Source organism: Talpa europaea (assembly GCF_964194135.1).
Source record: "Talpa europaea genome assembly, chromosome: 8".
In the NCBI taxonomy this organism is placed as follows: Eukaryota; Metazoa; Chordata; class Mammalia; order Eulipotyphla; family Talpidae; genus Talpa; species Talpa europaea.
This window is the reverse complement of record NC_140075.1, coordinates 23,678,682-23,817,360: the sequence shown is the minus strand read 5'-3', so window position 1 is coordinate 23,817,360 and position 138,679 is coordinate 23,678,682. Positions and strand designations below refer to the sequence as shown.

The 138,679-nt window shown below is 55.6% G+C and overlaps 6 protein-coding genes across 8 annotated transcripts; 4 read left to right on the top strand and 2 right to left on the bottom strand.

Annotated features, from left to right (window-relative positions):
- Nucleotides 1-22,047: 22,047 nt before the first annotated feature.
- Nucleotides 22,048-27,511, top strand: CYP1A2 (cytochrome P450 family 1 subfamily A member 2; the record flags this gene model as incomplete). Its single annotated transcript, XM_084240523.1, has 6 exons — nt 22,048-22,878; nt 23,443-23,563; nt 24,026-24,115; nt 24,690-24,813; nt 25,565-25,651; nt 27,214-27,511. The coding sequence occupies 6 exons, from the start codon at nt 22,048-22,050 to the stop codon at nt 27,509-27,511; spliced, it is 1,551 nt and encodes a 516-aa protein (XP_084096649.1).
- Nucleotides 27,512-68,394: 40,883 nt separating this feature from the next.
- On the top strand, nt 68,395-72,824 carry CSK (C-terminal Src kinase; the record flags this gene model as incomplete). The annotated part of the gene is made up of 11 exons (XM_084240121.1): nt 68,395-68,562; nt 68,663-68,775; nt 69,118-69,337; nt 70,120-70,213; nt 70,391-70,456; nt 70,534-70,633; nt 70,722-70,812; nt 71,255-71,328; nt 71,414-71,609; nt 71,717-71,803; nt 72,046-72,824. The coding sequence occupies 11 exons, from the start codon at nt 68,395-68,397 to the stop codon at nt 72,226-72,228; spliced, it is 1,392 nt and encodes a 463-aa protein (XP_084096247.1). The 3' UTR covers nt 72,229-72,824.
- A 5,978-nt stretch (nt 72,825-78,802) lies between these two features.
- On the top strand, nt 78,803-88,988 carry LMAN1L (lectin, mannose binding 1 like; the record flags this gene model as incomplete). The annotated part of the gene is made up of 13 exons (XM_084240120.1): nt 78,803-78,980; nt 80,674-80,828; nt 80,943-81,050; nt 81,135-81,193; nt 82,681-82,780; nt 83,146-83,266; nt 84,002-84,057; nt 84,608-84,740; nt 84,975-85,126; nt 86,063-86,130; nt 86,941-87,064; nt 87,691-87,818; nt 88,856-88,988. 13 exons carry the CDS (start codon nt 78,803-78,805, stop codon nt 88,986-88,988), a joined length of 1,515 nt encoding a protein of 504 aa, XP_084096246.1.
- A 1,307-nt stretch (nt 88,989-90,295) lies between these two features.
- On the top strand, nt 90,296-94,296 carry CPLX3 (complexin 3; the record flags this gene model as incomplete). Its single annotated transcript, XM_084239459.1, has 3 exons — nt 90,296-90,459; nt 92,358-92,445; nt 94,072-94,296. The coding sequence occupies 3 exons, from the start codon at nt 90,296-90,298 to the stop codon at nt 94,294-94,296; spliced, it is 477 nt and encodes a 158-aa protein (XP_084095585.1).
- A 6,522-nt stretch (nt 94,297-100,818) lies between these two features.
- Nucleotides 100,819-107,235, bottom strand: ULK3 (unc-51 like kinase 3; the record flags this gene model as incomplete). 2 transcript variants are annotated; one of them, XM_084239980.1, is made up of 15 exons in its annotated part: nt 100,819-101,014; nt 101,200-101,247; nt 101,580-101,620; nt 101,696-101,774; nt 101,860-101,924; nt 102,054-102,156; nt 102,424-102,464; nt 102,684-102,789; nt 102,924-103,079; nt 103,604-103,686; nt 103,846-103,989; nt 104,625-104,729; nt 106,182-106,302; nt 106,386-106,526; nt 107,134-107,235. In XM_084239980.1, 15 exons carry the CDS (start codon nt 107,233-107,235, stop codon nt 100,925-100,927), a joined length of 1,425 nt encoding a protein of 474 aa, XP_084096106.1. In that variant the 3' UTR covers nt 100,819-100,924. The 2 variants fall into 2 exon arrangements, with proteins under 2 accessions (XP_084096106.1, XP_084096107.1); XM_084239981.1 differs by having other exon boundaries at nt 101,206-101,247.
- Nucleotides 107,236-109,309: 2,074 nt separating this feature from the next.
- SCAMP2 (secretory carrier membrane protein 2) lies at nt 109,310-132,175 on the bottom strand. 2 transcript variants are annotated; one of them, XM_084239503.1, is made up of 10 exons: nt 132,011-132,175; nt 119,386-119,454; nt 118,891-118,989; nt 118,296-118,424; nt 117,011-117,128; nt 115,494-115,622; nt 114,714-114,873; nt 113,531-113,632; nt 109,711-109,828; nt 109,310-109,475 (listed from the first exon to the last, which is right to left on the bottom strand). In XM_084239503.1, the coding sequence occupies exons 1-10, from the start codon at nt 132,065-132,067 to the stop codon at nt 109,341-109,343; spliced, it is 1,116 nt and encodes a 371-aa protein (XP_084095629.1). In that variant the 5' UTR covers nt 132,068-132,175; the 3' UTR covers nt 109,310-109,340. The 2 variants fall into 2 exon arrangements, with proteins under 2 accessions (XP_084095629.1, XP_084095630.1); XM_084239504.1 differs by lacking the exon at nt 118,296-118,424.
- Between the last annotated feature and the right edge of the window lie 6,504 nt (nt 132,176-138,679).

Here is a 138,679-nt window from a genome sequence, read left to right as displayed (position 1 = left end):
GGGGTGAGGGCTGGGGACTCGGGATCCCGGATTCCAAGATACCCCATGGATAGTGCAGAACCCGGGGGTGGGGTGGCGGGGGCGGGACGGGGGGGGGGGGGGGGGGGCTGAGGGGGGGTTCTTGGGAAGACGTCCCAGGACATTCCAAAGAGAGGGTGCGCGGGGGGCGGGCGCCTCTCCCTCACTCCTGGTGGCACGCGGCCGGGCGGGCGGGGTGGAGCCGCGGGTGATGACCTTCCCGGGCTGCTCGTCCTGGCTCGCGTGCGAAGCGCGGCGCCCCCAGCCCGGGGTCACGCGCCGGAAGGCCGGAGGCGCCGGGGCCGGCGGGTGCCCGGCGCGCACCAGCTGCAGCGCGGGTCTCGGGTGGAAGAGCCGGGGCGGCCTGGCTGGGGCTCGGCGCCAGCCCTGGGGTCACTTTGGAAAGATGAGAACCCTCAGCCCGGAGCCCCGGCCCCTGCGGCGCCCCCTCGGCGGCCGGGGGTGATAGGGCTTGGGCGGCGCGGGGACCGGGGCGCGCCTGGGGCTGCGCGGCTGCCTCGGCGGGGAAGGCTTGGGGAGGACCCCGAGCCGGGCGGGCAGGGGACCCGGGGCCGGCGGTGCCCGGGGCTGCAGACACCTCCCCGCCTGGCGTGCGCGCGTCGGGCGCAGGCCCCGGGCAGAGGTCAGCGGCCCGGCCCGGCCCTCGGCTGGGGGCGCGCTGCCCGGGGCTCGCGTGAGAAGCGCCCGAGGCCAGCGCGGCCGCGCCCCCCGCCCGGCTCCCCGCCCTGCGCGGCGCCCGCGGTCACGCGAAGCTGGGGGGCGGGGGGCCGGCGGGCGCGGGGCTGGGGGTGGAGAGGAGGAGCGGCCGAGCGCCGGCGGCAGGTGGGGAGCGGTGCAAAGGGCTCGGGTTCGCGTGCGGAACGCGGCTTCGCAGCCCGGCGGGCGCTCGCGTGTGTCAGGATCTCTGGTCCACGCCTGTGGCGGGACACGCACCCCAGCGCGCCCGGCTGGCCAGACTGGCTGCCCCCGGCGCGGTCCCCGCCCCTGCCGAGTCCTCCCGAGGTAGGATGTCCGGGACAAAAAGTCGCATTTGTGTGTCTCCCTCAACCTGCCCCTAAACCAGCCACAGCGCCCGCCCTCCAGGCTCTGCACCCCTGACCCAATAGACGATGCCGCCGTCCAGCCCCCAGCCCGGCCCGGGGCAGAAAACAGCGCCTCGCGCTGCTCCCCCATCTCCCACTCAGCGGATGCCGCCTGGTGCATTGCACAAATGCAAGCGCCTACTGTGTGCCGCTGTTGGGGACGCTGGCGGCTAAGCCACACTGACAGCACTCCACTCCTGCTCCCGTGGAGCTGACGGCCTGGCAGGCTTGGGCGAGCCCTGAGCCCTTAGGCCGCCGGGGGACAGCAAGGGGGGCAGCCTGCTCTGCAAAGGAAGGTGAGCAGGGAAGTCCTCGTGGGCGAGATGACACTGAGCAGAGGCAGGAGTGTGGAGTCCAGACTCAAAAGGCACAGCTGTCTGGGCGAGGAGTGTACTTGGCAGGAAAGGGCATGCTCAAAAGCTCTGCCAGTATTTCTTTAGGGAAAAAGCAGTGGGGGGGGGGCACCTGTGGGGGAGTTGTCCTGGCATTTAGTGCCCCCAGGGGATGGGATGCTCTAGGGAGCAGCCCTAAGTCAGGCGCTGGGAGCACTTCCTTAAGAAACAGGGAGCTTCTTCTGTGTGAGATGGAGAATGTGCGCGGCCAGATCAGGTAAGGTTACTCAGCTACTGCGCTATGAACTGACTGAAGGCCAAGGACAGGTTTTACACCCTGACTTCTGTCTAGCCCCACAGCTGTATGCTCCTGCAGACCCCCTTCCTTGCTCCCAGAGCACGTAGCCTCCGAGCCAGGTTCCTATTTTCCTTCCTCCCTCTCCAATTCCTTCCACAGCCTGTGCAGAATCTCAATCACGTTGCCCCTTGTGTGTCTCCCATTGTTATGAGAATAGAAACCCAAATCTTTTGCAGAGCCCACCAAGTCTGTCCACCTCTACGTCTAGTTTCCTCTACTTTACTCTTTGCTAAAATGTCACTTCCTCTGGAAGCCTTCCTGGATTCTTTCCATGACAGATTAAGCTTCTCCGGGCTATGTTTCTAGCATAGAAAACCAACCTGTGGAAAATTGGTCTGATAAATCTAGTTCTTGGCAAGATATTAACAACTGGTAAAGAAGTGAAGCACAGCTATGTTATGGAAGGGGCTCATGGCTAAGGTGATGTTGAATCCAAAGTACTGATACTGGGGCCTCCCTGGTGGTGCAGGGGTTAAAGTCTCAGCACTATCAAGCTATCGCCAGCCACTGCAGCATGAGTGAGTTCATGGGCCAGGGAGCTGACCCACCTATGGTGCAACAGACCTATCTTGTCTCTCTTGTCTCGCTCGTTGCTCCCCTCAGCAGCGTATTTCAGTGGATCTGCCTGTTCTGCTCCCCACTCTGTCTCTGGTGAATCTTCTCACTCCCCAACCCCAACTCTGGCCTAGACCCCAGTTCTTGTATGCATAAATAAAAAATAAATCTTTCAAAAAACAAAGCAAAGTGCTGATGCTATTCTGGGATTTAGGTGACAGAACAGACAGGGGACAAAGCAAGTATCGCTGGGCTTCCATGCCACTATCATCCTTCCATTCCTAACACTTTGACCTCTCTGGCTCAACCTGAGGAGCTCCAGCTACCCAGAGAGCTCTGTCCTTCATTCCAGTTAGCGCTAGAGCCACAAGGAATAGAGAGAACCTATATGGAAATCGTGGCAAGGAAGTGGGCAACAAGTGGTTCCCACATCCCTCTTCCTGCTCCACGGCCCAGTCTCTCCCTTAGCCACCCAGAGTCCCCACCCGTGCCCTGGCTCTAGAGAACCCGGTTAGCCTGCTCATCACGGCTGGAAGGCCATCGAGTGCTGGGGCTCTGACCAGGGCCCCCGGGCTGCATTACTCTGCTTACAGTGTCTGAGCGGCTCTGTGCACCAAACCTAGTCACGGGTTAATTACGCCAACTCCTATTCCACTTTGCCCCTGGAGAGACTGATGCCAGAAAGGAGAAGGTCCAGAGACACTTGACAAGTCAAAGCACAGCCTAGAACGCTCGTCTATTGCTTCCAAGCCGGGACTCCAGCCACCAAGATTTGTTACCCCAGACTACCAGCAACACCCCAGGGGGTCATCTAGGATAGGGTTAGCCCCTAGGTCCGCGCCTCCAGCTCCCCACACTCTGGACATGAGTGCTGTGCAGTAGGTCATGGGAGGCTTTTACACTTCTCATCACTAAGTTCTGTCTCAGCAAACAGCTCACAAGACAAAAGGGGGCCCTCAGGAGCATTGGGCAGAGAAAGCGGGAGACAGGCAGGAGGTTCGAGGACCTTGACCTGGAGCTATACAACCAACCCTGGGTCAAAGTTTGTTTTGCATGCCTTTGCGTGAGAAGCTCTTTGGCTGGGATTCCCTAAATGATCTCAATCGATATGGGGAACACAGGGGAGCGGAGCCAGTGGGGAGGGGAGAGGGCTGTGTGCTAGAGGGAGACAGACAGGTGAGGACCCAGGAGAGCGACCTAGCCTAGAGCCTTCGGTCAGCACTACTGGGCCCTCTGAGGCAGGGGCCGTGGGGAGGCAGCCAACCCCACGACAAACCCCAACCCCACAGTGGAGACGGCGCCCCAGCAGCCTGTGCTGGATCTGGAAATGTTGCTGGAACTGAGGACCCTAGGAGGGGAGCCCTCAGGAACAGTGAGAGCCAGAGAACAGTCATGGGAAGTGAGGTGCATGGAAAGGGCATTCCTGGCAGGCGAGAAGGCGAGGGCATGTAGTGGGCGCAGGGCAGTGGGACGATAAAACGTGGGGTGGGAGGTCGGGGTGAGGCAGATTGGGAAGAGGGATTGAAGCACATGAGAACTGGGACTTGTCTCCCTATGTGTGTTCACCCCACCCAGCCACCCTCCACCCCACCCAAGATCTGAACCCTGAACATCTGCCCCCTCTTACATGTGCCCAAAGAGCCAGAGGATTTGATTTGCAGAGTCCAGGACTCAGATGGGGTGCCTCTGCTTCCCGAGCTGCTCACTGCCACGGTTAGGGTGATGATACTGTCCCAGCGTAGTCTTGGTCTATGCCTGTTGTCTGGGTATAATTCTTTTTTTTTTAAAGATTTATTTATTTATGCATACAAGAGCTGGGGTACAGGCCAGAGATGCGGGGGGGGGGGGGTTGAGAGGATTCACCAGAGTAGAGTGGGGGACAGGACAGGCAGATCCACTGAAATGCACTGCTGAGGGGAGCAGTGGGCGAGACAGGAGAGGTCTGCTACGCCATGTGGGTAGCTCCCTGGCTGGGGATCAAACTTGTGCTGCAGTGGCTGCGGACAGCTTCATAGGTTGTATCTTAACCCCTTGCGCCACCGGGGAGGCCCTGGGTATAATTCTTTAAAGTACCTTTTTTTACTCTCAACAGAGTTCTAGCTTGGGGGCAGTCTGCCCTGTGCCCAAAACACCCTCAACACACTGTGGGAGCTGATTTTATCTCCAGAAGATCCCACGGTGTGCCCAGAGCAGAGTTCCCCTCACTGGGTGCCCCCAGCTAGGGATGCCCTGGAAGTGGTCACTGCCGAGCTCCTGGCACTCCACTTGCTCTCCCATCTCCAAGCTGAGGAAGAGACGCCAGCTTTTCCTCGGGTTCAGAATGGGCCAATTCAAGTTGTCAGAAGGAAGTTTATGAAGAGCTTTAGGGGCAGCAGTCCCGCCAGTGGGTTGCAAAGGCCCTTCCAGCGGTGGCCCACATTGCCACTCGCCTGTAACTATTCCTGCTCTTGGCTCATCCTTTCAGGCATGAAAACCTCCTTGATGTTCCTGAGAGACTCCAGGCAAGTCCCTGCCTGTGCCTGTCAGGGTCACACAGCATCGCCTTCAACCTGGGTGAGTGAGGAGAGTTTAACAAAGGTGAAGGTAAGGGGCAAGGGACGATGTGTCCCCCCAGGGCCAGCGACAGCAGGAGCCTAATTGGTGAGAGCAGGAAACAACCCAGAGAAGCCTTAGGAGAGGCTGCGGCCTTCGGCAAATCCACGGCCCTTGCTCTAGCACCATCTTGTGCCCGCGGATGTCCCCTGGCGCCGTCCATGGCCTGAACGCCATGGATGAGGAGAGCTCCAGGGTCCTTGCTGCGGCCCCCAGAAGTCAGCCTCCAGGCTGAGAGTGGCGAGGGGTAGGGAGGGATGAGGGACGCAGTGGAAGACATCCAGCACTCCACCTCAGGGCCTTTGCATCTCCTGTTCCCTTTCTCCCCTAATCCTCATCTTATATCCACACATATCACCTTCTCCACATGTCTTCCTTGGCCACCCTGTGTAAAATTGTTATCCTGATTCATAGTCTTTATCTCTCTTCTCAACTTGCTTTTTGTTTGTACTCTGTGCAAACTTCCAACATACTAGGTATTCACTTATTTATGCTATGTATGGTCTGTATCCCTCAGCTGAGTATAAGCGCCAGCACAACAGGGACTTTGGTCTGTTTTGATCAATGTTTCATCAATAGTGAACTTCCACATTGAGGACGCTAAGTAAATATTTATAGATACACGAATGGGAACATATCAAACTCCCAATTAGGAAAATATACCAGGTTTGAAAGGCAGAGGTCTGGTGAGGTTCTGTGTCTGGCTAGGCAGAGCACCAGATCCAAGACAGACAGATGAATAAGCCCTCCGGCCTAGATGCTACCTTCAGCACCTGCTAGGTGGGTGTTAGTCATTTCATTGTGAGAAGACAGGCAATCAGGCACTGTCTGATCTCAGAAGCTCGTTTCAGTTCAGGCACCTTACCTTACATTTCCTGCACGTCTGTCCAAGAGACTCCATGTCATGACGGGTGGGGAAGGACTGGAGCTAGGCAGTCCTTGAGACACCACTCAGAGAAGTCTGGGAAGAAGGTGGGAAGACCCTAGATAGAGGGTGTGGAAATGAAGGAGGACCTTTTTCTCTTCTTCCAGCAAAAATATCAAATCTGGGGACTCCCTGGTGGCTCAAGGGTTAAAGACAGTGCTATCAAGCTATCACCAGCCACTGCAGCACACGTTCGATCCCTGGCCAGGGAGCTACCCACATGGCGCAGCAGACCTCTCCTGTCTCACCCACTGCTCCCCTCACTAGTGGATTTCAGTGAATCCACCTGTTCTACTCCCCACTCTGTCTGTGGTGAATCCTCTCATCACCCCTTCTGCACCCCAGGTCCCGTATACATAAATAAATAAATCTTTAAAAAGAAAAAAGGCGAAAAAAAAAGGGTCTTCCTAGTGGTGCAAGGGGTTAAGCACAACTCTGTGAAGCTATCCGAAGCCTCTGCAATGAGTTTGATCCCCAGCCGGCCAGGGAGCTACCCACATGGTGCAGCAGACCTCTCCTGTCTCGCCCACTGCTCCCCTCAGCAGCGTAATTCAGTAGATCTGCCTGTTCTGCTCCCCACTCTGTGTCTGGTGAATCCTCTCACCTCTGTCCCCTGAATCTCTGGCCTGTACCCCAGCTCTTGTATGCATAAATAAATAAATCTTTTTTAAAAAGAAAAGAAAAGGAGCCTCCCCTGGTGGCACAGTGGTTGAGCGCAGGGCTGCAAAGCTGCCCGCAGCCACTGCAGCACCAGTTCAATCCCCGGCCACCGGGCGAGGGTCCCACATGGCGCACAGACCTCTCCTGCCGCCCGCTGCTCCCCTCAGCAGTGTACTTCGTCAGTCTGCCTGCTCTGCTCCCAGCTCTGGCTCTGGTGGATTCTCTCACCCTCCAGTGCTTCTGACTGTACCCAGTGCTTGTATAAATAAATAAATAAATCTTTATTAAAAAAGAAAAGAAAAGAAAAAAGAAAAAATATATATCCAATCTGATTAACTTAGGCCCCTATTATCTATCAGAATTTGACTAATTCTGCTCAGGTTGGCAGTGGCCTTTATTGTTGGGGAAATGTTTGCCAAGCCAGCGAATTGTGAAAACGGCCTTGCAGGGAAACATTTGCCCCACTGAAGGGCCTGTTGCTCATACTCAGGAAAACACTCTGTTTCCAAGTGAGAGACGCCCTTTTCTATCTAAACACAGAGATTTGTTGATAATGGGCACCCTCATCCTCTCACGCCAGCAGGGAATCTAAGCACTTGCTCTGTCAACCAAGTGTTGCTGGACACAAGGCCACAGCCGCTGCCAAGGAGGTGGTCTCAGTCAGAGCTGTCCCAGTGCAGCCCAGTTGCTCCGCCGGTGACAGGCCACTCAGCCAACTTAGGAATCTTTTCCCAGTAGCCTCCAATAACCACCCTCCCCCAACATCCAGCCACTCCACCAGTATTGTTCAGGCATTCCCCATCTTATTTTCATGTTTATTATGAAAAAGGGAGAGGATAATAAAGGACACTTGCACAGACACAAGCAGGCAGGAAGAGCTGCCCCGAAAGGGACAGGTTTGCTGAGAGAGGCCTGCATGGTTGCAGGCGGGCGGCCTTGGGGAGAGCGGCCTCCTCTGAGGGGGTCAGTGAGGAGAAGCCCCGGCAGGTGCAGGTCACGGGCACGCAGAAGTCTGCTGTCCTGCAGAGGGAGAGAGCTGGTGACAAGAAGCACCTGCACAGGCACAGGTGGGCAGAGCCATGTGTTTTGGGAGGATGCTGACCCAGCTCCCAGCTTCAGGGGCTGGTCTGCACCAATTATGGGGGTCCCCTTTGCCTTGCTGGTGATTATTAAACATGGGTCTGTGAAATGATTTTGACCAATGATATGGAGGAGTGTGGACTTCTAGTGAGGAGAAATCTGGTGGAACCGGCTTTAAGGAAAGGTTTTCTGTCTCCTGACAGAGACACAGGGCAAAGAAATAGTCTTGTCCCTCTAGCCATTGTCATGGCTGGGTGTGTTGGCTGGAATTCCAGCAGCCACCTTGTGGCCATGAGAAAGCCAGCTTTGAGGAAAGGCTGACAGTCCAAGGATGGTGGAGCAGAAATGTGCAAGAAACCAGTTTATTTTTCAGGGTGCTTGCAGGAAACGGACCCATTCAAGCTGAGCCATTGAGGAGAATTTAGTAAGGAGACTATTTGTAAAGGTAAGGTGTAGAGAAACCAACCTATAAGACTAGCAACAGAGAAGAACCCTTGCTATCTTGGATGTGGGAAGGCAAGAGGAAGGAGCTGTTTCTGGAGCCCAGAGAGAGAGAGAGAGAGAGAGAGAGAGAGAGAGAGAGAGACGAGGAGAGGAGCACTGCACTGGAGGAGCGTTGGCTTACCATAGCAACTTTGCAAGGAGGCTCTGGAGAAAAAAAAAAACCCAAACTCATTCTCTTCCCCACCATCTGATACTAATGCCTCCCACATGCTGAACCCAACAAGATGCCAGAGGAAGAAGGAGCCAATTGATACAGTCTGTAGGGGTCAGTCTCCCAGAGCACAAGCAGCCTGAGAAGCAGAGGGGATGGACCTGGAAGGCAAAGAGGATTTTCGGCAGACCTCTCTGCGCTGATCTCATGTATCTGTTTGCCTGCTGGTCAGTATCTCCAGGAAGGCAAGGCTGTTGGTTTGTTGTTGTTGTTGTTGTTTTTAAAGATTTATTTATTTATGCATACAAGAACTGGGTGTAGGCCAGAGATGCAGGGGGTGAGAGGATTCACCAGAGACAGAGTGGGGAACAGAACAGGCGAATCTATTGAAATACACTGCTGAGGGGAGCAGCGGGCGAGACAGGAGAGGTCTGCTGTGTCATGTGGGTAGCTCCCTGGCCGGGGATTGAATTCATGCTGCAGTGGCTGTGGATGGCTGCACAGTGCTGCGTCCTAACCCCTTGCAGAAGGCAGGGCTATTTTATTTACCACTGTAATTTTCCTCCCTTAACAGTGGCTGGCAGCGTCAGTTATGCTGAAAGAACATGGTGAATGCTCGGAACATGACAAGCTCTGTACCACGAATCAAGTGAATAAGCACAGTTTACCTCCAGTTGTTCACCACCTGGGAGGGGAGAGTGAGACTGAAGCAACATGGCACCGTGGCATTAGTGCCATGAGAGAGTCTTGCCCAGGGACTGAGGATCTGAAGCAAGGAAGGGTCAGGACACCCTGGAGGAGGCAGGCAGGAGCGAGTTTTGGAGGATTTGTTTTAGTAGAGATGTGAATGTTTTGTCATTGATCATCATAGTACTGCAATATAGTAAGCTTCTCTAATCTAGAAGCAATGTGTTTCCCTGAGGGCATTTGTTGGATGGGGAAGAAATGGTTGGGAGGAGGGGAGGGTGTCTCAGGCGGAGGGAGCAGCGTATGTGCACACACAGGCAGAAAACCAGAAGAATTATAGGATGTTTTCTTTTGGCTGATGGGGAAGATGCATGAGAGGAAGGGAGGAGTGAGAAATAAGGCAAAGAAGTGAGTAGGAACCGGTTCACATGCTGAGCTGAGGGGGTTGAACTTTGTATTGAAGGCCTGAAAATACCAAGGGGTTTTTAAGTAGTGCTATTAGGTCCTCCCTGGTGGCGCAAGGGGTTGAGCTCAGTGCTATGAAGCTGTCTGCAGCCACTAAAGCATGAGTTCGATCCCTGGCTGGCCAGGGAGGTGACCCACATGGCGCAGCAGACCTCTTCTGACTTGTTCACTGCTCCCCTCAGCAGTGTACTTCAGTCAGTCTGCCTGTTCTGTTCCCCACTCTGTCTCTGGTGAATCCTCTCACCCCCCGCAGCTCTGGTCTGTACCCCAGTTTTTTGTATGCACAAATAAATAAACCTTTTTTTTTAAAAAGAAATGAAATACATATATATTTTTAAAAAGTATTAAGTATTTTAAAAAGTACTTTGTGCTCAGATTTGCTATTTCAGAAAGTTCACTTGGGTAACAAGTGGAGGGCACAGATTGAAAGGATGAGGTGGGAAGGGAACCTAGAACCATACGCAGCTACTTAAATTTAAAATCAGACAGAGAACTCCTGGGTGGCCTAGCAGGTAAGTCTCAGCACTATCACCACTAGGGCCTGAGCTCAATCCCTGGCCAAGGAGCTACCCACATGACACGGCAGATCTCTCCTGACTCCCTGTTTCTCCCCTCAGCAGTGTATTTCAGTCAGTCTGCCTGTTCTGTTCCCCACTCTGCCTCTGGTGGATCCTCTCACCCCCACACCTCTGGCCTACAACTCAGTTTTTCTGTGCAAAAATAAATAAATAAAATATTTTTTAATAAAATTAAATTAGACAGAATTTTGTACCTAGACAGTATTATGCTGAATGAAAATATGTCAGATGGAGAAAAGCAAATACCTTGTGATTTCATTCATATGTAAAGACAGGAAACAAAACAAAATAAAACAAAGCAAACTCTCAGGTTATAAGAAAAAAATGGAGGTTACCAGGGAGGAAAGAAGGGGGTGGGTAAGTTGGGTGAAGGGGGTCAATTGTGTAGTGGTGGGTAAAAACTAGGTTTGGTGGTGATCATAATGTACTGCACACAGATGTTGAATTATAACGCTTGTATATCTGAAACCTACATAATATTTTAAATCATTGTTACCACAATAAATTTTTTAAAGATTTATTTTTAAAAATTTTTATTTATTTATTTATTTTTGAAAAGATTTTATTTTTATTTATACAAGAACAGAGGCATGGGAGGGTGAGAGAATTCACCAGAGACAGGAGAGGTCTGGCGCGCCATGTGGGAATCTCCCCCGCTGGCCGGGAATCAAACCTGTGCTGCAGAGGCTGCGGACAGCTTCACAGTGCTGCTCTCAACCCGCTGCGCCACTGGGGAGGCCCACAATAATTTTTTAAATAAAAATTATTCTTTTTAAATTAGACATAATTAAAAGCAGTTCTTCATTTACACTAATCACATTTCAGGTGCTCAACAGCCGCATGTGGTTGGTGGCTTCCCTGTCGGCTAGAGAAGGCACAGAACATTTCCACTTCCATCGGACAACTCTGCTCTGGAATTAGCAACATCAGGTAGGAACTTCCTGCAAATGCCCAGCTGGGAAGTAGTTCCGAGAGTCTTCTGCAGGTAGTGAGCACATGATGGAGAGGCTGGGCAGACTTGAAAAGTATTTAGGCATAGCATTTTGAGAATTTGGGGGAGGTGTGGATGGGAGGAAAACTCTGAGGATTCCAGGATTTCTGGCTTGGGCTTGGGTAGCAAGGTGACGTGATCCACCAGGTGTGCTGGAGATTCAGTGGCAGGGGCCTCGTGGTAGACTGGGTGTCCAGGACTGAGCTCCAGCCTCTGCCCTCAAGGACCCACGATCTGGATAAAGGCTTAGGTTCGGTAGCGGACCAACCAAAACGACAGCTTCATGTGGGTAGAGTCATGACAGAGGTGGGAAAGAAATGATGAGGGCACAGAGGAGGAACCCCCTCACAAAGAGCAGTGAGATGACTGCCAACCACTGGGATCTGACCACCTGCCAGGTTGATGATTGTGCATTGAATAAATTTGTTGAGTGACCCTCCATCCATCGTTCACCTTGACCTTAGCCACACACCTAAGCTCCTTTCCTGTGGGTAAGGTTGCTATGAAGCTAAAGCAGCCGATGTTAAGCACGCAGCACAGAACCTGGGGCATAGCAGGTGCTCAATAAATGTTAACTATAAGGATCACTGCTTGCAATTTTCATAAAACCAAAAAATTCAGAAAAAAACTTGAAGCATCATCTTCACAAAACTCTTGCGTAGGTTAGCATTCATACTTATGAAGACTAATGGAGTCAACAAATCTTTTTCTGAAGGCATGCTGCCTATCAGCTCCTGTGCTTGAGACTATAGATGAAAAGCAAAGAATGAATCAGTCTTCAAGCAACTCACAGTCCAGGGCCTCCCTGGTGGTGCAAAGGGTTAAGCACCGCACCACGAAGCTGTCCGCAGCCTCTGCAGCACGAGTTCCATCCCCTGCCAGGGAGCAACCCACATGGCGCAGCAGACCTCTCCTGTCTCGCCCGCTGCTCCCCTCAGCAGTGTGTTTCAGTCAGTCTGCCTGTTCTGCTCCCCACTCTGTCTCTGGTGAATCCTCCCCCAGCCCCACGCACCTCTGGCCTGTACCCCAGTTCTTGTATGCATAAATAAATAAATCTTTTTTAAACATTTAAAAAAAAGAATGCTCACTACAGCAGAGCTCACCAACCAAGTGTCAATCAGCAGTTCAATGGATGAATAAATCGCTGTGTATTTATATTTTCTTTTTTTTAAAGATTTATTTATTTATGCATACAAAAACTGGGGTACAGGCCAGAGGTGTGGTGGGGCAGGGGGGTGAGAGGATTCACCAGACAGAGTGGGGAACAGAACAGGCAGATTGACTGAAATACACTGCTGAAGAGAGCAGCGGGCAAGATAGGAGAGGTCTGCTGCACCATGTGGGTAACTCCCTGGCCTGCTGGTGATGGAATTCGTGCTGCAGAGGCCGCAGACAGCTTCATAGTGCTGCGTCTTAACCCCTTGTGACACCAAGGAGGCCCTGTGTATTTATATTTTAATGGAACACCACCATGACAATGAACTAGAACTACACCCAACACTGAGGATGAATCTCATAAAAAAGCCTAAGTGATAGAAGCCAGCTACAAAAAGTAGAAACCGCCCACGGAATTGTACACCTAAAAATGGGTGAAATGGTTTCACTTTCATGTTTTGTATTTACCATACTAAAAAAAAAAAAAAATGGGGAAAAACCCATAAACCTGTCCAACCCAAACAAAGCACTTCACTGTAAACTATAGGCTTCAGTTACAAATAATTTATCAATATTCATCTGATAATTGCAATAAATGTGTCTCCCTAATGCAAGGTGTTAATAATAAGAAAAGTTGTGGTAGAAGGAGAAGATATATGTCAGCTTTATGTCCTTTCTCTCAAATTTTCCTGCAAACCTAACACTGCTATAAAAAAATAAAATCTATTAATAAAAAAAACACAAGGTGATTTCATTTCTATAAGGCAGAAAAAACGAATATGTACTATTAGAAGTTGGGATCATAGTTCCCTTGGGGAGGAAATATGGGGCCTGGGGATGCTCTGTCTCTTGTCCTGGTGGATGGCAACATGGCTTTGTTAAGTAGAAACTCATCAAACCACCCATGATTTCTTTTTTTTTTTTTAAGATTTATTTATTTATGCATACAAGATCTGGGGTACATGCCAGAGATTCGGAGGGTGAGAGGATTCACCAGAGACAGAGCAGGGAACAGAACAGGCAGACTGACCAAAATACACTGCTGAGGGGAGCAGTGGGGGAGACAGGAGAGGTCTGCGGTGCCATGTGGGTAGCTCCCTGGCCGGGGATTGAATTTGTGCTGCTGTGGCTGCAGAAAGCTTCATAGGTTGTATCTTAACCCCTTGAGCCACCAGGGAGGCCCAAACCACCCATGATTTCTGCACTTTTCTGTATGTATCTTGCCATCTCATTAAAAGTTTTAGGAAACATTAGAAATAAAAGGGGTCTTTCCTATAGACATTCAAATGATTTATGTAGATAGTCCTTGCTCAAAGCGGGGACACAGAACACCCCAGTCTTAGGTGTGGCTGCACAAAGGAACTCCCCACTGGAGAGTACAGTGGGTAGAACTCATTTTACAGCAGGGAGGTTAATAAGCACCACCTCGGCCAGCTGACCAAGGCCAACATCACCTGTCCTAAGCCAGGCTGATCACAGGCATCCTTGACCTGGTGTGATGACGGTGGCTCTGGTTCTGTGGTCTTCTTCCAGGAAGCCCTAACCCCAGCCTTCCCTGGAGAAAAACATACCAAAAATTCCAGTAGTGGGCCAGCCTATAAAATACCCCACGAACACTAGTAAGAACTGTCAAGGTCACCAAAAACAAAGGTCGTCTGAGAAATGTCACAACCCTGGGGAGCCTAAAGCCATGTGATGACTCATAATGTGATCACCTCCTGGCTGGCATCCTGGAGCAAAAAAAGGGACATTAGGTAAAAACTAAGGAGATCTAATTAAAAGAGGAGGAGGGAGGAAGAGAAACAGAGAGACGAAGAGACAGAGAGACAGAGACTGGGAGACACAGAGACACAGAGAGAGGCAGAAGGACACATACAGAGACAGACACAGAGAGAGAGACAGATGCACACACACACACATACATACACGGAGAGAGAAAGAGGGTTGATTTCTTTAAAACTCGGCCTAGCTGCAGCTCTTCACAGCCCCCAGCAAACACGGCGCTTGGATGTACTTGCATGTGCACGATTGGAATGTAGCAAGCTCGGAACTATGACTTATCAAGCCTGACAGAAACTTTGAAGATATTAAAAAGGACTTGGGAAGTGTGAACCTATATCCTCAAATTACTTACAATATTGTAAATCACTGCTTCCTCAGTAAAAATATTTCTTTAAAAAGCATCTTCTCAAGAAGTTATGCACTTAAGGTATAATATCAAAAAGTTAAACTATCAACTTCACTTATAATCACGGAAATGAAATCAAAACCACAATGAGTACCACCTTACACCGTGAGAATGGCACATATTAAAAAAACTGGCAGGGCCTCCCTGGTGGCACAGGCGGTTGAGTGCCGCACTGTGAAGCGGTCCACAGCCTCTGTAGCGCGGGTTCGATCCCAGCCGGCAGGGAGAAACCCACATAGAAAAGCAGACCTCTCCTGCCTCACCTGCTGCTCCCATCAGCAGTGTATTTCAGTCAGTCTGCCTGTTCTGTTCCCCCACTCTGTCTCTGGTGAATCTCTCACCCTCCCGCACATCTGGCCTGTACCCCGGTTCTTGTATAAAAATAAATAAATATTTTAAAAAAAAACTGGCAATAACAAATGTTGGTGACGATGTGGAGAAAAGGAACTCTCCTGCACCGCTGGTGGGAGTGCAAACTGGAAAGCTGTGTGGAGGTTCATCAAACTACTAAAAATGGAGCTACCATATGATCCAGCAATTCCACTCCTAGGTATCTACCCAAAGAACACAAAAACATTAATTCAAAAAGATACCTGCACCCCTATGTTTATTGCAGCACTATTTACAATAGGTAAGAGATGGAAACAACCAAGATTCCCCAAAAATAGATGACTGGATCAAGAAGATGTGGTGCATATACACAATGGAGTATTACTCAGCAATCAAAAAGGATGAACTCATGCCATTCACAGCAACATGGATGGAGCTGGAAGGGATCAGGCTCAGTGATATAAGTCAGAAGGAAAAAGAAAAATACTTGATGGTTTCACTTACAGGAGGACTACAGGGGAACCAGATAAGGGATTAGGAAAATAATAATGATAATAAATTTAAAAACAAAATTAACAGGCAACTATAAATCAGAGATATTCTGCAGGGAAGGGGGAGCAAGAGGGATCAAAACAAGGGAGGGAAGTGCACAAGGGACTAAGGTGATAGTTCACGGGTGAATGGGTGGTGGGAATGTTATGGGGACTACACCTAAGAGGAGAAAGCATACAGTGTACAAAAATGAACTATGATGTAAAATATATTAATTAATTAATTTTTAAAAAAGTTAAACTGAAACTCATGGAATTACAAAAGGAAACAAATAGGGACCTCCCTGGTGGCGCAAGGGCTTAAGCACCACATTATGAAGTGATCCGCAGCCTCTGCAGCACGAGTTTGATCCCCAGCTGGCCAGGGAGCTACCCACATGGTGCAGCAGACCTCTCCTGACTCACCTGCTGCTCCCCTCAGCAGTGTATTTCAGTCAATCTGCCTGTTCTGTTCCCCGCTCTGTCTCTGGTGAATCCTCTCACCACCACCCCCACCTCTGGCCTGTACCCCAGCTCTTGTATGCATAAATAAATCTTTTTTAAAAAAAAAAGGTTAAAAAGAAAAAAAAGGAAACAAATAACAAGGACCTAGAGGCCAGGAGAAGCCCCTGGTTCAGGAGGCGGGCCCAGCACTGCCTTCTGGACACACTAATCTACTACACTGGTGGGCACCTTACCACTAAATAGTCTGAACCATCTGAACAATCTGAACCATCTGAGCCCAAGGCTTTTGTCTGAACATCCAGTTCAGTGATTTTCTTCTTTGCTAGACACTGTGTCCAGGCTCCTCCAGGCTTCCTACTCTCCTTCTTGCCACTTGGGAGATGCTAAGACAGAATTACGGTGCCAGAGTGGCAAATGTGACCATTAGCTAATAGTAACTCCATTCTTCTAGGGATTTCTGCTAGTTTTTCTCCAAGGAAAATTTAATGAGTTTTATATAGCTGGTCAGATATAAGTAATGGTGACTTCGCAGTTACCATTTATAATGGTGTTTAAACACTTGGCACTAAATTATATCATTCAAAATAATTAAAATTAAAATCAGCTGGGGGGAAATTAAAATCAGGAGTTAGTTTCTGGTAAATTATCCATTTATTTTACACTGTTGCCTGGAAGCTCCCTAGTTGCTAAATTAACCAGTAAGTCTATTTACTTTTTATGAACTGAGAAACTATTCTGAGCATCCTGTTGAGAACTAGGAAATTTAAAACTATGTAAAATAAAATTTTAAAATAAAGATAAATATTAAAATATGTAAAATAATGGTATTTGCCTTCAATAAAATCCATGGTCTAATATGCATGTTTTTCCTTAATAATGCATTTGATCTCTTTTCCCTCTTTTCTCTCAAAAGAATCAATACTTTTTTAGGGGCTACAGGTGCATTTGACATTACATGATACATAAATGACAAATTTATCATTCCCTTTATCATTCCCTATAAAGAGAAGTTAATGCTTTTTCACACTTAAAAACATTGACATGAGGGCCTCCCTGGTGGTGCAGCGGTTGAGCGCTGGGTTGTGAAGTTGCCCGCAGCCTCTGCAGTGCCGGTTCGATCCCCAGCTGCTCCCCGGCCACTGGAGGAGGGTCCCACATGGCGCGCAGACCTCTCCTGCCGCCTGCTGCTCCCCTCAGCAGTGTACGTCGGTCCTTCTGCCTGTTCTGCTCCCGGCTCTGGCTCTGGTGAATTCTCTCACCCTCCCACGCTTCTGACTGTACCCAGTGCCTGTATAAATAAATAAATAAATCTTTAAAAAAAAAAATTGACATGATCACTTTTCAGTGATTCTTTTTTTAAAAAAAATTATTTATTTATGCATACAAGAACTGGGGCGCAGGCCAGAGGTGTGGGGGGTGAGAGGATTCACCAGAGACAGAACGGGGAACAGAACAGGCAGCTCTACTGAAAAAGACTGCTGAGGGGAGCAACGGGCAAGACAGGAGAGGTCTGCTGCGCCACGTGGGTAGCTCTCTGGCCAGGGATCAAACTTGTGCTGCAGAGGCTGGGAATTGCTTCATAGGTTGCAACTTAACCCCTCGCACCACCAGTGAGGCCCTTTTCAGTGATTCTCATAAGGGAAGTTTGGCCCAAACGTATAATAAAATCAGCATCGCAAGGAGACTTTCTGCTTCTCTCTACAATATATACTTTCTTATTTCTGCAGTCAAAAAGGAGCCTTGCAATTTGTCAAATGTATCATCCGTCCATATTTTTTAATTAAAAAAAAATCTTTGAATTCATCACTTTTTTCGTGGGTCAAGATAACAGAAGCAGTTTAAATAAACAGCCTCTTCCATCCCTGTCTCCCAGCTCTTTGTCCTCCTCAGCAGGCAGACACCGTCACCAGTTTTCCTGTGTACCTTTGAGAAAGATTCTGTGTCTAAACAAACACATGCGTGCATGGAATTTTTTATACAAATGATAACAAAGCATACACAGAGTTTTCCCCCTGCCTTTTTTTTTTGGGGGGGGGGGTGGATGACTCCATAGGACTATTTAAGGAAACTTCTATTAAATGGATATGCACAGCTATTTATCTGCTGATGAGCATTTAAGTTGTTTCCTATCTTATGTTTTTATGGTACAGCGATAACCATGAACTCTTTGTTATTATACATATCTACACAGGGTACAGCAATAAGTTAAAGTCCTAAAAACATAATTTGCACTAAAGTCCCGTTTCCTTGGGTGTTTAGACTTGTTGGCCAACTTCACTGAGAATTTCATTTCTAAAATCATTTCAGCAGAATCAGCAACAGCGAATTATTTAGAGAAAACACCTATAGTAGAGCTACCTCTTTTTTTTTTTAAAGAATTATTCCTTTATTGTAAGGTTTTTTACTTATTTTAGCATAAAAGAACTGGGGTGTAAGCCAGAAGTGTGAGAGGGTGAGAGGACTCGCCAGAGACAGAGTGGGGAGCAGAGCAGTCGGATTTACTGAAATACACTGCTACAGGGAGCAGCAGCAGGCAAGACAGAAGAGGTCTGTTGTGTGGGCCATGTGGGTTATCTCCCTAGCCAGGGATTGAACTCAAGACCTTTGCAGTGATAGCACTGAAACTTAGCCCCTAGGCCACCAGGGAGACCCTAGAACTACCTTTTTTCCAGACAGATCACATATACTGACAGTACTTGTGTTTATAAAATGAAGTGATTCTGGGCCTCCCCTGGTGGCGCAGCGGTTGAACACTGGGCTGCAAAGCTGCCCGCAGCCTCTACAGCGCCGGTTTGATCCCCGGCCACTGGCAAGGGTCCCACATGGCGCGCAGACCTCTCCTGCCACCCGCTGCTCCCCTCAGCAGTGTGCTTTGGTCCTTCTGCCTGCTCTGCTCCCCGCTCTGGCTCTGGTGAATTCTCTCACCCTCCCGCGCTTCTGACTGTACCCAGTACTTGTATAAATAAATAAATAAATCTTAAAAAAAAAATGAAGTGATTCTGCTTTTCTTTGAAAACACAGATCTCTCATATGTGGAGATGTTACGTTTTATCCTTGTCAGGTTGTCCTGTCTTCAGAGAGAGATTCGGTGAGATTATGGTTTGTTTTCTCCCTAGTAGTGTGATCAAGAACAAGTGGCTTATTTCCCCCCAAGTTGTTGTATCTCCATAAGGTGTGAATGCAATACCGACCTCAGAAGCACATGAGAAACAGCTGACAAGGGTGTAAGTGACGTGTTTGCAGCCTGCTTTGCAAATTGTCCAATAAACAGTAGGTATTAGCCACCCCCCAAAAACACACAAACACACAAACTCTTAGCCTGACCTCAGACCTTGATCTTTTTTAAATGAGCTGAACCCAGTGGAGGAACAGATAGAAAACCTTCCTTTCCTTTCAAACATCATCTCCAGACATGCTGTCGTTCTGTCAAATTCCATCTTGCCCCCGATGTCTTCGTTGGTTGATACCCCACTTTTCTCTTTTTCAGGAAGGAAGCCCAGTCCAGTTGAAATCAAAATGTGTTTCTCATGTTCCGTTTCAAGTTAGTCCCCAGCCTGCTCTGGGACCCAAACCCTGCCAAGTGGCAAGGGCAGACGCACCCTGTTTCTGCACACCTTTCTCCCCCTGCTCGCTGCTGCTGCTGCTCACCAGGCGGGAGGGGAAGGCAGGAGGATGCCAGAGGAGGAGCCAAACTCTCTATCAAGCTGGTGCTGTTTATCTTCTCTCGGGCGGACACCAGTGTGTGTTCCACTGCCAGCTTTTCATCCAGTGCCTGTGCTTCCCACCCGTGCCCTCCTATCACACAGCATCTAACATAGCTGCCGTGCTCTGGCTGACCTCTAGCCTGGCTCCCAGTTCCTTCCTGTAGGGTACACCCAGTAACCTGTCACTGCTGGGGCCCCTCCTCTGCAGTGAAGTCCCATCTTTGCAGCTTAAGTGCAGTTCCCTTCAGCAAATCCCCCAACACTGGGGAGAGGGCATCCTGGCACCTGTGCCCCCATGCAGACTGCCCTCTGCGGCCCCCCCCCCCGCAGGCTGCTCTGATCAATCTATCTGGATGTTTCCCACAGATTGGGGTACATTTCAAGCAGGTGTTAATATAGCGGTCAGAGCACAATCTTCTTGGGGTTCCAGTCCCAGCTCAAACACTGCTGTACAGCCCAGACAAATTACCTAACTCCTTTGTGCCTCTGTTTACCCTGTTGTAATACGAGAACGGTATCTTAATTTCACCCCCAGGATTACTGCGGGTTTTTGTTTATACATACAGAACTACCAGAACAATGCCAGGCCTGTAAGTGCTGCAGAGTGTAACAAATACACAAACATCAATGTTCCCTCCCCACCATGCTCCATCCTGTCTGGGCTCACGGCTGGGGAGGGAGACAGCGTTCTCCCCTTCTCTCAAAGTTTGGGTTTCCTGGGACTCCCCTCACTTGGCTTTGTGAGGTGAGGTTTCTCCCTCCCTCCCTCCCACTATGGGACTAATTACAAAGCAGCCACCCCCAATTAGAGGCCCCCTTTCTTAGACCCACCGCCCCTCCCTGGGCTCATAGACACCTGACATTTGTCACACCAACGCTCTGTTTCCTCCCCACACACGCCCACTGATAGACGTCCATTTAAAACAGCACCGCTTGAAAATACTTGCATTTGAAAATAATTGCACAAACATGACACTTCACCCCTAAACACTACAGCGTGGATCTCAGAACGTTAATGTCCTAAGAATATTTCCTAAAATATTTGCCTGCAGAACCAAGATGCTATGTTCACACTGAAGAAAATTAGCTTTAATTTCAGGTCGTCTAATCCCCAGTCCAGGTCCCATTTGTCCTTTGCAGCTTCAAAATGTATTTTTTTTTAAATCCGAGGTCCAACCAAAGCTCCCATCATACATTTGGTTGTGTCTCTTTATCAGAGTCTACTCAAGAACAGGCCCTTGCCTTTTTTTTTTTTTTTTAATGACGTTGACCATTTTGCAGAATCCAAGCTAGTTGTCACATGGAACAGTCCAGAACTGAACAAAGGACAGATTTTCTTCATTCACTTTTATATATCTTACTGTGTCTTAGAGGGGCGGGCTGGGGACTCTGCTCAGAAGGCCAGATCTCCATCATCTCTTGCCACACATGAAGGTCTTGGGCTGGAACGCGCTTCTCCCCTACCTGGCCTCTCCTGTCTGGGTTGTTGGAGGGGTGCCACAGAGTTCCCCCCGGCCAGGAGCAGCGAGCCCCCTCCCCCTGTGAGCCCAGACAGTGGCAGACAGTGGGAAGAAGCCTGGACCAGCCCAGAGGCTCAGCGTTTCCACCCCAGACTCTGCCCTGTCCTTGAGAGAAGTCAGCCCCCGATCCTGAACCCCAAAAGGAGCTGGGGATCCTCAAGAGGGACACAACACCTGTCCCCAGAGAACTGCCCCTCAGCCTTGGGGAGTAGGTGGAGCTGAGGGATCATGGCCCAAGGCCAAGGGCTGATCCTTTCAACTTTATTCAGTGACTTTGCTATCAGGTGACCAGGACAGCAGGGCCAATCTCACGGAGGGTGGTGTTTATAAAAGGGCCCTTCTGGAGCGAGCAGCTCTGTGCCAGCCCCCGCTACCCTGGCGATCTCAAGCTGCCTCCCTACAGGTACCTTTCTTGGGAACTTTCTCAGTCCCCAGGATCCCCACCCTATGGCTTGGGCACCACTAGAGATGGAGGGGTGGGGGCCCCTGGATTCTATGATGGAGGCCTGAGTTCTACTCCTGTTGGCTGGCTGCAGACCTCAGTTTCCCCATGTTTTCTGAGCTAGCAACTTAGACCGGGCCGCCTCTAAGGACCCTTAGTGTGTGTGGAATGGCACGGTGGGAAGGGATCCCCCTGGCATGAGGGCAGCCCTGCAGCCCAGCCGCAGCCTCCAGGACTGTGAACATCTGGGGACTCAGGCCTTTCTTGGTCTTAATAACGAATGCTCTGGGGAGGGGGATTGAGCCACGGGGCAGCCTAAGCTCTCTGCTCCCTGGTTACGAACAGGCAGGCACCCTTTGGCACAGCGCCTAGCATACGCCTTGTGCTGAGAGCTCGTGGGGAGCACCCCTGATTTGAGGCGGTCACTAGTCTTCACTCCAGACTCAGAATTGGAAACTGAGGGGATGGGTGGAGGGGAGGGCCAGGCTGGGGAGTCCAGGCACTCAAATGGGCCTCCCAAGGCGCCTCTGCAGCCCTCAGATTGTGTGAGGCGCTAAGGGTGAGCCTCGCAGGGCCCTTGGATGTGTCTTAGTCTTTCTGGGTCTGGCTGGCAGCCGAGCGTATGCTGGTATTTATCGACGCTGAGAGTGAAGGAACGAATGTTCCATCTCAGCCTTCAGTCTGGCTCCGCTCCTCCCCCTGCAGCCGGTACAGATGGCAGCGCCCCAGTCTGCATCCTTCTCCAGCACGGAGCTGCTCGTGGCCTCCGCTATCTTCTGCCTGGTATTCTGGGTGATCAAGGCCTGGCAGCCTCGGGTCCCCAAAGGCCAGAAGAGTCCCCCAGGGCCCTGGGGCTGGCCCCTGCTCGGGCACGTGCTGACCCTGGGCAAGAACCCCCACTTGGTCCTGTCCCGGCTGAGCCAGCGCTACGGGGACGTGCTGGAGATCCGCATCGGCTGCACGCCCGTGGTGGTGCTCAGCGGTCTGGACACCATCCGGCAGGCCCTGGTGCGGCAGGGCGACGATTTCAAAGGTAGACCTGACCTCTACACCTTCACCTTGGTCACTGACGGCCAGAGCATGACCTTCAACCCAGACTCTGGACCGGTGTGGGCCGCCCGCCGGCGCCTGGCCCAGAATGCCCTCAACACCTTCTCCATCGCCTCGGACCCAGCTTCCTCATCCTCCTGCTACCTGGAGGAGCACGTGAGCAAGGAGGCCGAGGCCCTGATCGGCCGGCTGCAGGAGCTCATGGCCAGCGCCGGGCGCTTCGACCCCTACAACGAGGTGGTGAGGTCGGTGGCCAACGTCATCGGCGCCATGTGCTTCGGGCAGCACTTCCCCCAGAGCAGCGAGGAGATGCTCAGCCTGGTGATGAGCAGCCACGAGTTCGTGGAGACCGCCTCCTCCGGGAACCCGGTGGACTTCTTCCCGGTCCTGCACTACCTGCCGAGCCCCGCCCTGTGCAGGTTCAAGGACTTCAACCAGCGGTTCCTTCGGTTCCTGCAAAAAACAGTCCAGGAGCACTACCGGGACTTCGACAAGGTGAGCCTCCGTGCGGGTGGCGAGGGAGCCCCGCAGGGGGTGGCCCCTCTCACCAGCTCCAAGGCAGCCGCACCGCTGCCCTGCTGCTGAGTCCCCGGGAGCCCCGGACACCACAGGCCAGCTGTCTAACCCGGAGCCAGGCCCTCACCCTCTCTGGCCACAGTTTCTCCACCCCAGGAGCATCCTTCTCGGGGCTGCTCAAAACACCAGAAAGATAAGACCGTGAGGGGCCCTGGCACGGGCTTGCGGTGTGGAGGGCTGCTACGAGCAAGAGGGTTTTTGTTCTGCTGGAAGCTGAGCCCAGACAGAGATTAGCTCCCAGCTCATGTGTCACCTTGCTTCCTGGTCTCGCACCAGCCCCTTCTGCAAAACTGGAGCCCGGGGTGACCGGGAGAGGGTCAGTGGGCGTGAGTGACACTCCGAGCCCTCTGCAGAGTTGCCACCAGCTCTGCCGGGAGCCCTGCCCACTGCCTTGCGGCCAGGGGTGGTGCCCGGAGGGACAGGGCAAGGGCTAGCCTTTGGCCCTAGAAGTGCAGGGGAGCCCCTAAACTTGTGTCCCCTCAGAACAGCATCCAGGACATCACGGGCGCCCTGTTCAAGCACAGCGAGAAGGGGTCCAGAGTCGACGGCAGCGTCATCCCCCAGCAGAAGATTGTCAACCTTGTCAACGACATCTTCGGGGCCGGTAGGAGCCGGGCCCCGGCCCCTGCACGCATCCCCCACAGCCTTCCCAGCACCAGAGTCCACCAGATAAGTCACCAACCACACAGCAGGCGGTGGAGACGCAGGGACCGGGGCCAGGGTTTGGGCCCAGGTGGTGCCACCATCTTCCAGCGGAAACTCCACCAAGTCCTCTCCTCTGGGCTTCAGCTTCCCCGTCTGAACAACAAAGGGACCCTGCTGCGTGAAGTCTAGGCCCCTGTAATTCCAGCAGCTAATTGTGACACCAGTGACTCAATCTCAGGTTGAGGAAACCTCATCCCTGCCCTGAGAAAACCCATGGGATGGGAGCGGGGGAGTTAAGGGAGGGAAGCAGAAAAAGACCGAGCTTGGCTCATGCGGGGTGTGTGCTTGGTAAATGCTGGTTTCTTGTTCCTGTCTTGTTCCTTCCTTCCTCCCCCGCCCGACCTTGCCCCATGCTGTCCAGGGTTCGACACAATCACAACGGCCATCTCCTGGAGTTTCATGTACCTTGTGACAAATCCTAAGATACAGAGGAAGATCCAGGAGGAGCTGGGTATGTGATGTCCTCCGACCCTTGTCAGAGAGCAGTCTCGGAACCCCTGGTCAGCTGTTCAAGGTCATACAATTGTTATGTGCTACTCTGTGCAAGCCCTGTGCGCTCGATGGCACCTGCTCCTGCCAGGAAGTTGCTAGGAGTTAGTGGCTCTCAGACATGTAAGCAGACATGGTACCACATAGAGTGGGCCTTGGTTTAGGAGGGGAAGCAGGGCCTCCCTGGTGGCGTAGGGGTTAAAGACAGAGCTATCAAGATATCACCAGCCACTGCAGCACTAGCTCCATTCCCTGTGATCCCCTGCAATCCCCTGCCGGCGAGGGAGCTACCCCCATGGTGCAGCAGACCTCTCCTGTCTCACCCGCTGCTCCCCTCAGCAGTGTATTTCAGTCAGTCTGCCTGTTCTGTTCCCCACTCTGTCTCTGGTGAGTCCTCTCACCCCCCGCACCTCTGGCCTGCTCCCCAGCTCTTGTATGCATAAATAAATCTTAAAAAAAAAAAAACAAGAGGAGAAGCAGATGCCATGGAGCAGTCAAGACAGCCTCTAGTCCTGTCTGTCTTCTGTGACATGCAGACGCGGTGATTGGCAGGGCGCGGCGGCCCCGGCTCTCTGACAGACCGCAGCTGCCCTACATGGAGGCTTTCATCCTGGAGACCTTCAGGCACTCCTCCTTTGTCCCCTTCACCATCCCCCACAGGTGAGGTCCCCTCTTCTGCCCTCCCACTTCCAAACTCCCTGCAAGGTTTTCACCTCCCAGCTTCCTGGCCCTGGTCTCGGCTCAGACCTTCCATCTCCTTCCTGGCTATGACATCCGATTCCTTTGCTCAGCCCCATGACTAGCCCAGAGTCCAAATGTGATCAAGCTGGTGAAATCTCAGGAGGAAATAGCGATCCTGAGCTCCGCTCATGTTCCCTTCCTGCAGGTGCCCTCAGTCCAGCCAGGTGGTCTCCCTGCCCCTTACAGATATGACCCTCTCAGAATCTTCTCCAGAACCCATTCCCTGCCCAAGTCAGTCTTGACCCATACATCCTCTCCCTTAGAAACCTTTCTCAATTCACCCCTGGCACTTTGACAATGTCAAGAGAGCTAGTAAACACTTCTCAGTGAACTTACTCACTTTTGCCCATATGTTGGTCTAGCTACTCCCAGACTGAAGGGCCTGACTCCTCAGCCAAACTGGGCCCTCCCCAGGGTTGGCTCAGATTTCTGCTTGTTGGTTCCAAAGAACCGGTGCGCACACATGTTTATAAACACTTGTTGAAGCACAGGAGCCCAGGCAAGGGAAGAATCTTTTCACCCTTCCCTGCTCCTGACATTCCCTCGCAGGGCAGGTACAGAGACACAGTGGGCAGGCTATTGGGGTGAGCGGGAGGGAGGAGCAAGAAGGTCCAGAGACAGGCCCCAATTTTCTAGCCCTGAGGCTGACAGAGCCCTCTTCCCTCCTCAGCACAACAAGGGACACGACTCTGAATGGCTTCTTTATCCCCAAGGAACGCTGTGTCTTCGTAAACCAGTGGCAGGTCAATCATGACCAGTGAGTACACAACCCCACTAAAAATGTGTATTGTTCAGCAGTCGGAAGGTTGTTTGTCCCCCTATAATAAAGGAGTGTTGCCTTCTTGTTGTAGAGCCTGCTCTGAGTGACAACATTTACGTCCATATTTCTCAAATTTTACTGCACGTAGAATTTTTTTTAAAGACTTATTTATTGATGCATACAAGAACTGGAGTACAAGCCAGAGGTGTGGAGGGTGAGAGGACTCACCAGAGACAGAGTGGGGAGTAGAATAGGCAGATTGACTGAAGTACACTGCTGAGGGGAGCAGCGGGCAAGTCAGGAGAGGTCTGCTGCACAATGTGGGTTGCTCCCTGGCCAACCGGGGATTGAACTCGTGCTGCAGAGGCTGCGGACAGCTTCATAGGCTGTGTCTTAACCCCTTGCACCACTAGGAAGGCCCCTAGTGCACACAGAAATGACCAAGAAGTTGGTTATAGGTCATCTCCCAAGATTCCACTTGTAGGCAGGTAAGGTGGAGTGCTTCAGGTGGTTCTGATGCAAATAGCCAAGGGCCTTCCCTTTAGAAATTCAACTTTGGGGGCCTCCCCAGTGGTTCAGCAGTTGAGCGCTGGGTTGTGAAGCTGCCCGCAGCCTCTGCAGTGCCGGTTCGATCCCCAGCTGCTCTCCGGCCACCGGAAGAGGGTCCCACATGGCGCACAGACCTCTCCTGCCGCCCGCTGCTCCCCTCAGCAGTGTACTTCGGTCCTTCTGCCTGCTCTGCTCCCTGCTCTGGCTCTGGTGAATTCTCTCACCCTCCTGCGCTTCTGACTACACCCAGTGCTTGTATAAATAAATAAATAAATCTTTAAAAAAAAAAAAGAAAGAAAGAAATTCAACTTTGGTCTCTAGAAAAGGGGGCTGTATAATTTACCCCTTTCTAAAAAGGAATGCTGGCAATAATTATTTCAAAACAGTAAACAGAAACTAGGACATGCTGCTGATTGCCATTGTATATTGAGTAGGAGAGAGATAAACATGTTTTCCTTCTTTTAATTTCTTTTCATTAAGGCATTATTTCTTTAAAATAACAAACTAATATTGAAAGACACCATTTGCTAGGCCGATCACTTTAGAGAAAAGGTTTGGAAAAGAAGTAAGCTTCAGGGGTCTCCCTGGTGGTGCAAGGGGTTAAGATGCAACCTGTGAAGCTGTCCACAGCCTCTGCAGCACGAGCTTGATCCCTGGCCAGGGAGCTACCCACATGGCTCAGCAGACCTCTCCTGACTCTCCCGCTGCTCCCCTCAGCAGTGTACTTCAGTCAGTCTGCCTGTTCTGTTCCCCACTCTGTCTCTGGTGAATCCTCTCATCCCCCACATTTCTGGCCCGTACCCCAGTTCTTGTATGCATAAATAAATAAATCTTAAAAAAAAGAAGCTTCAAAGTGCAGGTTGGCCCCCACACGCCTTTTGTCCCCTCTACCTATTCTGACACTTTTGCCATCACCAGAGTCTTCTTTAGGCTTCCCCCAGAATAAAAGTTGCCCTTTCCTCAAGGGCCTCCCCAGCCCAGAAACCCCATCTCTTCTGTTCCTCTTGTAGGGAGCTGTGGGGTGACCCCTTTGAGTTCCGCCCGGAGAGATTCCTCACTGCCAGCGGCACTACCATCAACAAGACCATGAGCGAGAAGGTGATGCTGTTTGGCATGGGCAAGCGCCGGTGCATAGGGGAGGTCCTGGCCAAGTGGGAGGTCTTCCTCTTCCTGGCCATCCTGCTGCAGCGGCTGGAGTTCAGCTTGCCCCCAGGCGTGAAGGTGGACCTCACGCCCACCTACGGGCTGACCATGAAGCACGCCCGCTGCGAGCACTTCCAGGCGCGGCTGCGCTTCTCCATCAAGTAAAGAGGCACCGCCTGCCATGGCAGAGGGAGGGGTGGGGTCACCCCTGGAACCTCAGTTCTTGCTTTGTTCTTTCTTTATAACAACTTCACTGAGATGTAATTCACATGACATATAATTCACCTCCTTAAAGCATATAATCCAGAGTTGTGCTCCCATACCACAGTTGTAGAACCTTCTCATCACCAGGGAAAGAAACCTTATACTCATTAACAGCCTCTCTGCATTTCCCCCAACCCACCTCCCTGGCTCCAGGAGCCCCATGCAACCGCTGATCTACTTTCCGTCTCTCTGGATTTGCCCATGCTGGGCATTTCATATAAATGCAGTTATCCAATCGGAGTTCTTTTGTGACTGGCTTCTTCACTTAGCATCTGGTTTGCAGGCTCGTCCAAGTGGCAGCGCAAGTCAGCAAGCCCTGGCTTCTTGAGTCCTGAGACTAGGCTGCCTCTGTTCCCTCTGTCATTAGGTGCATCATGCCCTTTCCCTGCATGATCCAAGTACATGAACACTTACAGGAAACAGGTCAATTGCAGATGGATGAATGAGGATCCCGCAGATCCCATCCTCAAATGATAGATCATTGGATTCTTTTTTATTTTAAGATTTTATTTATTTATGCAAGAACTGGGGTATAAGTCAGAGGCGTGGGAGGGTGAGAGGATTCACCAGATCCAGAGCGGGGAGCAGAACAGGCAGACTGACAAAGTACACGGCTGAGGGGAGCAGCGGGTGTGGCAGGAGAGGTCTGCCGCGCCATGTGGGTATCTCCCTGGCTGGCCAGGAATTGAACCTGCGCTGCAGAGGCTGCGGACAGCTTCACAGCAATGCAATCAACCCGCTGAGCCACCAAGGAGGCCCAGAACATTGGATTCTTACGAGGTTCTGAGTTGTTTATCCACAGCTGGAGGGAGGATAATCTCCCCAGAAATGCTTGGGTGACCTGCAAAATGCCCAGGTCTCACCAAAGGACACTATCAAAAGAGTAAAATAAGCCACAAAATGTAAGGAAATATTTGTAAGCCACAAAATGTATAAGGAATTCCTACAATTCAACAAAAAAATTCAAAAACAGTCAAAGAACTTGGATGAACGGTACATTAAAGAAGATATACACATAGTCAATTAGTACACAAAAAGATGATCAACATTAGGGAAATACAAATCAAAACCACAATGAACTTACCACCTTATACCTGCTGGAATGGTTACAATTAAAAAATGAAAAATAATATATGTTGCTGAACATGTGGAGAAATTATACTCCTTATGCCTTACTGGTGGAAATATGAAATGGAAAAGTCCCAGTGGAACATGATTTGGTGGTTCTTTACAAAGTTAAACATTGACTCACATATGATCCAACAATTCCACTCCTAGGTATATACCCAAAAGAACTAAAAACGGGTGTTCAAAAAAAATATGTACAGGAATATTCAAAGCTGCAATATTCTCAACAGTTCAAAGGTGGCAACAACCCTTGTCCATCAGCAGATGAGTGGAGAAACAAAATGTGGCACAGTCACACGAGGGAATATTATTTGGCCATGAAAATGATGTGACATCATGATGCACGCCACCACATGGAAAACCTTGCAAACATTATGCTAGGTGAAATAAGCCATATAAAAATGGACAAACGTGGGCCTCCCCTGGTGGCGCAGTGGTTGAGCGCTGGGCTGCAAAGCTGCCCGCAGCCTCTGTAGCGCCAGTTCAATCCCTGGCCAGCCGGTGAGGGTCCCACATGGCGCGCAGACCTCTCCTGCTGCCCGCTGCTCCCCTCAGCAGTGTACTTCCTCAGTCTGCCTGTTCTGCTCCCCACTCTGGCTCTGGTGAATCCTCTCACCCTCCCGCACTTCTGACTTTACCCAGTGCTTGTAGAAATAAATAAATAAATCTTTTTTAAAAAAATGGACTTACATTGTATGATTCCATTATATGAGGTACCTAGAATAGGCAATTTCAGAGAGAGAGAAAGCATAAAAGAGGTACCCGGGGCTGGCGTGGTGTGGAAGGGAGGATGGGGGAAATAGGGAGGTTTTGCTTAATGAGTACAGAGTTTCTGTTTGGAATGCTGAAAAAGTTCTAGGAATGGATAGTGCCGCTGGTTGACAGCATTGTGACTACTTAACGCCACTGAATTATACGCTTTAAATGGTTGAAATGAAGACTTGTTAAGTATGTTTTACCACAATGGGCAAGTAACACAATAAAATATTGTGCGCAATCAAACAAAAAGAGCTATCAACCCCACAAAAGACATGGAAGAGCATTAAATGTATATTGCCAAATGCAAAACACAATCTGAAAGGATTACATACTTTATGATTCCTACTCTATGCCATCCTGGAAAAGGCAAAGCTATGGAGACAGTGAAAAGATCAGCGGTTGCCAGGAGCTGGGGGGAGGGATGTGGAGGAGAGAAGAAGGAACAGATGGAGAGCTGTGGATTTTTAGGGCAGTGAAACTCTTCGGTATGACAGCGGATGTATGTCATTATACATTTGTCAAAACCCACGGAACATACCGCACTCTTGGAAACCATGGATTCCGTTACCAAGAATGCATTAATATTGATTCAACCTATGCAAGATGTTAATCATGGGGGACAGTGGGCGCAGGGAGGGCGTTCTGCAGTCTGCTTATGTTCATGACCTAAAACTCACTTCCACTCACAGGCCCCTGTTCTGGCTCTGATGCCCCCAAATTTCACCTCCAGTGTTTTCACCCGAAAGGCAGTTGGCTTCGTTGATCTCAGAGTAGCCCTGGGTCCGAAGTACGTAAGTTTGCTTTGCTCTGTGCAAAGTGAGAGGGCTGTTCGTGCCGCTTTATCAGCCGTGAGCAACAGAGACAGGAAAAGGGCGCTTGAGCATGTGAGGTATGGGCCTCGTGCCCCCTCCAACACACACCTGAGCTGACCCTGCCTCCTGGGTTTCCCTCCAGCCGAAGGCGCTCTCCAAGGACATACCTGTGCGCTTGAAGGAACCAACTGGTTATAGGGACCCACAGATATGGGGGGGGCGGAGGAAGGACAATGATATGGAATCCTCAAGAAGGGTCCTGGAAGGAGGTGGAAGAGAATGACACAGAAAGAACCTGTCCTGTCTATCACGACCTCCTGCTTTCTGGAATGGGCTCTCCCAGCCATGTGACTCAGCAAAGAGAATCCCCTTCTCCTGCTGCCTTTATTGGTGTAAGGAGATGTAGTCTGGAGGAAATAGCTCCTCCTGGTTCAAATGGAAATTTTAAGAGGAAGGTGATTCAAATGGTGACCCACCCAAGTGTTATAGCCCTAGGAATGAGTTTACAATGTGTTGACCCTGCAGCCTCCCCCTCCAAGTCACCCAGGCACACGGCACTGGGCCTCACCTCCTACCATTTCTGAGTAGTAACCCCAAGACAATTAACCAAAGACAACGGATTCAGCTGTTTTGCTTGATCAACTAGTGCTGCTGGCTGATATCTGCGTTCTTGCTGAAGTATTCCTTCAATTTGTTTCGGCTTTCTTTTTTACTAACTGAGACTCAGCTCTTCCTGTTCTACACATCACCATTCCCTGAGAGGAGATGAAAATGAACCAAACTTTCATTTATTTCCAAAGTGTTCACCCAGTGACATGGTTACCTCAACCTTTGGGAAATAATCATGGCTCCCTGTGGCTTTGAAGAAAATAATAAATTTAAGTAAAATCAGCAGGAATCTGTGCTAAATTCCTGGAGGGAGCAGCGCATCACTCGATGTGCTTCTGTCTACGTCCATGCCCATGCCCTTCCTCAAACCCAGAGCAAACTCTTCCAGGAACCGTGACTGAGAAAAAAATGCAGGTCTCCTGTGTAGGGCAGGGAGAAGGGGAGACACAGCTGTGCTCCAGGGACCTCCAGTTCGAGCGGAAGACAGAGTCCTGGCCTGGAAACCTGAAACTGAACAGGACATGATGCTGTCCTGGGCATCGCAGGCTGAGCGGGAGACACAGCCCTCACCGGGACTAAGTGAGGGGAGGGACAGACCCCTCCAGTCTGAGGGGTATATGAGCCTCCAAGTCCCCAGTCTGAGGGGGATGCAACTGAGCCCTGGCAGCTCAAGAAACACCGCCCCGTCTGAAAGAGGAGCCATGGACTCGCTCCAGGAGCTCCAGCCTGGAAGGACACGGTTCTATGCTTCCGAGCCCCTAAGGAGTGGACAGCTCCATCAGTGCACCCTGGTGGCTCAGAGAAAGATACCCGACACACAGACATGGCTGTATTTTTGTCAATCCAAGATTCAGTCGAGGCCCAGCTCCCTGGGGAGTTCCAGGCCCAGAGGTCACCCAACGGTCAGTGCCCCGTGTAACCCCCAAGGTCAGAAGTTGGCCTGAGCTTCTCACGCACACCTGGCCAATCTTTAACTCACCCTGGATGGCCCGGGGCTCCCCTCTGACCAGAGTCTAGTAGGAGGAATTGGACGTGGAGACTTTGCTCCCCTTTCCCGCTGGCCATTCCAGGCCCCACGGCAGGCTGGAGGCAGATGGAGTCAGCTCTGTCCTGCCCCTTCCTGGCCACACCTCACGTCAGGCTGTCTCACAAGCCTAGGAGGAGGCATCACCGTGTCTCCTTAGACAAGGAACCCGGGCTCAGAAAGCACAAGCTGGGAATTGGTGGGGCAGGACTGGGGCTGGCCCCCCAGCCACGGGCAGTTTCCCCTGCCTGTGCTTCCCCTGACACGGGCCTGTCCAGGTAGAGCGGGGCGGCTCAGAAATGTGGCACAACAATGGCCCATGTGGAGCGCTGGGCAAAGCACCGCGCTGAAGGGTGAGCAGTCCAGAGATCAGGTTCTAGATGGGCATGACCTTGGGCGAATCCCTCCCAGCGCTCGCTTGGTCTCACCTCTGAGGCCTTCCCCAGCACAGCAACCTGAGGACGGGGTCACTGACAACGACCCTGCTCTGCCAGCCTCACTGGAGGTAGCAGCCCAGTGCAGGGAGGGTCCGGCAGAGGTGTGGTCCACAGGGGAGGGGGGATTTGGGGGCAGATAAAGTGGCGGGAGGCACCCTGAGGTGGGAAGCCCCCTTCGCGTCTCAGGGAGAATAAGTGACTTCTTGAAGTTTCCCGGCCTGTCCGGTTCAGACCCTCCGCTCCTCTAGCACCAGCATCCTGCACACGCAGAGCCGCAGGGCAGTGCGGGGCTGGGTTCCCTAATGCAGTTTACGCCAGGCCTGCGAGAGGCGGCGACACAGGGAAAAGCTAGCAGAGCCACATCAGAGCCCCCACTTACCACTCCCCACACCCTCAACGTAAAGCAGTCTTCCTCTCGCCTCCATCTTCCAAGACTGGAGCTCCAGCACGCTGGGGAGAACCCACCTCTGTCTCTACACCAAACCCTCCACCCCGGCTCTGAAAAAGGGCTGAGACACTGGGCCAGGTGGTCCTGTCTGGCTCCCTTTCTTAGGGTGACCTCTCTCCCAGTCCCTGGGAGCCCCCCCGCATCTGCTCAGCTAGATCTCACTCCTAAGGCAACTTGCTGGCCAAGGAGAGTTTTCTGATTGACAAAGGAATCTGGAGAGGGGAGAGCGTCTGAGAGAAGGGCCCCTTGGGTGGGGGGCCGAGCAGGCGGAGCTTCCTGGTCCAGAGTTCACACAGTTCAGAGTCGGTTCTGACCCCTGTCCCTGACAGCGGCCTGCCACCGGAGGGGGTCGCAATCTGAACTGGGCTCCCCAGTCCTCAGTGATCCCGCTAAAATAAGCCCCCGAGGCCCTGTACTCTGGTTACCCCACCTCCATGCAGGACATTACTCCAGGTCTGCAGGGGCCTCTGGAGTTGGGGCCATAAATCAAAGGCGCACAGCTGTGGTGGGCTCTCAGGCCAGGCAGGGGCGGGACACCTTCGGGGAAGGCACCTGCATGGAACCCTCAGCTGCACAAAGGTGGGGGGGGGGGGCGGTAGTGGTCTTCGCTGGGGCCACCTGCACCCTCTCTCCCTGGGCGCTGTGGGCCAGCAGGTCTGTCTGGTTTTAGAAACATAACAAGGTGACACTTGATATGTGGCCTCCTCAGGCCACCCCTTCACCTCTGCACCCTGCACCCCAGCCTGGGCCGGTAACTGATGCGAGCTCTGTCCCAGAGGGGCCTGGGAAAAGGAAAGGGGATAAGGCAGGGGCCGGCCCGGAGGCCCAAATCCCCTGGCGCACCCTGGCCGGTTGCATAACCTTTCTGAGTTTAGATTTTCTAATCTCGGTGCTGGAGTGACAGCCCTACCCCCGGGGTGGCGGGGCGGGGGGGGGGGGCTGACAGGCAGCGTGTGTGAAACGCCTGGCAAGGGTGGTCCCAGGATGGCCCCAAACCCGTGACGTGTGCAAGGCGTGTGCGAGTGTGCACTCCAGGCACACACGTGTGCGGCAGCATTCTCAGGACCCCACTCCCTCTCACCCTGCCAGGGCCAGGGCTCAGCCCACTTCCTTCCACTGCTCCCCCCACCCAGAAGCTGGGGAGGGCTGGGGGTGCTGGCGTGCCAGGGAACAATGGGCCCCCAACCCCTTCCGGCCCATTGCGTGAGAAGGAGCTGCCGGAAGGAAACACCTCCCAGTGGGACCGGCCACCACCTCCCCTGACGCCTGCTCCAGGGAAGCCTGGAGACCCCCCATGTTGCAGGAGGGGGCCTCTCCCTCTGCTGCATTCTGGCCCTACCACCAGCGCAGGCTTCCCCTGCCCCCGCCTGCAGAGGCGTTCCTGACCCCTCCCCCAGGCTGGCTTGGACCCCAGCGACTCCCAGGCCCTGTTCTCCTGAATCTCCGTGTCCCACCTGGCGTGGCTGGAGCGGCCTGGCAGAGCCAGGTGAGTGAGTGACTGAGAACAGTAAGCCAGCCCAGCCCCCAGGAATGGCCAGGGACCTGGAGCTGAGCCAGGAAAGATGAAAGAAGGATCCAGAAGTCCTACCCTGCAGAGGGAGATCAGGTCAGGATACCAGAAATCTTCAGGGAGGATAGGGCACATGTGGGCTGAAATTGCCCTCCCCTGAAAATCCTTGCAACACCAGCAACACCTCTGCCTACAACCCAATTTTTTTTTCTTTCTCTCTCTCTGCAAATTCACCCTCACTCCAGGTAAGTCCAGTGTCTGCACTATCCAAACTAGGGGATCGCAGAGACAGAGGTGGGGGAGGAGGGCAGTGGAGGTGGTAGTTGGCGCTCTGCCACCACCCAACAAGTCTGTTCACACCCAACAAGATGTCCCAGTGGGTTCATGCCAGGTGGGCTGCTGACCACCTGCCTCTGGGCAAGACACGCCCCCTGAGTCTCACTTTCCCCTCCCTGTGTATGGGGAGTGGATGGGCTCAAATCATCCCAGGCCCTCCTGGCCTGGGGCACATCAGGGACACTCTGACCCCAACATGGCCTTGTTCGGAGTTTGGAAGGAGGTGAGGTCAGCCTGGGTGTAGCCCAGCTACTTGTTTTCCACACTGTGTCTCCCCAATGTTCTGGTCTTCACTCCCTCTCCAGGTAGTGGGCGTCACCACGTCCGGGCCTCCGGGATCTCAGCTGTGACCACTGCCAGCAAGCAGGGATAGCAGAAGTACACTTTGCAAACCTGCCTGATTAGGCCCACAGCTGCCTCTCCACAGCACCCCACCTCAGAGGAAGTGCTAATCTGGGGACTGAGCGACTCCTCAATTCCCACGGCAGGAAGGACTCTCAGGCACGTGAGCCAGCAGCTCCCTTGGCCCCGAGGGCACAAGAGATGACAGGCACACCTGTAAACACATGCCTGGCTGTAAGCACGCACATACCTGGCTGTCGTGCCGATCCATCTGAACGTAACACCTGGCAAACTCACGCACACTTCTCCACCTGACCACTCCAGGCCCAGCTTGCCCATGCGCGTACACCCACAGAGAGTGGGTGTCCCCACACCTGCAGCCTTGCACACATAGCCCCAGGACTGGCGTTTCATGGGCATGCACCCCCCCCCCACGCCCTACTGATGTTATTGGCTGGGCCACCTCAAGAACTGCATCTGCTTGTGTACCACACACCACCTCTGCTTTGGAAATTCAGGGGCTGCTAGAGGTGTGGCAAGGTTTTGGGGGTGAACCCCATACAGGGCCCCAGGCTAATTGTGAGGCCTAGTGCTGGGTGCCACGACAAAGCAATGAGTGTTCTCAGCAATGCTGCCAATTCACTCATTCATTCCTACGTGTTTACATTAACAGGGAACATTTCAAATCAGTGGGGAAAAAATAAAGACACATCCTGGAGATACTACAGGTTTGGCTCCAGACCATTACAATAAAGTGAACATCTCAATAAAGCAAATCACATGAATTTTTGGTTGCTCTGTGCATTTAAAAGTTATGTTTATTAAGTGTGCAATAGCATTATGTCTTAAGAAATTAACACATACTTTTAATTTTAAAATACATTATTGCTGGGCCTCCCTGGCGGCACAGGGGTTACAGTCAGTGCTATGAAGCTACTGCCAGCTACTGCAACATGAGTTTGATCCCCGGCCAGGGAGTTGACCCACATGGCACAGCCCTGTCTTCCCCGCTGCTCCCCTCAGCAGTGTATTTCAGTACATCTGACTGTTCTGCTCCCCATTCTGTCTCTGGTGAATCCTCCCACCCCAGTTCTTGTATGCATACATAAATAAAATAAATCTTTAGAATAAATAAATAAATAAATACTTTATTGCTAAAGAAGGCTGGTCATCATCTGAGCCTTGTTTTAAAAAAAAAAAAAAAAGATCTATTTATGCATACAAGAGCTGGGGTACAGGCCAGAGGTGCAGGGAGTGAGAGGATTCACCAGAGACAGAGTGGGGAGCAGAACAGGCAGACTGACTGAAATGTACTGCTGAGGGGAGCAGTGGGCGAGAAGCAGAGGTCTGCTACACCATGTGGGTCACCTCCCTGGCCAGAGATCAAACTTGTGCTGCAGTGGCTGGTGATAGCTTGAAAGTGCTGTCTTTAACCCCTGCGCCACCAGGAGGCCTTGAGCCGAGTTTTTTTGCTGGTAGAGGGCCTTACCTCTGTGTCAATGGCCAGGTGGTGGTGGTTGAAAGTTGGGGTAGTTGTGGCAAGTTCTTAAAATAAGACAATAAAATCTGCCACATCGATGAGATGCTTCCTTTCATGAAAGGTTTCTCTCGAGCATATAATGCTGTTTGATAGCACTTTACCCACATTAGAGCTTGTTTCAAAATCGGGTCAGTCCTCTCAAACCCTGCCACTGTTTTATCAACTAAGTTGATGTCATATTGTAAATCCTTTGCTGTCATTTCAGCAGCCTTCACAGCATCTTCACCAGGATTAGACTCCATCCTGAGAAACCACTTTCTCGCTCGTCCACAGGAAACAACTCCTCGTCCGTTCAGATCTGATCTTGAGACAACAGCAACTCAGCCACATCTACAGTTTCCACTTTTAAGTCTAGTTCTCCTGCTGTTCCCACCAACCTGCAGTGAACGCAATAAGGAAATGTTTTGGGACAGTGTGAGTCGCCACAATGAGACACAACAACACGAAGTGAGCACATAATAACTGTCGGAAAAGTGGTGCTGATGGACCTGTGTACAAAGCACAGTTCTTGTATGCATAAATAATAAATAAATATTTTTTAATATTTATTTATTCATGCATACAAGAACCGGGGTACAGGCCAGATGCGCGGGAGGGTGAGAGGATTCACTAGAGACAGAGTGGGGAACAGAACAATCAGACTGACTGAAACACACTGCTGAGGGGAGTGGCGGGGAGACAGGAGAGGTCTGCGGTGCCATGTGGGATTCTCGCTGGCCAGCCAGGATGGAACCTGCGCTGCAGAGGCTGCAGGCAGCTTCACAGTGCTGCACTAACCCACAGCGCCACCAGGGGAGGCCCAATAATAAATAAATCTTAAAAAAAAAATAAGGCCCCCCCTGGTGGCGCAAGGGGTTAAGCACCACACTATGAAGCAATCCACAGCCTCTGCAGCACGAGTTCGCTCCCCGGCCAGAGAGGGAGAAACCCACATGGCAAGGCAGGCCTCTCCTGTCTCGCCTGCTGCTCCCCTCAACAGTGTATTTCAGTCAGTCTGCTCCCCGCTCTGTCTCTGGTGAATCCTCTCACCCCCCGTATCTCTTGCCTGTACCCCAGCTCTTGTATGCATAAATAAATAAATCTTTAAAAAATAATAAAAATAAATAAAAATAAAAATAAAGCAAAGCACCATCAAATGAGGTCTGACTACACATTATTAAATAAATAACATCGAAACAATGGGTATCTACTTCTCTCCTACAAGCAAAATAAATTCAAATGTATCAAAAATTTACATGGTGGTAATTAAATCATAAAAAATAAAAAAAATTGATTTTTGAATAACCAGAAAGTAGAAAATCTTTCTAAATTTGATACAAGTCCAAAAGCTACAAAAGATTAATTCTACTACATGCAAATATATCATTTCTTCATTTAAAAGAATCCTACGCAAATTCAAAAGCCCTTCCACAAGTGTATGCTACAGAGCTTCCATTGCCCGCCCCGATCCCTCTCCACCCTGCTTTCCACCATGGAAAGGGACCTTACTGACAGGCTCCCTTCTCTCTGGTTTCTAGTTGGGTTCATGGAATGGACGTTCTCATGGGAGAGGGGGCATGTGACCACTCAGACATCCCTCCCCTTGCTGCTCTCTCTCTGAGATCCGAGTAACAGCTTCCCTCCAGCCAACCCTTCAGGCAGCTGAACCCTCAAAAAAACCCTATTCCCTACCTACACCTTTGTAATAACCTTGTATTAAACTTGGCTCACATTAAATTGATTTGAGCATGTTTACTTCTAGAACCTTACATGGTAGATACATGAATGGTAATTTCCTTAATATGCAAATAGTTCCTACAATCCAATAAAAAATGGACAAAGAACAGGAATAGCTAACAGAAGAGGAAATATAAGTTAATTTTAGATAGGGGCTTCCTTGGTGGTGCAGGGGTTAAAGACAGAGCTAACAAGCTATCACCAGCCACTGCAGCACAAGTTCAATCCCCTGATCCCCTGCCGGCCAGGGAGCTACCCACATGGCGCGGCAGACCTCTCCTGACTCCCCGCTGCTCCCCTCAGCAGTGTATTTCAGTCAGTCTGCCTGTTCTGTTCCCCACTCTGCCTCTGATGAATCCTCTCACCCCTCGCATCTCTGGCCTGTACCCCAGTTCTTGTATGCATAAGTAAATCTTTTTTAAAAAGTTAATTTTAGACTATGAAGAGATGCTTGGCCTTACTTACGAGAGAAATGGAACTTAAATCTAAAATGATGTGCAATTTTTCACAAATCCAATGGGCAAACTTGAAGTGTCTGGTAACACTCTGTGTCGATAAGGGTTTTGAAAAATAGCCTTCACATTCACTATTGATAAAAGTGACTTTTAGACAAAAGTAAACCTCTAAAAAATGAGTTGTAATGAGCATTATGAAGAGACAAAGATGGATCATGACTTCAAATGGGCTGATTAAGGCAGGCTTCTCAAAGCAGGAGGAATTAAATAGGAACAGCGGAGGAAAAAAAGTTCTGGGCAGAATTCAATATGTGCAAAGGTCCTGAGGCAGGAAAAGGCTGATTGTATGTCCTTGGGCAAATTACCATCCCCCTCAGGGAAGGCACCCCTCACCTGTGAAATAACTCCATGGAGAGGCTCTGAAGGGGATATGGTTTCCCCAGGAAAGCCATGAGCCAGTACTTTGATCTTTTGGGGCCACGAACCAGAATTATTCCAGCTGCATTTGGGATCACAGAGACCAGGAGTAGAGGTGAAGGTGGAAAAAGCTGACAACTCTCTTAGCTCTTCCCACCCTCCCCACCACTCAGGGACTAAGGGAGGAAATCAGAGGCTGTACAATGTGCCTGTGTGCACACACATGCCGTGGGCACCAAGTACAGCCCACAGCCAGCTGAGCTGCTGACGACAGCCACCTCAGGCCTGAAGTCTGACCCTCTTCTGCTTTGCTCCAGCCTTTGAAATGTGCCCCTTTCAAAATGCTGCTGACTTTGTGTCTGACCTTCAGTGCGCACACTTGTGCGTGTCCTGTGCATCTGCGAATTCAGGTATGGCGCATTCTCAGCGTGGCCTCCGGAGGGCAGCACCTGGCTCCCATTTTCCTCATGGCATAATGAGTTCATTCTAGGGGGACTGTGCACTACTGTTTACCCCTTTGTACAGAGGAGGAAACTGAGGGCCAGGACACATCATAGAAATTTGGCCAGCAAGTAAGGGACACAGGAGTGACTTGAATTCAGGGGTGTGGAATGGGATGGCAAAGCTCCTCCCCTCAGCTGAATACTAGATGAAGCAAATCTCATGGCACAGGTGGGGAAACTGAGGTCTAGAAAGGCACCTTGAAGGCTGGCATATAGCAAGACCAAAAACTCAGCGTTCATTCTGCACAGCCAGGTCCCTCCCAGATGCCCCACCCCCAGAGCTTCAGGACCCCTGTCCCGCTCTTGCCAGGCTCCCAAACAGCTGGGCAGGTCGTAGGACGAGGGGGTAGGACACTTTCTTTGCTACCTCGGGGTCTGGCTGCTCTGTACCCCAAACTTGGAGTCTAGGGAGGTCCTGGCTCAGTACCCCAGGGATGCATCTGATGAGTCTCAAGGGGCTTCCTCCCTGCCCAAGCTGCACCATTGCCTGCAGCTCCTGCCCAAGAGACAGCCAGGGCCCTCTCTGAGGGAGGGGTAGAGTGTGCCTGGGCCCAACCAGTGTGGAACCTAGGGGATGAGCTCCCTGGGAGAGAAATGAGCACACCCTTACCCGACAGGCCTGCTCTCCTACACGCCCCACTGAGCACCCGCGCTGTGCAAAGCCTGTTCCCTGGAGGGGTGGCAAGTCCAGGATCCAGAAAGCCAGCACCATGGTCTGCACGGGGCCTGCTTCCCCCCGCTTTGTCTCTGTCCCAGAGGAGAGGGCTGGAAGGCTTTCCAGACACTCGCTACAAGACAGCCTTCCAATTCTTCACTTTCCCTAAGCAGGATTCATCCTTGTTTAAAGGAAGTCTTGCCCACCGACCCCACAAAAAAAGTGAGGCTTGTGGGACCTCCCCGGTGGCGCAGCGGGTTAAGCACTGCACTGTGAAGCTGTCCACAGCCTCTGCAGCGCAGGTTCGATTCCCGGCCAGCCAGGGAGATTCCCACGTGCCCTCTGCTCCCCTCAGCAGTGTTTCAGTCAGTCTGCCTGTTCTGTTCCCCACCCTGTCTCTGGTGAATCCTCTCACCCTCCCGTGCCTCTGGCTTGTACCCCAGTTCTTGTATAAATAATTTTTTTTTAAAGTTTAAAAAAAAAAGTGAGGCTTGTGATCTGTGGGGAGAAAATTGGCCCTTCTTCCCCCACCTCGCAGGCTGACCCATTCCGGGCCCTCTCCCCCTTCAGCCCCCCTCCCGCCTGCACCCGGGTCCCTGCGCTGCTCTGTCCCCATCCACCTGCCGGGCGCGCGGCGGAAGGCAGCCTGGGCCGCCCCCTCGCGGCCACCCGCGGAAGGACAGGCAGCGGTCGCGCTCACCTGCAGCCGGGTCGATGCGGGCAGTCCAAGGGGAAGGGAGCTGTTCTGTAAAAGCAACTTCAAGTGTCAAGTCCTCATGCTCAGAAATTCTGGAGAAGTCGCAGAATGGCCAGAGGGCTCACCCCACCCTCCACCCTCTCCCCATCCTCCTCTGGCCTGGTCTTCACCTGAAGAAATTCCTTGTCCAACTCGCTGCCAGGAGTTCAAGTCCTGCTCTCCTATTTCCGGGCACGGGAACTCGCTACCCAAGACTGACTCATCATCTTTTTTTTATTTATTTATGTATTGATGCATACAAGAGCTGGGGTACAGACCAGAGGTGGGGGGAGTGAAAAGATTCACCAGAGACAGAGTGGGGAGCAGAACAGGCAGACTGACTGAAACACACTGCTGAGGGGAGCAGTGGGTGAGTCAGGAGAGGTCTGCTGCGCCATGTGGGTAGCTCCCTGGCAGGCCAGGGATCGAACTCGTGCTGCAGAGGCTGCAGACTGCTTCATAGTGCTGTGCTTAACCCCTTGGAGCCACCAGGGAAGTCCCTTTTTTTTTTTAATTGAGGTAATATTGGTTTACAAAAATATGTTTTAGAGGTACAGGTTCACACTTCAAATAAAAGTCACTGCACCATCCCCACCACCAAAATACCAAAAAACCTCAACCGCAGTCCACTGGACCTTCCGCCACCCTTTGCTCCCACTGCCCTCCCACTCTAGTAACCCCAGTTCTGCAGTCAGAGTCGAAGGGTTTGTTTTGGTTTGGCTGTGTCTGTCCCTTTGTTCTATCTGTTTCTATTCTACATATGAGTAAAATCACCCGGTGTTTGTCCTCTGCTCTCTGACTTACCTCGCTTAGCATCATCCCCTCCAGATGCATCCATGGTGTCCCAAGTGGCAAGAGTTCATCTTTTTTAACAGCTGAGTAGTGCTCCATGGTGTATATGTCACATCTTTATCCATTCCTCCATCACTGGGCACTTAGGCTGTTTCCATATCTTGGCTACTGGAAATAGTTCTGCATGTACACACATGTGCATTATCTTTTCAAATTAGAACTTTTATATTCTTCCATTGGGTCCCCAGGACAGCGATTCCTAGATCAGAGGGTAGATCTATTTTAATAGTTTAGGAGGGGCCTCCTTGATGGCACAGGTGTTAAAGACAGCACTATCAAGCTACCGCCAGCCACTTCAGCATAAGTTCAGTCCCCCGCCGGCCAGGGAGCTACCCACATGGCGCAGCAGACCTCTCCTGTCTCACCCGCTGCTCCCCTCAGCAGAGTATTTCAGTAGATCTGTGTTCTGTTCCCCACTCTGTCTCTGGTGAATCCTCTCACCCACCCACCCCCACCTCTGGCTTACACCCCAGTTCTTGTATGCATAAATAAATAAATCTTTAAAGATATATAGTTTAGGAAACCTCCAAACTGGGCTAGACCAGTCTACATTCCCACCAACAGTGTGTGAAGGTTCATTTTTCTCCTCATCTTTGCCAACACTTGTTGTTTCTGGTATTTTTGTATGACCATTCTCACAAGTGCAAAGTGGTATTTCATTGTTGACCCACCTTCTGTGCTGAGGGCATGGGAAGCTCTGGGGTGCTGCCCCTAACCACCTAGGACTCTCACACTGCTCACCTACCTGGAGCAACAGGCAAGCAAATGCAGATTACAGGTGCATTGACAGGCACAGAGATGGGAGCAGCCAATTCTACAAGGACCTACACCCTAAAACCCCTTCTCCCAGGGATCTTGTGTTCAAAGGGATTAAATCCTAGAACCTTGTGAGGGTGTAGTCCAGCTGCCCCCTCGATTCCCCTTGAGAATCAGCCGCAGTCCCCTAACGCGTTTTCTCTCTGTACCCCTACCTGTGCTTTGCCCACTTTGTCCTCACAACCCTGGGGTGCTGTGTGCTCACACCCATGGAGCAGATGGAACGGAGGGGCAGAGGGGAGGTCATTCACCCAGCATGACAACACTGCCATTGCAGAGTTGGCCTTGACCTCAGGCTCACCAGTGGCTCTTGCAGCCCTTGCGGAATTCCTTGCGCCAGCACATGACGTCTGCTTTCAAAGCTTCGGGGCAAACTATGAAGCAGGAAGTCTAACCCTAATCTGCCCCCTCATGGCCTCTTTCCCAGACCTGCCTCTCCGTTTCTCGTCTTGGGACCCAGGGTCATCTGCCCAGACTCTCCTGCCCTGTTTCCAGCAGGAGAGCTAAAACCGCAGCACCCTGAGTCTCCATGGAGGGCTGGCAGGCAGGATGTAAACATCTCCTCCAGCTTCAGCCCCTACTGCCAAGCAAACCTAGACCCTATGCCCCAGAGTCTCTGAAACTGCTGTCCAAGAATGCCCCCACTGGGGCAGGATAAAGACCAGAGGCTTTGGGGGAGGTTCTGCAAATCACCCTCTATGCGCCTCCCTTGGCATAAAGGTAAGACTTAGATGCTACTGCTTTCCTTTAAGAGTAATGATCGCATGAGACCAAATATACAAACACCCAGCACATAGTAGGTGTTCAACAAAGTCCTGGTCTTGCTCTTATTATTCCTCAAAATCCCAGCAACGCTGAGGTGCCAGGAGTGGTGGGGGGGGCGGGGCAGTGTGCTGATGGCCTTAGAATGGAAGGACAATCCAAGGTGGGGGACCCTGGGGCATTCTGGCAGCCAGGTGCAGAGCTGGTTGTCCCCCTCACCCCATCTATAACAGCCCTTCCAGAGCTAGATCGGGGCCCCTGAGGGTGCTTGCTGGAAGAGCTGGTTTCTGCCTCTGTGACCAACCTGCTTGGCTTTTTGGCAGTGCTCTTGTCTCCTCCTCTTCCAGCTGCCCTCAGTCCCTGTTGGGGGGGTCCGGGTCCTGGGACAGGGTTCCCTCCAGGCTTCTAGGAGTCAGCCTTTTCCAAAGCAGGCATGTGTCGCTCTCCAGTCTCGGCCCTGGAGGTGGCAATAGAGCCCTGCAGGGTGACTGGTGGCTTCCAGCTCCATCGCCCTCCTTCCCCTTGAGACTGCACTCCAGCCACCAGGAGGTGCTGGCCCCCTTCAGACCCGAAGAGCCCACAGGTCCACACCATGAAAGACCAAGCTGACTAAAAGAGGGAGAAAGTGAGTTATCAGAGGAGAGCCAGGGAAGACAATGGTCTTTGTCTAGTTGCTGCTATGAACCAGCCCCTTCCCACGCGGGACCTCAGCTCATCCCCCCGCTGCCATGATGGGGGTGGATCAGGAGGCACCAGACCAGCTCCGAGTCACAAAGAACAGCAACTGAGCTGCGACTCGCTCAGGCAATGCTGTTTCTCTCGCTCCACAGGCAGTGTAGCTAACTGCACAAGCTCAGGAGAGCACCCAGCTGCTCCCAAACTTTGGTCCTGTCACCTCAAACTCAATCCTTTACTCCTTCAACCTACACCAGGTCCCTGTTGACTTCAAGCCCCTGGGACCCACGCCCCCTGATTCAGCAAGCTTGCCTTCCCACAAGGCTGTCTCAGTACTAGTGGCCCGCATGGAGCCATGCTAGGGACTGGCTTCACCACACAGCTGGGCATGGGGGAGGCAGGACCAATGGTTTGGGTGGGGGCTGGGAGAGAGTCTTTGGGGGTACAAGAGGGCCAGTTCTCCAACCAGCACTGGCCCTGAGGGAGAGAGGTGACTTGGACCTTCAGAGGCCTGCCTCTGTGTCAGGAGAGCACCCCTGGAGACACAGAGGTTGAGGTTAGGGGTCCAAGAAAGATGGGGGGTAGGCAATAGGGAGTCAGACTGAGACCTGACAGCCAGACCCCATGAAGGCAGTGACTCATGCATGCTGATACAGGGCAGCAAGGGGCACTAAAACTGGCCAAAGACCAAAAAGTTTATTAGTCACTGTCTGAGTTCTTCTCCCGAGTGCACAATTGCAAAATTACTCAGGTTCACGAAACAACAATAATGGGATTTATTTAACAAACCAGGGAAAAACAAAGAGTTACTGAGGCCAAAAATGGCCATTTACCTCACCCAAAGCAGCGTCCAGTGTTTTCAGGTCCTAAACAAAAGCAGCTAAGATGGCATCTTCCTGCCAATGCTGACCTGGAGCACATGGCAGCCAGACTCTAGGCCAGGTTCCAACTCACGAAGACAACAGAAAACATAGCAGGAGATGCTCCTGGAGCTGCTGAGATGCCCCAGCGCAGCACCAGATAGGTGACACTCAAAACAGCAGCTGTGGGGCCTCCCCGGTGGCGCAGTGGTTGAGCACTGGCCTGCAAAGCTGCCCGCAGCCTCTGCAGTGCCAGCTCGGTGCCCAGCCGCAGGCAAGGGTCCCACATGGCGTGCAGACCTCTCCTGCCGCCCACTGCTCCCCTCAGCAGTGTACTTCATCAGTCTGCCTGTTTTGCTCCCTGCTTGGGCTCTGGTGAATCCTCTCACCCCCCTGCGCTTCTGACTGTACCCAGTGCTTGTATAAATAAATAAATAAATCTTAAAAACAGCAGCTGCGGTGGCCAAACAACCCGACAGATGGCCACACTCACGCAGCTCAGAGAGGTGCCGGGCTCCAGGTCTTCGCCTTCCCTGCCAGGCTGTAACAGCAGCAAAACCAGGAACAGTTTCAGTCACTTGACTACTTGCAAAGCCTCCAAACTTTTCCTCTCTGAGGTTGGCTGCTGGAGGTCTCTCCACGTCCTTCTGAGGCCTGCACCAGCCTTCTGGAAGATCAGCATGGTAGGGCCAAAATCGCTGATCCTGGAATCCCTGAAGATCCAAAAAACCACTGAATCCAAATGCTGAATGCTCAAATGCTGAGTCCTGAACACTGAATAATCCGCAGCTGCTTCTGCAGTCCCCTATATTTCCTATCAGTTGCTGCACCCCAAAATGTGATTTTAGCATTTTCCCTGGGGCTATCTAGCCCCACCAGCAACTGCCTCCAGGGGGCACCACCTTAACAGCCGTTGATTTCAGCCACCGGTTACAACGCCCAAGAGACATGAGTTCACTGCTATAGGCTGTGCGTCCTGTGAGACAGGAAGAGGAGCCAGTCTCTGTCCTCAGAGAGCTCTCTCCACCTCACACCCCCTCTTCCGAAGTGAACTCTGAAAGGCCACAACCACAGGGAAAGGATGCATCCTTTCATATCCCCTGGGACCTCATCCGGTCTTATTGATGGCTTCTGGAACCTCCCCAGCTCAGGGCGCGCCTCTCCCTACCGAGGTCCCACCCCACTCCTAACCCAGGGAGGCATCTCTCAAAGCTTCTTGATCCCCGTCAGGGACAGGTGTCAATGTACAGGCTTGTTCACAGGTACAGCACCTGGGCAAGAGGATTTGCATTGCAATTTGCAAACCCTTGGCCAGGAGGTCCCCACGCCCAGCTGCCTTCCCTTGGCAGCCTCCCACTCCGGCTCTGCACTGGCCCCAGCAAGGCCACTTTTCCAACTTTTACACCCCATAGAACCCCAGGACCATTATTCTCACTTTCCCCCATGTAGAAGCCAGAAGAGCACCGACTGGAGCAGCCAGACTTCTGGATGGAAGGTGGTCCAGCTCAGATATGACCCCTGGCAGGTGAAGGGAAGCTCAGAGGGGAAGGAGCAGGTGAGAGAGGCCCATGAGCCCAGCGCCCAGACGCTGAGAAGCTCTGGCCTTGCCCAATCCCAGCAGCTCTGGTGCCTGAGGCATCAAACACTCCTTCCGGAGATGGGCAGGGAGGGTTTTGATTCATCAGCCAGCATGTAGATGCAGGCTCGGGAATAGACAGAAGCCTCAGGGAGCCTGACAGACACTTAGAGGACCACTGGGAAGGGCCTGGGTGACACAACTTGTTCTGGAGCGCGAGAAAAAATGTTCACCTCACTCACTCACAAGGATGTCTGGTGCCCAAGCACTGTGCTCAGCCATGAGCTGTGTCACCTCAAGTCAGCTTTATAAATCCACTGCGGGGTGGGCTTCTCATTCCCATTTTACAGACAAGGAAACTGAGGCTGAGAAAGGTTCAGTGACTCTTACTTAAGGTTATACAGCTTAAGGTAAGGCCAGGACTCTACCCCAGAAGCTGTTAAAATAAATTGGGTAAGAAGGATGAGGGTGCATCTGGGGTGCTTCCTCTCCCACCCAGGAGCTAGAGACTTAGTCCCCTTGTTACAGGGCAGGGAGAGGGACAGCCCAGACCCCGCAAACCTGCCTACTCTAAATGGGTTCTGCCATCTGCCCGATCAACACAAAACATACGAGACTTTAATGGGAAGGAACTTTAATACAATTAGGAAACAATACAGGAAAGGCAAAGAATCTAGTTTCTAAATCAAGCACCCAAAGTTGTCAGTCCCCTTGTGGGTAAAACTCCATCCAAATGGGATTGGCCCAGAGCAAGGCCCCAAAACCTGCCACAAGTCTAAAGCACCTTCCAGTGGGGACCCACAGAAAAGGATCAGAATCAACCAGACGAGTCTGGAGGGAAAAGAGCAAAATCAAAATCAAGACAAAAACCGCCATTGTCACCTCCCCACAGGTCTCTCCCCCACATCTGTATCATCCAGTCCACGACCAAAAGGCAAGCACAGTTTCTTCACACGTCTCTGGGCTCCATGTGCTTCCTCCAGGTCTCCTTCTGGCTCCATCCTGCTGCCTTTCTTTCTCACTCTCTGCAGCTTCTTCTCTCTGTTCAGCTCTACCCTCCCTTGGTTGGGGCAGGAAATCTGGAACCTCCTCCTTTCCTGGGGACCACCCTGTTACACCATCAGGGAATCCTTCAGTTTCTTGATGGACAGAATAAAGATAATAATGACAGTCACATCTTGGATAGAAACTGGGAGGATTAGGGCCTCCCCTGGTGGCACAGCAGTTGAGCGCTGGGTTGCAAGGCTGCCCGCAGCCTTTGCAGCGCTGGTTCGATCCCCAGCTGCTCCCAGGCCACCGGCGAGGGTCCCACCAAAAAAAGAAAAGAAAAGAAAAGAAACTGAGAGGATTAGATGAAGTTTCAGACACCTAAGGTGCTAGTGTTATAGAGCAACCCGATATAAAATGGGTTGCCTGGCTGTGGGACCTCACCCCCACGTTTAAAAGGGACTTATGAATACTCCACTGTAGGCACACACAAAAGGTTAATAAAAGGTTTATTTACAAGGGAAAGGGAATTAAGGAAATGTACAACTCAGGGAGAAAATAGGTAAATAAAGTCTTTAATGCGTCCTACCTGATCCGCCCACCTGGAAACCCAAAGGCACTCTCAGAGCTGGCCGGACACTGCGAGCTGGTGGGGAGCCAAACTGGGGGAACCCCTCCAAAACCCACGTGTCTGGCTTTATACCAAACCTGGCCGCTTAACCCCACCCTCAGGTCCCAGCCACCTTCCCTTTGGTGGTGATGGGATTTGGAGTTCCCAGTGTCTTTTGGCTTTGGCCTGGGGTGGGGGGTGGAGTCCACAAAGCCTGTATGGAATTAGCTTTAGGACAGCCTTTTCCCCCTAACAGTTGGAAAGGGTCTGACATGCTGAACTCCATCACAGTGTTACAATGATGATGATGATGATGAAGAAGAACTGAAATTCACACCACTCATTCATTCAACCCAAATGCAAATACCAGGTTTCAGCCTCCAAAAGCAGATGAAAGAACAGCATCCTCAGGCAGTCATTGCTAAAATGCTGAGAAATGCATCCTCAACTTGAGGGACAGAGCAGAAGGGAGTAACCCAGCCTTGGGTTTTGGGAAGCCCCTGACTAGTAAGCAGACTGAGGGTCAGAGAGGGTCAACTTGTGGTTTGTCTGGGGAGGCGCTCAACTCCTGCTCTTGCCACTTGATGCTCTTGGCAATCTGCAGCCACACCATCTTGTCTCCCTAACTCACTCTCCCATGGGCCCCTCCTCAGCCCCTCACTTATTTTGAATTTCCAGACTTAGCCAGTATGTTCATTTCCCCCACCGGAAATACCTACCCAATCCTGACCCTGCCTCAGGGCCAGGTCCTCAGAAGCAAGTGCCTGGTGCTTCCGGCCTCCTGAAGTCACTGTGTCCCCCAAATTACTGCCCAGGCTCTGTCTGTGTGCCCTTACACACACATACCTGAGCACACACTGACTGCGCCTATAGCCAGAGCAGAGCACTCCCTGCACCCCACTAACAGTGATATATAAAAACAGAGAGCCCTGTGCCCTGGAGCTTCCAGGAGGACAGCAGCCAGGCTGCTCTCCACCCAGAGCTGGAGCAATCTTTTAAAATGCAAATGCACAGCTGAGGCTATGGTAACAGCCTCAAATAGCCCCCCTGCCCCAGGAAGGAGGTTCAAAATTTCCCAGGGAGCACAGGAGGCCCTTCAGGCTCTGTCCTCCATACCCTTCTGGCCTCTCTCCAGCTTCTGTCATCCCAGCTCAACCCCATCCAGCTCAGGGCCTCTGTCCCTGTCCTCCCCTCTCCCTGTCGCCCAGCTGCATCTCCTCCTACAGCTCCCAGCAGCCCCATGAGGGGGGCGCCTCTGCTCTGCACCCACATCACACTTCACGTCCCTCCTGGTAACTCTCATCACCCTTTTGGACACCTGCGCTCCCCCCTCCCCAACATTCCAAGAAGGCAGGGACTGAGGGGGAGTGGACTATGCCAAGGAGAGAGGCACCCAGACCATTTGCAGGGACCCCAGGTACCTTGACCAATTCATATCTCAGACTTGGCTCTGTGAGGTGACTCCGAGGAGAAACCAAAATGAGGGGCACAGAACCCATGACCTTTGAGGTCAAGGGACCAGCCAGTTAACCCCAGTGACACGGTGGGGGGAGGCCCTGTGTGCAGACAGCTTCCAGTCACAAGGGTGGGCTCCTCCAGCCCCTTGGTTGGGTCACCACCACTGACAGCACTAAAACTGCCAAGTCACCAAACCACCTCCACACAGACTTTTGCTATCATGTAAGAAGCAAAGACTAACTGCCTAGGAAATCCCCTTAGAGCAAAGAGGGGGAAGAGAACAGACCTTAATAGGAGATAAAAAAATGCTTGGGTGTAGTAAGTGCTCCATAAACATGAGCTGTCGTCACCGGTGAAGTAACCATCGCAGTGAAGTAACCTGGCACATAGCAGGTGCTTAATAAATGGGAGTATTGTGGTCCCAGGGAGGCAATAGTTTGCAGCCACCTCTCCACCGGGTCCGCAGGAGCCCTACTCACGAATGGGAGTCAGAACTTCAGGTCACCAAACGCCGCACACAGGTTGACACCCAAGAGAAGGCACCCGCCTGAGGAGGGGATTTTCAGTGTGTGACACCCCTAGATGTAGGCGGGCAAAGCCGACTCCCAAGGGTGGGTGCTCAGACTCCTTGAGAAGATCTTGAGGGCTTAGCCGGAAGGCTGAAGCTTTGCCTCAGCTTGAGGCAGGCACGGCTTCTTGGCTGATGGAGCCCACAGAAGCCGGCTCTCCTGGGGATCTGGAAGGGGAAGAGGTCACGGGGAGGCTGGTCCCGGCCCATGGCTCCTTGAATCTTTATGAGCTGGATGTGCCTCCCTGCAGCCATCCAGTCAAGTAGCCCTTGGCATTGAGATGCCGTGCCCCAGGCTTTCTTCTGGTTTCTGCCCTGTCCTAGGAACTCAGTCCTTGGCATTGGTTAGGTCTCTCTGACCACCTTTCTACCTCTTCGACACCTTGGCCCGCCCCCTCAGGTCAGTGAGACACTGCAGAGGGCAGTGGCATTCATGTCAGGCCTGAGCGACCCCAAAGGCCACACCCTTTCCACTTGGTGTCACTGCCTCCCAGATGTCCTCAGGTGCTATTTCCTCCCAGTGCCTCCCTAGGCCTCTTTCCAGGTGACCATTGCTTCTCTATTCCCAGCCTCTGGAGGAGGTCAGGCCCCTCACAGCCTGGCAGGAGCTCCCCAGTGGGGATGGTGACAGCAAGGCCAAAGAACAGCACCCCATGCAGCCAGCACCCCATGCTGGCTGCTCTGGCTGCCTGGAGGAGGTGCTGTAAGCAAGGGGAGCCTGCCTGCCTGCCTGCATAGTGGCTGCTCACAGCTCAGCTGAGCACCTGCTCTGCAGGAAGTAGAAGGGGACTTTGCTGGAAATCTGCCTTTAATCTTGGCTTCCTGTTTTGTGCCCTGGGGGACCGCCCAGACAGTCTGAGTTTCAAGCTATTTCACACCAGCTTCTCTAAACTGTCATCTGAGAGCGGACAGGCTGGGGGAGGGGAGGAGGCCTGGAGGAAGAAGAGGTCCTTCCCTGCCCTGCCCCTCCACCCTCCTACCCCGGTCCCCAGGGAGCAGAGCGCAGTCCACATAAAGTCTGAACTTCTGATCAACCACCAAGTCAGCTCTGCACCGAGTTGGCCGAGTTGGAGCAGATCCCCACAACGCAGGCAGGAAGGCTCACATCCACAGCCTCCAGCCTCTCCTCTTTTCTCCATCCCCAGTGCAGGAACAAGTCGCCCCGCCTGGGAAAGCTGGCCCTTGAGCCCACCTAGCTAAGAGGGGGCGCCTCTTAAACTTCCTCCCAAATCCTAAAACCCAAGATTCCTTCTCTAAGATTTCCTTTCCTGGAGTCTCCTGAGTCCCCAGGCTATTTGGTGCTCCAGGCTGTGGAGGTCCCTACTCCCAAAATCCAGTCCTGGGGCCAGGGCGGAAGTGGTGGTTGGGGGAGGAGGGGGTGGGAACCTGGGGAAGTTCTTTAGTTCCCAACCTCGGTGGCCTTGTCTGTAAAACAAACGGGCCTCCGACTTGACATCTCCATGTCTCTCGGGTGTCTTAAACTCAGTTTGAACAAAATCCAACTCTTGAGTGTTAGCAGTATCCTGCCTCTCTCCCCGGGGCCCTCCTGTCTCAGCCAAGAGCACCGTTTTTCCACCTGCACCAGCCATGCCTGGGAGTAGGCCTGCTTTCTCCTGAAGCCTCACCCTACAAACAGCCCCTCACCAAGAGCTTCACGTAGTTCTCCTTTGTCTCCACTGGGCCTCCACCCATCACCACTGGATGTAAAGGCCTCCTGTCTGGTCTTTCGACCTTCACTCTATCATGTCACTCCCCTGCTTAAAATCCCCCAAGGCCCCGCACTGTTCATGTAATAAACCCAAACCCATGCCACCAAATCCCTGGCCCACACACCCTAAAGGGTCTGACCCCTTCCTCTCATACCACTCTACTTGGCTTGCGGGCCTTGTCCCCTTGGCCTCTGGCTATTCCTCAAGTAGCTGATCCTCTGAGCCTGTCCGCCCCAGTGCTCTCTCCTCCATCAAGCACCAGTGACTTCATATTATGTGTTTAATCCTCTTGGTTACTTTCCTTGGTTAATCCTTGGTTATTTATCCTCTTGGGCAAGAACCATGGTGTTCTAGCTCATTCCTCCATCTCCCGCATCCAGAACAGTGCACAGCACTTGGACGGTGCTCAATAAGTACTTGCTGAGCGAGTGGAGGAATGAAAAGTGAGGTTGGAAGCTCACTGGCTCTTGGACGAGAGGGTAGCTCTGTGGGGCAGGGTGCGTCATTGATTTGTGGAGTTCAGGAAAGTTAACACGTTTATTTCACCCTGTTCTGAAAAGCAGAAGCCAGGACTCCAAAGTTCACGCTCTGGGGCAATGCAAACCCAAGGGGGGAAGTTGAATCTGTTTGGGGTAATGGAAGATGGGCTGATGACAAAACTAGGAGAGGAATTAGAGCATTTCCTCCAAACCCTCAGAGTCCTTTCCCATCGTGCCAGCTGATTCGGCCAGGGGAAGCGAGATGTCAGCTTCTCCTTTCCAGAAGCCTCTCTGGAGCTACTGAAGCTCTTTCCTTTAGGGTGAGGTGGCCCCATCCGGCCCCACTTTATCATTCCATCTTGACCTCACAGGAAAGAAAGGGAAACCAACCGAGCGGAGTGCCCTCCCCGCTTCCCTTCCCTTCAAGCTGTTATCTTGCTGAATCTGCACCACCTCTCCTGAGAGCGACGTATTCTGAGCCTGATCATACAGAAAAGGAAACTGAGGTCTGAAACCTTAAGTAACTAGCACAAGGTCACACAGCTAGTAAGTGGCCCGGCTGAGATTTCACTTTGAGATGTGAACCCCGAATCCATGCTTTTTTCCATTACACTACGGCTGTCTCTGAGACTTAATGGCTGTCTCTTCAAAGGGCAGGGTTTGTGACTGTTTCCCACCTTAGAGGCTCATCCCTTACTGACAAGCTGGCCAAGGATCAGAGAGGGTCAACTTGGGGTTTGCTGGGAGAGGCACTCCTGCTCCTGGTACCTAAGGCCCCTCACAATCTGCACCCATACCTTTTTATCTCCTTAGCTCACTCTCCCACGGGGTCCTTTCCAATTAGGGGGTTGGAGAATTTCAATTTCTCCCACCAGAAAATGTCTCCTTCTGACCCTTCCTTCCTATTGCCTCCTAAAGTCCCTGGGGTTCCCCGAAGTACTGTCCCCCAACTCTGTGTGTGTGTGTCCTCTACACAATGTCTGTGCCTGTACCTCAGAGCAGATCACATCCCCGCGCCTCATTAACAATGAGGTGATTGCTGAGGGCTGATATTGTGCCAGCCCACTAGGCACTTAAAACAAATTAGCTCATTTCCTCCCCACAAAGCCCTTAGAAGTCGGTGTAATTATTTTTCCTATTTTACCAAATGGGAAAACTAAAGCCCAGAAAGGTTAAGCAACTTGCCCAAGATCACACAGCTACTGACAACTTCGTCATTACCTCCAGGGTGAAAACAAAGTCCAAGTTTCACGAGGCCCTCTGGATCTCTCTTGTCCCAGCAGCTCACAGCTTCCCTGTCTCCTACCACTCTCCTCAACCCACTCTGCAAACTGCAGCCGTCCTGGGCTACTTACAGTCCCCAGAGCCAGCAGGCTCTCACCTCTCCTGGCATTTGTCCTTACTGCCCCCTCTGCCTCAGATCCCGGCTCTGTGAAGTCTGCCGGGGAGCGCCCTCTGCTCTGCTCTGGTGGGCCCTGTATGCTCCAGGATTAGCTTGACTGTCTGTTAGCCTGTTGGTTCTTGTACTGAAAACTTCTTGACAATAATGAAAGGGTCCTGGAAATGGTTTTCAGGCTTTTCTGCCCTCCCACCATTAGGATGGCCAGCCTGATGGGACACCTGCAGTTGCTACATTGTGTTGCTGTCTACTGCTGGGGGCCATGGAGGGTATGGAGATGGTCTGCTGCTGGGGGCCATGGGGGGGGGTATGGAGATGGTCTGCTGCTGGGGGCCATGGGGGGTATGGAGATGGTCTGCTGCTGGGGGCCATGGGGGGTATGGAGATGGTCCCTGAGAGAAGCAGCGGCAGGAGAGAGCAGGGGGAGAGAAAGCAGAGAAGCCCAGGGTGAAGACTTGCTGGGGCTTGGAGGCCCCCGGGCACCCCGCCTGCCGTGGCCCTGGCTGCTGCACGACAAGTAAAGCTCCGTAAGAGCCTGGGAGAGCCGGAGGGCTGCAGGGCTGCCCGCGCCGGCCCCGGGCGGACGCGGGGAGCCTGCCCCGAGCGCCGTCCCGCCCGCGGGTGCCCGGGGAGCCCAGGGCCGGCCGTCACGTGGCGGCCCCGGCGCGGCCCGCGGATGAACGCAGGCCCGGACGGCCGCCAGCGGGGCGCCCCCCCAGGAGGAGCGGGGGCGGCGCCGGCCCCCCCCCCCAACGCCCCCCGCCTCTGCTCCCGCGCGCGGCGCCCGGCCCGAGGCTGCCCGGGGCGGGTGGGCGCGGGCGGCCGGGCGGGCCCCCGCGGGGCAGGGCGCGGGCCGGACACACCCCCGCAGTGCCGCGGGCGCCCGGCAGGGGGCGCGCCCGGCCCCGCGCCCCGCCCCCCGGCCCGGCCGGGCCCGCGCATGCGCGCTGCGGCGGGCGGGGAGAGCGGCCGCGCTTCCTCCGCGGGCCTGGCGCTTCCTCCCGAGCCCGCGCCGCGCGGCCGCCGAGACCGCCGAGACCCGCCGCCGCCGCCGGGGCCCAGGGGCCGCTCGCGGCGGCCGCCGTCGGGGCGCCCGTCCCCGTCCCGCCCGCCCGCCCGCCCGCAGCCGCGGCGCCCGGGGGCGTGGAGCGCGGGCCCGGCCCGCCCGGCCCGCCCGGCCCGCCCGGCCCCGGCGCGACGCCCCCCGCCGGCCCGGCCGCCCGCTCGGAAGCGGAACCGCGGCCGCCGCTTTGTCCCGCCCGCCCGCCCCGCCGCCCGCCCGCCCCGCCGCCCGGCCCGCGCCCCCGCCCCGCATGACCTCCCGCCCGCCGCGGATGCTGCCCGCAGCCCGGGGGCCAGGCCCGCAGCGCCCCGCGCCAGGTGAGTGCCGGGGGCCGAGCGGGGCGCGCCCGGGCCCCGCAGCCCGCAGCCCGCAGCCTCGCGCGCCGGCCCCCCCGGCCCCCTCCTCCCGGCCGGCCCCGGGGAGCCCCGCCGGCCGTCGGGGAGGGCGGCGAGGGAGTGGCCGGCCCCGCACGCCGGCCCCGCGCACCTGCCCCGCGCACCTGCCCCGCGCGCCCGAGCCTGCCCGCCCGCCCCGGCCTCCCTGCGGGCCCGGCCCGAGCCCCGGGGCGGAGGGCGGCGTGGACCGGGCCTGCAGAACTTCCCTTCCCCGCCCAGGGCCCGGCGGGCCCCCCAGCCTGCCTCGCGCCCCACCGGGCACCCCCGGACCCAGCTACCTTCTTTGAGTCTGCTGGAGCCTGAGCCCGTCACCTTAGGCCTCCCAGGACCGAGCCGAGGGACCTCTGACCCATGGGTGGGGACACTGGGTAGGGCCTCTGCTCTGGGTGGAGGTGGCACTGGGCATTCGCGCCGTGTCCCCACCTCCTGGCAGACTGTTCCCCCAGACTCCGCGGGTCCCAGACCTGGTGTCAGGAAGGGGCGTGTCCAGCCACCAGATCCTTGGAGCTTAGGAGGGCTTCACCGCCTGCCCTCAGACCAGGGAACTGAGGCTCAGAGGGGGAAGTTGCTCCCCCAGGCAGCTGGCGTGGTTGGTCTGTGTGTCCTTTCATGCCCAGCCCTGCAGAGCTGGGCTACTGTGGGTAGAGAGACCGGGCTGCACCTTCACCCCCCCCCCCAGGGATGAGGGCCCCCAGCCTGGCCTGAGGAACCTGTAGACTGAGCATGTGCTCCCCTGGAGAGGAGGACGAGGGCTTCCGGTCCCCTTCTGCCTGGGTCTGGCAGCATTGACAGTGCCCGTGGAATTTCTCCTGGTGGCTGAAGCCGGGTGCCCCTGCAGGGGAAGTGGTGGCATTGGGGCCCACTGTAGTGTGGCCCTGACTGTGAGGTGAAGCAGCCCTGGTGGGCAGTCCTGAACCAGCCCTCCGTACCTTTGGTCCGTCTAGAAGCCGCCAGGTTCAGAACATGAGTGGGATCGGGATGGGGAAGGGGATAGCCCTCCTTCCCCAGGGAGAACCCTACAGCAGTGACAGAGGAGCTCTTTCAGAACAGGGAAACCCAGAGGGCCTTTTCCAAACTCCCTGCACCCCGGAGTTCCCAGTGTCTCTTTTGGCGGGGCTTTGGCAGGAGTAGAGTCAAGGCTGCAGCAGGGAGATTGGGAGTGTGGCAGAATGCTCCAGAAGGGTGAGAGGTTCCCTGGAGGATGCTGAGCTGGGTCTGGGCCCCCTTGGGGCAGCTGGCAGTTTTGTACTGCACAGGCCTCTGCCCTTAACTTAGTGCTTCTGGTTTGTCCTGACATGCACCGTCGACATGACATGACATACCACAGATGTGGTAGGCCTGCGAGGCTCCCCTCTTCAGCCCCATTCACCGGCAAAGGTCCTTGCCAACCTGAGGGGCTGGGCTGAAGCCTGCCACGATTGGGTGCTTTATACCAACAGAGAGTTGTAACGGTGCGGCCTGGGGTCTGAGGCCTCTGTGGAAAGGGATCTGGCTTTGGGCTCATACGTGTGTGGGGACATGTTCATACCCGGTGAGCCGGATGCCTTCCTCTCATTAGTAGCTGCTCCTCGCTCTGCATTGGGTTTGGGTGAGGGGGGCCAGAAGGTGATCTCCAGCACCCCTGCAAGGGGGTTCCCAGGTCCTAAGAGGTGGAGCCCCTGCAGAGCAGCACAGCAGTGTTGGAGCCAACAACGCAGGCAGGGGCGGAAGCCCAGCATCCAGCCTGACGTGGCTGCCCCAGTAAGCTGGCCAGTGGCCTGATTGGGCAGGACAGCCTGGGTCCTCCATCTTCTGAGGGATTTTGTCCCCAAAGAACAGAGGAGTTTGATCTGGGAAGGAGAAGGTAAAGTAAAACCGTTGTGCGTCTGGAGGGCTGTGCCAGCTGGGAAGGGCCACCCCACGGTCCCAGCTGCATGTTCCTGACAACAGGGCCAGGGCCGAGGGGCAGGCGGGTCACAGAGAAGCAAATCTGAGCTCGTTGTGAGAAAACTCCGCATGTGTTGTCTACTTCATTTAGAAACAGGCAAAACAAGGCAAGAGTGACCCACTGTTTCTTCACCCGCACAGTGACGTTAAGATTTTTGGAACTCCTGGCCCGTCTCTTCCAGTGTGTTTCCCTACGTCGTCACTGTTCGTTTGCTATCGACACCTCTTTCCATCACAGCTGCGTCTGAGGGCATCTTGTGCTGCCACGCATGCAGCCTGTGTGACTTTGCCTCTGAAAAGCTACAAAATATTCCAAATATCCCTGCCCCGCGCGACCCCACCCAGACTGCTTAGCAAGCATGTGCATTGCTCTCCATCTGCTGCTGTCGTGATCGCTGTCACTGCAGGCCCCCAGCCAGGGGTGTTGGAGAGGGCAGCCAGCTTCAGGTGTAGCCATGCCGTATAGACCAGCGAGGGGGTCCCTCTGAGCCAGAGTTTACGTGCGCGACAGGGACAGAGACACCTGCTTCTGAGGGGAGTGTGAATAATTAACCAAAGGACCAGAAAGTGCCTGGCACAGCCCCTGGCCTCTCGTTGGTACTTGAAGAGGAGGAGGAGATGGCATTGTTCATGGAGTGCCCACCGCTGGCTAACCAAACGTGTGGGGAGCATGCTTGGCCACCCCGCCAGCACAGGGCTGGTCTCTGGGGAGCCCTTCTGGAAGACCTGTGGCTGAGACTGGCCAGTACTGCCCCCCGCCCCATCACATGTGGTGGCCTGGTTCACGACCTGGCTGTGGTTCTGGGAAGAGGGGCTGACTGATTGGTTTCTGGGGCCAGGCCCTATTCACCCCCGCTTCTGTGCTCCAGCGTCAGAGCTGAGTGGACAAGAGAGCCTGACGGCCTCCTGGCCCCCATCTTTGGCTCCTTCCTCAGCCAGCCCCCGATGGAGGCCTTCTTAGCCCTCCTGCGGAAACAGACTTGAGCAAAGAACCCAGGCATCCTGAGCCCCCATCTGTGGGCACATGCCAGCCTCATCTTCCCGCTCTTTCCCCGGTGACTGAGGGAGGAAAGGAAGCTGGGGGAGGGGGTATGGGGGAAGGTGATTCTGGAGACTTGGCACATGGGCCACCGGTAACGGGCTTGTGTGTCAGTGCTCCTGTGCGGTGATCCCTGGGCCTGACCTGCTGACCTGAGAGTGTACCCCTTGCTTCCTCTTGTCTGGCTGCTGTGGAGGCCAGCGTACCTGGGAGTACCCTCCAGGGGCCACTCCAGGTGCAGCTGGAGGCACCTATGGGCCTAAGAGACCATAGCCCTCCCTGCCCTAGGTGACTCAGAGCTAACCTAGGCAGGGAATCCTCCCTGGTGTGGCCCATTTGCTGCAGAGTCCCCCCAGATGCCCAGCTGTGTGACCTGGGACTCTGGCTGCCACATTTGGGCCTGGTCCCCCTCCCCGGTCCTGCTGTGGGGGACGTGGGTGTGCCAGCTGCCCTCCTGCGACGAGGTCACGGGATGACGTCCCCTCCCCAATGCCGGCCTGGCTGAGGTGTTTCTTAGTCCCCCCTTCCTCGGTTGGGGACAGGATGGGTGGAAGAGCCGGGACACCCCCACACCAAGGGGGAGCACTGCCTCCCTTCTTCCTCTCCTCTGGGCCCCTTCATCCGCGAGCTGGAAATAGAATCCGCTAAGTAATGATTAAAGTCAAATTCAGACCTAAAAATAAAGAGCTGAAGGCAGAGCTGGTGTGCTCCCCGTGTGGCTGACGGGAGACGCCAGCAGCGTGAGGCCAGCTGGGCAGTGGCCCCTGCTTCGCACAAGACGCCGAAACCCACTGGGGAGTCAGGCGCACCCCACTCTTGGGGACGGGTCTCCTCTTGCCCGGATGCAGACGGCACCACCAGGGCAGACTGGCAGGACAGGAAGACAGCCCTGTTTCCCTGTGGGGACACTGAGGCTGGGAAGGGAGAAGAGGGTTGTCAGGTGACCATCCGGGAGCACCCCATGGCAGGGCCCCACGCAGCCTGGCTCGCCCTTTCTGCTGCGTAGTTTCTCTTCCTGGTTCTGAGGTGCCGTGGAGCAGGGTGGCTTCTCATCGCGCACGAGCTGTGCGCCTCAGTGGGGCTGAGCTCCAACCGCAGCTTCCCTCCGCCTCACCCCCACTTCTGTGGTCTGGGCCCAGAGTTAAAGGAACAAGCGAGAGGCTGCTGGTACTGCCCCCCCCCCCCATCCTCTCTTCACACAATTGAAAGCCTGAAAACCTGGGTGTCATCTGATGCTTGCTGCTGCTCAGCCCTGCCCTGCCCAGCACCTGGTCCTCACCCAGGCCCAGGCATCTTTGACCTGTGCTGGCCTACCTGCTGGGAAACTGGAGGGGAGAAGAAAGGAGCACCCTAAGGGCTCCCCTGCGGGCCAGTGTCGGCCAATAGGGAGACAGACTCAGAGAGGAGTAAATTAGGGGAGGTCTGTGGTTCTGACTTCCTGGCAGGGCTGGTGGTTGTTCAGAGGCTGGGGCTCTGCGTAGGCCGTAGGCCGGAGCAACCAGGAAGGCTTCCTGGAGGGGAGGGCCATGAAAATCAAGAAGCATTTGAGGAAGAGGCAGGGTGGGGGCAGAGGTCTTATTTGAAGCATCTGCCCTTTTGAGGGCCACTGTTTACTTCAGCTGCTGTGTGGCCTTGGAGAAACTCCTTACCTTTCTGTGAGGGGCAGGATGTGACAGATGATGAGGGAGTGGGCATGGATGTGCTCTGTGATTCCAAAGCAGGAGAGCCAAGCTCTGGCTAACCACCCCCATGCCACCGCCCCCATCTGTCTGTCCATTTTTAGGGTGTCATCTCTCCTGCTCAGGGAAAGGTTAGAGGTATGAGTTCAGACAAATCTGAGCTCAGATTCCTGCCCTACCGCTTAGAAGCTGGGTGATCCTTCTCAGAGGTGGTTCTTCTTGTCAAACAGATCAGCCGGTAGAACCTCCAGAGCTTTTTGAGGTCTGGGTTGCTGACACAGAGCTGGGTCTGCACCTTTCGTGTTCAGTCTGTCCTCGTAGTCATGGTGGGGTATTGATATGCCCCTCCCCGTGTCCCCTGCGGGGCAGCTAGCAAGACCCCAGAGCTTCACCTTCTGAACCTGTGTGTTCTGGGCACCAAAGTTCTATATAGCACAGGGCCTCTGGCCTTAGTCTGTCCACCAGCGAGGCGACTAGGAGACATTGGGGTCAGGGACGAGCACGTTGCACCATTTGTAAAAGTCTGTTGGCAGTGAGTGCTCTGAGGCTCTTTGTAAATGCAGGCAAATGCGGATGCAGAGATCACAGTCGCTCAGGGGATGGGGGAGCAGAGGCCTGGGTGAAGGCCCTGGAGGGGCCAGAGTCCCTGCCGCCCAGTACATGTAGGTAATTAGGCTCCTGAGCGGTAATTAGAAACCTTTCTGGGCCAGGAGTGGCAGCCTCTCGCCACAGCAGTGCCTGGGGGACGAGGCTCCCCGCGCCAGCCCCCACTTCTTCCAAACCGCTAGCTGGGACTTCTGGTCCCTCTGAGCCACTGGGGGCAGGAGAAAAGCCAAGTAATGCCGTAATTAGGTTTTTTAATTTTTCAGCCATTAAATCTCTCCTCTCCTTGAAGGAGGTGCGCTGAAGGCCAGGGGGCACCCAGCGATGAGGGTCCAGCAGGACTCGCTGGAGCCGAAGAAGGGCCGTCCTCCCAGTTCTTCCGGATCCCCCGGGAGGTGTAGGCATCCCTGACAATCTTGTGCTTCATTCTGCTGCTGCTGGGCCCCGCGGCCTTGTGCAGTAAGGATGCTGAGGGCCTGGGGCCTGCCTGCCTGGTCAGTAGGAGCCCTCCTGCCCCACCGCGTGTGTGGCCAGGGCCCTCCGAGCACCCTGTGTGACGCAGAGATGGGGCACACTGACTGCTGCCAAACCAGCCCGACTGCTGCCCTGCCCTCCCCAGGCACTGCCTTTGTGCCGAGGGGTGCGCCCAAATCAGAAACCCGATTCTGCTAGTCTCTGTCCTGTGACCTGGCAGCAACTTCCGGCTGGGTCTGAAGCCTCCGTGGAGCCCCAGCCCGTGCCTTCTTCTGCCTTCATTAACTCTCCCCTTGCCACCATGTGGAATCTTAGTCCAGTCTGATGTGGCACACCCCTCCCGGTCACTGAACCCTTCCATCTTCCTGCCGAGCACACGACTGTGAGGGACAGGAACCGAGCAGCGCCGCGTTGGGTGTCTGGTCTGGGCGCAGAGCAGAGATGCGTGAGTGGGGTGCCTCGGGCTCCAAGGGCCCCTTTCTCCCTCAGGCCCATCCCGCGGGCGTGGGGCTAGGTCCATAGGAGGCTCCTGAAACACTGGCTCAAAATGGAAGCGGCAAGATGGACCTACCCCCGCCCCCTGGGGCTCCAGCTGGGTCCTGTGTCAGGCCCAGAGTCTCTGGGGGCCACGGCCCCAAGTTCCCCAGGTCTCTTGTGCACTTCCCTTTTCAGTGTGTATTTTTAGCTGGGTGTAAACAGTTACTGAACGCTCCCACGCCCCGTTAGGCAGGGGCGTTTTGGTGAGGGGCCAGGGCAAGAGCCCCTTGACTTCCTGTGGCCCACAGTACTGGCTTGGCTGTCGGGGGTCTGCTACTGCTTGGCTGCAGGGGGGCAGCCCTGGAGTTTCTGGCATCCAATTCTCTCCCTCCACCCCCACCCTGCCAGCCTGGTCTCCCAAGAAAGGCCTGCTAGGACTGCGGCCACTGACCTCAGTGCTTGGGCACAGTGCCCAGGCTGTTCTAGGGACCCCAACACAAGGACTGCTGGGAGCAGTGTTTGGGGCAGGAAGCCAGCATGAAATATTGACTTCTCAAGTCCTCTAACCCCTTGGGTTGGGGTGGTGGCTGCTGTCCCTTTGGGGTTAAATATAGTCCCGTCGGCTCTGGGACCCCTGTGTGGTCTGGCCGTCCTAGCTTCCTTGTATCTGTCCACTCGTTCATTTATTCATCTCTCTCGCTGAGTAGTCAGTCTGGACCCAGCGGGGAACGGGAGTCAAACCCCAGCTTTTCCATCCCAGGCCGAGATGAGCCAGCTTCTGGGGTTGGGGAGGCTGGGGAGCCCCAGCAGCCCGCACAGCTCCGGCACCACACCAGGCTCCTGGCAGAGGTGGTTTTCAAGAAATGATTTTCAGTCTTACGCTTAGGGAAAGGTAATGACTGTATTTTTTAAAAAAAAATCCAAAGGGACAAAACAGCTAAGTTTCCCTTGAACCCGATACCCGCCCCCCCCATCCTGGGAGACGCCCTGTTACTGGTGCCTCCGTCTTGCAGAGATGACCGGCACGTGTCTGCATTCAGAGAGGTATTGGGTGTTCCCTTGACAACCAGTTTGTGAGATGGTCATTCCTTTCCTTGGTCCCTTGTTCATGGACTTGCGGATGCCCTGAACTTTGCTTTTTTTTCCCACTGCCTTTATTTTGAGTGTTTCAAGCCTACGAGAAAGCTGAAATAACAGTGTAATGAATGCTTATGCATCCTTTCCAGATTTGCTGGTTTTTAACATTTTGCCACATTAGCTCAACTTCACATTTTTCTACGCATAGACATGCACCCTGACTTTTTTGCCAACAGATGAGTGTTAGTTGCAGTGTCATGTCGCTCTCGCTCCCGAGTACTTGAGCGTGTCTCGTACATGAGCGCAGCACTGGGGTCACACTCATTCCATAATATTGTCTAACTCTTCCATTTTTCCAGTTCCCAAATGATTGTTATGGCCATTTCTTCCCCTCTGATCCAGAATCCAATTCAGGATCACTTGCTGAAGCTTGTCCTCAACTGTTCTTCCCCCCCAGCTTTACTGGGGTTTACTTGCCGTGTGATAACATCGTGCCACGTGTGCATTGTGGAGCAGTTACCACCGTCAGGTTGGTGTAACATCCTTTGCCTCACATAGTTACCATTGTGTTGTTGGGGCATGCTTCTTTAGTGTCTTATTTAATCTAGAACATTCCCCAGCCTTTGCTTGTTTGTCTTTTATGAGTCTTCAAGAGTCCAGGCCAGTCGTTTGGGCTCTGCCCGCGTCTCCCTGAGGGGCATCATGTTGACTGGCCCTGTGGGCACCCCACCCGTGATGGCGCGTGCCCCTCTCGGTGCGTGGAGCAGGTGGCTCCATCTCATCTGTCAGTGGTGGTGCTCGTTGACGAGCTGACTTCAGAGCTCCTTGTTGTGAAGGTGCTTTTTCTTCTTTCTGATTAATCTGTGTGGTGGTCCTTGCAAGCCATGTCACTGTCCTGTTTCCCTGACAACCTTTCCTTCAATGACCTGAGCATTTATTTTTTTTAAAAGGTTTATTTACTTATGCACACAAGAACTGGGGTACAGGCCAGAGGTGTGGGATGGAAGGGCGAGAGGATTCACCAGAGACAGAGTGGGGAACAGAACAAGCAGACTGACTAAAATCCACTGCTGAGGGGAGCAGCGGGGCAGTCAGGAGAGGTCTGCTGCGCATTATGGGTATCTCCCTGGCTGACCGGGGATCTAACTCATGCTGCAGAGGCTGTAGAAAGCCCCACAGTGCTGTGCTAATCCCCCTGTGCCACCAGGGAGCCACAATGACCTGAGCATTTATGCCCTGACATAGGGGAGTGGTCTGTCTCAGAGCCCAGAGGTTCATCCTGCCCCATTGCAGCTGGAGCTGCGTTGTTCCCTTTTAGGGATGTCGGGTTGTCACCCCATCCCTTGCTACTGCAGACAGCACTGCAGGGACTGTCCTGCTTCGGTGTTTTCAGGCACTCTGTGCAACAACACACCCCCCTGGGCCACGCCTGCAGGTGGGGTGGAAGGTCCTTGAGTAGAGAAGGGGTGTTAATCTTCATCGTCTGTTTTTCTCTTCCTTTTTCACCTTACCCACTTTCTTCTCTTCGTCCTCATCATCTTCACCTTCATCAACCTGCCCAACCTGTCCAAAGTCCTCTTCCTACCCACTGACTCGTCTTCATCCTCGTCAGTATTGGTCGGACCGCACATACGGGTTTGGTAGCTGTTTAAAAAAGAAAAAGAAAGAAAGATTGGGCCTCCCCTGGTGGCGCAGGTGGTTGAACGCAGAGCTGTGAAGCTGCCCGCAGCCTCTGCAGCGCCGGTTCAATCCCACCCGGCCGGCGAGGGTCCCACATGGCGCGCAGACCTCTCCTGCCGCCCGCTGCTCCCCTCAGCAGTGTATTTCGTCAGTCTGCCTGTTCTGTTCCCCGCTCTGTCTCTGGTGAATCCACTCACCCTTCCTCACATCTAGCCTGTACCCCGGATCTTATATGCATGAATAATTATCTTTAAAAAGAAAGAAAAAAGGTAGCTGTGATACAAACCACAGGACACATGCCCACCCAGGAGCCAAAGGGCAGTCCCTGTAACACCCCACCTTCCATTTAGTCCCTCTTGGAACTCCACCACCAAGCTCAGGGGCTTCACCCCAATGGAATTGTAAGTGTTGTTGGGTTTTCGTGTTATACTCGCCGGAGCTGGAGAGCTGTGACCGGGGCTGCTGGGCATGGTGAGACGGCAGCAGCATTTTACTTTCTGTACAACAAAAATCAAATCTTAACATGGGGGGTGGGGAGAGAGGCGTGAAGAGGAAAGGCCAGGGCAGTGAGGTGGGTGGCGAGTGATGTCCCGGGAGTAGCAGGTGAAAAGCAGGTCTGGCTGAGGTGCTGGACAGACAGCAAGTCTCAGAAAGGACAAGGGACTGTCCCAGGGTCACTTGGCGAGTTGGTGGTCGAGCTAGAGCAGAACTCAGCACTCCCGTTCCCAGACAGGGCCGCCGCACTGCCTTCCCCATGGCCTGGGTCCAGCCCACATCACCCTAGAAGGACCTGCTGGGCCTGATCCGGGCCTGGCCAGGGACTGGGGTGTAGTAACCGCTCCCAGCCACTCCGGCTCTTAGCGCTTAGCTTTTGACTTGGAGAGAGATGTCCCCGCTGGACCAGGGGTACCAGCGTGGGCACCACTGGGAGGAGCCATCTGAGAGGGGCTCCCTGCCAGCAGGGCTTCTCTGCCAACGCCAGGTTTGGTCCTGGTGCTGAGCGGTAGCAGTTCCAGTTCTCAGAGCAGCCCCGGAAACAGAGGGGTTAACACCAGCCCATTGTACAGGGGCGGAAAGCGGGTCCCGAAATCTCAGGTGCAGCAAAAGGGAGACGTTAGTTCCTGTCTCTCCTTTCCAGATCTTCCCTGGTCAAAGCCCAGCACCTCCAGGAAGCGGCCCTGACCCGTCCTGGGCTAGCCCCTCCTCCTGGGCTCTGCATATTTCTCCCTCTTCCTCACATGCTCCTGTAGGCCCCTCCTGTAGGCCAGTGCAGTCCTCGCCCCCAGCTCTCGGACACAGTGCGGGTGCTTAAGGCTGGGCTGGGGAGCGCTTAGGGCTGGGTCGTGACCGCTGAGTTGGGCAGCATGTCCACTTGAAGCCTGACTTAGGCCAGGCTGTTTGGCCCCTTGGCCTCTTCGGGGTCCCCATCTGTAAAATGGGGCTAATAATAGCCTCACTCCGAGCTTTAGAGCATTGGATAAGCCATAATGTGCCGAGGACAGGGCCTGGCACAGAATAAGTGCTCAGAAAACAGGACTGTTATTATTTTTATTATTATCATCAAGTCAGTGGGGAGGCGGTGGCAGCAGCTGCAGGCCTGGAAGGGAGTGTTTGCAAACTGACAGCTGGGCGGGTGACTAACCACGCCACAGCCTCCGCACCCTCCTCCCTCCTCCGTGGCAGAGTTTTGGGAGGAAGGGGGAGGCCTGGGAATGTGGAGAGCTAGCAGAGCCCCTGTCTAGAAGGACCTGAAGCTTAGGGACCTAGCCAAACCCGGTGTGATGTGACCCCGGTTCAAGTTCCGAACTGTCACCCCTAATTAGCTATGTGACTTCAGGCAGGCCATTCAGTGTCATGAGCCTCAATTTCTGCTTTCTGAGGTAAAAATGAAGGTTAATTAAGAAGAGCTCATGACTCCCCATAGTGAGGGCCACAGGAGGCTAGGAGCTGGTTCTTGTCATCATGGAGCTCAGTCTTGTGAATATGGGTGGGGTGTCCAGGCTCATCCTCCTTGGGCCCCGGTCTCCATGTCTGGACACAGGTGGACAGGCTGGCCTCTGGGGACAGGACGTGCCGTGTGTTCTGGGAGGAAGGGAAGCCCTTTTGTCCTGGGGAGAGGATGGGGTGCATGCCAGACCCTGCGCCAAACACTTCCCTTTCTGGGGTCTCTCTACTCCTTCCACGGCCCATTGCTGGGGCCGGTGCTGTCCCCACCTTTCGGGGTAAGGAGGTCAGGTCACTTGCCCGTATTGCCCACTGGACAGAGCCAAGTCTGCCTCACTGTGGCAGCGGGAGTGAAGCCTAGAATCGGTGGTGGTTCCCAGCTCCTCTAGTCCCCAGTGCAGACTCTCCCCACTGATGCCCCCCCAGGCCCCGCAGAAGCAAACCCTGGTTCCCCACATTGGTATGGGAGCCCCTGTCACCCTGCAAGTTTCATGCCAGGCAGGCCCACCAAAACCTGCAGCAGACCGACACCATGCTCTGGGGTAGACTCTGGAAACTTGGGGTCTTGGCACCCTAGGTGGGCAGAGTGTCTCCCAGCCTCCCCTCACCTTGGGCCTTCCAGCTGTCTGTGTTCTCGCGACTATGCCTACCTCTGCCCCAGCAACTTGCTCAGGCTATCCCGACAACCCTCTACCTTCAGTCTTCAGGGCTCGGCCTCAGTGCTCCCTCCTCCAGGAAGCCCACCTAAGCTCTGCCGTCCTTGCTCGCCTCACTCTTTTAGGCCCTTGCTCTCAAATGTCTTCTCCCACTGCTTGGCCTGGGGTATGTGGTAATGTCTGCGGCTGTCAAGCCAGTCCCCAGACCTCATCATCCTGTCAAGTGATCCTGGGGATGAAGTGCAGGGAATTTCTCTTCCAAATCTGTGACCGTGGAGAAGTCACTGACATTGTGTCAACCTCAGTTTCTTCATCTGTTAAACAAAAACATTAATCCAGCCTGCTGATTCCTTAGTCCAGGGTGATACTGGTGGTTGGCTGGCTGATCTCAAGGGGGGCTGTGGGCCGGGGTAGCTTTTGGCAGGGGTGCGGGGGTGGCCAGCTCTATGGAAGTAGACATGCACGGGAAAGTGCACTGATCATAAGGGTTCAGCTCGGCAGGTTGCCAGAGGGGCTCCCCAACCCCTCCCAGTAGCCCAAGGGTGATCATCTCTTCACCACGGCTTCAGCCAGGCTTGGAGCTTCACACCAGTGGACTCACGCGGCCTGCACTGCTCTGTGTGGCTCCTTTCTCAGTGTTGTCTGAGACGCGTCGGTGCCGTCTCCTACCCCAGTGGCGCGTCCACCCCGCGTGGCGGGCTGTTCTGCACACAGCAGCCGTCTGCCTCCCGCAGGCGCAGCCAGCTCCAGTCTGAGCATCATGATGGGTGCCCCGGGGGTGCTCTCCTGCTCATGCCGGTTTCTCTTGGGTGTGTGCAGAGAGAGGGGTGACCGGGTGGAGGGGTCGGTATGTGTTTGATCTTGGCTGCGTTGCCTGGGCCAGATTCTGTGGGAGAGGGAGTGAAGAGGCCCACAAAGCACGAGTGACCGCAGCACCTCCGAGTCGCGGAGCTGCTCTGGGATCCCTTTCCACGCTCACCCCCGAGCATCCTTCACCCCTGTTCTCCCTTCTGTTGGCCTGGAAGATCCCCTCTGAGCGCAGGGTTGGTGGCCCCTCTATTTGTGAGGGCCTCCTCCCCTCCGTGGCGCCCTCAGACAAGAGAATCTCCCTGGCTCCTACTCCAGCCCTACAAGCCCTTGGCATCTGCTCACATCGCCGTGGGAAGGAGTGGGGTCTCGGTGGCTTGGGGAGCCATCTTGCCTCCTTCCTGATCTTCCCACAGCTCTCATGGTACCAAGTGACAGGTCGGCCTTCCTGTGACACGGGGACGCCAGATCTTCTGAGAAGATGTCAGCGATACAGGTACCGCCAGGGCGGGCGTCTCGGGCAACACCCCCAGGGGTGCCGAGCTCGAGAGCGTGCTGGAGCTCAGATGGCTCCACTCCCCCCTTTCCCTGCCGGCTGTCCCGGCCCGGGCTCTGAGCAGGGTAGAGCTCCAGCTGCACTGTCAGAGGCAGGCCCCTGCCTGGGAGCCCAGGTCTGAGTCAGTAAGGGGATCTCCGCTGCAGAGACCCCGAGTTCTCAGGAGGTGGGCACTTCACCCAGGCTCTCCGAGGCCACCAAGAGGCTGCGGCCTTGGGGTGTGTGGACAGATGGGTGGAGAGGGGCCCCGGGCTGCACCCACCCACCCGTCACCTGCCCCGCAGGCCGCCTGGCCGTCCGGTACAGAATGCATTGCCAAGTACAATTTCCACGGCACTGCAGAGCAGGATCTTCCCTTCTGCAAAGGAGATGTGCTCACCATTGTGGCTGTCACCAAGGTAACCAGGGACCTGATGCCCCCACCCTTCCCCGCTCTGGGTCCTGCTTCCCCTGCCAGGGAAGATGGAGCTAAGCGCACGTCTGCTCTGCCCTCTCCAGGACCCCAACTGGTACAAAGCCAAGAATAAGGTGGGCCGTGAGGGCATCATCCCCGCCAACTACGTCCAGAAACGTGAGGGTGTGAAGGCGGGCACCAAACTCAGCCTCATGCCGTGAGTACTCGAGGAGGGGCCGGGGCTGGGGAGGAAGGCAGATGAGGAGTCCTGGGCCCCCCAGGAGAGAAGCAGGAAAACAGGGGTTCCCGAGTAGGTGGCTGGACTGTCTAGAAGAGCTTGTCCACCTGAGGGGAAGGGCGTGAGTTGAGTGCTGGCCCCCGAGGAGAACGGGGTTAGGAGGGTGGATGGAAGGAGGCCAGGGAACCCCAAGACAGATGCCATTGCCCGCCTGCGCCAGTGAGCTGAGGAGGGGCCTTCAGAGCGTGGAGCCCGGCCGCTGTCTGGGGAGGCGGGGTCAGGACCCTGGGGCCACCGTGACCCCTGGCCTGTCGTCCTCAGCTGGTTCCACGGCAAGATCACGCGAGAGCAGGCAGAGCGGCTTCTGTGCCCACCAGAGACAGGCCTGTTTCTGGTGCGAGAGAGCACCAACTACCCCGGGGACTACACGCTGTGCGTGAGCTGCGAAGGCAAGGTGGAGCACTACCGCATCATGTACCACTCCAGCAAGCTCAGCATCGACGAGGAGGTGTACTTCGAGAACCTCATGCAGCTGGTGGAGGTGAGCCGGGCGTCCTCCGTGAGCCAGGCCTCCTCCCTCAGCGGCGCGTCTGCTGCTACTCTGAGCCCACAGTGTCGCCTCAGGGAGGGTGGCTCTCCCCTATTTCACAGGCCAGGAAATGGAGGTTCAGAGCAGTTGGGACCCACCCGAGGTCACACAGCTATAAATTGCAGGTGCCAGGACTAGAACTTGTCTGACCTCAGAAGTGTACATCCAAGCGCGTAAGCTTCACTTCATGAGCTGCGCTTCGACGACCGGGTTCCCTGGGCTCCTGTACCTGCGCAGCTGTGTCCTCATTTCCCTGCAGTTCTCGGGGCCAGCTCTGCCAGCCCTGGCATACCGGGCATCTGGCAGCCTCCTGGATGCCTCCCGTACACCCACACACGCTCTCACCTTCTCCGCCTGCTGACCTGGCGTAGCCTGTGGCAGGGAGGGTCCTGGGCATAACTGGCTGGAGGCTGGTATCTACAGTGATCCAGGGCTTGCCCTCTACCCTGGCATGCCTGTGAGGCCCAGAGTGGTAGCAACAACCTGGTGTCCTTCCAGCACCCTGGGGTGGCATGGGAAGTGGGCCAAGTGTCTGAATCCGCAGCCTCTTTGGCAGTTGTTGGGTCAGAAGTAGGAAGCCGTGCCTCCCCACCCACGGCAGCGCCGGCCTGGGTGGTGCCATCCTCTACTGCCCTCTGGTGGCCAGGCCTGGGGGGTGCATGTGCAGGGCTAAGGGGCGCCCAGACTGGCTCTGAGCCCCTAGACTGGCTCTGAGCGCCCGCCTCCCTCGCCAGCACTACACCTCGGATGCGGACGGACTCTGCACTCGCCTCATCAAACCAAAGGTCATGGAGGGCACGGTGGCCGCCCAGGACGAGTTCTTACGTGGTGAGCACCCGCCTGCACCCCCTTTTCATTCACCTGTTTCCTCCTCCTGCCGGGCTTCCTCGGTGTCCCCATGCCAGAGGCCCCGGAGGCCTCCGGAGAGCCCCACACGCTCCATTCCAGTCGGCCTCTGTCACCCCTGCTCTGGCTTCAACAGCCTCATTACCCTCCCACCCCCAGGCGGCTGGGCGTTGAATATGAAGGACCTGAAGCTGCTGCAGACCATCGGGAAGGGGGAGTTTGGAGGTGAGTGGAAGGAGTGGGTACCCTGGGAGGGGCTGAGGGACATGGGGGACCCGTCACACCCACACTCTCTCTGCCAGACGTGATGCTGGGTGATTACCGAGGGAACAAAGTCGCTGTCAAGTGCATTAAGAATGACGCCACCGCCCAGGCCTTCCTGGCTGAAGCCTCGGTCATGACGTGAGTTGGGGCGCGGGTGGGCGTGGTGGGTGCCTCTGCCAGCAGGGGAGGGGACTTGGCCCTCTCTGACCACCCCGTCCTGCCCCAGGCAACTGCGGCACAGCAACCTGGTGCAGCTGCTGGGTGTGATCCTGGAGGAGAAGAGCGGGCTCTACATCGTCACTGAGTACATGGCCAAGGTGTGTGCCTGCCCCCCGCCCTCCCCCACGCTGGGGCCGAGCGCTTGCACGCGGGCACCCCAGGGCCCCGAGCCCTCCCTGCGCCCTGGGCCTCTTGCCAAGTGAGGTCTAAATTCACCAGGGATAGTCCTTGGTCCTGGCTCATGGGTCACTCTGGCCTTGGAGAAGTCACATCAGCTCCCTTACTCTCCGCTTCCTCGACTGAGAAATGGAGAAAATTGCAAAGGTTATCTCAGAGCTGTGTGAGGACGAGGAGGCAGTCCCGGGAACACGCTGGGCAGTGTCCAGCATGGAGGCTCTAGCCTTCGTGCGCAAGAGAGGTCCTGAGCCCTCCCCGCGCCCCTCGCGCCACCCTTGGGTGGCATGGTGTGCTCAGCCCGGGCTCACTGTTCCCGGGGGCTGGAGGGCAGGTCTGACCTGTGGTCTGTCTGTCTCGCCCCAGGGGAGCCTGGTGGATTATCTGCGGTCGCGGGGTCGGTCGGTGCTGGGCGGAGACTGTCTCCTCAAGTTCTCGCTGTGAGTGAAGCAGCCCCGGGGGTGGGGGGGCCCCACCCTTCAAAAGGAGCCCCAACTGAGGCGACCTTGGCTGGCTCATCCCCAGAGATGTCTGTGAGGCCATGGAATACCTGGAGGGCAACAACTTCGTGCACCGGGACCTGGCTGCCCGAAACGTGCTGGTGTCCGAGGACAACGTGGCCAAGGTCAGTGACTTTGGCCTCACCAAGGAAGCCTCCAGCACCCAGGACACGGGCAAGCTGCCGGTCAAGTGGACAGCCCCCGAGGCCTTGAGAGAGAAGGTGGGTGGGCCTCCCTCCAGGACTTGAGCAGCGGTGGATGGGGGTCCAGGGTCACCGCCACCCCAGATTCCCAGGATCTGACACCGCCTCTCCCATCCCCACGGCAGAAATTCTCCACCAAGTCTGATGTGTGGAGTTTTGGAATCCTCCTCTGGGAAATCTACTCCTTTGGGCGAGTGCCTTATCCAAGAATTGTAAGTGTGGGCTCTGGGGCCCCACAGGCACGAGAGCGGGGAAGGCTGGCAGGGGTGGGCTTCTCTGCCTGCGCCTCAGTCCCGGGCCTGGAAGTCGCAGCCCTGCCCTGGAGCTTCCAGGCCTCTTGCTGGAGCAGGGTCTGCAGCAGAGCCAAAGGGGAGCCTGAGGGGGGATGCCGAGGACGGGTCCCCTCTAGCTGGGGGCCCCGTCCCCACTCACATCGCCCCCCCCCCCCCCGTAGCCCCTGAAGGACGTCGTCCCTCGGGTGGAGAAGGGCTACAAGATGGACGCCCCCGACGGGTGCCCACCCGCGGTCTACGACGTCATGAAGAACTGCTGGCATCTGGACGCCGCCACGCGGCCCTCCTTCCTGCAGCTGCGGGAGCAGCTGGAGCACATCAAGACGCACGAGCTGCACCTGTGACCGCGGCCGCAGGGACTGGCCCGGACAGACTGTGGACCTGGTGCCTGCGCTGGGGCTCTGTGCTCCGTCCCAGCCCGTGCCCCCTCCGGCCCCCGGGGGCCCCACCCAGGCCTGGCAGCTTCTTACGGACCCACCGAAGGGCCTGAAGGGAGGAGGCCGAGGAGCGGAAGGCGGACGCCCCACGTGGCCAGGCTGCTCCGGCCTCCCTTCTCACCTTCTTAGAGTTTTATTCCTTTCCTTTTTTGAGATTTTTTTCCGCGTGTTTATTTTTTATGATTTTTCAAGATAAGGAGAAAGAAAATACCCTGCAAATGGGCATTTTACAAGAAGTACGAATCTTATTTTTCCTGCCCTGCCCATGAGGGTTGGGGAGGCCAGGCCCCTCTCTAGGGACCCATCGCCCCAGCCTTGTTCCCCATTCCGTGTTCGTGTCCCGTGTCGCCTCGGTCGCCCCGTGTTTGCGCTTGACCGTGCTGCACTGTTTGCATGCGCCCGGGCAGACGTCTGTCAGGGGCTTGGAGCTCGTGTCCGCTGCCGCCCGCCCACCTGCCTTGTGAGATGGACCCGTAATAAACCACTCCGTGAGGACACCGCTGCCCGGCCTCGGCGCTTCCTCCGCCGAGCCCGCCAGTCCCGCCCAGCTCCTCATCCCTGTCCATCTTGTCCATCCCCCTGTCTCTGTGAGTGGGGCTGTGCTTCCCTGTGAGTGGGGCGGGGCGGGGAGCACGGCCGGGAGGTGTGACCGCCGCTTTGTGTCAGCTGCACGAGCGAGTGTCCTGTGTCTGCCATGGGGAGCGCCCACTGCCCGCCCTCCTCTGTCCTGCTGCCACCCAGCCTGGGCCCTGGACCCTCCAGGCTCCGGGGCCCCTACTGCAGGGTATGCCTGGCGGGGTCCTGGCCGCCTCTTCTGCCGGATTGTTCAGGCTGCAGTACCGGAGGGCTGGAGCCAAGGACTGTTGAGTTTGCCAAGCGCGGCCAGATGGAGCCGGGGATCCCCCGATGGAGGAGGATAAACATGTGCTTCAAGAAGATGCGGGGCCTGGAGCCGGGGGTGGGACAGTGGACAGGGAGGCTGCAAGCAGCTCGCTGTGTCACTGTTCACCTGAGATGTGGTGGCGCAGCCCCATCCCCACCCCAGCCGGGCCTGGCTCCTTGCCTTAGTGGACCGGGCAGAGGTGCAATTGCCCAGGGGCGAGCCTCCCTCCCTCCACCTTGGGGGGCACAGATGGAGATGACCAGCCATGGCATCTCTCCAAGGGTGGTAGGCGGGGCCTCCAGGGATTGGGGGTGGGGGATGCCCTCTTCACTAAGGCAGGCGGCTGGGGCTCCCTGTGTCCAGTTAGGCCTTTGACCCTTCCTCTCCCAACCAGTGGGGCCCGCGGTCCAGAGAGTCGTGACTTTGCAGTGTGCCTCCCTGGCCCGCGCGGCCGCCCCCTTACCTCCAGTCATCCTCTGCGCACGGCCAGTCTCAGTGTTCTAAAACCACGTCACTCCACGACAAGTATTTAAATACTTGCAGTGTGTGAGAACCAGAGTTAAATTGAGCAAAACAAACCCTGTGCAGTTCACAGCTGGGAAGACATCACACAGACCGTTACAAACTGATACGTCCCATGGAAGAAGCCTCTGTGACGTGGGACTTGTCTATAGATCAGGGAGGACTTCCTGGACGGGGCAGCCTGTAAGCTGGGGCTGGAAGAACAAACAGGGATACGAGGGGTGGGTAAAGGCTGGGGAGAGATGCTGAGACTGGAGGGAGGCAGCTTGCTCCAAGGTCTTCCAGGAAACCACCGAGAGTACCGCGCGCCCAAAGCTGAGGAGGGAGGCAGCACCAGAGAGGGGAGGCTGTGGCATCTGACTTGTCACACAGCCGGGGAGCCAGTGCCTGGTTCTGAGCGTGAAGGTGATATGTCAGGGACTGTTTAAATGACCACCTAGTAATAGAGGTGGGTGGGCAGCTCAGGGAGGACGAACCCGTGAGAGGAGTCTCTGCCTCTGGACAGACTCCAGAGGGAGGTTAGGCAAAGCCGAGGGAGCGTGAGTGTGAATTTGGCAGGAGGAAAGAGCAGAGTCATAGCCACGCCTGATGCAGGAGCGGGGAGGCGGGTGCCCCTGGGGGAGCCAGAAGAGGCTGTGCTCAGGAGGAAGTAGCCTGCATTCTGATAAGGCCTGTTGGGTTTTTAGTGCCTTTGAAGCTGTCAAGAGGCCTTAAGTGATTGGAGCGCAGAGGCCGGAGAGGGAAGTGGGAGAGTTATCTGCAGAGGGCCCCGGCCTGAAGCCAGGACCGCGAGGTGATACAGCAGCTACGGCCCTGGGAGGACATGTCCAGGGCCAGTGCTGGAGGAGCTCAGTACTCAAACGTCCAGAAGTGGATGGCCACTAGCTAGGTGTGGGGGGGACAGAAGAAGCCCGCCCGCAGAGGCCGAGAGGAGACGAGGGAGGAGCCGGCAGCTCCTTGCCTCCCAGCAGACAGGGAGGGAGACTGAGTCAGCTGAGGTGTCAGCCCCCAGGAGTGGTCACCGAGGACGTCAGGAAGACCTGAGTTTGATGGGGTCAGATTCCAGATTACAACAGCTAGAGGAGGGCGCCAGCATCGCAGGGAGGCCCACAAATGAGGGAGGGAGCTGTAGTGCCAAGCAGAGAGGAAAACTTACGACTAGAAGCTTGAGCAAATTTGGCAAAGGCAAAGACATTGACCGTTTTCGGGGTCCAGTAGAAGAGGAAGGCAGCAAATCAGGTGTGCGGATGGGGCGCTGGAAGGTGGTCTGAAGGGTGCCGGAGCAGAGGGTGAATGTGATGGACCTGGAGAAACTGCAGACTCTGGGGCCTTGTGTTTAACCCCAGGCAGGGTGGTTGAGTGCTGCTGTTCGCGTGTGCTGCCCTCTGAGCTATACCTTGCCAGCGCCCGTGCCCAGGCTGCCCAGCTGACTTCCCACGTGCAGGGGTGGGGCACTAGCTCGTCCGAGTTGACGGGTTCAGAAGCCTGCAAGGGTGCCGTGCCCCAGGAAGCGCCATAGCAGAACTGTTCGAGGTGTGAGGTGGGAGCCGGAACCGAGGGGCAGGATCCTGCAGTTTTTTCCACCTGATAGTCTGTGAGTGCCCCCGGCCCCACTCCTCAGGACTCCCCTCTCCCTTCCTTGGCCTAGGCTTTTGGTTTTCTCATCCCTCCCTCCTGCTCTGTGCTGGCCACTGACTCACCACAGATGAGCAAGACGGTTCCCACCTCCAAGGAGCTCACAGACTGCTGGGGCAACCTGCACAGGGCTCAAGTTGGTATCCAGAAATCTGGTGGGCCTCACCCCCAGTAGCCCATGAGGCAGAGGCGGGAGGAGGCTCAGGTATCTTCTCAGACACTTGCAGGACAGTGGGGACGGAGAGAGCAAGGGTGCTCGCTGCCTGGGCAAAGGTGGTGATGTGTGACCGTGTGAGATGTGACCGTGGTGAGGTGTGACCGTGGAGAGGTGTGACCGTGGTGAGGTGTGACCTTGGTGAGGTGTGACCGTGGAGAGGTGTGACCGTGGTGAGGTGTGACCGTGGAGAGGTGTGACCGTGGAGAGGTGTGACTGGTGAGGTGTGACCGTGGCGAGGTGTGACCGTGGTGAGGTGTGACTGCCTGTTGAGGTGCTTAGGTGTGGCGGATCTCAAGTGCCAAGGGGTGTGGTTTGGTAGCAAGATGAGAGAGGAAGCAGGGCCTGGAGCCCAGGAAGTATTTACCTTTGCTCAAGGATCACTGGGAGCAGGGGAAAGGCTTAGGACAGAGTAGTAATATGGTCCGATTCTAAAAAGATCATTCTGGCTGCAATCATTCTGGCCTAGTTGGAGGTGTCCAAATAGCAGACAGGGAGGCTGCAGTGGGCCAAGCGGGAGGGAAATGCTCGTAGCCCGGGCTTGGGCAGCTGGGAGGAGGTGGGGGAGAGAACCGCTGGGCTGAGAGCGCCGTGCGGGGTCCTCTTCTGAGGACAAGAGACGGGCGCTCTCACCCCGGCCAGCACTTACAGATACACACTCTGTCCGTCCCACAGATAGGCGAGCTTGAAGAAGCAGGTACACAGCGTGAGCTTGCTGGCAGCTGATAAGGGGAGGAGGCAGAGGAAGGAATCTAGGGGGATTCCAGTTGCAGCTTTGAAAAAGTGGGAAGTGCTGTCCCTGAACCCCAAGCGAGGAGTTTGGGACATTTATCAGGGGACCTTTGTGACGTCGGAGCAGAGTTGAGCCTGCAGAGTTAGGCCTGCACGGAAATGGTGTTGGAGCCTATGGGTATGGCCAGCCTGCCACTGCCATGCACAGGGAGCGTGAGGGAGATTGAGCCCTAGGAGCCAGCATCTGGGGCTGCAAGGGAGAGCCTCGAGCCAAGGCAGAGAAACAGCCAGTGGGCAGGGGAGAAGCAGGGGTCCTCTGGGCAGAAGTGGGGGGGGGGTGGTCTCAGAGCTCAGGACAGGCAGGGGGCAGGATGGCTACAGCACAACTGGCGCAGAGAACAGGGGTCACGGTCAGGCCTTCCTAGGGCCACGCTGGCCTGGAGGGGTGAGGGGGAAGAGAGGCAACAGGCCCAGGGAGAGGCCCGCTTTTCCACATCTTGTTCGTGAAGGGGCCTCTGGGAGAACCAGTGGAGGGAGCTGCGGGCTTAGTGTTGAGAAATGAAGTCTTTTTTTTTTAAGATTTTATTTATACAAGAGCTGGGGTACAGGCCATATGTGTGGGAGGGTGAGAAGATTCACCAGAGACAGAGCGGGGAACAGAACAGGCAGACTGATGAAACACACTGCTGAGGGGAGCAGTGGGCAAGACAGGAGAGGTCTGCTCACCATGTGGGTTACTCCGAGCCTGCGGGGATCGAACCAGTGCTGCAGAGGCTGCGGACAGCTTCACAGTGCTGTGCTCAACCACCTGCACCACCAGAGAGGCCCTGAGAAATGAAGTCTTTCAGCGCATCCTAAATTTTTCCATTTCCAACCTTGATTTGATTTGATTTGATTTGATATATTTTTACATCATTTTTCATTTTTGCACCATGTATGCATCTTCATCTTGCATCTTTCATCTTGCATCTTCATATGCATCTTCATATAATTCCCACCCCCCTTGTTTTGATCCTATTCCCTTCTCTCCCTGCTGTAGTGTGTCTCTGGTTTATAGTTACTTGTTGATTTTGATTTTTACTTTATTATAATTAGTCTTTTTCCTGGTCCCTTATTTAGGTTATCTAAATTCCTGCTATGAGTGAGACCATCCGGTATTTTTCTTTTTCTTTCTGGTTTATTTCGCTGAGCATGATCCCTTCCATGGAAAGGTGTGTGGAGATTCCTCAACCTGCTAAAGATGGAGCTTCCATATGATCCAGCAATTCCACTCCTAGGTATTTACCCAAAGGACACAGAAACATTCATTCCAAAGGGCACCTGCACCCCTATGTTTATAGCAGCACTGTTTACAATAGCTAAGCTTTGGAAACAGCCCAAATGCCCAAAAATAGATGACTGGATCAAGAAGATGTGATACATACATATATTATATACAATGGAATATTACTCAGCAATCAAAAAAGATAAACTCATCCAACCTTGATTTTAATTAACTTGTAGTGCTCCACTAACTTAATCCTGCTGGAGACTTACAAGCACAGTAAAACCTCAGTCATCCAGAATTCTTGGCAAAGGAGCCACTCGAACACCAGCATTTATTTGGATGAAAATATTTGAAATATAGGACTTCTTACTTCAGTAAAGCTTTTTATTATGGAAATTATAAAGCATACACAAGTAGAGGAGGATAATGCACCCCTGCCCTCACCATCCAACGGTAGCAGTTACCACCTCAAAGCCAGTCCCAAACCATCTACACCCAATCCCCCAAACTCTGGGCTGTTTGGAAGCAAATCCTAGGCATTCTAGCAACTTGTCCATAAAACTTCAGCTTTTTCTCCAAAAGAGGAGCATTTAAAACCCATTGCCACAATACCATATTACTCCGAAAAATATCAATAATTCCTTAATTTGATCAAATGTCCATTGTTCAAATTTCCCCAATTTTCTCAATTTCCCCCCAACTTGGTAAAAATTTAGCCCCAGCCAAGGCTTGCACGTCTCACTGCTGTGCCCCGCCCCTCAGGGTTCCCATCCCTTTTCTCACATGTTGGGAGAAACACGTTGCTTGGAGGCAGGAGTGTTGGGACATAGGGGAGCACTGAGCGCCCTAGGAGCGTGCCAGGGATGGATGGGTGGGTGGCGGCCAGACAGCCCGTCTGCAGGCCGGCTAGCATCTTTGGGAAGGAGGCAGGATGTGGAGGCCCGTTTGGAGCGGGCCCACAGCCGCTGGGGCTGAGGGAGGGTTGGGGGGGGGCCTGTGTGAACAGGAGAGGAGCTCAGGTTCATGCTGCCCTGAGCGGGGGCGGGGCCCAGGCCTGGAGTCAGGTTGGGAAGGAACAGGATGTCTGTGCGGGGAGGGAGGCAGAGGACAGTGCCAAAGACCTGCTCCTGGCAGATCCCCAGCGCCTCCCCACCCGCCCAGTCCCCAGAGGCCCTCCCTAGCCTCCCAGCTACAGATCCACGGGGGCTGGACTCCAGATCCCTTCACCATGCCACTCGTGGTCAGTGGCTCTGATCTCTTGCTCTGCCTCCTCCTCCTGCTCCTGCCCCCCCACAACTCTGAGAGGGACCGTCCTCCTCAGCGAAGGTTCGAGTACAAGTTCAGTTTCAAAGGACCAAGACTGGCATTGCCTGGGGCTGGAATACCTTTCTGGAGCCATCACGGAGGTGAGGGATTGGGGGGGGGGGCAGCCATGCCCGGGGGCCGGAGGGGCTGGAGGGAACCCTCTGGGTGGCTGTGATGTGGGGAGGGGGCCAGGCTCTGCCCAAGAAGGCACCAGGCCTGACAGGCAGTCCCAGGGGCCCCAAAGCCCTTCCCAGGCTTGCTTCCCAATCCACACCCACCGGCCTCAGTTTCTCCTCTCTGCCGCTTTCCTTCTCTGCCCTGGGACTTCTTCTCTCTTTTCCTTTTGGCTCTCCTTGGACCCCCTCCATGTCCTCTATCTCTTGGACGGATGGACACACACACATGCCCCTGGGGGGCCAGCCCACGCCTCCACTCTCCTGGCTCCGTGCCGGGGGCTTGTGGTTCTCCATGCGAACAGGGGGCTGCGGGGAGGCAGCATCCTCTTGGCCAGCTGTTTCACCAGCGAGGGCACCAACCCTCCCCCAGATGTGTGCTGGGAGGAAGCAGGTGTAAGAACATCTTAGCCACAAAGAGGCTGTCTTCTATTTGAGCTTGTTCAAAAAAGATCTTTGAGGACGTGCAAGGCCCTGTGCCACAGAGAAGAGCTTAACTTCGGAGGAAGAGAACGAGACTTAGGGTTAGCCTCATGGCATGAAATGAGTCCAGGAACATAGCTCACTGCCAAAACACATGCCGTGAGGTCTGCCCACCCTGCAGAGTTGGGTCCCAGACCTGGAGCAGAGCCTCCTAGGGTGCAGAGCAAACAGGGCAGGCCCGCTGTGCATTTCTGTCTCTGAGATGTCAGTTCTGAGAAGTGAGTTCTGAGAAGTGCTGTGATTCCTGGCTGGGACCAGAAAACTATCCCTTTAAGATGGCAGGCTGTGCCAGGTGGGTCTTTAGCCCAGTGGTCCATTAAAGAGTGACGGGAAGTATGCAAGGGAGGGGGCCGTTTCTCAGAGCGCCACGCCAGGCCCTGCCACACGCACCGCCCTGGGTCTTGCTAAGTCTGGGGTTTCATAGGCCATGTTTGAGGACCGACGTCTTCTGCAAGATCACAGTGATATGCTCGTGATCCTTTCATTCATGCATCCTTTAATTAGACGCCCACGCCCCTGCCCCTCTGTGCCAGCCAGAGACACAGCCTGAGTCAGACTTAGGGGCGATGAGGACCAATGACCAGCCCTCAGAAGGCCGAGCGCCCCGTGTTGTAGACACCGGCAGCCTCGTCTCCTGCAAGTGGCTTAGGTGGAGGAGGTGGTGGCTGCCAAGGTCCCCAGGACTGCCAGACGGGCAGCCGCTGAGATCCCGCCCCCAGCCCTGGCCTTTGCGGAGCAAACAGACTGGGTGAGCAATCTCCAGAACGTCCTGGCAGGGACTGGCTCCAGACCAGGTTCCAGGCTGGCAGGTCGGAGGGGTGGGGAGCCAAAGAGGTGGAGGCCCGGATCGCATTCCCCTGGGTCCTGCCAAGTTTGCCTCAGTTTCTCTCCCCTTCTCCCTCCACCCAGCATTACTGCAGTGAGAGTTCTCACGTCCTTCCTCACAGCCCTGCGGGCCCCCCCTGGTTTTCATGGTGTCCTCACCTTAGAACGCCCAGGTCCCTCCACCAGGAAGCCCCCAGCCTCCTGTGGCCACGCTGGAGCGTCCCTCCGCACAGCACCCTTCCCAGGCCCTGAGCCTCCACGCGGCCGTGGGGGTGACGGTGGGGCCCGTGCCCTGAGGTGCCCTGGTCCACAGATGCCATCCCAGGCCTGGAGGAAGTGCGGCTGGCCCCGTCTCTGCGGGACCGGAGCGGCGCCGTGTGGAGCAGGGCACCTGTCCCCTTCTCTGCCTGGGAGGTGCAGGTGCAGATGCGGGTGACAGGGCCGGGGCGCCGGGGTGCCCGGGGCATGGTGAGTGACCTCCACCGAGGCCTGACAGAGGGGGAGAGTCAGGGAGGTGGGTGATAAGCCTGGGATTCTGGTGTCCTACAGGGGCCCCCCAACTGAGCAGCTGGGGACCCACAGGTTGTATGGTACACCCGGGACAGGGGCCAAGTAAACTTCGGCCTGGGAGGTCAGGCCTCATGGGATGGCGTAGGGATCCTGTTCGACTCCTCAGCTGAGAATACCCTGGTGAGTACTGCCTCCCGCTGGCCTCCACCCACACCCTCATGCTCCCCTACGCCCCTGCTCAGGCTGCTTGTCACCCCCATACAGAACAGCCCTGCCATCCGCGTGCTGGCCAGTGATGGACACACCCTCGCCCAGTCACTCGGGTAAGGGCCCTCCCTGCTCCACTCCTGAGCTGTAAGGGGCTCTGCAGCTACCCCATATCCCCCCATGCGCCCCCACACCTTCCCACGGCCCCCCACGCCCCTGCCTCTGCTGGGCCTCTGACAGGGCGCCTCCCTCCCAGGGCTGTGCCTGCCATGCTGGCCTCGCATCTGGGCTAACAGCTACTTCTCCCCACCCCACACCCTTCCACTCAGTCCCAGCTCTGCCTCCTCCAGGCAGAGACCTGGGTTTGCTGACTCTTCCTAGGCGCCTCCTGCTGGGTCTTCCATTCAGTCAACCCAACAGTCACCCCCCTCCCCGCCCCCCCCCCGCCCCCTGCCAGAGGGCAGGAGTGAAACCACTCAGGGTCGGGCTCAGCTTGTTTTCATTCACATCACCTCATCTGATCCCCAACACGTTTGCGAGGTTGCGATTATTAGTCCCCAACTACAGGTGAAGACATTGAGCCCAGAGAGATGGAGCGATGCGCCCCAGATCACACAGCTGCGGGCAGAGTTGTGATTCGGGCCAGCCTGGCGTTGGAGGCTCTCTGCCCTCCCACGGTGCCAGCTGTCTGCCTGCCAGGCCTTCCCTCTCTCCCAGATGACGTGGCTTCCTCCCCCAGCCCGCCCGCCCCCTCCCCCCAGCTGCCTCCTCAGCGGCCGGGCCAGTCCGGTGTCTCTCAGCAAACATCCCTTCGCTCGAACAATTAAAATAATTGCTAACATTTATGAGCGGAGCTTACTGTGTGCCAGGCACGGTGCCAAGCTCTACAGTCAGTGTCTTCGTTAACCCGCCTAACAGTGTTATGAGGTCATGTCAGTTATTGTGCTCGCTGTGAAGGTGCTGAGACGGGGCTTGTAAAGGTGAGGTAAGGCGCCCACGGTCACACGGCTGGGGGCCGATCGTGGCTGCTCTGGACCGGGCTTCTCCCTGCTCTGCTCTGCTCTGTCCTCTGGGCGGAAGGCGGCGGGTGACAGGCGCTGCCGGGCCGGGCCATCTGCGTGTCTGCGCCTGGAGAGCGCTCTCTGCCTCAGTCCTCTTTTCCCACCGCCCCAGCCCCCGCTGGGCCCGGCCTGTGGCGGAGGGGGCTGCTCGCATTGCCCTTGGCCCCTCGGAGGCCCCCGGGTCCGCCCTGCCCTGCGGCAGCCCAGGCGTGGCGGGCAGAGGAGAAAGAGCAGCGATACCAGAGGCGCGGGGGTCTGAGTTCAGGGGTAAGAGGGGAAGGGACGAACAGTGAGGGACCTGGAGGCAGAACCTCCCCCTGGGGTAGGATCGCAAGGAAGCCCCACCTTTGATTCCATGAATTTCGAGTCCTCCTCCTATCTCTTTACAAGAAGCCAACTGCAGCGAGACCCTGGAGCTAGACCACAGGGACAGGTGCCCTCCCTCGTCACCCAGCGGGGGAGGTGGCACTGCAGGCTGGGCTGGACGGCCCCGCAGCCAGGCCCGGGCCCGCGTGGCCCGGCTGACCTCCAAGTGCCCACAGGGGCGGGGCCAGCCGGGCGCTGGGCTCCTGCCACCAGGACTTCCGGAACCGGCCGCACCCCTTCAGAGCGCGGATCACCTACTGGGGGCAGAGACTGCTCGTGAGTCCTCCCTGCTGCTTTTGTGGGTCCCCTGGAGAAGGTTACAGGGTTCAGAGCTACAGAGGTGCCATGTGGGTGCCCGTGACCCCACAGACCGACGCCTGTGACGCAGCATGGGTCCCCAGCACATGCCGGTTCCCTAACGTGGAACCACCTCCCCACACAGTCCTGACCTGCCCAGACCAGGCAGGTGTGCGGGCGGCTGTGGCTGTGCGGGGCGAGGCCCACACCCCTCCTCTGACACCTGTCCTCCTCTAGGGCCTGGGGGGCCAGAGAGTCAGATGGGGAGGGTACACACCCTGCTGGGTCAGGGCTTACTGGGGGCTCCATCTGCAAGGGGCTCCTTCCCTCTACAACCCCCCAAGGTGTCCTTGAGCAGCGGTCTGACTCCCAGTGACCCAGAGGAGCTCTGTGTCGACGTGGGGCCCCTACTTTTGGCCCCTGGAGGTTTCTTTGGAGTCTCAGCAGCCACCAGCACACTGGCAGGTAAAAGCAGATGAGGGGTACCCAAGGAACCATCCTGAACACGCCTCCCAAGGAAAGCGGGGTGTGAGGCCTGCCCCTCCTCACCCCGTGACCCTGGCAAGCGTACCCTCCGTGGCCTCTGTTACCATCCGAGGGCGCGCCTGCTTTGCAGCGTCACTGAAAGTCTCAACTAGGACAAGACACACAGGGGGCCCTGTAAGTGCCCCCTAGGAGCCGTGGGGAAGTGGGGAGCAGAGACGGTCACGTGGGACAGTCAAGGAGGGGGCGAGGGGGACGTGACTCAGTGGCGAGCCCGCGGAGGAACCCATATCTGAAAACGGGCAGCGCCAGAGGGTGGGAGAACCTGAACGTCAGCGCTCTGGTCTCTAGACTCTGGGCCCTGGGGAGCCATGGGAGGTTTCTGCGGGGGAGACTGGCAAGGTCAGAGTCACGCTGGGGAGCAGGCCGTGCCTCGTTGCTTCTCTGTGACCAGCCCAGGACTGTCCAGCGTTCCCACTCGCCGGGGCCCCCTCTGGCTGCGTGGGGTCAGGCCTCGCAGGCTGTCCGTAAGCCTGCGTGAGCCCCACGCCTTTCCCCTGAAGTGAGCAGGGCGGTGGTTAGAGCTGCCCAGAGCTGCCCACGGCTCTTATCTGCCTGACGCGGATTGGAGCCAGAGGGTGAGGGTCGAGTGAGGGGCTGCTGGCGGCGGGGCTGGGGCCTTAGCTTCCTTCTCCGCCCCCTCCCTCCCCCTTCCAGATGACCATGACGTCCTGTCCTTCCTGACTTTCAGTCTGAGTGAGCCGGGCCCAGAGGTGATGCCAGCCCGGGACCCACCTTGAAGGGAAGGTGGGGGGAGAGAGCCCAGGGCCCTTCTTTCCCAGATGCTTCTGTTCGTCGTGGTGCCAGAGCTGACATGGCGGCTGGTACCTCCACCTGCTCCCGATCTCTGCTCGGGACAGGCCTGGGGCTGGACAGTGCCAGGGGGCAGAGGAGGCCCAGAGCCAGGCCCTGTCCTCAAGGACTTTGCAGGCTGGCTGGAGGCTGCGGGAGCACAGAGGGAGCCTGGGGGGCTGCCTGGAAGAAGCAGCTGGCCAGACAAGGGCGAGGGAGGGCCTGGGGGCCTGAGGAGGGCGGGTGTGGGTGTGGGGTGTGCGGAAGGCAGTGTGCAGTGCGGCGGGCCTGGGAGGATCAAAACTGCAGGTCAAAGGCTGAGCTGCGAGAGAAGCCGCTGGGAGGGTCTGTCCCTGGCTGGGATTGAAGACCGTCAGGAGAGGGACCGGGCCCAGGCACCCTGTGGGAAGGCTGCCTTCTCCCTCAGATCTCCCACAGCTCTCAGTCTGAGTTCTTGTCCTCCCCCTCCAGGCTTTGCCGCAGCCCTTGTTGGAAAAGGAGCAGCTCCGCCTGGCGAGCCGGCTGGAAGGGCTGCGGGCAAGGCTGGCCCTGGGCTCCGAGGAGGACACGATTCCAAAGCTTCATTCTGAAGCCCAGGAAGCGGGTAGGGTCCCGGTGGGCAGGCAGGTGGGCAGAGGCCTGCTTGGGCCTCTGGATCCTCTACCCTTTGGGCCAGGAGTCCTTTAACCAGTAGGGAGGAGGTTAAGGGGCCCTGTCTAAGCACCCCTGGGACGGGTGGTCTGCCAGGTATCTTTACGGGGGGAACCATGCCTTTCTGCCCCCTCTGAGAACCCCCCACACCAGCTAGGAGCCCATCCCAGCTCTACCCTACCCCTAGGGGAAAGGGTCTTCCACCTGGAGGAGACCCTGGGCAGACACAGCCAGATCCTGCAGACGCTCCACGGCCTCTCCGAGCAGCTGGTGCAGGCTGTGGGGAAATGGAAGCAGCAGTTGGGGGCCCCACACCAGATCAGGCCTGGAGAAGCCTGGGTGAGTCACCCCTCGGCATCCCAGGCCCCATCTGCAGGCCCGGAGAGGCAAGCTCCCTGGGCACGCTGTTGGCACCCGTGGGCTCCCTCTGCCCAGAAAGAGGAGCAAGCGCTACAGCTGGGAACTAGCCCCCCAAGATTGGAGGTCACTGGAGGAGGACCTGGCAAACAAAGGAACAGGCGAGGGTAGCTCTGTACGAGCAAGCACTCCAGGAGAGAGCCAGGGACTTGGGTGCAGGTCTGTGGACGAGGGAAGCAGCAGACCAGGAGCAGGTCTGCACGTGCTCCACACGGGGTTCACTGCACACACGGCGTGATTAACGCTCAGGTACCCCAGAGTCCTCGTCTCCTCTCAATGGCCATCCTGGCCTCCCCCAGCGGAGTGATGTCCCAGGGCGGGCCCAGCCTGGGGCCTGACAGCTGAACTCAGTCAAGTCGCTAGATGCTGAACAGAAGGGCTCCCATGGGCTCTGCCGGGTCCCATGAGCCCTCAGGCCAGAGCAGCTGAGGCTGGGCTGCTGGAAGGGGGGGTTGGAGGGGGGGTTGCTGGATGCTGTTGGAGTCGGGGTCTGGACGCTGCTCTCCAAGCCTAGGCGCCCCTCATCCCATTTCCAGGCCCAGATTCCCCACCCCAAAGAGGGGTCCGCCTCTCCTGGGCACCCAGCATGGCAGGGCCCAATCCGAGGGAGGTAGGGAAGCGTGAACTGCCCAGGGCCACTGGGGCGGGGTTGGGGGAATGGGGCAGGGTGAGGTGGGGGAACAGCCATCCTCAGAGAGAGGGAAAACCCAGATGAACAGGGCTCCGGGAACACAGTGTGTCCAAAACGAGGAGGGCCAAGGTCATCCGCTACGGCCTTCTGGAAGGAAGAGGGGGCAATGTCCCTGGGGAAGGTGGTCTTTAGGGTGGGCCCTAGAGAAGAGGCTGGCACTCCTGTAGGACCCTGCCAAGGTCAGCGCCCTGCTCCATGGCCAGCGGACTCTGCTCCAGGACCTCCAGGAGATGAGGTAAGGGAACAGGGCGCTGAGGGGTGTTGGGGCGGGGGACAGGGGAGAACAGCGCCCCTGACTGACTTGCTTCTCCGCCTGAAGATCCTCTCTAAGCCCCTTGCTTCTCTCATTGGCCCCTGAGCACCCAGCGCAGAGCCTGGCGCGTAGGGAGGGGCGGGGGGCAGAGTCACGTTTGCTGAGTTGACCCAAAATTAACTGAATCAAATGAAGTCCTACTTAAAAGCAACCCTCCCCGGGAGACCCCTCCCCAGTGAAATCCCCAGCAGACACCCAAGAAAGTTTAGTAAATGTGAGGCTTCCTTCAGCGACAGTCCCTGGAAAGAGCCTTTGAAGGGGGGGTTCTTGGAAGGAGCACAAGCAGGACGAGGCCCAGGAGGAGGAGTGGCCCCTGACTTCACACCCCTTACCCCAGCACCCCAGTCTAGGCCACTACGCACTTTGGGAACCACCCAAAGAACGCTAGCACCCCAGGGGTGGGAGTCACCGAGATGCCAAGGAAGAGGGCGGCTTCAGGCTGGATGCCGGGGACCTGGCTGACGTGCCCGCGTCCACACGCCTGGGGGGGTACGCTGGGCAGAGGGAGAGGAGGCGCGTGCCCTGGAGGCCAAGAATGGAGACTGAGCCCAGGAGCTGGGGCCGAGGCAGGCAGCTGCAGGGACAGCCTCATCTGAGCTAAAGCGGCCTCGAGATCAGCTGTCTCAAGATCTAAGACGACCAGCCCAGGAAAGGAGGGTGCCCCCCCAGGTGCTGTCCAGGGATTATAAGAGATGGCGCAATCAGAAGGGTAACAACTGTCCCTCCTGCCAGGGACGCAGCTGCCCACATGGCCTCAAGAGCCCATGTCTTCTACTTACCTGTGGGCACCAAGCACCACTTCTTAGAGCTGGCCCAGATCCTGAGCCACCTGCAGAAGGAACTTAGGGGCCCGGTGGTAAGGGGGATTGAAGGGATACGGTGGGGGCTCTGGGTGGACCGCGAGGTGAGGACTCCACCTCCTTCCAGCACATCTGCCATCGCAGGCCCCTCCTGCCATGTCCCTCCCATGCCAGGAGCCCTGGCGAGCACGCCTGTGTGTCTGTGTGCACGCGCACGCACGCAGGGACGCAGACCTCACCTTCTCTCTGCCCTTTCTGCCTTCTGCAGAGTCCCACGGGCTCTCAGTGCCAGAAGGGAGGGCCCTGGGGACCACTTGGTCCAGACCCCTCATTGGGCAGAAAGGAAATGGGAGTGGGCTGTGCCCAAGGTCATTCAGCACTTGGTGGTGGGGCCTGCTCCCCGGATCTGATTCTTTCCTTTGCCCTCCACAACACCCTGTCTGGCTCTCTAACTCTCATCTCTGGAGCCTTTGGTCCCCCAACAACCCAGCCCCAGGCCTCCCCAGCTGCTCCCACAGATGGCGCCATGGGAACTGGGATACAGCAGGCAGCTCGGTGCTCTGCGCCCTCCCCAACACCCTGCATGAGAGCCAGAGTGCCCCAAGCCTGGTAGGGGGAGTCCAGGTCTCCTTCCTCCTCCGGGCAAGAAGCTAACGTAGGACCTTAGACTGTGCCTTTTCAGAAAGCAGCAGCCAAGGGCCCCCGCCCACCAGGCCGGCTCCCAGGGGCCTCCTCGTGCCTGCAGCCTGGCGTCTTCCTCTTCTTCCTGCTCCTCCAGACCGCAGGCTTGTTCTGCTACGTGCACCTCAGGTGGGCCTTCTCGTGGGCACGACATCTCACATCTACCTGGCATCTCTTGCTTCTAGGCCAACGCATCTGATTTGAGAGAAGGGGCACAGAGGCCTAGAGGATGGGGGAGGTCCTGCTTGGCCACCAGCCCACTGGCGAGGAGCAGAGCCCAGGCTAGGACCTATTTTTCTGACAGGCTCTAATTGCCATCTGCTCAGCCATGAGTCCCACCTGAGTCCCGCCCTCACAGAATTCACTCTCTCTGTAAGAAGCTGACAGGTGACTGGCGGCCACACCCTGCACAGGCAGTGCGGTGATGGCAGGAAGCTCAGGAGCTCTGAGAGCACTTGACTCAGTTTGGGGACATCAGGGAATTAGCCTAGAGGGGACACTGGATATGGGTTATCCAGTCAACTAGTTCTCCAGCCTGGCAAGAGAAGGAAAGGTAGGGATGCAGAGGAAACAGCATAGGAAAAAGCACAGAAGCATGGCCAAAGTATATTTTGGAGAGAAACTGGCAAGTTTGGCACCATCAGAGCAAAAGGTGGCGCCAGTTTCTGAAACTGGGCAAAGATAAATGAAAACATGGGGGAGTCACTCTTTCTGCTTGGTATTTGCAAAATGAATGCAACAAATCCAGAAGTAGGGGTGGACTAAGGGTCTCAGAAATGGGACTGGCCGTTCATGTTTGTAAAATTTCAAGACAAGAATCAGTGTGGTCTGCGGGCGCCATGGAAGAGGAGTGAAGGGTGCTGAGCTTTCAAGGCAGAGCAGGAGAGGGGGGCGGCTCCAGGGGAAGAGACAGCAAGGCGCAGATGGATCTGACAGGCTGAGCTGCTGCACCGTGCAGAGTACAGGTGGCTGCGAGACTGCGGTCGCCCGGACAGACGCGAATGCCAGGGGGAAGGCGAGGTCCTAAGGAGGCAGGTGAAGGGGACAGTAGAATGTCCTCGGGCAGAGGAGGTGGTGAGTGGGTGCGGGCAGGTGAGTGTGGGAGCCTGTGCTCAAGGGCCCAGAAGGGAGAGGCCCAAGTAACCTTTTCCTCCTCTCCCTGGCAGCAGGCAGGATCCGGACATGAGCCTTCGGGACTATCTGGCCACATGCCGCCTGCCTCTGAGTTCCACGCCACAGATCACCAGAGCGCTGGGGGCTCTGAGGAGGCAGCCCTTCTCCTCCAGCCTGCGAGCGTGACCCCCCCCCCAGCAAAGCTCTGAAGGAACCCACTTCTCATCACTAGGAAGTGAATGGGGTCTGAGTGTAGGGGTGTGGCCAGTATGCTTGTCCTCTAAGTGCCCAATTCCTAGCCAAACCCAGCTTTTGGAGGGCTCCCATCTTATTAAAGGTGATTTCTGGGCCTCCCTGGTGGCACAAGAGGTTAAGCACTGCACTATGAAGAAATGCATTGCCTCTGCAGCACGAGTTCGATCCCCTGGCCAGGGAGCAACCCACATGGCACAGCAGATCTCTCCTGCCTCCCCGCCACTCCCCTCAGCAGTGTATTACAGTCAGTCTGCCTGTTCTGTTCCCCGCTCTGACTCTGATGGATCCTCTCACCCCCTGCACCTCTGGCCTGTACCCCAGCTCTTGTATGCATAAATAAATAAATCTTTTAAAAAAGTACAGGTGGTTTCCCTTTCCCCATGGTTTGATATGCTCATATGCCTTCTAGTTTCCCCGTAATCTCTCCGAAGTCTTCCACCTCCTCTGGGTAGATACCCAGGAGCGGGCACCAAGCCCGCAAGGAGGTCAAACGCCCAGATGCTCCACAGCTTTCAGCCCTAGACTAGGGCGCGACAGGCAGCCGCAGCCGTGTGTGATTCTGCCTCCAACACGGAGCAAGGAGCGGCGTGTCTAGGCGCCCTTTCTCCAGCCGAAGTCCAGACCCAGGAGACAAGGAAGAGAGGAGCGCCGGGTTCTAGGCATCAGCTCAGTCCCTTCCTCCGGGCACCCCCGCATGCCCTCATCCCCGGGCAGCAGGGCCCCGCAGCCTGGCATGGCGGGAGGCACGTGGGGGAGCGGGCGCCGGGGCAGGCACGTGTCCAGCAGGTCAGCCGGGTGTTCGCTTCCCGCCCCCGCGCGGAGGGGCTGGCGGGGCGGGCCCTGGGGGCGGGCCCTGTGGGCGGGGCGGGGGCGGGGCGGGTCCTGGGGGCGGGCCCTGGGAAGGGGGCGGGGTGGGTCCTGGGGGGCGGGGGGCGGAGCGGGCCCTGGGATCGGGGAGGGGTCGGGCCCTGGGGGCGGGGCGGGCCCTGGGGGCGGGGCGGGTCCTGGGGGCGGGGGGCGGAGGCGGGCCCTGGGGGCGGGGGGCGGAGCGGGCCCTGGGATCGGGGAGGGGTCGGGCCCTGGGGACGGGGGCGGGGCGGGCCCTGGGGGCGGGGCGGGCCCTGGGGGCGGGGCGGGCCCTGGGGGCGGGGCGGGCCCTGGCCGCGGCGGGCGCTGTCCGCAGGTCCTGGTGCTGAAGTAGTCCCCGCCGGTCCTCACCCAGCGCCCGCGCGGAGGCCATGGCGTTTGCGGTGAAGACCCTGGTGGGTGGCCGGCTGAAGACTCTCACCGGGAGCCTGGGGGGCGGAGAGGACACGGGGGACGGGGGCAAGCCTGTGGCTGAAGCGCAAGGCATGAACCGGGAGGAGCAGGAGGAGTATCAGAAGCAACTTGTGGAAGAGAAGTAAGTGGACCCCTTCCCAGCTCCACGAACTTCCCGAAACATGGCCTTGCCCATCACTAGGGTCGTCTCGGACTCTGAGCCCGCCCTGCTCTGCTCTCCTAGACTCTGTAAGCGTCTGCGATGTGCCCTCTAGGCTGACCCCAGGGTCACCCCCTCTCAAACCCAGGACCTTGCCGCAGCTTCACGCTTGGGCTGAGAGTGAATGCAGGCAGGGGAGGTAGGCGCGTGGGATGGGTTGGGGGCACGGGCATTCTGATGAAACAGTAATCCCTTAATCCGATCTGGCTCCAGCCTGTGTCTTCCAAATGGACTTTCTCTAAGCTTTAGACTCTGAGAAACACTGTGCAGCTGAGGGGCTCGGAATCAAAGAGACAGCTCCTGAGATGGGGCATTCACAGATACTGAGGCTTCTTGTGTGAGGCAGTACAGAGGGAGGGAGGTAGCCCAGCTAGAGTAAGGGGCTGGACTCCAGGGATAGGCTGCTTGGGTGCAGATCAAGGCTTTTCATTTTTTTTGCATAGGAGAGCTGGGGTGGGCCTCCCTGGTGGCACAGCGATTGAGTGCTAGGTTGCGAGGCTGCCCGCAGCCTCTGCAGCGCCGGTTCGATCCCAGTCTGCTCCCCGGCCACCGGAGGAGGGTCCCACATGGCGCGCAGACCTCTCCTGCCGCCCGCTGCTCCCCTCAGCAGTGTACTTCGGTCCTTCTGCCTGTTCTGCTCCCTGCTCTGGCTCTGGTGAATTCTCTCACCCTCCCGTGCTTCTGACTGTACCCAATGCTTGTATAAATAAATAAATCTTTAAAAGAAGAAGAAGAGCTGGGGTATAGGCCAGAGGTGTGGGGGTGGTGAGAGGATTCACCAGAGACAGAGTGGGGAGCAAGCAGAACAGGAAGATTTACTGAAATCTCACCCTAAGGAGAGCAGCGGGTGAGACAGGAGAGGTTGGCTGCACCATATCTGGGTTAGCTCCCTGGCCTGGGATTGAACTCAGGTCATAGCAGTGATAGCACTGAGCCTTTAACCCCTAGGCTACCAGGGAGGCCTGGATTCTCCTTTTTTTTTTTTTAAGCTAGTAATCTCAGGCAAATTAGTTAACCTTTCTGTGCTTCAGTTTCCTCTTCTGTAAAATGGGAATAGTAATCAAAAACATGCCTTGGGCCTCCCTCATGATGCAAGGGGTTAAGCACCACACTGTGAAGCAATCCACAGCCTCTGCAGCATGAGTGTGATCCCCAGTAGCCAGGGAGCTACCCACATGGCACAGCAGACCTCTCCTGATTCATCCATTGCTCCCCTCAGCAGTGCATTTCAGTAGATCTGCCTGTTCTGCTCCCTGCTCTGTCTCTGGTGAATCCTCCCACCCCCACAACCTCTGACCTGTACCCCAGTTCTCATATGCGTAAATAAATCAATCTTAGGGAAAAAAAACAGTATGCCTTATATATTTATGAGGATTAAATTACTTAATGCAGATAAAACTGCTTAGCACAGCCCTGGCACATGGTAAATCATTACATATAATCATTATTATTTTACTTAATCCCAATAACAGTTTGTGAATCATAAGAGCTCCCCATTTTACAAAAGGAGGAAAGTAACTTAGCTAAAGACCTATGGAAACTGGTAGCAGAGCCAGGGTGTGAACGCAAGTCTGTCCCCCACAATTTCCCCCATACCACACAATCCATTAGGGAGAGAAAAGAAAGCCCCAGGGCGGCCACAAAGGACTTATATTAGTGTCCAACAAGAGAGACAGAGTCCTCCACCCCATAGCTCCATCCAGCTGGGGGTGCAGAGAGGACAAGGGGCACTGACGGGGAGGCAGCGAAGGCTAGGTTAAGCCCCCTCCTGACACACAGGCCTCTTGGTCCTCACAACGACCGCCCCGGTGCCCCCTCAGGATGGAACGGGACGCGCAGTTCACACAGAGGAAGGCAGAGCGGGCCGCGCTGCGGAGCCACTTCCGAGACAAATACCGGCTGCCCAAGGTGAGCTTGGGGGGTGGGGGTGGCGCTGCGGATCTGAGCTCAGGTCCTGGTTAAACTGGTATCTGCTAGAACCCAGTGCTTGGTGCGGAGGGGAAACGCTTCCTCTGGAGACGGATAGGTTTGTATTTCTGGAGCCAGTCCAGTCCCTTCTCTCCTTCACACCCTCTGGCCATCCCTCCAGCCCTGGGGCAAGTCCAAGGAGATCAAGGGGTAAAGGCTGCTAATTTTGCAGCAGGGGTGAATACCCTTGGGGCTTCTGAATACTCAGGAAGTGGGAGGGGGGAGGGTTGTGGGTGAGAAGGCAGCACACCCTGTGTGCCAGGCACTTGGCCCTCCAGGCCCTCCAGGCCCCCACTAACACTGCTGGGCAGGTTTTGCCCAAGGGAAGTGAGGTCTGGAGAGGTTACAGGGCTCAGCGGAGGCCACACAGCCAGCAAGTGGGGCGCTCCAGCATGAGAGTGTGAGAATGAGCGTGAGCCTGCTCTTGCTCCTGGAGCCCTGGCTGCCTTCCAGGGTAAGGAGCCCGCCTGCAGAGGGCAAAGTCCTCCCTTGGTTGCTTGAGCTGCCAGGAGGGTGCCCTCCCCCACCACCCCCACCCCGCCCCTGCGGCAGCATGTGCTTCTGCATGAAGCGCTCTATTTCAGTTGCCTAAGGAGGGAACTGAGGCACCAGCCACTCCCACTACTAGAGTGTGCCCTGGACCGCGCTAGACTCTGAGGGGGAGCAGAAGTGCAGGGCCAGGCCGTAGCACCCCTGACCTGTGCACACATCACACCCACTCACGCAACAGATGTGTGCTGAGCTCCTTCTGCCTCTCACTCCCCCGGGGCTGCAGACTTTTAGAAGCCCCATAAAGAGAAGGCGGGTCCAGAAAGTTGGCCTTTCTGCAGTTACAGAGCGAAGCAGGGAATGGAGTCGTTCCTCAAATGCTTACACCCTGCGTGTCAGAGACGCTGAGTCTGGCAGAAGGGGAAAGACTTGGCTGTGTGAAGTGGAAGGCCTCGGGCTCCCCAGAGGCACAGTGAAGTACAATGACCATCTGTAGGTATTGGACAAAGAGAGCAAAATTGTTGGTGACGTCATTTAGCTCTAACCCCCACTTGCTTGTTGCGTGACTTTGGGAAAGTTACTTAAGTTACCAGAGGTTCAACTTCCTTATTTGTAAAATGGAGATTTAAAAAAAAAAACCTGTCTCACGGGGTTCTTGAGAATGAAAGTACTCAGCTCGTGTCAGCCATATAATAGGGACTTGATCGGCCCTCCCTGGTGGCGCAGGAGTTAAAGACAGCGCTATTCAGCTATTGGCAGCCACTGCACCGTGAGTTCAATCCCCGGCCAGCCAGGGAGCAACCCACATGGCACGGCAGACCTCTCCTGACTCACCCTCTGCTCCCCTCAGCAGTGTATTTCAGTCAGTCTGCCTGTTCTGTTCCCCGCTCTGTCTCTGGTGAATCCTCTCACCCCCACATCTCTGGCCTGTACCCCAGCTCTTGTATGCATAAATAAATATTAAAAAAAAAAAGAATCTAGGGACCTGGAGCCTGGTCTAGGCCTCCTCCCCGCCCACTAGACACTGGGTCTTCGCGGACCTCCAACCTCAACTATTCCCGCCCCGCTTCCCTTTAGAACGAGACAGACGAGAGCCAGATCCAGACGGCAGGTGGAGATGTGGAGCTGCCCCCGGAACTAGCTAAGATGGTGGCCGAGGACACGGAGGAGGAGGAAGAAAGGGCCTCGGTGCTGGGGCAGCTGGCCAGCCTCCCTGGCTTGGACCTCGGCTCACTCAGGGACAAGGCCCAGAACACACTGGGGGACCTCAAGCAATCAGCAGAGAAGTGCCACCTCATGTGACCATCCTCCGGGGGTTGTCTGCCAGGGTGACTGGGGGGCTGGGCCCACCTGAGGGCTAGAGCGTAGCTCCCTCCCAGGGACCACTGCCCCACCTTGGCTTTGCTTCCCCTGTGCCACGAGAGTCCCAGGACCCTTCCCATGTAGGACCTAAGCTTGCCTTCTGCTTTCTCCTTCTCCTTACTTGTGAGGACCCATCCTCCCTGCTCAGCACTGGAGGGCGTGGGGGCTTCCTTCGATTATAGGAATAGACCTGTCTCTCCCTGGCCATGGCCACAAGTTCCGCACATGAGACACAGAGAGATGGAGAAAGCCTGGTGTGTCGGGGTTTACCACAGGTGTGTCCCAGCAGCACAGGCACAGCCAAGCAGCCAGCCCCCCTGGATGCCTTGCTCCCCTAGACACCACCACTCAAATGTGCTCAGTGGGGACTCCGGGCAGGCACCCTCAGCATACAGGATGCCGAGAATTTGCGTCTCCAAGACTGTCCCTTCTGGGCCTCGTTTCATCATCTCTAAAATGGGGATGCTCTGGGCCTCCCCAGTGGCGCAGCGGTTGAGCGCTGGGTTGCGAAGCTGCCCGCGGCCTCTGCGGCGCAGGTTCGATCCCCGGCTGCTCCCCGGCCACCGGAGGAGGGTCCCACATGGCGCGCAGACCTCTCCTGCCGCCCGCCCGCTGCTCCCCTCGGCAGTGTACTTTGGTCCCTCTTGCCTGCTCTGCTCCCCGCTCTGGCTCTGGTGAATTCTCTCACCCTCCCGCGCTTCTGACTGTACCCAGTGCATGTATAAACAAAACAAACAAACCAGCAAACAAATAAATAAAGCATGCCTCTATTAAAAATAAAATAAAATAAAATAAAATGGGGATGCTCTGGGGATTTCTAAGACTCAAGCTGGTCCTTCTTGGCCCTCGGAGCCAGCCCCTCGCCCCTCCTTGGGCAGGACAGCAGCTGCAGCTGTGGCCTCAAGCAACTGCCACTGTGCTGCAGACTCTGGCTCCTGGGAGCTGAGCTATGCTGGGTGAGGGCTGAGTGCCAAGGGCAAGGCTGGCGGCTCCCGGCCTGGTCTCGGCCCAAGCCCAGGCAATTTCTGTTCCGTTCTCATAGAGCTCTCTCTGGGTTCCAGAGCTTGGTCTCCTTTCTCAGCTCAGTGAAAAATAAAAATTTCAAACGTTGTATCTATCTTCCCACTTTTACGGAGATTTGCGGTTCACAGCCTTGGGGTTCACAGCCCCTCCCTGCAACCCTGCCTTTGCAGGAGTATCCTTAACCTTCTTACCTACTTCATGGGTGCTCCAGAATCTAGAAGATGTTCAAGCTCCACTCTCTCCGGGCCCTGGGACTAATGGAGCGCCAGGGCCACCCTAGGCCCAAGGAGCATGTGGCAACCAGTTGGATGGGGATGCATCTGGGAAGGCACTCCTCTAGACCCCTCACTGAGGACCCTGAGGGGTCCCGCTCATGCACTGCTGTTTCTAGCACCTGTGCCCATGCCCTCTCCTCTCCCGGAGCATGGATGTTGTAGCAAAAAGGAGAGGCGAGCACATGATGGCTGCAGAGCTTAGGGACCTGCCTTGCCCACCTGCCTTGCCCACCCCAGAGTTGGCTCCTTCTGTCCCAGAGCCACTACCCCCACTTCTTTCCAGAGATGCGCAGACAGGTCAGAGCTCCTTGGGGTTCCTGTGAGGAGGGAACCATTGTAGGTTCCAGCCCTGGTGCTGCTGGCTCTTCCCCAAGCCTGTTTTCCCCTATAAGATAAAGGACCCCCCTCCAAAAATAACTCATGTGTCCAATGATGATAGGCCACATCAAAACATGGTCACTCACTCCTTAAAAAAATACAGTGAGGGCCTCCCTGGTGGCACAGGTGGTTGAGCGCTACACTGTGAAGCTGCCCGCAGCCTCTGCAGCACCGGTTCGATCCCGGCCGGCTGGTGAGAATCCCACATGGCGCAGCAGACCTCTCCTGTCTCCCAGCTGCTCCTCTCAGCAGTGGGTTTCAGTAGATCTGCCTGTTCTGCTCCCCACTCTGTCTCCGGTGAATCCCCTCACCCTCCTGTGCATCTGGCCTGTACCCTGGTTCTTGAATAAAAATTAACAAATCTTTAATTAAAAAAAATACAAAGCTTTAAAGAAAATACAGTGAGCCCAATTCTCACCCTGTTCACCTGTGGGGGATCCAGGAAACCAACCAGGAGGCTCCACAAGCAGGCCCCCTGCAGTGTAAGCAGGAAAAATGGGCTGTAGGTACCCCCCACTACCCCCCACCAGCCATTGTTGGCTTCAGAATGAGGGGCAGCCAGCCAAGATTTACAGGCAAAACAGTCATATGAGGGTTTGGTTTCAAGGACAAAGTTTCCATTAAGCCTCTTTTATAAAATAGAGCAAGGAACATAAAACCTGTGCGGTGAGCAGTATGGTATGGGGAGGGGGCAGGGCGCTGTGGCCTGGTTGTTACACAGTTGGGGAGGGGGGTGTCTCCTGAGCACCTGCGGGAAAGGACATGGGGCCTGGGTCTCTGCACAGCTCCTAGGCTTCCCCTGGGCTACCGCTGGACCTTCCTGGAGCTGGAGGAGACAGGAGTCTTGTCCCCCTGGGTAGGGGGGCAGTGGGCCTCCCGAGCAGCGTCAGCAAGGCCTATGTCAGCACTGCACCCCCAGGGGCCTCTGCCTGATGGGACTGGACAGGCCCTTTCCCCTCAGTGGTTTGCAGGCCCAAGAGCAAAAGGTGGAGGGGGCTCTGTAGGGGACATTAGCACTCACTGAATCCTCACAAAACGGGGGTTGAGGCCCAGGATCAGGAGGGTGCTGAGCCCCAACGATGGTTCCCTCCTCACAGCCTGGGAACCCCAAGAACTCTGACCTATCTGCACGTCTGGAAAGAGGGGCGGTGGCTCTGGGACAGAAGGAGCCAGCTCTGGGGCTCCGGCAGAGATGGGCAAGGTGGGCAAGCTGAGGGTCTCCAAGCGCTGCAGCCATGCTGTGCCTGCCTCCCTCCCCAACGCTTCTGCAGGCCATGTTCCTCTCATTGGTGTCCCCTCTGCCTCATACCTGTCCTATGCCCTCAGCAGGGGGTGAGCCTGGCTCTGTGCCTGCCCCCCCCCCCAAGTCCTGGGGCCGCCTACCATGCCCGGGGTCACTGCTTGGTGACTGCTCCACCCATCGGGTGCCACCACAATGCAAGCCACTTGCCCCTGGAACTTCCCTCCCATAGGAACTAAAGCCCCACCGTTAGGGCACCGCGTTTGGAGGAAGGCCCCGCCTCTCGTGGCCCTCGCCCTCCTGGCCTCCTTGCCGCCTGCCTTCCTTGCACCTTCGTACTCAGTCTGACAGTGACGGTGAGAGGTGAGGAGGCAGCCTTCCCGCCCCCCACACTTTCAGAGAGAGGGCTAGGCTGCTCCCTCTCACCCCACCCTCCAGCCCCAGAAATGGGGTTTCAGGGAGATTGGTGTGAGCCCTGGTCTCTGCCCAGCCCCCGCCTCCTGCCTCCAGACAGCTCGGGCCCAGTTCCCTTTCCTGCGGCAGTGGAGAGGGGCTCGGAGTTCATTCGGGGACCTTTCGCCCAAGAGCCAGATGGTCCCCCTTAAATGCCCCAAGCTTGTTATTGGCTGAGCCTGAGCTGCTGGCAGTGCCTAGTGACCCAGCTGCTGCCTGAGGCAGGAGTGGGGGTGGGGAGCCAGAGAATCAGCCTCCCTGTCTCTAACCCTAACTGGCTGCTACTGGCCAAGGCCTGCCCACAGAAGTGAGGTCTCAGCACAGCCAAGGAGCCAGGGTGGGTTGGGCTGGGGGGCAGCAAGGTTGAGGCTGCCCTGACCTGACGCAGCAGGAGCCATACCCGCGGTGTGCAGTCAGGAGTAGGCCTGCGGGGTCTGCGTGGGTTTAGGGCTTGCACGTTTGCACATGGCCTCAGTGTGTGTGGCTGCGCACTGTGTGTCCTGGGACTGCCAGCATGCAGGGATGGGTGTGAGCTAGTCTGGGGAAAGTGGTCTTTGGGTGCTTCCCTCCCCAGCCTGGCATCTTCCTCTGTGGGAGGGCTGGGATGACAACCTTTGGGGACAGAGTCCTTCTAGGGCCTCCCATAGCAACCGAGGTTCTAGGTCCTTCCTCATCTTTCCAGTTAGTGAAAGAAGGCGCAGGCTGGGCACAGGGACACCTAAATCCCCTCAATCTGCTCCAGAGGCCAACCTGCTTCCCCCAGGGCGTCCCTTTGGGAGACAGAAAAGGTCCAGGCTCTGATACTCCTCCCCACTCGGCCCAGTGCTGGCTGTAGTTTTGGGGGACTGAGCGGCAGACAGAGGAGCGGGCAGGGTAAAGTGCACAGTCATTGCTGGGAAACAACATTCACCCCTGGGAAGAAGAAACATATTTAAGCAGATGAGCTGTTCCCTTAGGTCTCTGGACCGCAGGAAGAGGACCGCCTGCCTCCTCCCCGTCCGCAGCCCCCTGGGGGCCGCTCCTCCCCCTCCACATGTGACAATCTCAGGCCCTGGCTTCAGAGGGCAGCGCGGGCCTCACCAACACGGGTCTGCGAGCAAGGCCTATGCAGTCAGGCCTTGCTCACCCCAGGCCCCTCCCGCCACCCGCCACCCGCTCGGCCAGCTGCACGCAGCGCCCTCGCCCTCCTTCCTTGCCTCATTTTACCCATTGGGGCTTTCTGTCCGGCCCTTTCTAAAATAATACAGACCCGAGTCCCAACCTGAAAAGGACATTGTGTGGAATGCTCGCGCCGGGTCAGGCGCTCCTGCAGGAACTCAACCCTCCCGCGTTTCCACAGGGCACTTAGTTGTCACCCTCACTTTACCAGGAAACAGGCCAACCCGCGGGCCCGTTTCATGGTTAAAAGGCAGAGCCCGCCCCGCCTGCCCTCGGGCCCTCTGGCCTACACTGCCCCCCAGTGGCCGCGCCAAGGCTTCCGCGAAGTGCCTGCCTTTGGAAGGCCTCTAAAGAAGGCTGAGAGTCTCAGTCTGCAAGAGTCTCCATCTGGGAACTGCTGCCTGGGTGGCTGCTCTTGGGTGCGCCCCCTCCCCAAGTCCCCAAAGACGCTCTGAGTGCTGTCCAGACAGACCTAGGCGTGGTGGCAGGGAGAAGAGCCTGCTGGAAATGAGCCCTGGCTGGGAGTCCTGGGGGGCTGGGCATGAGCACATGGCACCCAAGAGGATGCCCTTTCTCCAATCTGATTCTCTGCCCGCTCTGGCCGGGGCCTGCCTGGGCGGGGAGTGTGCGGCCTGGAGCAGAGCATGTCACTCCTGCGTCTGCGCTCAGCCCGGTCCAGGTGCAGACAGGAAGGCCCGTCTAGGCTCTTGGGCCTGCCCTGCCCAGTCCCACAGGTTTTGCAGGCAGCCTGACTCCCCTGGTACCCCAGAAGCTGAAGGCAAGAGGCAGAGGTCTCCCCCAGGTACCCCAGCTTTTCCTCTAGCCCCCGCCAACAGAGGCTACCTAGCCTGTTTTTCTAAGGCAGGAAAAGAAGCAGTTTCAGAAAATAATTTAATAGTGAAACAATGAATTATATACATTCTTTACACCCAGCCCCCCGAAGGGAGATAGGTTACTGGCTCCACAGAGGCTTTTAAGGGCAAAAGGGCTAGAAATGATCAACACCCTCTGATTTTTTTTATAAAGAAACCCCCCCAATAATTCCAGGCATACATTCCTCTCCAGGGCCCGTGTGTTTGTACATGCAGGGGCGGGGGGTGCTGTTAGCAGCCCCCCTGGAGAGATGGGGGGGGGAGTCGCATGGGTAGCGGCAGTGTGAGACTGAGAACAGGGTCTCCTTGATTGTTGGGTCCCCCGAAGCCCAAGGGGTCAGGTAGCCACATGCTTCTTCCTCCCAGGCCAGAACCAGTTTTTTGACAAGGAAGGGGTGTTGACGGAAGAAGGATGGAGGGAGAAGGATGAGGACTGAGGCCACCCCCCTTCCCCTTGTGCCCGGGCAGGAACAAGGTGTGAGTTTCTCATATTTGCCCCACTCGCCACAGTACAAAGTACATTATTTTCATGCTTCAAGGATTATCTTAACACAGTGAGGGTGGGGGTGGTCATTCCCAGGAAGACTGGAGTTCTGTAGGGTGGGGTCATCCCTGAGGGGTCTCGGGGTATCTCATTCCAGTGCACAGGAGGTGAGCGGCAGTAAGGTTTCCCAGGGAGGACAGCTGCCTGCTGGCAGGGAGGGCCAAGAAAGAACCTTGTCCTCCTCTCAGAGCAAAGCCAGGATTTTCATGCCTCCACTCAACAGGCTCCAGACCCAGCAGCCACCAAAAAAAAAAGTCATATTTAAGAATCATCTTTCCAGAGTCTGGGCTTAAACATCCACACCGTGCTCGGGGCCCAGGCCCAGTGCTTCCAGAAGATGACATCAGTCTTCAGCACTTTGGGGACTGGAGAGCATTCTGAGGGGGGCTAGAGAGCTTAAAATGTGGGGGCTATAGTGGCCCACCCAGGAAGCCTGCTTTGCAGAGGACCAAAGAATCCTGGACGTCAGCCTGGGTTATGCTCCCCTAACTCTAGATGGGGTGTCCAGTCATCTTTCCGGGGTCACTGGAGAGTACAAGCTGTAGAGGGGGAGGGGAGGGTTGTCTCAGCTTTCAGGCAAAAGAGGGCGAATCTAGGGCTGTCCCAGCCCCCCTTGGATAAAGGATCAGGCCTCAGGGCAGAACTCACAGCTGCGAACAGACTCCAACATCCCTTCTTTATCCAAGGCCTCGGCTCCCCAGTGAGAATCCCTCATCTAAAGGACATAAAGGCAGCACAAAGGGTGAGAGGCAGCCAGAGGTAGGCCCAACTGAGAGTGAAAGAGGAGACAGGACCGACAGGCCTTCAGGTGGAGACTGAAGAGCGAGGCACGCAAGAGCTAGAGCAGGGGCAGGAAGCCATAGGCAGAGGGACAGCACCCATGGGCCCCTGGGCACCCACCTTAATCTGCTCCTTCAGGTATTCAGCTCGAGCCATGAGGTTCTGAACCTGCCAAGGGAAGACAGGCCCGTGAGTACATGAGAGCCTCCTCATTCCTGATGCACCCCAGAACCCCTTTCCACTCAACAACTGCTCTGACTTCTTTATCCACTTACTCCTCCAGGAAGCCTTCCCAACTGCAGCAGCCCAGCAACCTTCTGTTGTTAGGTGGTTGCCTGTCCCTGACCCGGGCACCAGAGTGCCAATGGAGCACACGGGCAACCACTTACCAAGTCTGGGGCAGACCTACGACACCCTAAAGGAACCTGAGGATCCCCAGATGGGAGGAGGGTGAAGGGGAAGAAAATAAGCCCCAGCCCCTCCACCCCGCTCCCAGGCACCTCAGTATGAAGCAGCTCCCGCCTCCGGCCTGGGGGCTCCGCTGCAAAGAGAGGGCAGGTAGTGAGGACAGGGTGGCCAAGGGCTGCAGGGAGTGGGATGATGAGGGGGGTCTCACCTGCCAGCAGCAGCAGCAGCTCCCCCAGCACATGCTGGTACAGGACCAGGGCGTCCTGCTCCCCACCAGCTTCCTCCTCCTGCAGCCACACGCACAGCGGGTCACTTAGGACCATGGCCAGGGTCCTGCCTGCCCGACCTGGACCCATCCCGCAGGGCACAAACCTTGGCCGTGGCAGCCGAAGCCACTTCCAGGGCAGCGAGGAGGCGTGGCTTGTCTCGGGCCATCTCTGGGATGAGAAGGCAAAGGACATGAGGGGCGTCCTTTCTATTTGATCTGGGGGAGCCTCCCCAAACATACCTCCCTCTTGGGAGGGAAGCTACTGGAGAGCCTGCAATCAGCCAGCAAGTGGGCTTACCTTTGAGCAAGTCTCGAGCAGAGGCTCCCTGCCCCAGCAGGGCCTGACTGGAAGAGGAGACGATGGCCTTGAGCTCCTCAGCCCGGGACACATACTGCCCCACCTGCAAGGAGTGGGGGGCTGAGGTGCAGCAGCCCCTCACCCATCTCCCTCACCAGCTCCGACCCCAAGTTCTCCCTCTCGTCCTAGTGGCTGCCCCAAGATGGACTGTCAGGGGCCACCCGAGGTTGGCCCCAGTGGCCCCTTCCCAGAGAGAAAGTTCCAGGTCTGGGAGCCAATCCCGGGGCCCCGGGGCCCCTCACCCATTTCCACAAGTGGGCGCCCCAGGGGCCCCTCACCCATTTCCGCAAGCGGGCGCTCGCTCATTCACCTTGGCCTTGATTGCTTCCTTCCGCTGGGCGTCCACCTCATCTGTGGAAAACGGGGGTTTCTACAGGGAAGCTGAGGCAGGGGCCCTCTGCCCCCCACCAAAGCCTCGAGAACTCTCCGGAGAGCACAAAGTCCCAGATTTACCCTCTGCCTTATCTCCCATACATCCCGGATGGGGAGTGTCTTCTGGAACCCAGCCACGGCAGCTACCGCTGACCCACCCTGCTGCACCCCGGGGCTCTGGGCAGGGCTGGCACTCACAGTGTAGGGCAGGCACAAAGAAGTCCAGCGCCTTGCAGTAGAGAGATAAGGCAGCCGCGGCGTCGCCTTCCTGGTCCTTCTTCACTGCCTGCACCACCAAGGCGGTCTGGGGACAGGCAGAACAGGAGTCAAGCCCACCCCCATGCCCAGGGACAAGCAGGCTCCCTACACCCCTTCTCTGCCTCCTGTTGGAGTAGATGAGACCACCCTCGCCCCGCCTCACCCCCCTGGCCTGCTCACAGCTTGTGCCAGGCTGTCCCCACTGGGCATGTGCTCCAGGTCCACCCAGGGGTGGGCAAAGAAGTCCTGGAAGGAGATGCGGCGGCCGGGGTCTCGCTCCAGGAGCCGCTTCAGCAGGTCACGGCAATCTCGAGAGAGCAGGGGCTGCAGCGGGAGCTGCGGGGAGGGGGAGGGCCGGGCTCAGATGGCTGCGGGCCCTAGAACCTCAGCCCTCACCTCTCGAGGCCTGTCAGGATCACCCTGTCCTGGGATGCCCCGGAAGGACGCCTTCAATGAGTGGGGAATCTGAGACCCAGAAGGAGAAGCGAAGGGTCTAGGGGACGGGGCAATGGAGGGCCATGCTCCCCCAGGCTGCTGTGCGCACCCTCCTGGGCCCCTCAGCTCTGTGGAGCCTCCTCCACGGGCCCTTCTTCACCCCCGGATCAAGCCCGGAGAAGGCTGGGCCAGGGCTGCCCCGGCACGCTCCCTGGGGCTCGAGGGGTCTGCACAACACCCGTGGGGAAGGCCTTTGGCCCTGCTGCGGCTGTCTGGGTCCCTGGCACTGAGTGGAGTCAGACCGCCAGCCTGGAGCGTGCCCAGCACCCTAGGGTGGGCTACCACCCACATTCCCAACTGTGTGGGCAGCAGCGACCCTGACGCCCTCTCCCTGCAATACCAGGGCCCCGCGGGGCTGCACCCACCTCCACAGCCCGGCTGCTCCGGATCTTCTCTTCCAGCTCTGAGAACGACCTGGAGGCGAAGGGGGGCTGCCCGAAGAGGGCTTCTGTGGAAGGGAGGCAGAGGGCAGGCTGGGCGGGGACAGGGTCCGGCCTGGCCCGGCCCACCCCCGGGGAGGGCGCCTGACACCCTCCGAGCCGGGGCTCCGGGCCGGCAGCGCCGGTGTTGTTGAAGCCTTCAGGAGCGGCCGGGAAGGAGCTCTCACCATACAGGATGACACCCACGGACCAGAGGTCCACCCGGGCGTCGTACTGCCGCCGACACACCATCTCGGGGGCCATGTAGAGAGGGGAGCCCCGGAGCACGTGCTTCTCGTCCCAGGGGGACATGTGCTGTGCGAAACCGAAGTCTGCGGGCAAGAGGGGCAGCAGGCAGCGTGGCTCGCAATGCAGCTGCTGCTCCCGGGCCCCAGGGCAGGGCTCCTCCGCCTCTGCCACGCTCCCACGCCGCTCACGCTGTTTCTCTCAGCAGCCGCCTGACGAGCGCGCACCCCTGACAGCGTCCCCAGGAGACACAAGTCCTACACGCCCTGCAGCGCCCCATCAGACACCTCTGCCCAGGAAGCCCCCCCACTGCGAGGATGCGGGCCACTCGGGGTTGGCACCGCCCTCTGTCCCCCCGAACTCAGGCTGCACCCAGCCCCTGGCCTCAGCCTCAAGTCCCTTCATGTCCACATTCTCAGGGGCCCCACGGCCCGTCCCTCGCCTCACACCCTCCCACACCGCCACAGACTGAGTCAGAGTCGCCCCAGGTCTGGGGACACTGTGCCCGCCCCCCATCCACTGTGCTGCTCCAGTCAAGTGTGGGGCACCCGAGACAGGACCGGCTTCTGGTGTTACAAGGCCCAGTCCCGATCTCCCAGCCTGTCACCACATAATGACTCAACAGCGGCGCCATGAGAAGCCGGCTGCCGAGTGAGCCCAGGCAGAGGGAGCACTGCACACACACTCTCCCGGCCTCACCCCTGCTGATTCAGACTCACACCTGCCAGTTTAAGGTGGGGTTTCTCCAAGGAGCTCAACAGAATGTTCTGTGGCTTCAGATCCAGGTGAGAGATGTTCCGTTCGTGCAGAAACTGCAGGGCACTGGCTGGGAAGGACCCATGCAGGGAAAGGTCAGGGGAGGCCTCTTCCACCTGCCCCTCACCTCCCAGCCTTTCATCTGCCTCTTCAAATTGGCACCACCCCAGTTCTGGCCCACCCGGTCGACTGAATGCTTCACATCCAAGTACCAGGCTCCTGCCACTTGAAAAATTTGCTTCCAATCCTGAGGACCCTCCTTCCCCGTCAGGCCCATTCACAAATCCCCTCTCCTCCAGGAAGCCTCTCTCGATACAGCCCTTTAGGCTCCTGCTCTTTTCCTTGGCAAATTGCATGTGTTCTATCCATGGGCCCTGGAATGTCCTGTGAGTTTCTTTCTTTTTTTTTTTTTTTTAAAAAAAAAGATTTATTTATTTATTTATTTATACAAGCACTGGGTACAGTCAGCAGCGCGGGAGGGTGAGAGAATTCACCAGAGCCAGAGCGGGGAGCAGAGCAGGCAGAAGGACCGAAGTACACTGCTGAGGGGAGCAGCGGGCGGCAGGAGAGGTCTGCGCGCCATGTGGGACCCTCCTTCGGTGGCCGGGGAGCAGCCGGGGATCGAACCAGCACTGCAGAGGCTGCGGGCAGCTTCGCAACTCAGCGCTCAACCGCTGTACCACCGGGGAGGCCCCTGTGAGTTTCTTATATTAAAATCCATATGTGGGGCCTCCCTGGTGGCACAGTGGTTGAGCGCTGGGCTGCGAAGCTTTCCGCAGCTTCTGCAGCGCCAGTTCGATTCCCGGCCGCTGGCAAGGGTCCCACATGGCACGCAGACCTCTCCTGCCTCGCCTGCTGCTCCCCTCAGCAGTGTATTTCATCAGTCTGCCTGCTCTGTTCCCCACTCTGGCTCTGGTGAATTCTCTCACCCTCCCGCGCTTCTGACTGTACCCAGCGCTTGCATAAATAAATAAACAATTTCTTTTTTTTAAAAAAAAAAGGACTTATATATATTTATTTATTTATACAAGCGCTGGGTACAGTCAGAAGCGCAGAAGGGAGAGAGAATACACCAGAACCAGAGCAGGGAGCAGAGCAGGCAGAAGGACCGAAGTACACTGCTGAGGGGAGCAGCGGGCGGCAGGAGAGGTCTGCACGCCATGTGGGACCCTCCTCCGGTGGCCGGGGAGCAGCTGGGGATCGAACCGGTGCCACAGAGGCTGCGGGCAGCTTCGCAACCCAGCGCTCAACCGCTGTGCCACCAGGGAGGCCCTAAATAAATAAATCTTTGAAAAAATAAAATAAAATAAAATCCACATGTGGAAGCCTGGCCTCCTCACAGGTGGGTGATACTCTCTGTCTCTCACAGCCCTTTAGCCACGGGCACGATGGCCCTCAAAATCCAGGCTCAGCATAGTGGGCAACTACATAGTGAGTGCCAGGGTTCTAAGCCTGGGCCAGGAGCACAGTGGGAGGGCAGAAATCATGGGAAGGGGTGCCAGGCTGGGGCAGAGGCGCTTACCCAACTGCTGCATGAAGATGCGAGCCACCTTCTCAGGAAGAATCCTGCGTGTGTGGATGAAGCGAGACAGGTCTCCCCCTGCACAGAACTCCATGATGAGATAGATGTTGTCACTGTCCCACTGCAGTACAAGTGGAGAGGCAGCTTGAAGACAGTGTCCCTTTTCCAGCCCCCTATGGGGGTGGCCACACACCAGGCCATTACCTGGAAATCTTTCAGGTGTACAATGTGGGGGTGTCGAATGCCCTTGAGGATCTCAATCTCTGTCAGGAGGTTTTCCACGGATGCCTTGTTGAGACTCTTCTTGGCCACGCACTTTATGGCTACCACCTCTCGAGTGTCCTTCTGTGCCGACAGATTTGAGGGCTCTGTCTTGAGGGGGCCAAGACTCATGCCTGACCAGAAGAGCCCAGGTCACCTCTGACCCTCTACCTCTCACTGGGCCTGCCCATCACAGGTGCATCCAGGTATCCCAGCTTGCTCTTCCCATGCCACCGAGGGATCCCGGCTTCCCGACCCAGGCTGCTGGGCTCCAGCCCTCTCTTCCAGAACCCACGTCACTGCATTCCGGAGCGCCCCGGGAAAAGCAAGCCCGTCGGGGTTCCAGCCCGCCGGGGTGGCTGCCCGACTAGGCTGGCCGTGGAGACCCGTGACCCGGGCTCCCCCCGCCCGCCCGGGGCTTCCCCGTCGGACCCTATCCCCGCGCCACCGACACGCCGCCCCCGAGGTCCCCGCGGCTCTCCAGGCGGGCGAGGGGCGCGCCGGGCGTCTGCTCTTCAGGCACCGGGCGGCACCGGCGCCCCCTCCCCGGCAGCCTGGGCAGAGTCCTGCAGCTCGGGGTCCCCGGCCGCTCGCACGCCGGCTCTCGCGCCCCCTCGGCGCCCAGGCGCGCCCACCTGCCCCCCGAGCCCCAATTCCCGGCTCGCGCGGCGCGCCGTGGGGACGCCCCCACCTTGGCGTAGGCCTTGTACACCGTGGCGTACGTGCCGCTGCCCAGGCGCTCGGTGAGGATGAAGCCGTCCAGCCGCGGGGGGCCCCAGCCGGGCCCCGCCATCCCGGCCACCCAGCGCCCGCACCGGCGCTTCCGGGTTCCCGGCACCGGGTTCCGGCCGGACCCGAGCGGCCGGCAGCGCCGCCCGCGCCGCAGCGCCCCCCGCGCCGCCCGCCGGGAGTGCAGCTTGGCCGGGCCGGACGCCGCAGCGCCCCCAGCGCCGCCCGCCGGGAGTGCAGCGCCGCCCCGCCCCGCCCCGCCCCGCCCCCCGGCCACCGCCCCGCCACCAGCCACCAGCCCCGCCCCCCGGCCGCCGCCCCGCCCCCCAGCCACCTGCCCCGCCCCCGGCCTCCCGCCCCGCCCCGCCCCGCACACTGCTCCGCCCCGGCCGCCCGCCCCGCCCCCGGCCACCGCCCCGCCCCGCCGAGTGCTTCAGGTGCTTCAGGTGCTGCCGCCGGACGTGGCCTCCGACCTGAACGCAAAGACCGCGTGACCCGCCGGCGCTCGCTGGCCCAGGTGAGAACAGTGAGGCCCCAGAAGCGGAGCTGTGGGGTGGGAGGGATTCAAAAAAGACGCCAGACCCCTCCCTACCCGCCAGCCCGCAAGTTCTGAAGGGAAAATGCAAGCGCAGGCACAAGAGCGAGACTTTGGGGGGGGAAGGGCCGGCCCTGGGGGTGAGGGCCTGGCCAGCCACAGGGCGGCCAGATGTAGCCTTTGCACTGTCCCTTCTCACCCCTCGCTGAACCCCGCAGCCCCGGCCGGTGGCCACGCCCCATCGTCCAAGTCCAGCAGACACTAGGACCAGAGTTGTCTGAAAATGTCGTTTTTATTTAAGCACAATATTGAGACACAACATATACATTTGTACACGGAGAGAAAACACCTTAGGAGTTCACAAAAGCTTGGTCACTGCATTTACTAGTCTATGGCTCTGGGGCTGAGAGGGGAGCAGCCTGAGGCAGCCTCCAGGTGGGCCCAAGTCCTGGCAGGGGAGTGTTAGACAGCTTTTTGATAAGCCCCCTCAGTCCACACGCCCACTCCTACCGCCTCTGGAGGACAGGGTACAGGTTCTACCTGTGGGCCATGACAGTGACACAGCCCCTGGGGAATTCCCAGAACCAGTGGAAGACTTAAGTCAGGGTGTGAGAACCCTGGAAGGTTAGTCCAGAACCCTCAGAAAGGGGTGGCTCATTAGTCTAGGCAGAAGGATACAGATCTGGACTGATTACCCCTGCCTCCCTAAGTCAGGCAAGCTAGATATTGCTGATGGGGAGCAGAAAGCACCAGGCCAGCAGGTAGAATCTGAGGCCAAGGCCAAGGGCAGCTGTCCCACAGGAGAGGAGGGAATCATAAAGCACACCAGGACAGCAAGACCCCATCATTGAGAAGCCTGCCAAAGGCTGGGGAGGACACCTTGGGGTCACTGTCCTCTGTCCCTCCCCACCCCCATTGCACATTCAGTAAGTCTAGAGAGAGAAGGGCTCAGGGAGGGCCCCAGAGGACATAAGGTACTCCCCACACCAGAGGGTGCAGGGGGGCCTACAGCGCTACAAATCTGTGAGAAACAGGAGACAGGCGGAGCCTGGGCCAGAGGCCTGTGAAAGTCCAGAGACCAGCCCAAAGTGAGCTGGAGAACAAAGCTGTCTACCCTTCCAGACTACAGCTCACCTAAGGTGTGCCCACAGGAGGCCGCTCCAGCTGGGGCAGGAAGGGAGGACAGCCCTAGAAGCCATAGTCTAGGTCTGTGCAACCAGATTCAGGCCAGGCCTGTGGGGGAAGAGTGGAGTCTGAGAACCGCCACAGAAACAGAACTCCAGCTGGGTAGGCCCAGGTCAGCTGGAGCCTGACTGTGTGTGAGGGTGCATGTGTGGTCTTGGGTGTCAGCCCCCTGCTTCCAGAGAGACAAAAGAATCCCATCAAACCACCACCAGAGAAGGAAAGAATTTTTTTTTTTTTTCTTTTCTCTTATATAAAAAAAGTCCCTGTCCCTTCCTCCTCTCCACATCAGTGGAAGGGAGAGCTGGTTGCTGAGGAAGGAGCAAGAACCATGGCAAAATCGTCCCCGGATCTATGCTGGGCGTAACCACTGCTTAAGGCACCCATGAAAAGTGCAGCTCAGAAGGCAGGTGAGAGAAAAGGCTGGGGCAGAGGGAGGAGACTTAAGAAGGCTAATTCCCCTGGAAGGCTCCTCGGGCAGCAGATGAGGCAGCGCTGCGCAAGGTCCTGTTGCTGAAGATGCCCTGGGAAAACTCCTCCTGGGCCTGCTGGAAGCTGGCCCCTGTCCGGCGGTACAGGGAGTGTACCTGTGGAAAGAGGCTGGGGTGAGAGAAGCCTGTGGGCCCACGAGGAACCCCATCATCCGGTTATGCTCCCAAAGGGGGCCAAGCAGGAACCCAAGCCTTCCTGTACCCCCACCCAGAGCCTTGGAAGAAGTTGCTGGACCTAGAAGGCCCCACCATATTGATGAACATCCCATGGCCAAGGCAGGAGAGGCGCTTGCTTGCTCTGACTGCTGACGGCCCAGTGCCCACCACTCACCCGCTTTAGGAGGAAGAGGGAGAGCACCGCACAGAGGGTGAAGAAACCAGCCACCACCATCATGATGATCGACACGGCCAAGTCTTGCTTCAGTGTAGTCAGGGCTGCCATCCAACCACTACAGAGGAAGGAAGAGGCCAGAATGGGAGTGGGCCCCAGAGGTCCCCACAAGATGTTCTCTTCTCCAAATGGCTGCTATATCCTCACTACCCTCTACCCCAGCCTCTCTGCAGGGTAGAGTTTTGTGGGCCAGAAGCCCTGGTCTGTCAGAAGCTAGGTCTCAGTGAAGGCCAACAGGTCCCACCCATACTGCCCACAAGGTATTTCTGGTCTGTGTTTGAGGCCTGGAAGGGAAGAGGTGGCTGGCTGCTGCCCTCAAGTTCTTGAGTTGCTCTTCTTTGGGGCCTGAGGGGACATGGAAAGCCGAACTGCTTATTCCTGAGGATCTGCCCTTTGGGAAGGACCACCACTGGCCAATCCATTGCACTCATTTTCTTGATCTCTGCTCCTTCCACTGAAGCCCAGAGACAGTCCTGCCTCTGTCCCATCAGTCATGGCACTTTCCTGAGCCCCAGTGTCCCAATTTCAAGACATGCTACCAAGCTACAGTTACCAAAACGTTATGACCGAGACATAAGACAAGATCTACAGGTCAATGGAACAGAGTTGAGAGGCTAGAAATATATCCACACATCTAGTGTCAACTGGCAGCTCACTGCCCACATCTTTCCTTTTTCCTTAATAAACTTGTCATGTACACGGCAGATCTCTCCTGTCTCACCCGCCGCTCCCCGCCGCGGTATTTTCAGTCGTCTGCCTGTTCTGCTCCCCATTCTGTCTCTGGTGAGTCCTCTCACCCCTGCAACTCTGGCCTGTACCCCAGTTCTTGTATAAATAGATAAATCTTTTTTTTTTTTTTAAAGATTTATTTATTTTTTTATACAAGCACTGGGTACAGTCAGAAGCACAGGAGGGTGAGAGAATTCATCAGAGCCAGAGCGGGGAGCAGAGCAGGCAGAAGGACCGAAGCACACTGCTGAGGGGAGCAGCGGGTGGCAGGAGAGGTCTGCGCGCCATGTGGGACCCTCCTCCGGGGCCGGGGAGCAGCCGGGGATCGAACCGGCGCTGCAGAGGCTGCGTGCAGCTTCGCAACCCAGCACTTAACCGCTGCGCCACCAGGGAGGCCCTAAATAGATAAATCTTAAACAAACAAACAAACAAACTTGCCATGTGCCGATGAATGGTGAAAAAACCATCTAGTATCAACTGATTTTTGACAAAGGGTGAAATAAGGAATGAATAGTTTCTTCAACAGTGGTCCTGGGACAACCAGATACCCACATGCAAAATTCCACCTCTATGTGTACACCCAAAAAAATATAAAAAAAGTAATTCAAAATGAACCAAAGACTGAATTATAAGAGCTTAAAGTTTAAAACGGAATTCTTCAGATTTGGCAATCGTTTTTCTTAGGTATGACACTGAAAGCAAAGCAACGAAGATAAACTGGATTTCATCAAAATTAAAAACTTTTGTACATTAAAGGACACTATCCAGAGTAGAAAAACAATACACAAGAGTGGGGAAAAACTATCCAGAATATATAAAGAACTTGACAACAGGGCTTCCCTGGTGGCTCAGGGGTTAAAGACACAGCGCTGTCAAGCTTTCACCAGCCACTGTAGCACGAGTTCGATCCCCGGCCTGGCAGGGGGCTACACACTTGGCACGGCAGACCTCTCCTGGCTCGTCTGCTGCTCCCCTCAGCAGTGTATTTCGTCAGTCGGCCTGTTCTGTTCCCCACTCTGTCTCTGGTGGATCCTCTCATCCCCCACACCTCTGGTCTGCACCCCAGTTCTTGTATGCATAAATAAATCTTTATATATATAAAAAAAAGAACTTAACAAAAAACCCAATCAATAAATTAGCTGACAATTTGAGTAGAATTTTTCTCCAAAGAAGATATTACAAACCAATAAGCACATGGGACATGACCAGCACTATTCAGGAAATGCCAAGCTAAACCACAATGAGGTACCACGCTTCTAAGCCAGCTGTAATAAGAAAGGAAAGTAAGTGCTGGCAAAGGTGTGGAGATGGAGCGCGCACACAGAGCTGCTGGCCATGGAGAATGGTCTAGCTGCTTGGGGAAAACAGCTGGGTGAGTCCCTGGCAGACTCACCCCCTCACCCAGCAATTCCACTTTTAGGTGTCTACCCTAGGAACTGAAAACAGTCCTCAAAAATTTGTACAAATGTGTTCATAGCAGCACTATTCACCACTGCAGAAAGATCGAAACCACCCTGCTGTCGTGCAACAGATGACTGCATGGACAAAATAGAGTCTATCCAAACAATGGAATGTCATCCAGCCACGAAAGGAATGAAGCGCTGATTCAAGCTACAACATTGGTGGACCCCGAAAACACGACCCTAAGTGAGAGAAGCCAGAGGCTAGAAGCCAGCAAGTCCAGACAGAGAAAGCAGTGTCTGGCCAGGGGCCAGGGGCGCTCCATCTCCACACCTTTGCCAGCACTTACTTTCCTTGCTTATTACAGCCGGCTTAGAAGCGTGGTACCTCGTTCCCGCAAAAGAGGGAACGAGAAGTGGCTGCTTTAAAAGTATGAAGTTCCTTGTATGGTGATAGAAGTGTTCTGGAAGTGGAGAGTGGTAATGATTGCACATTCTGGGAACGCACTAAATGCTGCTAAATTGTATACAGTGATGTAAGAGGTAAATAAAATAAATTTATGTGTATTTTACAATCAACAACAACAACAAAAAAACCCAACGCTGGGTGTGATGAGGTGAAAGGCTGGCGGTCACAAGAGCTCATCCAGGTAGACCCAGGGCGGGCAGTGAGGGGCAAACCAGGACCAGAGCTCGAGCCTCCGACTCCTGGCCCAGGCCCACACAGCAGCCATTAATCACCACCCCTTCTCCTAGGATCTCACTTAGGATAATGAATGATGAAATCTGGTCATCGATCAAAGAGGCAGATTAGAAAGAGCAAGGCAAGAAGGAAGTGGCCCCTGTCACGGCTCTGGACTTGTCAGCTCTACTAGCAGGAGGAGACCAAAATAGTGCAGCCCTTCCAGATAAGTGCCAGCCTGACCTTTCTGTAAGGCTCCTTGTGCAATGGGGCAGAAAGGAAAACACCAGCCACCAGCTCCTTTCTGAGACAGATTCTGAGCAGAGGGCTGCAGCACCCAGGAAATGCAAGCCGGCTGTGTGCTGGGTGAGTGCAGCAGCAAGAGGGTGTCCTCCAGGAGAGGCTAGGGTCGTCTCTGCAGTTACACTGTCTCCGGGAGAAGTCACAGTACAGGGCAAAGGCAAGGCAGCCACAGCAGTTGCCCACACGCAAGGGCCAGTCTGGGACCGTGGAAGTAGCACCCGCCCCAGAAGGCAATGTAGGAGAAAAGGAAGAGGTGGCTATAATTGTAGGACACAGCCCTGCCAGCCCAGGGATTCATGCCAAGTTCATTCACAACACCCCAGAGAGTGGCCCTTGCATGTGGGCAGCTGCTGTGGCTGCCCTGGCCTTTGTAGGCCCTGCACTGTGACTGCTCCTGGAGACAGGGTAACTGCAGAGACCCTAGCCTCTCCTGGAGGACGCCCACTTGCAAGGCAAGACGGTGAGCGGCGACCAGTGAAGAACTGGCGACGGGTCACAGAAGCGGGTCCCTGCTGGCCTGCCCACCCCTCCCCCTGTCAAGGCAGGAAGAAGCCATTGCTGGGGCTCTCTAGGAGCTGGGAAAAGAGGCAAAATAGGCTGAGGCCACCTCCACCGCAAACTTCCCTCTGTGCAGCTCAGGCCTCACCTGTCCCCCAAGCCAGGGATGCCAATCAACTGGATGATATAGATGCCTATTTGACAAAAAAATATAAGGAAGAACACGAAGAAGCTGAAAGAGTTGTCGGACCTGTGGAGAAAGAAGGAAATAAGTCACACGAGGGCTTGGGGCTCACAGCATTCCTCACTGGCTATGACATCTCACCTCACTATGCGGCGGGATGGGATAGCAGACAGAGCTCTGGGGGTCAGTCACACTGTCCAGAAGGACAGACATACAGACACTCACCCCCATAATCAAAATAAGCTTGCCTTTTACTACCTTCCAATTCAAAGTGTCAATGCTTAACCATTTGTCAAATTGCTGATGTTATAAAAAGCCTGATATGGGTGAGGGAGTGGTGGGTGGCCCAGATACCTGATGGGGGTATCCCAACAGTACCTCAATTGAAAACAGATAAATTAAATTATTTTTTAAGAGTCCATGAGGAGTACTTATTTTCATTTTGTAACAGAAGTTCTAAGCCGGAGGTATAAATCTCTAATACAACCATAGGCCTGGGGGAGGAAAAGGCATTTGAGGAGCAGGGAATTCCAGACAAGCTGGTGTTTCCAGCACCTCCGTCTCCACGTCATTGAGGACATGAATTCCGCAAGGTTCAGGTCCTGCCTGCTGGTGCTGCAGCAGGAACTCTGAGGCACAAAATTCCAAAGGCCCTAGGGGTCTGTGTGGTGGCACCACGATGCTCACAGTATCTGGGCTAGGTTGGCGCTCAGAGGTGCTTAAGAGTTTGGGGACGAGGGCGCATGTATGAACAGGCCAGACAAGCCAGTGGGAGGCCCCGCCCCGCTCAGCCAGAGACGCAAGCCCCAGAGCCTCGGGAGGGAGCTGAAGAAGTCCCCGCCCTCTTCCCCGTGACTGAAATCCCACCGCACCCACAGACTGCACCCGCAGTGGAAGCAGGTAAGGCTCCTGATCCCCATTCCAGTCTCCAGTGCCCGGTTCCAGGACAGGGTCCAGCGCAGACCTCAGGCCTGACACCGGAGGAAAATGGCTCCTGACCCACCTGCTCTCACTATGGTGGCAACGAGAAAGAGAATTTCCCCACCATTTTATTCAGCTCTAAGACTGGCATGGGGGCCCAGGGTTACGGCCCTTGGCCTCCTCCCTGAAGGCCACCCATAATCACCCCTTACCCAGCCCCACTCACCTAAAGGCCTTATAGATGGGTCGGTACCAACAAAGGAAGGCACAGGGGGTGAAGATCAGAAACCACAAGATCGAGAGGCCAAAATCCACGCCCCTGCTGGTGTCGACTAAGAACCAGGCCAGGCAGGCAAGCAGGTTCAGAAACAGAGTCACCGAATGCACTGGGGACGGGGAAGGGAGAGAGAGGTGAGCTGGAGGCTCCACCCTCCAGCAAACCACCCTGGCAAACCACCATGGCAAACCACCCTCTGCAGAGGAAACGAGACCCATGCTAGTAGGGCAGCGGCAGAAATAACAAGAGGACCTTGGCTGGTATGTAGACAAGGTTAGCTCCTAAATCCTGGGACCTCAAAACCAGGCACCAGGGGTGGCAGGACAGAATGGGATGCAGACCCAAGGGCTAATCCTTGGGAAATGCAGGCACCTCTTCCCACCATGGAGCTACAGCCATCTTTCACCATCAACCCCAGGGGACTGTGGGGAGAGGGGCCTCCACCCAAGGAGGGCCTGCTAGCGCGGTAGACTCTGCAGGAACGCAGAAGCTGTTAGTCGCCCCTACCTGATCTGTGGTCTGGAATCGTACTTTCTGGGAGATTCCCAGGACAGGGAGGAGACTGCACGAGGCCAATTATATGGCCAGAAGGTCCCCTCACCCCGGCACAGCAGTGAGAAAAGCTGGAGGTTACAGAAAGCCTGGATACCAGAAGCAGCCAGAGGAGACAAGGCTCTCTTGCCGTGCCCCATTTCACCCTTGGGCTTGGAGGGCAGGAGCGGGACTCACACATCCAGAGATAGTAGAGCATCTTGCATATCCGCTGGTAGTCGGCGGGGATCTCTGCGGAGAAGTCCTGATAGAAGCAGGGCTTGACAGGGAACCAGGAGGGCAGGGGCGGCCAGTTGTTCTCTCTCACTGTGTGGGAAGAGGTGGTGAGGTGAGGCCCAGCAGCAGCACACTGGAGTGCAGACACTGGCCTGGCTCACGGGCAAAAACAGGATTCCCAGGGAGCACCAGCAAACGGGGCTAGGGGTCTTCACAGGTGTGGAGTAGAATGGAAAAGGTGATGGGACACAAAGAGACACCCACAAGGTCACTCTGGACCTCAGGGCCTCACTGGTGGTTCCGGGTTAACGATACAGCGCTATCAAGCTATAGCCAGCCTGGGAGCTACCCACATGGCACAGCAGACCTCTCCTGACTCGCCCACTGCTCCCCTCAGCAGTGTGTTTCAGTCAGTCTGACTGTTCTGCTCCCCGCTCTGTCTCTGGTGAGTCCTCTCACCCCCCTCCCAGCACCTCTGGCCTACACCCCAGTTCTTGTATGCATAAATAAATCAATCTTAAAAAAAAAACTGGGACTAAGGCCCCTATTTTATCAAGAATCTTGGGGTCTCCCCAGTGGCGCAGCGGGTCGAGCACAGCGCTGAAGCTGTCCGCAGCCTCTGCATTGCGGGTTTGATTCCTGGCCTGCCAGGGAGATACCCACATGGCACGCAGACCTCCCCCGTCTCGCCCGCTGCTCCCCTCAGCAGTGTTTATGTTCTTTCTGCCTGTTCTGCTCCCCACTCTGTCTCTGGTGAATCCTCTCACCCTCCGTACCTCTGGCCTATACCCCAGTTCTTATATAAATAATCTTAAAAAAAAAAAAAAATTGGGCCTTCCTGGTGGCGCAAGGGGTTAAGACTCAACCTGTGAAGCTGTCCGTGGCCAATGCAGCACAAGTTCGATCCCCAGCCAGGGAGCTACCCACATGGCACAGCAGACCTCTCCTGACTTGCCTGCTGCTCCCCTCAGCAGTGTATTTCACTCAATCTGCCTGTTCTGCTCCCCACTCTGTCTCTGGTGAATCCTCTAACATACCCCCTTCCCCACATCTCTGGTCTGTGCCCCAGCTCTTGTATGCATAAATAAATAAATCTTTAAAAAATAAAATTAAAAAAAAAAAGAAAGAAAGAAATTTTAGCGCTGGGAAGGAATCCAAAAAGAGTCTACATCCATTAGGTATACACCGCAGGTCTCCCACCTGCCCCCCTGCTCCTCCTCCCTGGCATTCTAGGACAAACAAGAGGCCAAAACAGGGGTGTGAAGAGCACAAGAGACTAAGGTAATGGCACACGGGTGACTTGGTGGTGGGAATCTCACAGGGACTGCACCTGAGAGGAGAAAGTGTTCATTGTACAAGAAGGAAGAATGATGCAAAAAAAAACCCCAGAGGTCAGCAAAGCTCCTCGGCTGCCTGGGAACCAGCGGGTCAGTGAACTCTCCTGCCCAGGCACAGCTAGGGCCCAAGGCCTCCCTTACCGTGTAAGTTGGCCACACTGTTCTGCAGCTCCCGCTCCTTACGCTCCAGTTCGGCCGCTTTCCTGTCCAGTTCTTCCTGCTGCCGGAGCAGGCTCGCCTGGGCTGCAGAGGCCACGGCCTGGAGGGAGCAGGGGAGGTGGCGGGCAGCCAGACATGACTATCATGGTCAGGAAATCAGGCGGGCCCTGCCCCACACACGACAGCCAGCTGGGAGTCCCAGACCCTCAGCGTCTTGGGTAGCTGAGAGCACCACAGAGGGAGCAAAGCCTACTGCCCTACCCCCCCTCTGCCCCTAAGCCATGACTGGGGCTCTCCTCTCCCTGTATCTGAGCTCGAGCTAGGAGAGCTACCCCCGGTCTGGAGTCCAGGCAAAGTCCAATTGTGGTAACCTCGGGGGTAACCTCCAAAGGAGAAGACCTCACAAGCAACTAACCTGTAGCTGAAACCCAGGCCTCACCTGAAGAGCCTGGAGGGTGAGTGTGGAGGGGAAACAATGCAGAGCTCCCGCAGTGTGTGGGGAGGACAGACCGTGCATCCTTGGAGCCTCAGGGATCTCGATTTAAACACTACCTGTTCTGCTCCCAGGAAGCAGCGCTGAGGTCCGCCTGCACTGAGGTGACCACCTACACCCTAGAACAGCCCCTTAGGCTTGGCCTTCTCTGCCTGGCCTCCATGGAGTGCGGTCCCAGTGTTAGCCCCTCTCCAGACAGAGCAGGGCCTCGGGGAAGGCAGCTCCTGAGGCCACACAGAGCAGGGTCCACGCCAGCACTCCAGCAAGGGCCTGCTCCTGCTGGCGCTGCCGCTATTGGGGCCTGGTTAGTCCCTAAGTCTACACTCCTATTAGGGAGCAGCTATCAAGCCAGGACGAAGAGCCAGGCATACGTGAGCGCACGCATGAGTGCATGCACATACACACTCATACACTCTCCAGGAGTTCTCCAGAGACCCAAGACTGCCTTTAGTGTGTGTATTTCAGGTGCTGGGGGTAGAAGCAGTCCCAGAGGTGACCCCGCTATACCATACTGAGGGGTTCAGCCTCCTTTCCCCAAGTCTGTGACTTCAGCTGAACAGGGCCCAGATGCCAACAACCCACCATCCAGCTGAGCGAGAGAGCCCTCCCTGCAACAATCCTCACCTCCTCAGGGTCCCAGGGCCAGCACAGAAGCACTTTCAGAGCAGGGCTGCTCGGTTTGTGGAGCAACCTGGCACCCCTAGAGGCCGAAGCCCCGCGCGGCCAGGGTCCAGGCAGCACGTCCTCACTCACGCTCACCTACATTGTGCCTACCTTCGGAAGCTTTTGCATGTAGCTGTCTCTGAGAATACTATCTCCTCCTAGTAGCATCTGCCTCTCTGAGAGCTTGCTCACTGCCAGGAATCTGGGAGGCAGGAACTTGCTGGCCTGCCTAAGCAGGAGCTGCAACATACAACTCCATTGGGGTCACACCCTCAGGCAGCAGGAGGGGGCGAAGGCAGTGAGGTGGGGGGGGGGGGGAAGGAGTGCAGGGCACTAAGCAGACAAGAAACCAGGGGGCAGCGGAGGGACAGAGAAAAGAAGGAAGGAGGGAGGGAATGAATGGGAGCAGGCCGAGGGGGAGGGGAGTCCGGCCCTGAGTGAGAGCGAGCAAACCACAGGCCCCAGGAGGCCTTGGCATGGCACAACAGGGGCAAGTGTTCCCTGCGAGGACACCAAGGACCCCAGCCTGGCGGCGGCGGCGGTGGGGAGGGACAGGGCAGACCCTCCGCTTGTAAGTGACCAACAGGGCCCTTGAAGGAGTCGGGGATGAAGGCCCTCTGCCCGCCCCTAATCTCAGGGTTCGCCTCTTGGCGTGGGCGCTTCCCTTTCCGGAATGGAGAGCCAGCGCAGTCTCTGGCAACAGTACCTGGGGGGTTGGCTGGGCTGGTTCCACGGAGGGCTGGAGAACAGCCGGCTGTGAGGGCCCGGGGAGCTGTGTGACGGGAACCGTGGTCGCTGCATTGGTCTGTGGGGGCAGATGAAAGGCGGGGAGTGAGAGGCTCCGCCAGTTGGCTATGTGGGGGCAAAGACCCAGCAGGGTGAGCATTGTGCCCCTCCCTGAGCCTCCCCCTGCCGCTCCCCAGCCAGCTGGCCTTAGGCTCTGGGCAAGGTAGAGCCGCTGGCCTGGCTGGACCCAGAGCTCTCAGGCGTTGCCCTGCCCTTCTCAGGAGGAGCCCAGACCATGGCTCCCAGTGGAGGTTTAGTGACTCCCTCATCTCCCCCTCGCCCCGAGCTCGGGTTAGGACTGTCCCTGTGAGGGCTACAGCTTCTCCGAGCTGTCCGTCTCCACCAAGTCTCTGTGTCCTAGAGCCCCCAACACCACCCAGAGGCCCAGGGCTCAGAAAGAGGGCATCTCACCAACCTCTGAGAAAGGGTTGAATTCAGCCAGGCCACCTTGTGGGGCATTGGTCAGCTGGGTCACAGAGGGATCCTAAGGTTAGAAAAAGCCATTAGAATGGAGAAAAGTAGGGCCTCCCTGGTGGCGCAGCGGTTGAGCGCTGGGTTGTGAAGCTGCCCGCAGCCTCTGCAGCGCCAGTTCAATCCCCGGCCGCCAGGTGAGAGTCCCACATGGCGCGCAGACCTCTCCTGCCACCCGCTGCTCCCCTCAGCAGAAGTATTTCGTCAGTCTGCCTGTTCTGCTCTCCGCTCTGGCTCTGATGAATTCTCTCAGCCTCCCACGCTTCTGACTGTACCCAGTGCTTAAATAAATAAATAAATCTTTAAAAAAAAAAAGAATGGAGAAAAGTAAACCTTGGTGAGGGCGAGGGCCACGGCTGGCCCTCAGCCCCTCCCGGGACTAACAATGGTAGGGACAGTGCCCCAGGAATCCTCTCCTGAAGGTTCCTGTGCCTGCCTGGAGCTGCAATCTCGTCTCCTTTACTGGAAAGGGAGGCTTTGGCCTGGATGACTTCCCTAAGCAAGTTTCACACTCAGGACACATGTTTGTTTGTTTTTAAAGATGTATTTATTTATGCATACAAGAACCGGGGTACAGGCCAGAGGTGCGGGGTGGGGGGGGGTGAGAGGACCCACCAGAGACAGAGTGGGGAACAGAACAGGCAGAGTGAGTGAAATACACTGCTGAGGGGAGCAGTGGGCAAGTCAGGAGAGGTCTGCTGCGCCATGTGGGTTGCTCCCTGGCCAGCCAGGGATCAAATTTGTGCTGCAAGGGCTGCGGATTGCTTCACAGTGCGGTGCTTAACCCTTTGCGCCACCAGGGAGCTCCCAGGACACATGTTCTTATTAGTGGCCTTTAGAGATTCACAACAGTTCATTATATTCACCTCCAAGGAGTGGGGTTTTTTGGGGGAAAGGGTGTTTGGGAGGTAGTGAATGGGGTAGTGTGGATGGCAACTTACTTTTCACTTTAGAACCTTTCTGTACCGTTATATTTATTATTTCACAGATAGCATTTGTGGGTCTCCCTGGTGGCACAAGGGGTTGAGACGCAGCACTATGAAGCTAGCGGCAGCCACTGCAGCACAAGTTTGCTCCACAGCCAGGAAGCTACCCACATGGCGCAGCAGACCTCTCCTGACTCGCCCGCTGCTCTCTTCAGCAGTGTACTTCCGTCAGTCTGCCTGTTCTGCTCCCCACTCTGTCTCTGGTGAATCCTCTTACCCTTACATCTCTGACCTGTACCCCAGTTCTTATATGTATAAATAAATCTTTAAAAAAAAAAAAAAAAGCATTTGTTCCTCTTTTTTTTTAATGGACAGTTTATGGCTCTGGAAAAAAATATGCCACTGGCCGCCAGGCTGACTTCATTAAATCTGGCACGCTTGCTAGGAATAGAGATGTGAGAGGCTCAGACGAAAAGCCAGAAAAATGTTTCGGGTTTACTTTTTTTTCTGGATTCTTTTTTTTTTAAATGCAAAAAATGTCCTCAGAATGCAGTCACTTCCAGAGTTTTCCATCTTTCCTCTCCCATCTTATCACTGCTGGAGGCCAGCCTCTCCAGCCCAGGGTCTGCATGGGTTCCCTGCGCCCTCATCACCCGAGCAGCCTCCCCGGGGGCAAGGGCGGGTCTGCCCCTCAACAGGCAGAACTCCTAGACACCTTCCTTCCTGACACAGATGGTGTGGGGCACGTGTCCCACCAGAGGGCGATGCCTGGGCTCTGGGGAGAACAGCGGGGAGGAGTGAGTGTACAGAAGACCTGGCCACAGCCCCTGTTCTAAGGCCTCACTGAGCGCCCCCCTCAAGCCGGCCTGTGCACCACTGTGCAGCTGCTCCTGTCCTTCTGGCCCAGCTTCTCTCCTCAGGAAGCCTCCACAGGCTGGATTCTCCACCGCAATGTTAACATCAGACAGACCCTCAAAGAACAAGCCCCTCAATTTTCACATGTGGAAACAGACGCTGGCCAGGGGACAGTACTCGTCCTGGATCTCAAAATGGGAGTGGGTGCCCAAATCTCAACATTTATAGAGTTGACAGTCAGTCCCAAATGTGTTTTCTTTTTCACACATACTCATTCTCATCTTCCCACTTGAGCCCCTGCTTCTGGAAGGGGAGATAGTGTCTTCCCTGGTCCCGGGGCCTAGGCTATAGAGCCGGGTACAGAGGTCCCACTCACGCCGTCTGGACAGGCCTCGTCACCTGCACTCCCTCCCAGTGTACTCTGCAGGGGGCAATGATGCCTTTCTAAGCTGGACACCACACTAGCCTAGTGGCTGCTATAACCTGGATAAAGTGACAAGGTAAGATTCAGGAGACCTGAGGCTGAAGGAACTGACTATGAAGTTATTCGTTGGTTGAACAACTAGCAGATTTCTCCTAAAATTACTGGGCTTGCAAGGAAGGTTTGGGACTTAGTATCTCTTCTCCTTTCAGACATGAACCACAGCAGAGTGAGCTGAAGTCACTGAAATCAGATCCTTTGTCCAAGGAACTGGTCACTTGAGCCTGATTACCTACAGGCCGGAGGAAGGGGTGGCTCTGGTAGCAGTGTTAGGTACGGGCATCTGCACCTGGCTGAAGGCAACCTCCAGCCCCATAAAGAGGGGCCATTTCCTTTCCCAATGTCAGCCAAAGGATTCTGGGAGGTGGGGAGGGAGGAGGGGCTGGCCATCCTGTCCACACTGACCCTTCCTGCTTTTTCTACCATCTTGAAACTTTTGGCCCTGAGCCCCTCACTATAAACCAACCCTGTGTCCACTAGAGGGCTGTAAGCTCCGCAGCCAGATGTTTCTGTGTCTAGCTCACACTGACCTCCCAGCCCTTGGCTGGGAGAGCAGAAGGGCTGATGCAGAGCAGAAGCCCAGGTAATGGATGAGAATAGATGCTGTAAGCTGCAGGCCCTCCAACACATTCTCTAGGAGGCACTGCCCAAATGTGAGGGCAGAGAGAAGTGGAGGGCACTGCATCACGGCAGCAGCCTGTGCCCAGCAGCACCTTGCCTGGAAGAGGTGCCTGGAAGACTGGGCGACGTGGGCACTTCCATCTGACAATACCTGGGCTCTTTCTGGAAGAGGTAGGGAGCTTCAAGAGTAGTCGGGGCCCAAGGATGGAGGAAGTGGGGAGAGAGGGGGACTGAGGGTGGATGCTGACATTTGCTGAGTGTCTACTGTGTGCCAATAGCAACCATATTGTCATGAAAGTCTAGCCATTCCAGAACTGGCCACTGAGTCAAATTGTCAGAAATGGAGGTTCTACCAGCCTTTTTGAACCTGGCTCCTTGGGAGAACAAAGCCTCACTGCCCTAAGGCTTCCATTGTCCCCAGTGACTTTTCTCCTGTGCCTCTAGGTGGCCCTGGTTTCACGCCATTTTTCCACCCCAACCAGCTGCTGTTCTGTGGCTCAGATGAGGCATCTGGCTGAGAAAGCACGTCTGCCTTCAACCTCATGCCAAGTCAGTGAGGGAGAAAGAGTCAGAGCTTGCAGGCAGAGAAAGGTACAGCTCAGAGAGCAAGGTAGTTCATCCAGAGTCCTGTGGTAGCGGGGCCCGACTCTGAATCCACGTCAATCTAATGAGTGGTAAACCAGAGAGAATGGGCCCTGTGGAGCTGCTTGCCAGTGCACCCCAAAGCCTGGGCAGTGCCAAACAAGCAGAAAGTACGCAATCTGTGTGTGGCTGAATGGGTGAACCCCACTCTAAAGGGACCCTGACGAGGATATCACGAGTGACCAGATGATGACAGCTTCTTTCTTTATTCCCTGACTTCAGGGCCTCCCCTGGAGGTTGAGCACAGTACTGTGAAGCAGGAGGTTGAGCACAGTACTGTGAAGCTGTCCGCAGCCTCTGCAGCGCAGGTTCGATCCCGGCCGGCCAGCGAGGGTCCCATATGGCATGGCAGACCTCTCCTGTCTCGCCCGCTGCAGTGTATTTTGGTCCATCTGCCTGTTCTGTTCCTCACTCTGTCTCTGGTGAATCCTCTCACCCTCCCGCAAGTCTGGCCTGTACCCAGTTCTTGTATAAATAAATCTTTAAAAAAAATATATTCCCTGACTTCAGAGAGCTGGTTCTTGAGGAACAGCCCAGGTAAGAGAGGAGGAGGCTTATGAGTGAGGACCACACTGACAGCCTCGCATAGGGACCCTCAGCTTTCGCTCTGAGTCACAAGTAAGTCAACAGCCACAGCCTCCTTTTCCACTCATGGAGCACCAAGTGGCTTGAAAGTGGGTCAAGCCGTTATTTCAAAGGCTGGTGAGAGCTTAGTTTCACCAATGAAGAAGTAACCTAACACCCCTCAGTGCCCAGAGGACTCAGACTGACTAAGGTCTTTTACTGAATTTATAACAAAACGTGCCTGAATACAGTGTGGCCCATTCACGAGCAGTCACACACAGCGTGGGGGACGCACCAAGACAAACAGGCGCAGCTCTTGCCCTCCTGGGGGCCAGTCTGGTAGCTGAGCAGAGAACACAGGGCAGGAGAGCCCAGGCTGGAGCACAGCCAATAGGGGGTCCCCAGGAGGGCTTGAAGGAAAGTGGGGTACCAAGGGGAAGGGGGCGAGAGAGCCAGACCCAGGCAGTAAGGCTCATCCCAGCTGGGCAGGGGGCATTTCCGCAGCTGCAGCATGAGGGACCTGAGAGGCAGGCAGAGTTAGGCTGCAGCTCTGGTGGGAAAGGCCTGGCAAAAACACTGTTTTCACTGGTTTGGCAACCTCTTCATGCTCCACACAGTCCTCTGTGACTTTTCCTTGCTTTCCCATCCCACCCTCCACCCAAGCTCCCACTGTGGGGTTGCTTTCAGGTTCCTGATAAACACATTAAATAAATACTTCAGAGACTAAACACTCAGCCATTTTCTCTGGGAGGCAGAAAGTCACTAATGTTTTGGCACCTCGTTGAACCCTGTTTGCTTTGGAAATGAGATTGGGTGCAACAGAACAAGGAAGGGCCATCACCCCAGCCTGGCCAGCTGGGTCCCAGATGCACCAAGAGACGCAGCTAACCTGGGCGCTCTCTCGCCCAGAACCTGAGACAGCATCCTAAGGAGTGTGCCAGAAACACGTGAACATCTGTATCTGCAAAATAGCCACTGCAGCGGTACTGACAATAGGAGAAAAGGCAGGCTTACGCAATGACAGAGGGTAGGTACGTATTTGGTGTGCACACAGCCTCGCAATGGCCCATTAATAATCACAGTTCTGAATACAGGGCTGGGACACAAAAAAGGGCTTAGTTATACGAATACCCAATGATCGTTTTTTTGTCAAAAGTCCTCATACAAAAAGAGGCTGGCCGGAAAGCACATTAAAATAACAAAGGTTGCAAAAGCCTGCCAAGGGCTGGATGATTTGTTTTCTGTCTTCCAAAGATGCAATAATGTGACTGTTATTGTTAATTTAAAACACACTTATATATACACACACATCTAAGGAGAGGGTGCTGAGAACCTACCAAGTGAGGAAGGGGTATGCTCGGGCGCCCATCCCCACCACAGCAGGGATTTCTGATGGCCTCGTACCCAGGCCTCCCTGACCCAGTGCTCCTTCAGCACAGTCTGTCCCTGGTCAAGCCACTTGCCATCTGCTGCTACTTTATTCTGTTTACTCGCCACACAAATGATTCACACCAAGTACAGGGCTAGGACACCAAAAAAAAGTTGTGGTTCTGGACTTCAAGAAACAAACAGCACAGAGGATAAAAGAAACCAGAGTCAGGAGTGACAGCAGATGACTGATTCAATGCTGCGAGAGGGTCGGGGGCCACAGCAGAGGGACTGACAAGCTGTCTGCAGGTTTCACTGTGGTGGTATCTGAGTGGAGATGAAAGAAATTTCGCAAGCACTAACGAGGGAGGCAAGACCAGCATTCACAAATACACAGATTCTTGAAAAGAGTTTGCAACTGACAGCTCTGAGGCATGGGGGCGGGGCGGGGAGGGGGGAGAAGGAGAGAGAATAAAACAGGGGAGGGAAGAGCACAAGGGACTGTGGTGGTAAGAGAACTATAGGGACTGTACCTGAGGGGAGAAATCAAATACTGCACAAAAATGAAAGATGTAAGAAAATAAATCTAGAATTTAAAAAACTTAAAAAATCAAAAGTTTGCATAAGTGATTTTGTTATGTAAATCATTCCTTTGGGTTGAATTCCATGCAAGTTTGTTACTGACCTGTATTCCTGAACTATGAAACATGAATATTTGAGCTAAAGCATAGTTTCTCTTAATAAGCAAGTAAGGGGGTGGGGGGAGAAAGGAGTTTGCATGTATTCAGGATATAGGAGAAGGTTCTGGAAGTTGTGTGGAGCTGTGTTGTGGAGGGAGAGGAGCACCAGAGAGCCAGACTGCAGGAGTGTGGACTTGACCCTCTGGGCAATGGAGGACAACTAGAGACCCGGGCAGGAAGCGCTCAGGTGGGGTATGGCAGAGGTGAGGCGAGTACAAAGCCCCGGGAAGGTGGTGGGGGGCTGGCTGGGTCCTAACAGTCCACTTGGGTGACAGTAAGGACTGACCTAAAGCACCCGGGGGTGAAGAAAAGGGGACAGACTCCAGAGTCCCTTCTCAGGCAGGCGGCACTCTGTGGCCAGCAGAGCACGGAGTCGGCGCAGGGCAAGGAGGCAGGGAAGGCAGAGGAAGGAGCCAAGTGACTGGGCCTGCTGGCCTGGGTGGCTGAACAGTGTGACCATGAACCGAGACAGAGATCTGGGAGGAGAGGAACAGGTTTGGCAGCAACGGGGGGTGTGGGAGCAGGGCGAGGCTGTGAAGACACTGACTCAGAGGGGAGAGACCCACACCTCTGGTTGGCCGGAAATGTCCGGTGAGAGTGGGAAAGGCGGGTGGGCGCCCGGGAGGAAGGGACTCGAGCGCTGGAGGCGTGCGCTCGCCGGAGAGCCGATGTCCTCCTGCAGCCGCGCGGTGGGAGAAACTCCTCGGGTACACAGTGAGAATAAGGTCAAGGACAGAACTCCGGGTCCCCCCTAAATGTCGGAGGCACAAAGGGAAAACAGGCGGAAGGAGGTGCGAGTTCCCCATGTTCCTCGGTCAGAGAGGACGTGTACCCAGGTCAGCGCGGACGTCAGGAGAGGCTGGCCCAACAAGCGCGTGTGTCACAAACACAGACACACCACAGGCCCAGGGCTCCCAGGAGACACAGGATCGAAGGGTGAGGAGCAGCCTGACGCTGAGCGGGCAACAGGTGGGGCGCGGCCGCGCAGGGTGACCGCCTGCTGAGGCGGCTTTTGGTCCTTGGTGCTCTCTTTCCTCTCAAATACCTTTTCTTCTCATCTGCCGGGCCTTCTGCAACTGGCTTCAGTCCTTTCTACCACAGGCCTCTGCCCATCCCCCTCAGAGCCCTCACAGCTCCTTACTGCCCTCCTAGTCTACCCACGAGTGTGATGAGGATCAGTATTTCTTAGCTTCCCCGTGGACCAGGAGCTCTGGCAGGGCATGTGCCATTTCGCATGTCTCCTGCACGGCCCAAGGAATGGCAGTGATGCACACTGACGTGTCAGTGCCTCCAAAGAGCACTGCTGCCTGGCTCACACCCTGCTCACTCCTAGTGCAAGTACCCCTTGTTTGTCCTGGTTAAATATTACCATTTTTCTGAACACAGGAAGATCCTGCATCAAGTGGTTCTAAAGACAAATGCCTAGAAGAGGAGGGTCAAAGTTCAGTCCGGTGTCTTGGTCAAGTGCTTTCTGATGCCCAGCCCTGGTTTCAGGTGCCAACCACAAAGGCAGCAAAACCCCCAGATCTGGGCAGCTGCCTGGAGTCACAGCTAAACTATATGAACCTTGCCATTTTCAAGTTTAAGTTCATTTTTAAGTTGAAGTCTATCTGGTGGTTTTGTGAATTCCCAAAGTGGGAGTCAGGCTGAGCCAACCCTCTCTGGAAAGTGGCAAAGCCCTCAGTGTCTGTGCAGGGAACTTCATGTAACTTTCTTCAAACCCAAATCACTTTTCTGTCACCACTTTCTCCTCCCACAGAAATTTTTCAAACCCTTGGGAAGCAGCCACACCACCAAGAAGATCTTCAACTGCAAGGAGGCAACGTGTGAAAGTGATATTGTGTGATTTGGCAACTACAAATGCTGAAAAGCTCTCTCTGTTCTGCACCTCACGCTGCCAGCGAGTCCAGTCCCCCTCAAGATCAACGTCATCCATCTGGGGTTATCTGACAGAGATGCCCAGTGGAAAGCAGCCCTGGCATTTGCCAGGGTGATGTGCTTTTTAGTGGACTGCTAAAATAAGAAAATGGACAGCACAATGCTTACTTTAGTCCTCTACCTCTTCATCACCCAACAAGACTCAATGAGAAACGTCTGGGAGCACACACACTGGAATCGGTCCAAAGCAGGGACCCACAGAACTAGAGGCTACAAAGCAGACACACCACAATTAATAGAAGGGTTAGGGAGTGCCACAGGAGGTTGTGAAATCGGCAACACTTGGCTTGCACTTCTTGCTTCCTCCAAGGAGTCTGGTTCAACTCTCCTACACTCTTGCAACTTCACTTTCCAGTCACAGTTCTTACTTTGCAAGTAGTTTTCTAACAATCCCAATTACAACTCCATACAAGGATGAGGCCCTAAAAGCCATGCCCACGATGCAGGGGACGAGGGTAGTGGATAAAGAACATGGACAAGAAAGCAACCCAGGGTGCCTCCCCGGTGGTGCAGCGGGTTGAGCGCAGTGCTGTGAAGCTGTCCGCTTCCTCTGCAGTGCGGGATTGATCCCGATCAGCCAGGGAGAAACCCACATGGCGCAGCAGACCTCTCCTGAGTTGCCCGCTGCTCCCCTCAGCAGTGTATTTCGGTCCGTCTGCCTGTTCTGCTCCCCACTCTGTCTCTGGTGAATCGTCTCACCCTCCTGCATCTCTGACCTGTACCCCAGTTCTTATATAAAAATAAATAAATCTTTTTTAAAAAAAAAGAAAGAAAGCAACCCAAGGCCTCCCTGATGGCTCAAGGGGTTAAGACGCAACCTATGAAGCTGTCCGCAGCCACTGCAGCACGAGTTCAATCCCCGGCCAGGGAGCAACCCACATGGCACAGCAGACCTCTCCTGCTCGCCCAGTGCTCCCCTCAGCAGTGTATTTCAATTGATCTGCCTGTTCTGTTCCCCACTCTGTCTCCGGTGAATCCTCTCACCCCCCATCCATACCTCTGGCCTGTACCCCAGTTCTTGAATGCATAAATAAATAAATCTTTAAAAAAAAGAAAAAGAAAGCAACCCAAAGGCACACGGGAGTCTCAGGGGCTAATACAAGAACTCGCAAAAATAGGATTCTATGGCTGAATAACTTTTAGAAACGCAGGGTCAAAGAAAGTTGAGCAAGCGTCTTTAATATTAGGATTTCTCAGAGCCTTTACCAAACTAATAAGCCTTGTGAATCTTCAAGGAAAATGGAATAAGTAGCAGTGGTTCCCAAACTTCTTTAATCCCCGAACCTGAACACCTTTCAGGGCTAGTGTTATTCAGGACACATGCTACTTGACAGTCTCTCTTAAGAAGCACAAGACAATTTGTATTATTCCATCCCCACCCACCGGAAAACAAAACAGCTTAGCTAATACTAATTTGTTCTTTTTGCCGCTACCAGTACTCTCATTTCAAGAGTGGTGGCAAAGGTGCTGATGTTACATGTTCCCTTAGCTGGCCTAAAAGAAGCCTAAGGCAAGGTAAGACCAATAGCTGAGCTGCTAACACCTTTAAAATAGTAGCGTCCTGGGAATGAGACCCAGGCCCGGGACCCTTCCTGCTGTGAATTAGTCAGTGACTCTGGCCTGTCCCATCCTCTCAGGGGTCTTGGTTTCCTCATCTCTAAACTAAAGGCGTTAGAAGAAATTTCCAAGGGTGTTCCCAGCTAATAGTAAGTCCACCATGGACTCTGGCAGTTAAGTATATATTGTTTCGTGGTTTTTTTTAAAGATTTATTTATTTAGGGCCTCCCCTGGTGGCGCAGAGTTTGAGCACTGGGCTGTGAAGCTGCCCGCAGCCCCTGCAGCGCCGGTTCAATCCCGGCCATCAGCAAGGGTCCCAGATGGCACACAGACCTCTCCTGCCATGCCCGCTGCTCCCCTCAGCAGTGTGTTTCGTCAGTCTGCCTGTTCTGTTCCCCGCTCTGGCTCTGGTGAATCCTCTCACCCTCCCGCGCTTCTGACTGTACCCAGTGCTTATATAAATAAGTTAAGTAATTTTAAAAAAAGATTTATTTATGCATACAAGAACTGGGGTGTAAGCCAAAAGTGTGGGGTGCGGGGCGGTAAGAGAATTCACCAGAGAGACTGGGGAGCAGAACAGGCAGAGCTACTGAAATACACTGCTGAGGGGAGCATCAGGGAGACAGGAGAGGTCTGCTCACCATGTGGGTTGCTGCCTGGCTGGCCAGGGATTGAACTTGTGCTGCAGTGGCTGGCGATAGCATGACAGCGCTGTGTTTTTAACCCCTGCACCACCAGGAAGGCCCCAGTTAAGTATATTTTCACAGTCCACCATGGAGTGACGGGAAAAATGACTGCTCTAAAGGCTGACTAGGTGTGACAGGCTCCTGAGCTGTGCCAACACCCTGGGTAAACGAGGCTGGGCTCACACCCAGTCCACGATAGGCTATGCCCTCCCAATGTCCCAGCCCTGGCAATCAGGGAAGTAGACACTACCATCACAAGGAGAGGGAAGGCAGCTTTCCAGGAGAAGGAGCTTGGGGCCTTGCAGCCAATACTCCTTCGCTCTCACAGCTATGTGCCAAGAGGAAAAACCCAGCCAGTAACTCTTCCCAGTAAGGAAGAGCCAAATTGCAGCCAGACAGCCCTCCTTCCTACACAGGATTCCCCACCAGATGTTGCTGTTTCTAGGACCACAGCTGCTTCCTGTCCTGCTGTGTCCTGGGGCTGCATGATGGACAGACTCTTGCTTGAATGCAGAAGTTACTCTGACCGCAGTTTGCACAATCACTTCTGGGGCTGGAGATGTGATGTTTAAGACTTTTAAGCTATTAATAGTGGGGAGAACTCAGGCAAACTATCCTGCCCACTGCTAGATTGGGGGACAGGCTCTCTGCAGCTTTTGACAGCTGACTGCCTCTGGCTGCCAGATATCTGCAGTCATGTGCACTTCTGACTCTGACAGCGGGGGAAAAAAAAAAAAAAGAAATCCTCACAAAGGCTACCACACTCCAGTATTCTACAGCAGTTTTGTATTTAAGTAAAAACAGTCACCAGAAGACACTGGCAGGGAAAAAAGCAAATGTTCTTTATTTACTCAAGTAACAGATGACTGCATTATGTAAGAGTCAAGGTCCTTGCAGAGGTTCTGTCAAGAAGCGTTAAGCTACAAGAGGAATATTCTGAATTCCCTGGTACTACAAGGAACAAGCTACCCAAATTTGCCTTGTGGGCTCCTATTGGCTAAGCCACCTTAAGACCAAGAAACAAACAATTTTCTAGTCTCCTTTGTCTTTGCTCTGACCTTTGAAGGATTCGTGGTGGGAAAGCTCACGCTGTGAGTAGCAGGAAGAACCCCTCAGAGGGTTTCCCCTACACCTGCAGGAAACTCTGAAGCTGCCACTGACCAAAATAAAGTGCAAGCAGTGTAAATTCATGTGCCTGGTGACATCCTGACTGAGCAGAACACTCAGGGCTCACAAGCCATGGGTCAGCACAAGCAAGTTCCCTAGAACTGGTTTTGAGCAGACCGGAAACAAGAGGCAAGGAGCTCTGGAGCTGACAGGAGCCAGTCCTGCCCCTTCATCACATGCTCTTAGCCCAAAGGCTGAAAGGTTTTGGCTTTAAGCGGGATTACTGTTTCTTCCTCTCTGTTTGTCCCAAACGTCAGGTCAGCTCCAAGCGCCTTCCCAACGACTGTGCTGCTGCTGCCACCCCCCGCCCCCCACACGCCCATCAGATCAGCATTCTTTATACTTCAAGAACCTCAAGGCCCCCTGACTTCTCCTCCCTCCCAAACTCAGGTCTTCCTGGCTGGCCAGATCCAGTCCCGGCCGGACCGATGGACAACGTGTGGCATTCTTACCGAGGCCATATTCCGGCTTGGGTTACCTCCCCGCTCTCTCCCTGAAAACTTTTCCTGAAAACTCCCTGGGCTTCAGGCTAGCCTGGCTGCTGGGGGGCAGAGGACGGGGAGTCTTGGGACTTCCCACATTTCTCCCTCCCACCGGCGGCTCGCAGCCCCTCATTAGGTCGCTGTCACTCCACCCGAGAGCGATTCACGGCAGGTGTCTCCCCAAAACTGTGGGGTGGGAAAGCTACACCTGACCGTCACGACGGCGCCCCTCTCCCTGGCGCTGGGGGCGCGCCCTGACGTGTCTGCTGCAGCCCCCGACCCCAGCAGCCCCCGTCCCCCCCGTCGGGGGGCTCGGGCTGGGGCGCTGGGGGCTCCCACCTCGTCCCCGGCTCCGGCCCCGCCCCCCCGCAGTTCCACCAGGCTAGTCCCGCCCCCAGGCGCTGCGATAGGCCAGGCCCCGGAGCTCGCCCTCTCATTGGCCCGAGAGCCCGTCCCTCCTACGCCACGTCTCCCGGCTCTGGCGAAAGAGGCCCGGGGTGGCGGTCCGGGGCGCCGTGAGGAGCCTGAGTTAGGGGCGCTACCTGGAAGGGGTTTACGTCCACTGGGTCCGCGAAGGGGTTGGTGTCGAAGGACGACATGGCGATCGGGGGCCGACGGGCAAGCTCCGCGAGCGCTTCTGGCTGCGAGCATCCAGCCCCAGCGACGCTCTGCGAGTAGCCCCTCCACTTCCGGGAGCGAGCGGCCGTTCTGGCGCAGGCGCAGCGCCTCCCGGGGCGTGGCCTCGTGACGCCACAAAGCGCGCCCCGCCCCCTGCCCGGCCCGCTCCAGCGCGGCGGCGGCTGCGCCCCGGCCGCTCCCCGGCCCTTCGCCTGTGGGGGGGGGGGGCGGAGGGGCGCCGCCCTTCCCGGCTCCCTCGAGGCCTGGCAGCTTCCAACTCTGTGTTGCAAACCCCCCAAAGTAAAAGTGGGACCCGGAAACCGAACCCCCTCCCTTCCCTTCCCTGGAGCGCGAGCCTGGGAGTCCGCACAGACCCAGGCGGGGGCTGCGGGAGCCCGGCTAGACCCGCTCCGAAGGGGCCCGGCAACAGGGACCTAGCAGAGGGGTGCTATCCGAAGAACGGGCTGCATTCGTCCCCCACGCGGGCTCGCCCTTACTTCTATTATTTTTTTATTTTTTTTTAAGATTTATTTCTTTATGCAAGAACCGGGGTACAGGCCAGAGGCGCGGGAGGGTGAGAGGATTCACCAGAGACAGAGTGGGGAGCAGAACAGGCAGACTGATGAAATACACTGCTGAGGGGAGCAGCGGGCGAGACAGGAGAGGTCTGCTGCACCATGTGGGTAGCTCCCTGTCTGGCCGGGAATCGAACCCACGCTGCAGAGGCTGCAGACAGCTTCAGCTTCACAGCGTGGCGCTCAACCTGCTGCGCCACCAGGGAGGCCCCCTACTTCTTTTAGACCTTGGGGAGGCCCCCTACTTCTTTTAGACCTTGGGGAGGTCCTCTACTTCTTTTAGACCTTGGGGAGGCCCCCTACTTCTTTTAGACCTTGCACCAAATGCCAGGTTTTATCATTTTAGGGATGAAGATAGCCCTAAGCCCCTGGCAGGTTTAGGGCCTGACCTGGGATTGAACAGGGGCATCTAGCATTTGTTAATGAGGGAGTTTTCAGCAGCACATCCGTGAGCCATGAGGAAAGTGGCTGATTCACTCACTGCCCCACAAACTCACCTTGTTTATTCACATCTCCCCACCCTTGCTCATCTCTGCTACCACCAAATTCAGTCACTGTTATTTCTTACACCGGACTAGTAAAATTGCTTTATTGTTCATGTTCTAAACAGGTCTATTTATTTTTTTAAAGATTTATTTATTTATGCATACAAGAGCTGGGGTACAGGCCAGAGATGCAGGGGGTGAGAGGATACACCAGAGACAGCGCGGGGAACACAACAGGCAGACCGACCGAAGGACACTGTTGAGGGGAGCAGCAGGCGAGACAGGAGAGGTCTGCTGCACCATGTGGGTTTCTCCCTGGACGGCCAGGGATCGAACTCATGCTGCAGAGGAAGCGGACAGTTTCACAGCGCTGCACCCAACCCACTGCACCACCAGGGAGGCCCTAAACAGGGTTATTTAAACAGGACAAAATTATTATGGAACTTTCTGTCTAAAACCCTTCAATTATTTTCCATAAAGGCCCAAATTCTTAGTTCGACCTTTAGGTACTACAGGATTTGCCCCCACCTGTCTGTCCTTACCCATGCATTCCAGCATTTCAGCTGCCCTTGTACTCTGCCTTCTGCCTCAGGACCTTGGCATATGATGTTCTCCCTTCCTGGTATGCTCTTAGCCCATGCCCTCATCATCCCCTGGTGAACGCCTGCTTATCCTTCAAATACAAGCTCAGATGCCTCTTCCTCAAGAGTGACCTCTCTCTACTATTGGTATTCAGCCAATAATGAGCAATCCCCTCTCCCTGAACAAAAACTATCATATTACTGTGCACTTTTTCTTCATTATACCTATTGCAGGTTTTAAGTACATACTTGTTATAGGGGGTTATTTGTTTACATCTGTCTCTCCCACTAGACTGTAAACTCCACAAGGGCAGGAATAGGGTCTGTTTTGCTCACTTATGTTTCTGGCAGCAACATAGTACCAAGCACACGACAGGTATTTAGTACATACTTACTTGTTTCCCTCATCCACTTCTCTTACCTTCCTCTCCCCTATCTAAATCCCACTATCCTTTAGGGTCCAGCTCAACTTTTCTCCAGGAAATGTCCTCAAGTGGAAGGATGGAAAGGGATCCATGTTTGTGTCCTTTAGACACTACCCACCCCTAGTTCCCCACAGTCGCCCTGCCCAGGGAAAAGCTCCCAAGGAAAAAATTCTTGTGTTTCTCCTTCACTTCTCATGAAGAACACTTCTGTGACCGTGTGTGTGTGTGTGTTTCCTCTACCAACCAATTCTCTGATACCAGCTGGGTATCCTACAATTCAGTTTTGACATTATCTACTTGCAATTAGTATCAGCTAATATCATGTGGGTATCTCCCTGGCCGGCAGGGAATTGAATCCGCACTGCAGACAGCTTCAGCTTCACAGCGCAGCGCTCAACCTGCTGCGCCACCAGGGAGGCCCCCTACTTCTTTTAGACCTTGGGGAGGCCCCCTATTTCTTTTAGACCTTGCCAGGTTTTATCATTTTAGGGATGAAGATAGCCCTGAGCCCAAAAGATTGCCCCCACTTCAGATGACAATCACAAGTAATTGGTTGTCACTTTACGTCTATCAATCAGGATCCCCTGAACCCCTCCTCAGGTCAATAATTTGTTAGAATGACTCCCAGAACTGGGGCCTAACTGGTGGCACAAGGGGGTTAAGACACAGCACTATGAAGCAATCCACAGCCACTGCAGCACGAGTTCGATCCCCAGCCAGGGAAGTGACTCATATGGCACAGCAGACCTCTCCTGACTCACCCACTGCTCTTAAAAAATCTTAAAAAGGGCCTCCCCGGTGGCGCAGCAGTTGAGCGCTGGGTTGCGAAGCTGCCCACAGCTTCTGCAGTGCCAGTTCGATCCCCGGCTGCTGGGCGAGGGTCCCACATGGCGCGCAGACCTCTCCTGCTGCCCGCGACTCCCCTCAGCAGTGTATTTCGTCAGTCTGCCTGTTCTGTTCCCCGCTCTGGCTCTGGTGAATTCTCTCACCCTCCCGCGCCTCTGACTGTACCCAGTGCTGGTATAAATAAAATAAATAAATCTTAAAAAAAAAAAACCTTAAAAAAAAAAAGACTCCCAGAACTCAGGAAAAGACATTTATGGGTTTATCATATAATAAATGATAGGATAAGAATACAGATGAGGGCCTTCCTGGTGGTGGAGGGATTAAGTCTTAGCACTACCAAGCTATCGCTAGCCACAGCAGCTCAAGTTCGATCCCCAGCCAGGGAGCTGATCCACATGGCGCAGCAGACCTCTCCTGTCTTGCCCGCTGCTCCCCTCAGCAGTGTATTTCAGTAGATCTGCCTGTTCTGTTCCCCACACTGTCTCTGGTGAATCCTCTTATCCCCTGCACCTCTGGCTTACACCCCAGTTCTTGTATGCATAAATAAAAATATATCTTTTTTAAAAATACCAATAAATAGCCGGTTCATCTGTATCATCGAGATTCACAGGGCATAGGAGTTTCTGTCCCATGGAGTTGGGGTACACTACCCCTCCAGTATGTAGATGTGCTCACCAACCCGGAAGTATTCCAAAGTCCATAGTTCAGGGATTTTTATGGCGGCTCCATCACATAGGTGTGAGCGCTGGTGAACTCAATCTTCCCTTGCCTCTTCTCGGAGGACGAGCCGTGGGGCTCCAAGTTCCAAATTTCTGATCATGTCTTGGTCTTTCTGGTGACCAAGCTCCATTTCAAAGCTATATAGGAGCCCACCAAGAGTTGCCTTATTAGGACAAAAGATCCAGAAAATTCCCAGGGGTTAGGAACTCTGACCAGGTGCTGTTATTATATCACAGGCAGCGTACAAACCTTGGCTGCCCCAAAGGAGAACAGTCCACACAGCAACCTACCTCTGTCTCCCCAGACTAATACCATGCTGAACTGGTGAAAACAAGATGGAACTTGATACCGTCCATGTGGAGTCTGCCCACCCATCTGTCTCTAAAGTCTCTATGATCTGTCTATGTCCCTGCGAAAGAGACACCATTTATTCCCTCACTTATTCAGCAAGGGAAGAGATGTGGCAGTTTAGAACTGTTGTGTTCTTGGACCCGCAACTTCACCTCTCCCAGACCCATCCTCCTCACTCTAAAATGGGGCTTAAGACCCATTAAGGCGCAAGGGGTTAAGTCGCAGCACTATGAAACTATCAGCAGCCACTGCAGCATGAGTTCTATCCTACATGACACAGCAGACCTCTCCTGTCTTGCCTGCTGCTCCCCTCAGCAGTGTATTTTAGTAGATTGCCTGTTCTACTCACCCAGTCTGTCTTTGGTGAATCCTCTCACTCCCCCGCACCTCTGGCCTACACCCCAGCTCTTGTATGCATAAAATCTTTTTTTTGAAGAGCTATACATTTATGCATACAAGAGCTGGGGTACAGGCCAGAGGTGCAGAGTGTGAGAGGACTCACCAGAGTCAGAGTGAGGAACAGAACAGGTGGATTGACCAAAATACGCTGCTGAGGGGAGCAGCAGGCAAGACAGAAGAGGTCTGCTGTGCCATGTGGGTCAGCTCCCTGGCTTGGGATTGAACTCATGCTGCAATTGCTGCGAATAGCTTCATAGTGCTGTGACTTAACTCCTTTCACCACGAGGGAGGCTCAATGAATAAAATAAATCTTTCAAAAAAGAAAAAAGAGGGCCTCCCTGGTGGTGCAGGCAGTTGAGCGCAGCGCTGTGAAGCTGTCCACAGCCTCTGCAGCGCCGGTTTGATCCCGGACGGTGAGGATCCCACAGGGCGTGCAGACCTCGCCTGTATTGGCCGCTGCTCCCCTCAGAGGTGTATTTCATCAGTCTGCCTGTTCTGTTCTCCGTTCTGTTTCTAGTGAATCCTCTCACCCTCCCGTGCACCTGGCCTGTACCCCAGTTCTTGTATGTATGGATTAAATAAATAAATCTCTAAAAAAAGAAAAAAGAAAAAAGACCCATTAGGGTGATCTTGAGAATGAAGTGAGTCTCTTAGGGTTGTCTTTTTTTTTTTTTTTTTTAGAGGCTTTTCTTTTTATTTATTTATTTAGTTTGTTTGTTTGTTTTGTTTATACATGCACTGGGTACAGTCAGAAGCGCGGGAGGGTGAGAGAATTCACCAGAGCCAGAGCGGGGAGCAGAGCAGGCAGAAGGACCGAAGTACACTGCTGAGGGGAGCAGCGGGCGGCAGGAGAGGTCTGCGCGCCATGCGGGACCCTCCTCTGGTGGCCGGGGAGCAGCCGGGGATCAAACCGGCGCTGCAGCCGCGGGCAGCTTCGCAACCCAGCGCTCAACCGCTGCGCCACCTGGGTGGCCCTCTTAGGGTTGTCTTAAGAACGAAGTGGAGAGAAGTCATGAGAAGGAATTGGCACAGTGTCCAGTGTCTAGCAAGCAATGGATAGTGTTCAGTCTATAGCAAGCTAATATTATAGCTGGAGCGCTCAGCGAGGAGCTGGAAGAAATGGAAAGCTGAGTTAGACGCATGGTCTAGTAGGAAATCGAGCAGAGACTAGGTAATAAAACAAAATCAGTGTAAATAGAAACAGACAAGCAAGAGGTAAAGGTCAGAGATTCGAGGTCCTACAAACACCCTACTTTCCCTGACAGATATATCATTTTCTGTGTGTAGGGAGGGTGGCGTGGAGTGGGGACTTTGTCCCAACAATCTAAGTTCTTTCTCCCCTGGGCACAGATCCTAGGAGGAAGTGACTCTAACTCTGGCTTCAGTGGTGGTGACAGTAGCAGGAGGTGCTCCAGGAACCCCCTATGACTGAACAAATTCTTCTCCCAAAACATTCATATGGCCAGGGGAGTGGAGATGTGGGGAATAAGAGGTATTCTTGGTAAGAAGGTGTGTGAGACGTGCTGTTTGTATGATTCCTATTTTCCATTTATTGTTCCTTAGTGTGAGTTGAAACTTCCTCTGAAACACAAAGGTTGATTTATCTGATTCAGGGAACTTCAGGGGAAGATGATGCCACATCAGCAGAACACTACAGAGAAAATGGTACCACTTTTCCCCCAGCCATGTGTGATGGAAGCTTGCAGGATCAGTGTTTATGAGTGTGGGAGTGAGTTGGGGGAGGGCGCTAAGGGGACACACAGTCAGGACTGTGGGCCCTCACTCCTGGTTCTCTGGAGTTTTTGCCTGCTGTGTTCCTGGGCCCTTCAGTTGGCTGCCCTCCTCTTAGGCTTTTGACTGAAGAGGTCCAGATGTCAGAGCCTTTCTCCACAGGCTAGAGCAAAATCACTCCACAGCCACAGCCCAGCCCAGCCTTTGCCATGCAGGTTCCTGGGGACTCTTGCTCACTTCTGTCTGTGCAACTGTGAGCAGCTGAGCCTGGCAGAGAGGCTGGAATTCTGAGTCCTGTGGTACTTATGGCAGGAAGGATCAGAGAAACATGAGCATTGACTGCCTTAACATCCCCTATCATCCCATCTGACCCTCCAACAAGCATGATTATCCCCGTTTTACAGTGTGGGTCAGATTATCCCCGTTTTTATGTGGGTCAGCATGATTATCCCCATTTTACAGTGAAAGAAAGTGAAGCTC

Excerpts from the sequence above, each read along its gene's own strand:
- SCAMP2 (XM_084239503.1), bottom strand. The coding sequence starts at position 132,067 with ATGTCGTCCTTCGACACCAACCCCTTCGCGGACCCAGTGGACGTAAAC. Across the intron at positions 118,990-119,385 it reads AATTCAACCCTTTCTCAGAG|ACCAATGCAGCGACCACGGT; the intron begins GTTGGTGAGATG and ends CTGCCCCCACAG. Across the intron at positions 109,829-113,530 it reads ATCCCTGGCTTGGGGGACAG|TGGTTGGATGGCAGCCCTGA; the intron begins GTGAGGCCTGAG and ends CTTCCTCTGTAG.